At 52.3% G+C, this 141,249-nt stretch overlaps 1 protein-coding gene across 3 annotated transcripts; it reads right to left on the bottom strand.

Annotated features, from left to right (window-relative positions):
- Positions 1 to 34,408: 34,408 nt before the first annotated feature.
- Positions 34,409 to 134,879, bottom strand: NECTIN1 (nectin cell adhesion molecule 1). 3 transcript variants are annotated; one of them, XM_036397373.2, is made up of 10 exons: positions 134,193 to 134,878; positions 87,957 to 88,307; positions 86,505 to 86,807; positions 85,895 to 86,012; positions 84,042 to 84,193; positions 52,538 to 52,685; positions 50,070 to 50,157; positions 49,500 to 49,610; positions 44,370 to 44,554; positions 38,245 to 38,335 (listed from the first exon to the last, which is right to left on the bottom strand). In XM_036397373.2, exons 1-9 carry the CDS (start codon positions 134,272 to 134,274, stop codon positions 44,414 to 44,416), a joined length of 1,494 nt encoding a protein of 497 aa, XP_036253266.1. In that variant the 5' UTR covers positions 134,275 to 134,878; the 3' UTR covers positions 38,245 to 38,335; positions 44,370 to 44,413. The 3 variants fall into 3 exon arrangements, with proteins under 3 accessions (XP_036253264.1, XP_036253266.1, XP_036253265.1); XM_036397371.2 differs by lacking the exon at positions 44,370 to 44,554 and having other exon boundaries at positions 34,409 to 38,335; positions 134,193 to 134,879; XM_036397372.2 differs by lacking the exons at positions 38,245 to 38,335; positions 44,370 to 44,554; positions 49,500 to 49,610; positions 50,070 to 50,157; positions 52,538 to 52,685 and adding an exon at positions 68,158 to 74,675 and having other exon boundaries at positions 134,193 to 134,777.
- Between the last annotated feature and the right edge of the window lie 6,370 nt (positions 134,880 to 141,249).

Below are 141,249 nucleotides of genomic sequence, written 5' to 3'. Positions count from 1 at the left end.
TGATCCCACCCCATTCAAGTGCTTGGGATGCTTTTCCCAGGTCACAGCCACCCTGACCTGTCACAGCTGGCTCTGAGATGTCACACAGCCTCCCTTGCATCTTCCTGCCTCCTTCCTGCCCCAGCAGCACAGGAATTCCCAGCTGGAATTACACTGAGAGGGAAGTGGCACGCTGAGGCTGCGGAGAAAGGAGGAAATCCTTCAGGATGGGGAAAAACATTGGAAACACAAGTGCAGCGCTCCCTGGGGAGGCTGAAGTCACACCTGAGGTTATGCCTGCACATTCAGGATTTAAAATGTAAATTTCAACCTTTAAAACAACAAGGTTTTAATGGCCTTCCCATGCCAAAATACACCGCCCTCAGCTGGGACACAGGGAAGGGTTGTTTCCATGGCAGAGGGTGGGAATCTGCCCTAAATCTGTCCCAAATCTCTCTCGTGTTTCATTTGGGAATGAGGGGAGATTAAGAAGCAGGAGGGAACTGGAAGGAGAATGGTGAGCATGAGATTGCCTCTGACAGGCAGACACAGTGGCAATTTTTTCCCCCAAGATGCATTTTTGTCCTTCACTGAAAAGTGCTCATTTGTTGTAGCCGAACTATTTAAGATTTGGAAGCGTTCACGAGGAATTTTCTGAGTTGGAGAAACAGGGTTTGAAATTATCAAGGCACCCCAGTCTCATGCAATCAGGACACAAAGTCTGGGAAAGTGTGAGTCGAAATTTACCCTTTCACTTGAAGTTTAAACTTGAATGCTATAAAATACCCTAAAGCTTCAAATCAAAATGGAACAATCTAAAGTTATTGGAGGAAAGGAATAACCCAATCTAAACTGCATTTCTACTGGTCATCAGGGGAAAATTGGCAACACATCGACATTTTGCTTCAATTTGAGATAGATTCCTGTCAGTCAGAAAAAATTGTTTTCTGCCCCACTCTTTTTCCTCTCTCTGTTTGGTGCAATGTGAGGATGCTGAGGGATGTCTGCAGGACCTGGGTGTGGGGGATCTCTGCACCCAGAACGCCTCAGGGGAGTCTCTCCCTCTGCCAAGCTGGGCAGCAGCTCTGGTGCTGGGCATTGTTCGCCCCAGAGGGAAGAAATGATCATTTTCTCTTGTCTCATCCCCAGAGAATATAAGTTTTCTCTTCTTTTGAATTAAATTACCCATTTTTTCTGCACCTCTAGCTTTCCCCCAGCATGGAAGAGCTCTGAGAGGGCAGCGGGAAGGGGAATCTCCAGCATGGGAATGTGGGATGCTGTCCTGGCTGGATACAGGGGCTGTGTCAGGGCCTTCCTCTCCTCAACCCAAGCCACTTGGAGAAGACAAGTAGTTTTCCAGAGCTTCTGCTTTATGCCAGTAACGACCCTCTGGAGTATTCCCATTTCCATAGATTTACTGGCTTAATGCTTTGTTAGCATGATAAAAGCCAGTTAATTATCCCTTATGAGATTCTGCCTCCCCACCTGCCTTCCTCAGCCCCCCCAGCCCGGCTGTGTATTTATCTTTTGTTCGTCCATTGGATTTGGAGGGGAATAAATTGGGAAAGCTGGAGTGATTCATGTACTGAGGATTGCATATTGATCTGGCACGCTCTCCTCCTTAAAGCCCCCATTAGTCACGGGAATCAATGGCTCCTCCTGGATGGGAATCCGTGCTTGTGGAGCCAGGATGCCAAGCGGGAGCTGCTGCAAGGTCTCTGCACCTCGCAGCCCCTGCCCAGCCCCTTTTGTTATTCTTTTTGTTGCTGTTCTTGCCAGAAATTCGGGTGCTTGCAAGTTCGCAGAGGCAGGGTGGCTCTGCTGCACTCCCAACCCCTAAGACCCTGCCTGAAGCAGTTTCTGAACCCTTCCAGGGGCTGCTGGTGATTGTTTCTCTGCCAGTGAACTTTTTCTGATGGGTATCAAAAGCCAGGAGGTGAGGAACGTGTTGTTTTGCAGGCTGCTGGAGCAATATTTCCTCCTAGGTGGAACAAGCACAGAGTTTTCCATCGAGAACAGGGTGCTCCCAAATCAGTGTCGCTCCACACTGGCATGAGCTGATCTTCCAGCAGAGCTCATAAAACACCTCACTGAGGCACAGCAGCATCATCTTCCTCGGAATCAGACACAGCCAACACCTCCACAGCTGAATGGGGCTATTTAAACAGCCCTCAGACACCCATCAGCACCACCAAATCCTCCAGGCTCCCTGCTTGTTTCCTTTTCTTATTCACCTTCGCATGGACTGGGAAATTCCATGCAGGAATTTCTTTGCCTCTGGATCTTAGCCGGATTTTTGCAGGAGAGGCCCCCAGGAATGAATTGCCTGAGTGATTAAGGGGACTCAGTCCAGGCTGTGTCACAGGGCAGGGAAAACGGGGCTCTGCTGGATTTGTGAGAAATGGGTTTGTAAAGAATTCTCAAAATCTGATAGAAAGCTTATATAGTTTTGTATATTTATATGTAAATACTGAGATAAGGTGTGCTGACTTCAGAAAGTTAAAGACTAGAGATGATATTGGTGAGAGAGAGATTGAACTAGAAATAAGTTTTAAAATACAGTTTTATAAAAGGATAAAATATTTTAGAAAATTAGAATGGTGAAAGATGCGTTATAGCAAGACTATGTAGAGAAAAAATATAAGTGATTAGTGTTAGAAATAATAGTACTATTGTTAAGTAGTAATAGTAGCATGGTTATTGTTATTGTATTATTACAAGTTACTGAGCTCAAAGATTTATAAAGTGTTATAACTAAGAAATAGGTTAGTGTCTGATAGAATGGTGTTGAGTTTGACATTTCTTGTCTCTCACTATGTATCAAGATTAATAATAGAATAAAATCTTTTCAAACACCTCTAAGTTACCCCATCTCTACAAAAACCAAGAAAACCAACAGAAATCCATCTCCACCAAGGAAGGGGAGTGCAAATCTTCTACACAACATCTGATTGCTGCTGCTAAAACCCAGAGCCACAGTGCAAATCCAGCACCATTTTCCTCTGCTCTCCTGATTTTGGGTTCCTCTGCTCCCCAGATTTTGGGTTCCTCTCCCAGTCCCCATCTGCATCCTCACCTGATGCATCCCTGCAGATTTTTGGCTCTCTGCTCTCCCCAGCAGTTGCTGATTTTCAGGGCAGCTGATCAATGGCAATGTTGTATAAAGTCTCAGCTGCTTTTTTTTTTTCCCCCCCTTCCTTCCTTTGTATATAATTCACAATTTTGTCTTTCAGGAAAGCTCATGTCAGTGAAATATGTCTCCTCTGTGAGATTTCGCCAAGCTGAGGGTTTTCCCTGCTGAAAATATCTGAAACTGCAAGTGTTAGAGGTTTTGGTACAGATCTGCCTTCATGAGACTCACCACTTGGAACAGATTCAAGATTTCCTTCGTGGCCACATGATCTTTCACATAGGCTAGATTTGAAAACAAACTCCTTTGCTCTGCCAAAAAGGGAGGAATCCTTTCATGAAAACAGGATGAGTTCCAATTCAGCAATGATCCATGTAAACACAAAAATAAAGGGTGCCATCTTTCATAAATCCTAGGCATTAAAAGATCAGCTAACAGAAAATGGCATGATTGCTTTGAAGCCCACATCATTTGTGCTGCTGGATGGAAAAACATGGACACAGGAAATAAAACCAGCAGGACACAAATGTTAATTACTGGAGAAACAGTCCTTTCCTAAATTGTGTTTGTGTCTCTCTGCCTCTCACTTGCTTTTGGCTGGAGGACTCCAGCCCAAGGTTTGACCCAGCCCCACAGGAAGAGGAGACACAACCCGAGCTGCAGCTCCAGACCTTTCTGCAGTCCCATCCTGCCCGTGAGCATCCCAAACTCCCCTGCTGTCCCTGGGGTGCTGAGGATCCCCCCTTCTGCTCATGGGAGAGCATCCCCCATGACCCAGGAGATGGGTGTGAAAGGAAACCCTGCAAGTTTCTCCAGCCCCAGCAGCTTTTTTTGAGCAGGGAGCGTGGAGAGGCAGGGGAAGCAGCCTGTGGTGGGAAGCAGCCCTTGGTGGGAAGCAGCCCGTGGTGGGAAGCAGCCCGTGGTGTGATGCTGAGCCCCACTGCTCACCCCCAGCCCCTGCAGGCTGCAGAGCCTCCTGTCAGCAAGGAGAACGTCCCTGCTGTCCCCTCCTTTCCTCCTCGGGGAGCAGCACCGACCTTTCCCTGTCCCCACCTCCCCCAGCCCCAAATCCCCTCCAGAGCCCATCAACACTTTTACAGCTGCAGCCAGACTCTGAGGGTTTCTGTGACCTGTTGGCTCCATCCATTTGCTTTTCTAAGAGTCATCTCAGTAATTTTGTGAGTGCTCAGAGCCCCAGATAAACCCTGGTGTTAGAAACCCCCTTTGTGCATTTCATGCCCTTTTCACTGGTCCTTCCAGTGGCACCAAGCTCCCACCTCGCTCAGGGATCTCCATCCTCCAGGAAAATTCCTCAGGGACAAGAGCTGATGCTTTCATCTGTGGGTGAAGCTTTTCCTCCACTCTTTTCCCCCATAACACATTTTATTATAGTGGAAATGAAAGTGTCTGTTCATTCCTCACTCAGCTGTTCCTGTGGTGGAATTGCTGGAAGGGGAGAGAACAGAAAAATTCTGTTTGAAAAGGGAGGGAAGGGAAGGGAAGGGAAGGGAAGGGAAGGGAAGGGAAGGGAAGGGAAGGGAAGGGAAGGGAAGGGAAGGGAAGGGAAGGGAAGGGAAGGGAAGGGAAGGGAAGGGAAGGGAAGGGAAGGGAAGGGAAGGGAAGGGAAGGGAAGGGAAGGGAAGGGAAGGGAAGGGAAGGAAAGGGAAGGAAAGGGAAGGAAAGGGAAGGAAAGGAAAGGAAAGGAAAGGAAAGGAAAGGAAAGGAAAGGAAAGGAAAGGAAAGGAAAGGAAAGGAAAGGAAAGGAAAGGAAAGGAAAGGAAAGGAAAGGAAAGGAAAGGAAAGGAAAGGAAAAACTTTGATCCCTCTTCTGTGTGTACTGGCTCTGCATGAACACCTTCCCTTTTTCCATGGTCTCATTTACCAACTTACTTAACCTTTTCTGGTGAAAATAGGTTGGAAGAGATGAGAGCAGAGGGACAAAGTAATAAGGTTACACATTTACCAGCCTGTTAATATTTATGAGGGCTATGAACCAGATTAATCTCCATGCACCGTTTCACCTGCAGTGCTTCCCTTCCATATTTATGTGAGGGGAAAATAAATAAACAAACAAAAGAAATCCCAATATCTACCTGCTTTTGAGCAGTGCGTGAGCCACCTGTCATTCAACCAGAGTTGATAAAAGAGTTTTGCTCTGGGTCTTTTTGGGCAGTGGGATAATTTTCCAAGTTCCAGCCAAGGGATGGGGTCGGTGCTCTGTAGGAGTTCAGGGGTTTAGGATGCAGGGGTGGAGCTGTGCAGGTGTGTGGGACACTCAGGAATGGGTGGGAAAGGGGCACAGAAATGCCCAAAGCAGGGCTGGGGCCTGGAGCCAGGGTTCATCCACCTGCACTGCCTCTGAATCCCAGGTGCCTCCAGGTCTGCTGCTGTCAAACCCAGCGGCTGCTGCTGCTGCCTGGGCTCTCCCAGTCCCCCAGGGAAACATCTCTGCCTTGTCTCCAGGAGAAACACAGTCAAGCTGTTTATGAAACTAGTTATGGGGATGAATTAACATTTAAAACCCTGCACAGTTTACATTTCCATTTATAAATTCTCCTGTTAGGATTATTTGATAATGCAAATTCTCATCTACTGTCTTAATAGTCCCTTCAGTGTTGGGGTGGGTTTGGATTTCAATTGCTTTTTTTTTTTCTCCTTCTAGTAATAGGATCTGCCTCACATATGACAGATTTGTCAGTGAAATTTTAACAAATAATATTAAATGAACTTTAAATGCCATTTGTATCATCAGTTTTTAATTTCAAAAGTGTCATCCCATTGTATTTGGGGAATATGTAAATGAACAGTTCACCTAGTAGATTTTATGGCAGCCCAACGTGTCTGGAATACTTTCTGCTGATATTTCTGTTTATTTAATCCTTGCAATATAAGGGAGAGATTAGCTCTGCGTATTTTGTATATTTGCTTTATAATGACTTGGTCTTTTTTTTTTTTTTTCATTAATGAAATGATTTACAGTGATGCAAAACAAGGTACAAATTATATTGGAAGTTGACTATGAAATAAACAACTCTGGGGGGAGAAAAGCACCCGGATTAAGGAAAAAGAAGGATAGTCCTGTGCCACTGCATGTGATGAAAATATTTAACCCCCTGTGTTCACCTGGATTTACAATGAGATGTCATAGAAAAGGGTGCCAGGGCCTCCCCACCCTCTCAGGGGAGAATTTATTCTGGATATCCAACCTAAATTCCTCCTCCTGGGCGACCTCCTCTGACCCTACAAAGCTTTGAGCAGAAGATTGGGTAGAGCAGCCCTGGAGTCCTTTCCCACCTGAACTCCTATCAACACAGGTACTCCCCGTGGCTGGGGATTGCTGAAAAGAGCCCCACCAAAGCTGCTGGCAAAAATCCCCATTTTTGGCTGGGTGTTTATTTCCTGCTGTTGTTTATCTCCAAAGAACCGGAGGGTTTACTCGAGTACAAACACCCGGGTGGGATGAATTACACTTGTCTGTGGTGTTTTCCCTCCCCAGCACTGGTTTCTGATGGGGGTGGCATTCCCAGGAGGATGATTTGGCTCCTGCAGGCAGCTTTTGATGTGTTGTGCTGGCAGGAGGAGGAGGAGGAGGAGGAGGATGGAGCCCAAGCAGCTGCCTGTGACTGAGGGAGGCTCAGGCTCTGCTCTGCCCTGCTGAGCTCATTCATTCCAGGGCTCTGGGAGTGACACTGATATTAAGTAAGCAAAGTGCTCTGCTTAATCCCAGCCTGTGTGTGCTCCTGAGGGAGATGGAGGCAGCAGAATTCCCCCTCACACTCAGAACAGAGCATCCAGAGCAAGACAACTCCATCAGGATCCTGGGCACGCCTTGTCTGAAGAGGACAAGGAGAGGACTTGCTCTCAGAGCTGCCCTAAAATGGAGGTAAATTTAGAAGAGAACACCTCTTGTTAACACAGAACAGCCTCTTCCAGCCCCTTGTCCCTAAGTGACTCAGCTGAGCCCTCTGTGGAACCTGCTGTCACCTCTCATGAGGCACTGCCACTGCAAGAGCACTCTGAGAGAAAATAATACAGATTATTTGTCCAGAGAGATGCCCCACTCCTGCATTTCGGGCAGGATGGTGCTCAGATGAGCTCTCTGGGTTTCTGCCAGAAGCTCTGGTCAAAACACTGCCTGTGGCACACTGTCAAGTGTCACAATTGCTGGGGAAGTGGCAGGGCCAGCTCAGCAAGGCTGCATCTCAGTGCTCTCTTCACCTCTCAGCTCTCCAAAACTGGTGGCATCCCAGAGAGATGTAGGAGAAGGACAATTCCCTCCTTCCCTTGGTCCTCCCCTCCTCTCCCTGCTCATTCCCACCTGCATTTCTTTGTCTCTCTTCCCCTCTGAACCTCCCTCCTGCCTTGTCTTTGAGCCACCGTGGCAGCAGTTGGGGTGTGGGAGCCTTCGATTTCCTATTCAGTTCATCGTGGAGCAGTAATTTGCTGCACTTCCATAATTAGGGGAATTTTAAGCAAACTACCCTGTGGATGATTACGAGCCGGATTCAATCTGGGTTGCTTTGATCACCAAGAGGATGAAGACACTGCTGGAATATTTGGTGGTGTGCTCTGCCTGAAGAACCTGGTGCCAGCTGCTTCCTCCCTGCCTTTCCCTCTCCCGCTCACCACCCCTCCCTGCCAATCCTGGGATTGTCTTTTCAGCTCAAGTGGAAGAAATAAATGCTCCTTCCTGGAAGATGAAGCTCTGTTAAAATCAGTTTTCCCAGTGAAGAAGAAGTGTGGCCTGATTGTTGGGCCTGAGGAAGGCAGAGTCAGGGAATTAAATTTCCAAGCTTGTGCCTTGGTTTCCTCATCTGTAAAATGATGGAATAAGGGGCAGGGCACTCATTTGCTGTTTTGTTTTGTGGAAGTTCCTCTAAGCAGCATTCCAAGGGCAAATTCCTTGGGTCTCCAGGAAGGTTTGGGAAGGTCTGTGATAGAATCACAGGTGGGAAGGAACTTTAAATCCTACCCAGTGCCACCCCTGCCATGGCAGGGACACCTCCCACTGTTCCAGGCTGCTCCAAGCCCTGTCCAGCCTGGCCTTGGGCACTCCCTGGCCTTGGATATTACCTGGCCTTTGAAGTGACAATTGGTTTTCCCAGCTTTTATCAGCTTTAACACCCAGCACTGAACACAAGACCTTTGGCCATCACCTTTTTGCTTGGGCTGTGCTTTATCTGTCTCCCTGATTATCTCCTCTCTGCTCCAGGGCTGGGAATGCACGCAGCAGGGCATGGCCCAATGCAGCTTTACTGCATCCAGAGAGGGGACAGTGACAGAGCAGGGCTGGGGGGACACCCTGAGCCTGCAGGAATGTCTGCTGAGGGCTGGAGGGACTGGGAGACGAACTTCAGCACTGAGGAAGAGGACAGAGCAAAGGTTTGGGTGATCAGCAGCTTTAGGACCACAGCAGCTTTGTTCGGATTTATACACAAAGATTGCGGCAGGAGCTGCTCCAAGCACGGGGAAAGGGCAGGATTTACCTGCCACAGGAATCTCTGCTCAATGGGAGGTCACGGGAGGAGGTTCCTGTTCCCAAATGTGAGCATGATGGGCTGTCAGCCCCGGTGTATTAATAGACTATTAATGCTTCCAAGTTTCCTGAGCCACGTGCATGGGTTTTCGATAGGTTAATTAGGCCATATTTCAGGATAATTACAGCTGTATATTTCTACACTAATTAAGTGGCTTTAAAACATACCCACAACGTGGCTCAGTGAATCATAATTAAACTTCCTCTGCCTCCTGCTATACACTATGGAACTAATACCCATAAAAGACCTGAGCGCTGCTCCTTGCCAGCAGCAAATTGGAGCTTGCAAAAAAACCCAAAAAAAACAAACCAAAAAAAAAAAATCTTATGGAATGTCTGCCTTTTTTAAAATAGAATCATGTACAAACTAATTCAAAATGAATATTACATGAGTCATCAAAATGCTGCAGCTTCCCTCTCTTTATTTATATTTATCCTCCCACGTGAGCTGTCACCTGGAGGAGACGGTGGCGCTCCAGGGTGAGGGGAGAGTGATTCATTCCTGCAAAGTCTCTGACAGAGATGGGCTTTGCTCTTCCCTCTCTTCCTGCTGGGCAAGGCTCAAAATCCATGGAGAATGACATTGGAATCTCCCACTTCTGGCTGGTGGGGAAAAGGAGACAATTCCTGGCTGCTGCCCCTTCCTTGGTCCTGTTTAGCTGGAGGGCTGAAATTCCTTTTTCCTCCTCCTTTTTCCTCTCCTTTTTCCTTCTCCTTTTTCCTCCTCCTTTTTCATCTCCTTTTCCCTCCTCCTTTTTCCTTCTCCTTTTTCTTCCTCTTTTTTCCTCTCCTTTTTCCTCTCCTTTTCCTCCTCCTTTTCCCTCTCCTCCTTTGGCATCTGATGTCCTTTCAGTCTCCCCTTGACAAAAACACCTTGTCTTGTAATTTTGTCATGCCCTGAATGATCCCAGGAATCCTTTCCCAGCCCAGGTTCCCTGCATCCTTCTAAAGATGATTTATCTCTTTTTCCAGTGCCTTGTCCCCAGGTATTATCACACCTCCTGCCACTTGAGCTGAGCTGTTCCACTCTTTTCCCTGGTTGCTTCCAGGCTTAGTGCCCTGACATTTGTCTGGGGGCTCACAAGCTCTCCTCTATAAAAATAATCACCAAATTCTTCCCCTTTCCATCAGATTTTGCCATTTCTAGTGGAATTTTGTCTGAGTGAACTTAAATGTCCGTTTATCTTCATTCCCCTTCCTGGATGTGTGAATGTTGTTCAAAAGTTTAAAAGGGCTTGGAAAACTGAGATTAAATGTAGGGAAATTCAGACTATATATGGCTTTTTTTTTTTTTTCTTTTTCATTTTTCAACTGATTTACTCCAATTGCATCCTCAAGCTTTTGATGGGAGCTTGCAGCAAGCACTCCAGTGGAGGAATTAATAATTAGATGAGGAAGATTAGATTGAGGAGGAGTGAGTAGTGATGGGTGCTGTGGAAATAAAATGATACAGATGGACACAGAGATAGATCAGCCTGACTGAGAGAGGCGAATTTTAAGCAATGTTTTAGCACATTTATGGAAGCCCAGTGTGATATTCACCCAGGAAACTCATTCCAGGGGTTGAGTTCAGCTGCTCAGGAGACAGCCAGAGCCATGTGAGCAGCATAACCAACACCAAGCAGCTCTCGTTTCCCTGCTGGAATTGTCCCAGCTAATTCCTGATGCAAAGCAAAGCAAATTCTAAACTTCCACTCGGAGCAGGGCTTCCCACCCGAGGTCCCTCTGCCATTTTTATGAGTTACCTCACCTAATGAACAGATTCTGGGAGAGACAGAGCTCCCAGACAGGCAGGAAAGCCAAATTTGAGGTTTATTGATGAATTATTCAGCCCTCTCTGCCCTAACACTGACATGTGAGCAGGAGCTTAATGCCCTCAGGCACCATTTCATTGTGGGAGGACAGATCCAGGTTTATAATCAACATCTTGCATTAAAACCCCTTATTTACATTTTTTTCCTGGGTCTTAGGCCTTAATCTCAAGTGTCTCCTGTATGGGAACAAAAAATTAAGTTTTGGTTGAGGATCATTTCCCACAGACCATGTCAAAAGCTCTCTTGGAGCAAGGGAGGCAGGAAATCTGCTTGGTTCATCACTTATTTATTTCTAATGAATGAGAGAGGAAAAATGCAGCAAGACAATCCAGGTGAAGTCGAAGGGAAAGGTTTTTAATGAGAGGAGTGAGGAACAAGTTATCCAGGAGAGTCATTGGATCCCCTCCCTCAGAGGCTGGCAGGAGGTGTTGGATGTCTGTGATTCTGCTCCAGTGAAAGGCAGAGGGATGCAACTGCACAGGTCTAAGACAGAAAGGAAGAAAATTTAATTACAGGTCAGCTGAGACGGTTGTGATGAAGACATTTCGGAAGCATCACTGATGTGGGAGCCTTGGCAATGCGCAGATTCCCCAGGATGGATAAAACCTGATTTAATTCCAGCCACAGGCACCTTGTCCTGCCCCTGCCATCAGTGCTGAAGGTGACTTTCTGCTGAAAAGCAGCAGGGAGAGAAGAGGAGGGGGTCAGCACACCTTGGGAGGCTTTCTCCTCTCCCCTGTCCTTGGAGTTTCAAGTTGCAGGTCCAGCAATTTCTTTAGGGGTTGCTTCTCCCCTCAGCTAAATTAAATCTGCCCCATGCCTTCCCCAAAGCATCCAGGAATTACAACAGCAATGCCTTAAAATAAAATAATAATAATAAAAAAAAAAAAACAACCAAAAAAACCCGAAAGCACTGAATTTATGTCACTTTTAGACCTGCAATTGAGGATTTGAAAGCTGTTTGAAGTGCCCTGTTCCAGCTCAGAAGGAAGGGAGTCACCCTTCCCCTCTGCTTGCCCTCCCAGGTCCTGGACAAATCCCACATGCCACTAACCCAGCTCAGGTTGTCCTGGGGACTCTTTTCCTGTCTCTGGAGGGATCCTGGGGCTGTGTTTTGATGCAGCCCTCTAAGTGCCCTGCAACACTTGGACTGGAAGGCTCTGTATAAAACCTTAACCACTGCCATTCATTCATCGCTCTGCTCTGCTGCTGCTGACTTTTATGTGGCAGGAACTGCAGCCTGGAACAAGCTGCTGCCCCTGGAAAAACATCTCTGCCCAGGGAAAACATCCCTGAGCTGGAGGGCAGAGCAGAAGGAAAATCAGGATGTGCAGCTGAGGAGGATGAAGGGGATGCTTGAAGGGTAGAGTAAAGGATGGATGGGTCCTGAGGGCTGGGATGCACCAGGCAGGGCTGGATTTGCTGCAATAACTCCATCCCTAGGTGCAGACACTGTAGGGTTGGCTCTGAATGCTGCTGGGATTCCTGGCTGAGGAAAACCAGCCCCACCTTCACCTGCAGGAGTCACCTCAGGCCCCAGCAGGCACCACTGGCACTGGTGGTGACATCCAGCTGAATGCTGGGCAAAAGGGGTAAAAGCAGCTGTGGATACTTGGGTTTGGGGGCTGAAGGAATGGGCAGGGGAGAGCAGGGTTCCCTTTTCTAGGGGAGACATGGAACAGGAGCAGGGGGTGAAAAAATGAGGTGCAGGAGCCCTTTGGGGTGCAGAAAGCAGAGGGTCCCTGCCAGGCAGGCTGAAACAGAGAGTTCAGGGAGTCACCACACGCTGCCAAAGAGCTCTTCAGGATGCAGGTGAGCTGAACAAATGGAAATTGAGTGTGTCCAAGGCTGGGGAGAGTGTGACAGCTACAGCTGCTGCTCTTGGGGCCAGCCCTTCCTGGCTGGCAGCTCCTCTGAGCTGGCTTGGCTGCATCCCTGTGCTCCCATCTCCTGATGGAAAGGGGGAAGGATCCCCCCAAAAAGCCACAGCCACTCTCGTGTTTGTCTTGCCTACAGAGCTGGTAACAGATTAAAGGATTTGTTCGAGCACAAACGCTCTCACCCCTGGCAGTTTTAATAAACCAATAATCAAATAAAGAAGCGACTACAATAAATTAACATCTTTTACCAGAAGCCAGGCAAGACTATCCTTTTAAAGCCATTGTCAGAGCTGTAACCGGTGAGACAAGGGAGGGAGGGGAGAAGAGGGAGCAGCAGAGGGGAAAAGCAGGGAAAAAAAGGGAAAAAAAGCGTTTAACCCCGGTTGTTAGACATGCGAATCCCACGTCTCATTTCCAGCAGCCTTACAGCGTGTGTGAGTGCTGATAAGGCCTGTGTGAAATTGCCAGCTCGGGCCGAGGCGTGGATGTGCCATAAACCATTTCTTTATTGAGCAGATAAAGGAGCGAGGCTGGCTGAGCATGACTGAGCCATTAAACTCTGCAGCCCAGCAGCAGGGGTGAAGAAAGACACCCATTCCTATTAGGGACACCATTAGTTAATGAGAATTTGTGTGTGTGTGTGTGTGTGTGATCAGAGAGGGTTTCCACACACACACACCCGGCTCCACGTTTGTGATGGTGTTCACAGGGGTCTGAGGATGAGGGAAGAGACCGAGGATCTGACTCCATGTTTCAGAAGGCTGATTTATTAGTTTATGATATATATTATATTAAAACTATACTAAAAGAATAGAATAAAAGGTTTCATCAGAAGGCTGGCTAAGAATAGAATAGGAAAGAATGATAACAAAGGCTTTGTGACTCGGCTCTCTGTCCGAGCCAGCCGGACTGTGATTGGGCATTAATTAGAAACAACCACACGAGACCAATCCCAGATGCACCTGTTGCATTCCACAGCAGCAGATAACCATTGTTTGCATTTTGTTCCTGAGGCCTCTCAGCTTCTCAGGAGGAACAATCCTGAGGAAAGGATTTTTCATACAAGATGCCTGTGACACACGCTCTGTGTGGGTGGAGCAGGGTGTGGGGTAGGGGGGGTCACTGTGGGACCCCTCGGAGAGGTGTGCAAGGAACTGAGGGTGAGGAGCAGGAAAACAGGGAGAAATCCAGGTGAAAAGCACATTCCAGGTGAGTCTGTGAGGAGCCACAGGGCTGGGCCATGCGGTGCTGCTGCCTGCTGGAATGTCCAGCTGAGCTGGGCTGTGCTTTGGGTACTAACATTTTTTCAGCTTTGCTGGGTGCTTTTCCACAATGCCTGATGTGCTCCCTGCATGTGTTATCCCTGCAGTGTTCATCACAGAATTGTAGAATTGTGGCATAGATTGGGATTGGATTGGGTTGGGTTGGATTGGATTGGATTTGAAGGGACCTTAAAGCCCATCTCCTTCCACCCCCTGGGACAGCTTCCACTCGACCAGCTTGCTCCAAACCCCATCCAACCTGGCCTTGGACACCTCCAGGGATGGGGCAATGCCTGGCCACCCTCACAATAAAGAATTTTCCCCCAGTGTCTCATCCAAACCTGCTCTCTCTCAGCTTGCTGCTGCTTTACATGCAACTCCAGCCCCGGTGCCCTCACTGGTGATCAGCAGGGCGAGGAAAGGAGTGAGATGTGCAGCCCTCAGGCTCTCCAGATAGGATTCCCATCCTTTGCCCAGCCATCCCAGCTCCTGGCAGTGTCTGAGGGGGTGGCAGACAGCTCCTGGCCCTGTCCTCACTGCTGATGGGAGCGGGCAATGAGCGGCCACAGGGCTTGGAGCACTTGGGCTGGAGCAGAGCAGAGCAGAGCAGAGCAGATGGCCACATTAGCCCTGCAAAAGAGCAGCCTCTCACTCTCTCTGCTCATCACTGGCCCCCATCCTGCCTCAGCTTTCCAATTTTCTCAGCGAGCCTTTGACAGCTGCTCCGGGGGAAATTGCGGAGCGGAGCCCTCGGCTCCTTTTCATTACCCGCAGCACCAACTCCCTTTGTCTTCCCAAGCAATTTCATAGCCCCTGCACAAACACGGAGCCATCAAAGGAGCCTTTCACAGGGCTGGCACGGGAGACAATGCGAAGCAGATACACCTCCATCAACAAAGGGCCGCATTTCCATTTTGATAACAAACGTGCTGGCTCCCTGTCGAACACACCGCCTTCTTTTCCCTCTGTTTTCCCTCTCCTTCCCCCAGCCAGCCCCAGGATGGGGTGTACAATAGCATTTCCCTTCCCTCCCCTTGCCACTTGTCGTGCTGACAGATCTGATAGTCCTGCCACGCTCTGCCTTTCCTTCCAAAGGCCTTGTTTTCCTCCCCTTCGGTGTTATCTCCCTCTTTCACATCCCCATCAGGATGCCACCATGCAGAGATGGGACAGCAGAGATTTAGGAGCTGCCAGAAGGGTGTTTTCCTTCTCCTGGGTGTGTGCACTGGAGCATTCCCAGGCTTGCAGCAGAGCTGAGCGTGGCTGCCCAGGGTTGTTATTTCAGCAGGATGCAAGGAGGGGAGGAAGGAGAGAGCTGAGCTGACACTGGGGCTCCCAACCACCTGACACCTGCCAGGCACAGGGATGCTGTTCCTTTAGGATCCCTAAACATGACCCTAATGGGACAAACAGCTCACTATCATAATTAGAGCACTCCACCCATGTTTTAATTATTCAGCCATTTTACCTCTTTCCCAAAGTGATTATCTCAGCCACACTGAGAAGATGAACAATGCTGGTTCCTCTTCCTTGGCAAGACTGAGAGAACCAGGCACTGATTCTCCACCCATCTCCATCTTTTCAGCCTCAGCAGAGGAGCAGTTTCCTCTTCAGGCTGATCCTGGGAGGATGAACTGGACTGCAACCTCGAGGTGTCTCCACCAAGAGTAGCACCTTGTGCCTCTGCCTGATGAGGAGCTGGGTGTTGTGTTAGGGGGGAATTAGCAGGGACAGCCCCCCTGGCTCACTGCTGGCTCCCAGGCCCTGCAATGTTCATCTCCCCAGAGCCAGGGAAATGTGAGCACCTTCCCCTGGGAGCAGCTCCCAGCTGGGGTCTCCTGGCACAGGAATCCATCAGAGAGGAGCTCAGAGCACTGGGGACAGGAGGAGGGGAAGTGGGAGAAATTCTGCTCTGGGCACTCAGGCTCCACACCAGCCCTGCCCTGAGGAGGCTGGGGGCCAGCCCAGGGGATCTCAGCCATGGGGATCCCAGGAGAGGCAGGAGAGGAGCAGAGGGCTCCAGCTCCTTGTCCCTAGGGGCCCCCTGTGACACAGCTGGGACAGGATCCTGGCAGGTTCCTCCCAGTGCTGCTGTCCCTGGCAATCCAGGGAAGGGCTGCAGTGCCAGGAGCTCTCCAGAACCCTGTGGCTCCCTCTCCTTTGTCTCAATCTGCTGTAACAAAACCGAGCATTTTTGTTAAAACCTCCCCAAACTCCCTCTTGTGATGGTGAACACCACAGGCACTCCCTGCTGCTCCTCAGACGTGGGTGGGCTGTGCTCCCCAGAGGTTTTTAGGGTCATTATTTCATCCACCAGCAGCTGACAAAATTTTCAGCCTCAGCAGAGGAGCAGTGTCCTTTTCTGGCTGATCCTGAGAGGATGAACTGGATTGCAGGACCTGCTGGTGCCACAGCACGGAGCAGGGGCTGGGAGAGGAGCAGGGGTGAGAGCTGAGGCTGATCTGGAACAAAAAAAGAGAGAAAGGGTGAAAGACAACCCAAGGAAACACAGAGAGGGGTGTGAAGAGGGTGAAGAAATGCACAGAAGACCTTTTGAAAGGAAAGGGAAACAGAAAAGGAAAGAAGCCTCGTGTACAGTGGATTGTTCACCCAGATCAAAATGCCAACTAAATTAGGATATTATAGGTCACTGAACAGGGATTGCACAATGGCTGAGTCTCTAACAAAGGTTAAAACACAGAACAAAGACAAATAATGACAGAACCCAGAGCCAGTGACCATAAACTCCAAACAAAAAGGAGGGAGGCACACACAGGATGCACAGAAAGCAGAAGAAATCGTTGTTTGCAATCAGTGCTCAGTGGGTCAGATTGAAAATAAAATGGCTTTGCAGAGCCAGCATCCTAGATGGGGGCACAGAGGCAGCTTTGACAAGGTCTTTCAATAAAATTAATACACTTCAAACGCTTGGGAGGAATGAGAAGCTGACATCAGCTCACAGACAGACAGGAACATGTTTAAAATGTGCAATGTATGAATGGCAGAATGAAGGAAAGAAACCCTGGTTTCTCTGAGCTGTTCTGTACAGCTGTCTGGGAAATCTTCTGTGAAATCTTTGGTTGGAAAATCACTATTTAGCTAAATTGTAGCTATTTGCATTGAAAAGGGTAGTTTTGCTAAACTTCTGGGTTTGAAAACATTCACAGAAAAGCACTGAAATGGTTGGAGTGTGCCAGTTCTTGCCTGATTTTCCAAGGAAATGGAGATATGGGATCACACCACATATGGCATCAGTGAGAAGAGGCTTCTCTGTCCCCTTCTACAACTCCTGAACCCTCTCAGACATTTTATTCAACTGTGACAAAGGGACAGGGGCTCTCAGTGTCATCAAGCTCTACATAAGAGGGACCCATGAGTGGGAAAGATGTTGGGGCAGCTGCTGGCCTGTGACAGGAAACACCAGCACCCATTTTCAGAGCTGGTTCCTCTCTTCTGTCCCTGCACTGCCCTGCCCTTGGTCCCTGGGCTCCCACACCCTTCAGCCGGGGCCAGAACCCCAGGAATCCTGAATTGCCCCTGGTCTCACACAGAAACCATCCCTGCTCTCCCAGACAGGCAGCCCTCTAGGTGACTTTTGGGGTTGCTATGGCAGCAAAATTGATAACTCTCATCTAAAAAGGCAATTCAGTGTTGCAGAGGATGATCAGCAGCATCCATCACGCCCATACCCTGTAGCTGCTGGGCTAAATGACCACCACAGCTGCTCAGATGCATTTTTCTCAAGTCCTGGTGGCTCTGTGCTGTCACTTGGGCCATCCTGGGGTGTGGAAAGTGAGTGAAAGACACAACATCCTTGCTTTGCCCAGATGTTGTACCTCCCCTCAGATCAGTCTCAGGAGAGGGTGGGGATGCTCCTTGCGGGATGCCTTGGGTGCTGGCTGCTCTGATAGATGCTCCCTCAGCTCCATATCTCGTTCTGCTGCGAGGCTGAGATAGCAAAGTCTTTGCCAGATTTCCTTAGGATCCCCTTTTTTAATACCTCAGATGTGCCTGGCAGCCGGGGAGGGTTGTACAAGGCAGAGGAACGTGGGGATGCAGAGATGGAAAAGGCAGGGCTCGTGGTCTGTGACATCCAACCAGTCTGTTATCTCAGCCTCCAGACTGAGGGCAGAGCTGGGTGTAATCCATCCTGCAGCTGTCTGCAGAAGCTGCCTTCAGATCTGAGCCTGACAGCTCTCCCTGCTCCTGCAGGGACACTCAGCTTGTCCCCTCAGGCTCTTCCTTTTCCCTGGCCCTTCCCACAGCCCCGGATCTGGGGATGAGCTCATGGCAAAGCTGAGAGCACAGCCTGGGGTGTGAACCCAGGAATTCAGGTGGTAACAGCAAGGGGAGGACCCTGTTACTGCTCCAGACATTTCCAGGGTCACCACATCCCACCTCTTCTTTTGACACAGTCGTGTCCTTGTGAAATCACGTTCAAATGTTCATTTTTGACAATGATGTTCAGAGCAAACACTGCTCCTTTCCCCTCTGAAATCCCAGGCAAAAGGACAATGATGAGACCCAGCTGCTTGTACTGCAGCACTTAATAAATGCTGCCATTTTTACAGGGAGCACCAAGTGTTTTGTAGGTGTTAATATGATCTACACGGAATTAACAGTACCCCCAAAGCTGTTCCCTCACCGTGCAAATAGAGGCAGATTTGCTCTTGCATCTCATTTTATTATTGATTGTACCTCTCTTTTCCTTTGACCCCTGCAGCCCCCCAGACCTGGGGAGCCTCTGTCCCCCTCCCTGGCATCAGGGCAATCACAGCAGTCCCTGCTCTCCCTCCATTTCCCTTTTCCCTTGCCTTTTTTCTTTTTTTTTTTCCCCTTTTTTTTAAGCTGCTTCTCAGAGCTCTCTGAGCCACACATTTCCTCAGCTTTGATTGCAGTGGCTGAGGTAGCAATAGCAAGTGCAATTTTCGAGCTGTGTTTCATGGATGGTTTAGAATAAAACCCTGCATTAGCCTGAGCAGGCTCCAGAGCGCTCCCAAAGCCACTGCTTGTCACACACGCCGTGCCCTGCCTCCTGTGCCCTGCTCACAGGGGTGACACCATCACCAGCACTGCCAGGGCTGCTGCTTCCCACCCCCATCATCTTCCTCAGTGGCCCCCAAAGGGAGAAAACGATTGATTCGTTGCTCCAGTGGTGGAGATGAAGGCTCCTGCTCTCTGTCCCTTGTCCCTCATGGGTGTCACACCCCCAGGTCCTGTGTGCCAGGGGCTGCAGGGTCCCTCCAGTGAGCTCTAAATCATCATTTATCCCTCTGAGGATTTCCCAGCCTCCTCAGCCCTCCTTTCTGATGGAGGGATAAATAACCAGGACAAGCCCCAGGACGTTCCAGGCTCCTCTCCCTTCTCTCCCAGGACTCATCCATGCAGCTGCTGTCACCCTGCCTGCATTACTCCCATGGCAGCCCGGCAAATTTCTGCTTCAGCACTGGGGAAATCTCTCCCTGGCTCACAGCTGGCTCATTCCCGGTTGGAGCAGCTGGGATTTGCAGCTCCATAAAAGTCTCTGAGCACCCTCATGAATAGCAGCACTCAGTATGGAAATGATCTGCCCGGGCAGGGGAGCAGGCACAGCCCCTGGGCCCAGGGCACCTCATCCCTCTGCTGTCCCTGCCTCCCTCACCAGGGACTGGGGTGGAAAAGCTTCACCCAGCCCACAGGGATGAAGGGCAGAGTCTGTGACGGGTCCAGGCACATGACAGGGTGCAGAGGGAGGGGATAACACAGCCCCCAGTCCCCACCTTCGCTGCCAGCCCACAGCCAGGCACAGCCCCGAGACATTTCCCTGCCAGCCCTGCTGCTCCGAGCCCAACACGTCCGGCACAACTCGTGCTGTTCCCTGTGACTCACTCCCAAGATATCTGGTAAATACACACACACACACACACACACACCAAAACCACCCTCCTGTGTCCCTGTGTTAGCCTAAGCCTGGGGGAAAAGCTCTGGGAGAGAGCAGGTTCCAGTCCATTCCTCCCAAAGTGTCCCTGCTTCAGCAGCTCAGGTTTCCTCAGCGTTCTGAGTGGGTGAGCAGGGAAGGGTTTAGCCAGGACCTTATCAAAGCTGGAGCCAGGCAAGCAGTGAGCTCTGCACCTCATTAAATGGATCGAGGAGGTGTGATGGCGCTGAGGGTGCTGATGGACAGCCGTGCTGTGCAGGAGGAAAGGTCTTGGGAGCAGAGAGAGAAGGGCTTTGTGTTGAGGAGTAGCAACAAAACACAGCTAAAGAACAAGGCTGGCTCTATCCGTGGCCTCTGAAGATCTCTGTGAAATTGGGACAGCTGGAAGACCTTGGCCACAAAGCCATGGAGCCGTCCCAGAGGGCTGCTCCCAGTACCAGCATGGTTTATGCAGGAGCTCTGCCCACCTTGGGATCAGGCAGCTGAGCCTGAGATTAACTGACCCCAACAGCCCTGGCACCACACCCGCCTGCCCTGGCACCTGGGGCAGCAGGACAGGCTGCTGCTGGTGCCACCAGGTCACACATTTTGGCACTGGGTGTGCTAAAGGGGACCCAGCAGCTGGAGAGGGGCTTTGGGCCAGCTGGTGGCCAGGATTAGGGGTTTTCAGGATGCATCAGAAACCTCGATGATCTAATATTGCTCCAGATGTGAAATGCCTTAATCCACAGGGAGGAGGTCTTTTCTGGGGGGGAAGGGACAGCCTCTGCCAGATCCCTTCCTGGAAAGGAATTTTCTTGCCTGGCAGGGGGTGGTGGTCTGGGAGTGCATTAAAAACCGACAGAACATAGCTGGCTCACCACTGTTCCCTGGCAGGCCCCACACAGAACCTCCCTGCACAGCAGCTCCCGTAGCCCTCCACGCAGCCATTCGGGCTAAGGGATTTTTTAAAAATGCCTTTATTACAGGGATTATTATCCTAAGTAGGTTAAACCATCATTGACAATGCCAGCTACCCCGAGGAGAAAAAAAATAGTGACTTGGAGGCTGGTGATTTCAAGCAGCTGCCCACCTCCCCTCCCAGCCCCGCTCTGACTAATTCAGACCTCAGGCAGATGCCTTTTGGCTATGATCTCCAACGCACAAAAAAAAAACCTTATAAATAACCACCATTGTGCCCAGATTGCCATCTCTGCCTCTCCTTTGTCCCCTCTCCCCGAGGCAGAGTCGGAGGCTCCCATTTGTGCTGAGGAGAAGCAGGGCAGGGCTGCTCTGAGCTCTCCTCTCCGCTTTGAGCTTTTCTCCCCACGCACTTGGGTTTTTCTGCAGCACAAAGCTCCTGAATGAAAGGGGGGGGGGGCTCAGATTTGGGGATCTTCACTCCCCTCCTGCATGAATTGACTCCTTTAATTTCTCCACGTTGATGTCACACCTGCGTTGGGTTCATCTCTGTGTTCCCAGGTGAAGGAGGGTTTTACCATTCAGGAAAACTCGTGCCCGAGCAGGTTTGTAAATTAGGACTGAGAGCTCCATTTTGGGTGCCCAGCTGACTCACAGAGCTTTTCCATGTGCTCCCCTGTGCCCCACCTGTCCCTGCAGCCCTCAGGACCTTCATGTCCCCTTTTAGGACAAAATGTAGTGGAATGCCAAACCCCCAATGATGGATGTTGAGGGAAACTGAGTGTAAAATTCTGAACCTGAGCAGGGTGACAGCCCAACCTTTCCCTCGCAGATTATTTGTGAGCGATTAGGCTGGGGCAACATCCCTGATACAGAGGGTTTTCCTCTCTGAGATAATAAACCCAACCAATTAATTATTCCAAATTAACTTCATCCCTTCTGGCCTGAGGGGTTTGACACAGATGGAGACCCTGATTCCCTCTGCACACCAGGGAGGGAGGATGGAGCTGGATTCTCCTGTGTGAGGGCAGAGCAGCTCCTCCCAGCCTGATGGGGAAACACCAGTGCCAGGGGGTGTTCTCCAAGAACAGATAAGGGAAGCAGAGCATTTCCTGGAGCTGGTTGATGGTAGTTTTCACACTTACCAGCTGTTTGCACATGAAATTGTTTCACACGATTAGGCAGGTAACAGCACCTCTAAGCCCTGTGTCAAATATTATTACGCAATAAAATAAAACCCGGAGGGAAATCGTCTTGACACACACCCTGATTTACACCCTGCACCGCGGAGATAATTACATTTCAGTGTGAGATATAAAAGGCAGCAGAGGAAGCTGGTGGGGAAGGTGCAGCTCTCTGCAGTACCTGCTCAGTCAGAAGTGTCTTGTTCATCATTGTTTTACAGGAATCAAAAAGCTGCTGGAACAAGGAGACACGAGCAGGGAGTGATCCCCAGGGTGGCTGTGAGGAGGGCTGGACTGGGGCTGGCTGGGGCAGGCAGCTCTTGCTGAGCAGGTGACAGGGAGGGGGAGCAGCGTGACCTTTTCCTGCCGCTTCATTTCCTAAACAGGTGTAGAGCTCTTATCATTACCATCTCCTCAGCCTTGCTCCCAACGAGAACAAAAACACGGCTGAGGGTGAAGGTCATATTTAAATACATATTCAAATACATATTTGGGGATGTGTGAAGCTGGTAGAGAGAGGGGCTTGGAGGGAGTTTAATATCTATGGAAAGGGAATCTATGCCTATTCCCAATTCCCTATTCCCTATTCTCTATTGCCAGGGTAAGGACACTGGGCTGTCTGGAAGCTTTGTTCTGCCTCTGACCTGTGCATGGGAGAAGTTTTGGATTCAGTGGTCGCCAGACCTTATCTGCAGTCCATTTTCACCATGCAGACGGATTTTCCTTCTTTCCCAGTTAAGGGAAAGGCACTTCATGGGAACATCCCAGTAAGGAGTGAGATTTAACCTGTCTCATTGCCAAAGTGATCGTGCTGCGAGTTCAAGAATTTCAACTTCTTTTTTTCCTTCTCTTTCTTGGAGGTTGGTGAGACCAATCTTCTCATGGGCTGAAGAAGGGACCTGAAAATCTCAATTCCCACCACCTTTCCTGGTAAGAAAATCCTAAATGGAAATAAATTGTGGCCTGAAAGTGCAGCTCTGAACGTCTGTGGAATTTCCAGGTGAAGCCTGGGATGAGGACAGTGCATAAGTTGTGGGGAGCAGCTGAAAACTGAGATTTACTGGACTTTGCAGCCATGAATTGAGTTCTGACCCACCCTCACATCTTTGCCTTTCTGCTTGTCTGAGCAGAGGTGAAATCAACACTCAGTGATTAGAAAAAGAAGAAAAAGAAATTAATTACTCCTAACAAACTTTTAAGATCATGGGTTCTGCCTTCTGAGAAGTCTCCAAATCCCCCTGAAAAGCCAGGTCTGTGCAGTGCACTTTGCATGCCAGCAGGGTCTAATTCTCTGCCTGATAAAAGCAGGAGGAAAGATAAAAAAGCTGGCAGGCAAATAGGATTAATTGTGTGTCAGAGGTGCCTAATTAGACAGAATGATGGACTGGAAGGCAACTCACAGGAGGCACCAGCCAGCCCAAGCCGCTCTCAGTGGCCTCTTCTGTGTCCAGGAGCAGCAGCTCTGGGCACTGTAAATGCTCCAGAATCAGCAAGTCCCTCTTTGCCCATCTGTGCCCTCCATCAGGGGTCTGGGAAGCCTCTCCCTGGTACCTCTCATGTGCCAGCCTGACCCTGGGATGATTTCACCCACCCACATGTTGATTTATTGCATCTACCTTTCCCCACGTGTTGAAGAACTCATGTTCCTTCTCCCTGCTCCATTTCAGGGCCTCTCCTTCTGAGCCTTCTCTCCTGCAAGGATCTGGAGCATCTGGAGTGTCTGAGGCAAGTGTTTCTCCTCACTTTCAGCCTCAGGGAGCCTTGGAGTCCCTGGACACAGAGTTGGCTTTGTCAGGATTTCTCTGTGCCCAGAGATGGAGCCTGCCTTGCCATCCTAAATGGAAATAAATGGCCAGCAGTGCTGTACTGGAATTTTCCATAAAGAAGAGCAGCTGGAGGGGATCTGGCTATTACACGTGATGGGAGGGTGCCAGTCTCCTCTCCTGCTTGGAGGCTCAGAGAGCATGAGTGGGACTAATTTCATTTCACCTAAAGCATTCAGCGAATCCTTTTCACCATGTAAAATCCATTGCAGTTTTCTCATTAATCCTCCAAAGTACAGACACTTACTCCAGGCCTAATCCCACTCTGCTATTGTGTTTCTCCACTGCAGCCTTCCCTCATCAGCTTAACAAATTCCCTGATTTCAATAGAAGATCCAAAGCTGAACATGCTGGGCATTAAACTGAAACCTTCTCCCAAGGGCTGCTGCACCTTCCTCACTCCCCAGCCTGAGCAGGGATCAATCCTGCAAGAAGGCAGGAGAGGTGGAGGTCATGAGCTGTGACATTTAAAAATTGCTTCTCCCAGCCAGTGTCAGGTGAGACAAAAAAAGAGGAACGTGTCCCAGGCAAATGAGAATTGATCGGAGCCAGCTTTGGGGCGAGGTTCTGCTCTCCCCTTTGTGTCTCTGGGAATGATCCCAATTCATGCAGGGAAATAGATGGAGAGTCCATGCTGGTGATAAGGTGCTGGATCTAATTAACAGCTTTGTCAAAGGGCTTTGTTTCAGAGGCTGGGCTGCTGCTGCCAGCACCCCCCATCCATCAATGCTGAGCAGCCCTATCTGTGCACAGACAGTGCTGAGGAGCTGCTGAGCCTCCTGCTGGACCAGCCACCCCTCACACAGGGCTGCTCTTCCTCCAAAGACTTGCATTTCTTCTCTTTTTGCTCTCTTTCCTTCGTATTAATTTTGCTTTCATTCCCTCTCTCCACACAGACTCCGTCCCTCCTTTCCCTTGGCTGTTGGTTCAGGATCAAGCTATTACTTTGCCACCTCTAAAGTGGGAATGCTGACCCTTCCATCTGCTTGGGGCTCCTAAAGGAAAGGCTGAAAGATGGTTATAATAATATTTTCATCTCCAACTGCTCAGCTTTGCTCACCCGTGTCACTTGAACAGCTGTTTCCTTAATTTACACCATGAAATCCTTTTGTTTTCTCCCAGTCCCTCTCCAGCGTGAGTTGCAGCAGGGAAGTGTTGCTTTATCTCCTGGGTGAGGTTACAAAGGATTTCCAGCCAGGGGCCAGCTCAAAATCCGCCTGCTCTGGGTGTGTCTGTCAAGTTTTAGACTGCAAAAGTTCTTCTCATGGCTGTTTATCTACAAGCAAGTACTGCAGATAAATACCTGCCATTCCCACCAACCTGGCCTTTCCCAGCCCTTCACCCACTCACAGCCATTCCCCCTTCCCTGGGTGCCTCAGTGACCTGCACAGCTCGGCTCTCCTCCTCCTCCTCCTCCTCCTCCTCCTGGCCCTGATTTTGCTCTGAGGATGCTCCAAACACCTGAAAAGGTTCCTGAGGCACATCTGCCCTTAGACCCTCTTGACACTAATCCAGGCTGATACCATTTGCTCTCTTCCCATTTATAAGGTCTGATTCCCACGTAAATGTTTCATTTGCTTCCGAAATTACTTTGATCTCTTCCGAATTTTTTATCTCTTTTTATTGCATCCTGGGATCATAATCCTGCTTTATGTCCTGCTATCTTTTGGAGAGGCCAAATGCCTGTGCTGCATTTGTTTTTCAGTCTGGCATTTTCGCTGTGCAATTGGCTACATGAGCACACTTCTGAGGGAGAGATTCACAGTGGAAATTAAGCATAAAAGACTAAATGCTGCTGTTGAGCTGTGAGCTGTTGTGTTGCTTTGTTAAATTTTTAAGAGTATTTGGATGGAAGTGGTCCTTCTTTTTGGTTTTTAGTTTTTACAAATCTCCTCTGAGAAACCATAGCAGCCTTCTGGAATATGCAGGGAAGAGTTGTCTGTTTTAATAAAAGTGAGAAGGGGAATCAAAATAAACCCAGAAACAGTGATAGATCCTCTAAAATTAGCAGCCTCACAGGCATCCTAGGAGAACTAACTTGGGAATGGTGGTGTGGCATGCACAGAAATGGGGGAGAGGCTCTTTGATCTCCTCAGCCAAGCTCCAAGCACGATGCTGGGCGGGAAAGCAATGTTCAGACTCCAGCCAAAGGTGTGATCTCCTGGGGGCAGAACCTGCAGCACCCCCATGCAGGAGCTCCTGCAGCCTGGGGGAAATGGGCACTGCTGGCACAGAGCTTGAGCCAAGAGAAGGAGCACAGGGAGCCAGAGGGGTGGGAGGGGGAGTGTGGGTGAAAAGCAGGCTTGGAGGAGATGAGCAGGGTGCAGAAGGGAGGTTTTGTTGTGGGAGAGCAAGGTTCTCCATCTTCAGCACATTCTGGTTTGTACAGCGAGCTCGCCCAGCTTCTGAACAAAAAGGAAACAACCAGACCTGGCCATAGAGTCTGAATCTCCCAGCATTAATTGCTTGGTGCCTCACATTGCCGTTCAGGCTCTCCTGAGGGTTTGTTCTGTTCCATTAGTGAGCCCCTCCTGCTGCCTTGGGTTCAGGAGGGGTTACCCTGCATTGCTGATGAGGTGGTGCCAGTTCCCTCTGCACAGGGTCCTGGTGCGAGCTGAATTTCCACATCCAGCCTCTGATCAGCTGGCCCCGAGGCACTCCTGCAGCACAGAGCACAGGCCAGGCCTGGGGAATCCTAAAAGCAAAAGCCTGGCTTGATCAAACCCTGCTCCACTTCAATCCTGGCTGCCTGCAGATCTCCCAAAGCAAAGTGCAGCCAACAAGACAATCATGGCCTGAGACACACAAGGCTGTCCCTGAACAAAGAGCTGGATGCTGATGCAATATTTATAGAGAAATCACTTTTCCTCGGCCCCAGCTGGATGAAAACCCACTGGGCAGATGGGGTTGGCCCAAAGCTTTTTTCCCTTTATCACTGCAGCAAGTGAGGTGTTTTCAGTGTGAGCCTCAGAGTTATGGCTGTTATTAAATTGGAATATTTTTATAGACTTCTCCACTTAGAATATACAGGCGTGTTTACACACACAGCCCTTTTGCTTTAATTTAGTCCTCTCCTTTCCTGCACCCCATCAAGTAACTTCTAATAAATGACCAAATAAATGCATTCAGATAGTGCTGTAATGGAGAAAAATTCAGTGTCTAATGAAGAGATTGTTCCTACCCCAGGACTGTAAAGATGAGTGATGGTGACTGTGGTTTGAAAACTCCTTTTAGTTTAAAATATTACTCCTTCATAAGGCAAAAAAGAAAGCACAAAGGGGAAAAAAAAACCAACCCAAAACAATTCTGTATAGTTTTTACCAGTCAGGATCTGCTTGCACACAAAACAGAAACTGTCTCAGCCAAAATTGCTTCATATATCATAGCCCAGCACCAGGCAGATAATGGCAAAGCCAGTTCTGATCAGGGAGTGATTATTGCTCCATGCTCTGAGCACTGACGTGCACACAGCTGACTGCAGCTTGATTTCCTTCAACTGGATTGATCTTTCCAGGCTGAAATTAAGGATGTGATCACCCTGATGAGGTGTTGACCTGAAGGAAAATTCCTAAAAAGAGCCCATTCTTCCTCTCTCACACTTAAATTTTCTGTTTGCAATTGGATTGTCTCTTTTCTGCAGCTCTGGGTGCTCAAAGGGAGGAAAAAAAGGCTTTTTGTCTTCCTGACCTGTTACTGACAGACATCAAATTATCTCAAGATCATCTTGGACCTGATAGAAATCTGTGGTCAGACCAGTTACCAGATTGCAGAAATGAGAAGCAGAGCAGAGGGAATTGTGATGAGATCATTTCGTTTGGTGTCATTTTGCTCTCCCCCAGCCCATCCAACGTGATTCTGGAGCACCCACACTTCCCCAGGCTGTTTGTGTGTTTGCTGATCCCCCGGAATGTCCCTTTCCCCCAGCATTTTTGTCATTAGGAGTTTTAAAACAGGGACATTTCCCAGTGGTGCAGCACCAGCCAGGCAGGATCTGCAGGGACAAATCACAGCACAAACAGCGATAAGAGCAACAATTAAACCCTGTCCACTGCAAGAGCTGTGGCCACCTCTCCTCCTTGTTTAATTTAGCCTCTCAGAAAGGACGGGAAGTTGGGAGAACCCCAGCTTTGCCCGATTTTGGCAATTCCCACGTGCCTGTTATTCACATTTCACTGCTGCAGAACAAGCCCCAAGCTGGGAAAGGCACCCAGTGGCCAAAGGAACAGAGGAGACAGCAAATAACACGAGGAGAAAAGCCATGCACTGATGAATCCCCTGCTGCTAAGACAACAACAAGTCAAACTTGCACCTTTCATGGCTAAAGCAGCACATTAAAATTAATTGAATGAGCCTCAAGTTCCGTGAAAAGGATGTTCTGTGTCTGTTCATCTGAATCCTCGCTTCCCTCAGAGATGCTTTTTTTGTGCCATGAATCCAAATCCAGGCTGTAAATTCTCCTCGTTGTAAAGCACAGCGAGACACAGACCTGGGATCTGCCAGAGTTTGTTATTGAGTTTGCAATATGCAATTGTGGCAGTGATTATAATATCAGCAACTGGATTTCATCTGTCCCCACACATTGAAACAGGCGAGCTGAAATGAGCAGTGACAGGAAAATGGTCTTGTTTGCACATAAATCCTTTAATAACCAGCAATTTCAGAAAGAGAATAGTAGGAGAAAGAAGAAGTTGAAGGACAAAGAACTCACACATTAAATCCTACATTGAATTTTAGTCTTAAAAACCGTATCATTAAGGCCTTCAATGGGCCTTGAATAGTGGTAAAAGCAACCAAAAAGGGTTAATTGTCCCCCAAATCTCTCATCCAGAGACCACTATTTGCATGCCTTTTAAGGCAGCCAGGAAATTACATTAATTTCTCTAATGTGTGCAGTGCCATAAGTTCCTTTTTTAATTACAATGATCAAAATATTGCTTAAAATTAAAGGCAGCTGCATTTGTTTCTGACGGATATCATAATTGCAATTGTAAATTGGGAAATGTAATGTTTCCTGGTGCTGCTGTGAGTAATGGCTCTGAAATCATTATAGATAGGTAGATATAAATAAACCAGGAGATCTGTGAAAATAGAGCAAAAGCAAGCTAAAAGGGTAATTAGCTGAGCGAATGGGAACAGAGGAATCCGGTGCTCAAACAAAAAATCTAAATATTCAGAGGAGCTCTGTGACTGTATTCATATCATGTTGGAAAGAAAAAAATTCCAAAAGGAGAGGAAGAGAAAAAAAGAAAGAAAGAAAGAAAAAGAATGAATTTGAACTCTGAAGGGTTTTTTTTTTCTTCTGCTTTATAAAATCCTCCCCATGAGTGAGAATGGCACAGAATTCCTGTGGGGTTTTTCTACCCTTGGAGGATTGCTCACATCTCGTGCTGCTCCCTGAGGATCAGCAGGTGGAAAAGTGGATGGTCCTGGTGCTGAAAAGCCGAGTCACATCTTTAAACCAGCCCAGGGGAGGAGCAGCTCCCTCTTCTCAGGGAGTCTGGAGCCATTTCTGGGCTCCTTGCCCCAGGGTCATCCCAACCCAATCCCAACAGAGAGAGAAAGAAGAAGCTGAAGGACAAAGAACTCACATATTAAATCCTACATTGAATTTAAGTCTTAAAAACTGTATCACTAAGGCCTTCGATGTGCCTTGAAGAGTGGTAAAAGCAATCAAAAAGGGTTAATTCTGGGGTTTTTTTTTTTGCTGTCCTTATATGTCAGGATGCTGCTGCCCTCCAGGAGAGGGTTGGAGCTGTGGAAGAGCTGAAAATCCTCAGAAAAAGCCCTGGAACAGCCAGCAAGGTGCAGCTGAGCCCTTTCTGTGTGCCTAAAAGCCCTCCCAGAACAGGAGCCAATCTGGGTGTAAATCCAGAGGAATGAGCTGTCCATCCATTCAGGTTTTTTAGGGAAAAGAAAAATGAAATTTTCTGGATCTGAGGCCTGGGCAGCTGGGAAATGGCCAGCTCAGCAGCAACATTTATCAGCAGGCCCTGAGATATAACAAGCAATCACACTCCAGCTGGTTTCCCATCAATAAGCAGGGATGGAATATTAGTAACTATTCCGTGGGATTTGGAAGGCAAACACTGAAAAAAAAAAAAAAAAAAAAAAAAGAAAGAAAAAAAAAAAGGAATGAAATAAAAAAAGAGCAGTTGCAAACTGGAGAGCTCAGCCTGGCTTCCCTGCTCTGCTAAACTCCAGCAGCTCCAGGTGGTGCTGCCATGCTGGGCATGGTGGAGAGGACAGATGAGCCAGGGAGGAGAGAAACAGATGGGAAAGGGGAGCAGTCAACAGCTGTACAAACCCCTGGAACATCCCCAGATGGAGCAGCTGAGCACGGGGCTGGAACTGTTCCTAGCACAGGCAGGACACAGACATCCAACACTGGCTGGAGGATACTTCCTAGAGATAAAATTAGAGGCACAGGAAATAGAAGAAAAAAGAATTATTAACAATAATAATAATAATAATAATAATAATAAAGGTGTGGAGCTCTGGTGCTGTGGGACAGCCTGAACTTGGCTTTCAGTGTTGTGCCCACAAAATCTGCAAGCACAAGTAGAGCTGAAACCATTGAACATCTGCTGGAGAAATGCATGTCCTTGCATGTGTGAGAAGGCACTTTGAGCTTAATTGGAGCTAAACCAAGCACCAGAATTTGACTATCCAGGCAAAATTCTGAGAAAAGCCAGTCCATCCCATGAAATTACCAAGAAACTCTTTCCCTCTGCTCTGGGTGAGAGCAGGAGCCTGGAGACTTCTCAGGCTTCATTAAAGACATGGGGATCATTATTTTCCTCCTTCAGCTGGGGGAATCTCCTCCTGAAAGGATCTTTTGGCAGCCAGGGATGGACCTAACGAGGACAGTGACCGATGGGAGGGCCTCTGTGGGTTCTATAAACACCATTGATTTTCACATTCTCAGAGAAATGGATTAGGTGCCAATTGTGTGGGAACTGAGTCCCTGCCTCCTGCACTGGGAGAACAGAACTGCAAACACCGAGTGACCCCCGAGGAAAGAAAAGGCTGGGGAGGGAGGGAATGCAGATGTGGGATTGAAAAGGTTGTCTCCAGTTTGGTGCCCTGCCATTGTGCCTTAGGAAAGGGCACTTCCCAGCTAATCAGGCTGATGTTAAACCATGAGGAAATGGGTTTGAACTCCCTGCTCGAACCTGGTTGCTGCCTAATGTCACAATTCCTTCTAAAGGAAGAGAGAGAAAATGGTGGGGATTGAGTGAATAAAGTGAAATGGGCTCCTCCCTGCTCCACAGCACTTTGCACTTGCACGAATCCAGCTGCATATTTATATCCTCATGCTTGGCAGATGACAAAACAGACACACAGGCATCACCTCTGTGCCAGTCACAGGGAGATTGGCATTTATATTACCATTGCCATTATATTTACCCTTCCAGGGCTTCCCATCTACTGTGGCAGACAGTCCTGCACCTCTGGGAGCTGCAGGGACACGGGGGTCACAGGCAGTGACAGGATGCTGTGGCCCCAGAGCCGTGACAAATGACACAGCCTGTGCCACAGGGCTCTGCCCGCTGCTCTAACCCATCATCACCACCACGGGGAACAGCTCAGGCCCTGCAGCTGGGGGTGGTTTAATCTTCTGCAGGGCTGTAACCACTCTGAACCCCGTGTCTAACATCACTCAGCGTGACTGCTTAATTACAGTAATTAGGGAGCGTGCTAGGAACCTGTGCTGTGTGACAGGGAGGGACTGCGCTCAGGAAAAGGATTCCCTGGGGTCAGGTCCCTTAGGAGGTGATGCTGCCCATCCCTCCAGCTCCTGGGCTCGGGGAGCTGGGGAGCCTCAGCAGGGCACCTGCAGCTTCTCCTGCTTCCTCCTTCCCTCCCGTCCCCAGCCTGGGTTTTACTCTCTAAAATCAGCGAAACCTTACTCCTGAAACTCTCTAAAATCAGTGAAACCTTACTCCTGGCTGCTCTTTAGGAGAGGGGCAGGTGCTGGGTAATTCCAGAGGTGTCCCTGGGAGGGCAGGAGGTGACACCATCACCACCAAGTGATGTGGAGCCCTTGGAGCCCTTCCACACCATCACCACCAAGTGATGTGGAGCCCCTGGAGCCCTTCCACACCATCACCACCAAGTGATGTGGAGCCCCTGGAGCCCTTCCACACCATCACCACCAAGTGATGTGCAGCCCTTGGAACCCTTCCACACCATCACCACCAAGTGATGTGGAGCCCTTCCACACCATCACCACCAAGTGATGTGGAGCCCTTGGAGCCCTTCCACACCATCACCACCAAGTGATGTGGAGCCCCTGGAGCCCTTCCACACCATCACCACCAAGTGATGTGCAGCCCTTGGAGCCCTTCCACACCATCACCACCAAGTGATGTGCAGCCCCTCCACACCATCAGGACAGTGGGAGTGTTCCTCACCTCCAGCTCTCAGGGAGTGCAGGTGGATGAACCCTTCAGCTGGATAAACCCTCCAACCTGGCAAAGGCACGTGGGGAGCTGGCACACAGCACTGCTGTCACCCCAAAGGCACGGCCAGGGTGGCCTTTCCAGCCCCTGGCACCCTCAAATCTCCCTCCTATTTCAGCCCCCTGAGCGCTTTGCCTTAGGTCAGGCAGAAAATCCTCTGTGTCCTGTGCTGGGAGCAGCTTCCAGAGGCTCAGGGCAGCTCTGCAGCAGGTGTGGAGCTGGATCTCCTGTGAACAAACCTTTCCCCACAGCACCAAGCGCATCCTGCAGAGCGCTCCCTGCTCTGCTCCTCACACCCGCTCTCCCCTGGGCTGGAAAAAAACCTCATTTCACACCAGCACCGCTGACCTTTCCCGTCCTGCCGGGGCTCAGAGCCACCCCAGCCTGCTGTGACAGCCCTGCGGTGGCACACACGACTCTGGTCGCACTTTAGCAGGCGCTAAAGGGACACAAGGATTAGGAGCTGCCCCCAGCCAGGACAGAAATAATCCTGACCCCACAGCCCTGCACCGAGGAAAAGCCCTGCCTCTGACTTAATGAACCGCGAATTCCAGCGTAATGAGCTTTATGCTGAGGAGAATAATTAATGTAATTAGTAGCGATATGAAAATGATGGCACCGGAGCCTGGATGACGAGGGGGAAGGGAGGCTGGGGGTGGGAGGAAGCTTGGAGGAAAAGTTCCTTCCCTCTATGGTGCTGTTCCGCCAGAGGAGCAGGGCTGGATGCATTCTTGGCAGCCTTTAAAGCCTCACCTCCCATCTGCCATAAAGGGGAAGAAAATAGAGCATGACAGTAGAGAGAGAGAGAAAAAAAAAAAATTAAAATAAAAAAGAAGAGCTCAGCCTGCCCTGTTTGCAGCAGGGATGTGAAATCTTCAGAGCAGCCCTTTCCTGTGCTGGCCTTGAATTTGCAGCTCCTCCTTGAATTTGAACATTCTCCACTCTCCATGGGGCCTTTTTTTTTTTTTAGTTCTAGGAGAAAATATCTTTATAAAGGTAATTAGATGGTAAAACAACATTTTTTCACCTCACACTACATAAGTATCAATTTACTTATCCTGTGTGTTTTGATAGGTTTGATATATTTAGTGCTGTCCAAGAGCTGTATTTTAGTTTTATACATATGAATAGATGCATAAATTTCTCCACAGCCATAAAATGGCCCAGCAGGAAGTTTCCTGCTCTGACTGTGGCACTGATCAGACATTCAGCACTGGGGAAAGGGACCACAGAACTCAGTGTCCCTGACTCTGCCAGCCACGAGGAAATAAGAAAGGAGCTGGGATTGATGTGTTTTCCTATTGGAGTGGGCATCTTCCACCTGTGCAAGGTATTTCTGATGCCACACTGGGTGTTGGTGTGACTTTTCAGCTCCCATGGACCACGTTCAGATGGGCATCGGTGGCAGTCTGTGGGCAAATGTTTGAAAAACTTCCATGCAGGAGGCGAATCCAGATTCTTTCCCCCTTCCTGGGAGGTAAACACAGTCCTGGGGGGAGATGCCAGGATCCAGAAGTGCAGGATAAACCTGTCTGTGTGCAGGCTGAGGAGAGCATTGCCAGCCCTCTGCTCCCACCATCCTGTGTGATATCCTGGCCCTGAGGAGAATTTTGTCTCTCCTGGATGTTCCCTGAGAAGCAGCCCAGAGAAACTCCGGAGTTCTCAGCACAATCGTGTCAGCTCCTCTCCCACAACCCAATAAACCCTTCCCAGTCATGACCAGCTTTGGCTGCTGCTGCTGCTGGTGCATTCAGGCCCTCCACCCTCCCTCTCTGCCCCATCCCTCAACTCAGCCCCAAATCCGTGGCTAAACTGCTCCAAAGGGCCTTTACCCAGAGGCAGAGGCTCCATCCTTGTGCAGAGCAGCTTTGCTGGTCAGAAATATCCTGGGCCTTTTTCATTCTCAGAGTCAGTGCTAAAAAAAACCACCATCAATAAACGGTTTATTGATCAATTTGTGTCTGATAGGGACCTCCTGAGGAAGTTTTGAGTGTTCAGATGGATTCACACCCTGGTGCAACCTCCACTGAGCGCCTGCCCCAGGAGAAGTGGGCTGGGGAGGAGGAGGAGGAGGAGGAACCTCCCTTTTCTTTCCCTAAATAGCTGCTGGCCCCAGGACTGGCTGTTTGTGGCTGGATCTGTCCCACCCACGTGCAGGGGGAGGCTGGGAGGAGGATTCCCAAGCAGAGCGAAGAGGGGCTGGCATCTCCTGAGCAGCCAGGGCAGGGAGGTGCAGCATCCATCACCCTGGAGGTCACTGAACCCTGCTCCTCTGCTTACCTTTGGGTGCTGGCTGCCCTGTGCTGCAGGCAGGGGGGGATGCAGCAGGAAACGTGGGTTATTCCATCCTGAGCAGCCTCTGGAATGGTCAGAGAGAAGGCAGGAGTGCCTGTGGGGGCGTTTTAGGAGGTGCAGTGCAAGGAGTGAGGGATGTGGAGGACAACTCAGCAAGGAGGCAGCCCTGGGAGCAAGGCAGACATCAAACACCCCACACAGGCCCCACAGGCAGGACAGAAGTTGCTGTAACTCTTCAGCTCACTTTTATTTAAGCTCTGTGATCAGTCTTTTTCCATCTGCAAGAGCTCTGGTGTCAGTGCCACCCACGCATGGAACAGAACCCGTGACATTTCACCCTGGTGACAGGAAGAACAGCTCCATCTTAGGGGTCTTTCCAACCTAAACGATTCCCTATCCTACAACACCAGCTCCTCCCAGCCCACTGGATCCCACTCCACCGCTTTCCAGCTGGACTTGCTCAGTGATCCAGGCCCAGGGCTCAGTCCCCAGAGCGGGGATCTTGTAAAGTCAATTGGCACCGTGTCAGCAGAAGAACACCTCCCCCTGGGCCTGATCCAGCACCTGCAAGCTGCCCCCAGGCATGGGCAGCCTTCTCCTGGGGCAAAGTGAGGATTTAGCCCACGGCAGCAGGTGCAGGGGAGTTTGGGCAGAGCCATTGGCTGCGGCTGCCCAATGCAGGGGAAAAGGAGGGAGGAACAAGAGCCCTGAATCAGAACCACTTCCAAGCACACATTTGTAAAACCAAAGCAGTGCACTCACTATTTGTTACTTCAGGGCTGGCCTTCAGGGTTTGCCCCCTTTTCCTAGGGCGCAGAGGAATTTGGTGGCGTGTGGCGAGCCCCTCTTGCCATTTTTTGAGATCAAACCAGCTCCTCAGGAGAGGCAGAGAGAACCAAGACATTCCTAGACTAAATACCTGTGCTGGCATGAGTCAAACTACTGCTTTGAACTGAGGCTTCCTCTGCCTTTTACCTTTTCAGGGAGGATTGAAATCCTTTTGCTTTGCTGCAAGCCCAGTAAAACCCTTTGTGGCAGACTTCTGTGGGCAGCTGAGATTCAAAGCTGCACAAGGCAAGCAGAGTTTTTCTGTAATGCTGCAGTTTGTATCCCCTGCCTTCCCCTTGCTCATCAAAGCATCTTTGTCCCAGACATGGGCAGCAGAGAAAACCACCTGCAACGTGTTCTCAGCCTCCTCTGGCAAGCAATCATTTTGTCTGGCTTCTTTCCTCTTGTATCTGAAGACCTGAACATATTCCACTTCTCATTTAAATTCCTGGATCTGTCTGAAACCACATCAGGTGAAGGCTCCAAATCAAACCACGGTACAGGCAGAGCTCTGCTGTTCCAGGCATGCAGGTAGGGAGGCTTGGAATGGGGTTTTTTTCTTGCTTTTTCCTCATGGTCAGTGGTGCTGGGTTGATTCCAGGACATCAGAGACCCGTGGGGCTCCCAGCACCTCCTCACCTTTCCAAAGAGAGGGAGCAAAGGCTGGTTTGGCAGGTTCAGCGTGGGGTGAATGTGGTGGCTGTGCCTTCAGTTCAGAGCACACCCAGTTTCCAGCTCCACAGTAACCCAAGGTGTGTTGGGGAGAAAACCAGAGAGAAAAATGCATTTTCTGATAGAGACCTGGAGCACTGGAGTCCTTTGGTGTGAGGGAACAACCAGCTGAATCCTCTGGAGACTGGCAGAGGAAATGGGACCACAAATGATTCCAGAAAGGTTTGCATCAGTCAGGACTGGCAGGACGGGGTTGAAAAGTTGTGTGCAGTGCTCTAAGGCTGTGCCCTGCTGATCCTCCCCTGATCCTTTGGGAATGAGGGTGCTCCACGCACCAGCACATGGCAGAGCTGCTGCTGCCCATTCCAGCTTGGCCAAAAAATGCATCAGAAACTCCCCTTCATCCCCTCCTCAGCCAGCCAGGCACCCCCATGCGGCTCAGCTGATGCACCCACCTGTCACTGAGTGTGAGGCCACCTCTCCCAGCAGGAAAAGCCTCTGCAGGTGCAGCAATTCCCCCACAAACCTTGTCCTGCTCGGGCGCCGGGGAAGGGCTGGGAAGAGCTGGGGGTGTTTTTTGCCATTCTGGGGGATCCATGCACGTGGTGTGATCCCCCCAGGGCTGTGCTGCCCGACTGCCCAGGGTGTGAACCCCCTGTCCCCCATCCAGATGTGTCTGTCAGCCTGCAGGGAGGCAGAGTGAGCCAGATGTGCAGCTGTGGGGAGGAGCAGGGACAGGCAGGACGGGGTGACAGGGACACAGCAAGGGCAGGGAACAGGCAGAGCTGCTGAGATCCAGCTGGACAAAGATAAATGGGTGCCTCAGTGCAGGAGCTGGGCTGGGACACCTGTGTGGTCACACGTCCCCTGACAGGAGCTGTCACCTGCTGGGAGTTCCGTTCCTCACCTGTTCCCAGCATCCAGCAGCACTGATGGGTTTGGGGTGCCTGGGCAGCAGGGCAAGGGTGTGGTGCCACCTCTCCCTCCCACGTGGCCTCAGCTCCAGCATCCTCACGTTTTCCAGAGGGATTTTAGTGCCTGCAGAATGCCAGGTTTGCAAAGCAAAGGAAACTCCCTGAGCCAAAGCAAAGGAAATGCCCTCTGGCCGCAAAGCTTTGTCCCCTTGTTCAGAACCATCCCAGCCTCACCTCTTCCATGCCACGGGTGAAACAGATGGGAGTTATCCCTGAAACCAAGCTCTGAGGCAGGATGTTCATTCCTCGTCCTCCTCTTCCTCTTCTTTGCTTTTATATACATTGAAGTGTATATCGATATTTATATATTTTTTTTCTCTAATACAAGTGAACACAAATGTGATGTGGAGATAAATTCCCTTCTCTAGAACACTTTGTGGTCACGGGAATGTACACATTTGGATTTACACACCCACACACATTCCAATATCAAAAAGAGGTGTAGTCCCAAAACTAAGATGCTTTTATAAAAGTTAAAAGGCCAAATTCCTCTATTGGCTTTTTTCCTTCATTAAGAGCAAGGAGATTACCTGAAATCCTGATTTGTTCTTCATATTCTGCCTGAGTTAATTTTAAAATTCCAATCAACAGATGCGAGGAAGAGAAGGGGGAAAAGCTCGTGGGGGGCCACGTTAGGCTTTGGAAGGAAAATTAGAGAGAATGTTTTCCTTGATAATTATTTTCTCCTTTGGGTTTCTGGTTATCAGACCTGTTATTTAAAGGATGCTTTCTCCAAATGTGTTGACTCCAAAACATGTCTCCTTTAAAAGAGTCAATCCAGGAGATTGGGAGTGGGAGCAGGAAGGGAAAAGGACAGAAACAAACCGCCTAAACCGTGTCCTGATCTCTATTTTTGGGTTGGTTTTGAGCATCTTTCGTTATAAGCATCTTATGATTTGGTTGAGCAATCTTGGCTGTTCAGCTCTTCACAAACAGGGATTTGCTATCCCCACTTCCAAGGGGGAAAAGGAGCAGGGAAAAAAAAAATAAAAAAAAGAAATAAAAAGCCACAGGCTCAGCTTTGAGCACTGGCTGTGCTGTAAAACCTCACAGAAGCTGCAGCGAGGGCTGGGGATGATCCACACCCGGCTACTCCGGCATGAGGAGTGCAGGAATCAACACAGGGGAAAACCTACGGACACTGGACTGGGCTGGGCACATCCCATCCACCACAGGGCAGCTGTCACCCACAGACACATGCACACACAGAGCCAGGAGGAGAAAAGAAAGATGCAGGTACTGGAGAGGACGTGGGAGAAGGCAGAGTGTTCCCTTGAGCGTTAGCAAGCCAGGCAGACACTTGGAACTAATCATGGCAATTGCACCCGGATTGAAAACCCAATCAATAAAATGAGCAATGGCAAAGGGAGGGGAGGGCTGGAAGGCCTTGGTTGTTGAGCCACAGGAGAGGTGAAAACCATGAGTTTCTTCATTATTTTTTTTTTTGCAGTGTTGACACTTTAAACATACTGTTCCTTAGGACAGATGTAAGGAGCCCGGGAGCCGGGAGGTGGGCAGCAGAAGGAGATGTCGGAATGGTGAGGATAAAGATCTTGTGGGAGGTCTGACAAGGGGGCATAGACATGAGGGATCTTCTCCAGATATCGATCTTCATGTGAGTAACAGCGGGTCAGGTAATCACTCGCATTCGATATCTCTGAGTGACACTTTCCAAAGTTCTGCAAGTAGAGACAAAAGTCAACGGGTGAAAACTCCGGGATCCACGGCCAGAAAACACACACAGCCCTTCAGCTCCTTGCTGAGACACACAGAGAGCAAGCAGGATGGAATATTAACCAGTTTACAGAGCTCACTGCTTGAGGAAAATGGAAACCCAGGTGATAAATCCTCACGCTGCAAAGTTTCTGTCTCGCTGCCTGAAATACCCAGATCGTTGATGAATATGTATGGGCTGGGCATGGTTTGTCCCTTGTCTGTAAATACTCTGCTCTCTGGACTAAACAAGCAGCCAGCCAAAGGAAGGGCAGTTTATTCCTACGCTTTCTAACCTGAGTTTTGGAAAAGCAGTGCTTGAAGGCATCATTAATCCAAGCCAGGCCTGTGCTCTTCCATTGAAAGGGCACATGCGTCCTACGGGGGCTGGGGATGCAGAATGAGCTCACTGTGCCTGTTGTTAACGTGGGGGACAGGAGGGCATGGGCTTTACCTGTGCGAGCAGCTCCCCTCGGGGTGGCTTCTGTGAGTCAAATCAACCACAGCGAACACAAAACCATTTCCAAACCCGAGGCTGCTCTGTCGGCTTCTCCCTCTGTGCGTGGATGCTTTGCCCTGCTGGGGTTGAGGGAGCATCCCTCCCACATCCCAGGGCTGCGGCTCCCCAGAGGGTGGCAGCACATGGGAAGGATTCCTCCCTGCTCCCAGACCCGTTCCTGCCTTGGAAACCCTGCAGGATGACCCAGGCAGGATGGACATTTGTTTTTAAAACCAACCTGCTCTCAGGGGTGCTCTCCAGGAGATAATTTCTTCTCCGAGAGGGAGCAAACAGCGCTGGAAAACGTTTTGATGCTTGTGGTTTGAAGCAAGCAACTTGCCCTTGAGTCCTTCCTTGTTCCCTTTCAAACTCCCAGGAACAGTCAGTTTAGTGGAAAGGACAAGGGTTTGGCCCTCAGGAGAAAACGCCTGAAGGAACAGAGCAATCCACTCCAGCTCCTGGATGAATATTTCACCAGGATGCTTTAAAAATCCAAAATCCTATAGAAAACAAGGTGTTGGCAATAATTTATTGATGGCTCAGACTGCTGGGAGAGGCACAAAGGCAATTTTGGGAACAGTCTGGCTGAGCCCAGTGAGGGAAAGTTTGCTTGGGCTCCAGGAAAACAGCAGCAATGCTGAGGTCAACCTCATTTTCATTTCCCTTCCATTGGCAGACTGTTTATCCTACAGATTGAGCTTTTAAAAGTCAGTAGTGGAGTTGCTGTGCTGGGATCCTACATTTGGGTGGGCCTTTCCCACAGTTTTTGTCCATTTTAGCCTTTTAATTGCCAAGTGAAAATGTGGATGAGTGCAGCATTAGAGATCTTCAACCAGAGGAGCCCAAGCCAGGGGCCATGAAAAAGCCTCATTGACTCTACCTTAAATAAATGTTTGCTGTTCTTTTGACCAGCTGATAAAGGAGGTAAAAAGAAGCTCACAGACTGGGAGAATGGGATGTGTAAAGTCCTCTCTCTGTACAACCTACTCTTAAGAACTGTCACACTCAACAGAACCCCTTTCCACACCTGGAATGGGGAAAAAAAATCTGTATTTAGCCACACTCTCCTCCTGCTTTAATTTTCTGGGTTAAGCTAGCCTGAAAGGGAAGTTGTCTTAATTACAGAAATTTAGTAAGACAAAGCAGGCAAGGGGGTTTCTTGTAATTTGTTATCAATTAAGTGGGAGGAGAAGTTTCTGCAGAGGATTTGCTGGTGCTGTGTGCAGGTCTGCTGGACAGAAAGGTCTCCTAGGAGAGATCCTCGATTAACAAAAGTGGAAGCTGAGCTGGATGTGATCAGGTGGCAGCAAAAGGGGCTGTGAGACACTTTTACAGGCTGTCTGTGACAATGCACGGGGTCAGCAGAGCATTTCTCCTCCTGCTTATCTGACAGTTAATGTGAGACAGGGCCTGTGAGGCATGGCCAAAGCCACCCAGTGCAGTTCTGTCAGCACTTCTGTTTGCACAGGTGAGTGCAAACAAATCCCTCTCTCCTTGCTGGCCCCTCTTTTGTGCTCGCTCCCCACAGGTGGGGTCAGGGCAGGGCAGCTGGAGAATGTCAGGGCCAAAGGAAGAGAATTCTCTGTCTCCTTTTACCTTTCCTCAGCACCTGAGCTGGGAGTTGCTTTGCTCCTGCTTTGTTCCCCGAGCTCGTTCGTGGAGTGGCAAAAGGGAGGAGAACAAAACCAGCCTGGTGTTTTCGAACACATCTCGCAGCCGGTGCCCTTTGACTTCCTTCCCCAGTCCCACTGTGACTTTTCCCCAATCTAATTTATCTTTAACGAAGTTTGAAATTAAATTAGGGATAATGAACTAATTAAATTGAACTGGCACACGATTCTACCACCTTCCCCCACCTGACTTCTCCCACTTGCCTTTGTCTCCAGCATGACTCCATGCAATTCTTCATTATCTGGGTTACATCCTCCCTTCTCAGTTTTATTTCCAAGGGCTTGATTAAAGGGGATGTCAGCAATCTATCCATTTCAGACAGCCTGGCAGATTACCTTTAAACAGGCTTTATTTGATTGAATTAGGGAGCTTTCATTTCTGCCATGACTTTAACTCAACCCTTCTCCATCCCTCCACACCCAATTCCATCTTTTCTTCTGTTTGCAGAACATCTCTTTGGGTAGCAGGAGGTGAGAGGCAGCTGACCATGTCCTGTACTTTTAATCATCTCGGAATAATGAGTTCCTACTGGTCTGAAAGTGGGAAACTCCTTCTCAGTGTCCCGAGGGTTTCTCTGCTATGGTTTTTGGGAAATCTGAAGATTTTACAGATGAGAGTTGGACGGCAAATGGTTTTCTCTGCTTGGCCAAGCTCGTGGCAAGCACAATTTTGCACTTATGGAATGGGTTCACCTGTGCTTTCCTGGCTGGGGAAAAGCCCCTGCTGCTCAAAACTCCTGAAATTTTGGGCTGCCACTACCCTGACCCCCCCTCATCTGTTGGTTTGGAATTTTGGGCTGCAGCACAGGCTGATGGCCAGGAAGGAGCAGCTCTGTTGAGTGACAGCGTCACAAAGCTGCTGTCACACTGTGGGCCAGCCAGGGCAGAGGCTGAGGCTGTTGGGGGACAGAAAATACACTGGGAAACAAAAAAATAAATATTTCCTCTTGGTGCTGAGAGCCTCACATCCTCTCCTCCCCTGGGTCTGAACTCCCTGCTTGGGGTATTCGGGGAATTTTTCCACTTCCAAGTATGGCCATGATTTTAGGGATATCTAGGAAGGTCCCTGCTCTGTTTGGTGCTTTATCTGCGAGGGAGCTCTTGGATAATCCCTGTCCTGAGTCAAGAATGAGCATTGATGTGTCAGGGATGAGCAGGAACCTGAGCTTGGGCTCCTGTGAGGACAGAACTGAGGACAAGTGGGACAGAGGGACTCACCCCTGGGTTCAGGAAATAAAAAGATTGAGCTGAAATTCCCAAAATACAGAGCAAGGACCTGTGGTGAGGGATGCATTCAGACACATGCAAGTATTAATTATGCAGAAAACTTGCTCAGAACGTTGCATTCCTTCTCACAGCATGCTTTTCTCTTCCCCTGCTGCCTCTGGTACCTACCTGGTCCGTGATCCTACAGCACCTCACACCACCAATCATCCCAAACATTTCCCTCCTGGCTGTTTCTCTCCCAAATCCTCCTCTCCACCCTTCTGGAGTCAAGGCAGGGCTGATATCCTTATTTAAAAATGGGAAGCTAATAAGGAGCCACCTCTTTGCAAGTTCTCCTGCAATGTGGAAATTTTGCAATTTCTCCTGCAATTTGGAAATGGGAATTTGAACCCTGGTCACTGATTTGTTGTGTTCTTGATTCCAAGTCTGATGGTTTCCAGGCTGTTCCTGGTGCAACAGGGACAAGAAATTCCCAAGAAAAGGGAGAGCTGGAGTGTGGGGAGGTGAAGGGGGAGGAAATAATCAAAAAAGCATAAAAAAAAATTAAATTGCCCTGATCTGTGGTGTGTCTTAGCAGGGAGATTACACCTTCAAAGCACCATATGACTGGCTTTATTTTTACTTCAGAGAGACTGGGAGGATTTCCAAATTTGGATTTGGAGGATTACTGTCCTTTTGCTGACAATAAAATTCCCCACCCTGGGGAGGACGAGGCGAGACCTCCCAGGATGGATTAGGGAGCTCTTGCCTTGTTTGGAACAGTGGGAGCAGCCCAGGAATCTGTTGGGAACGGGAGGTGAAGACACGAGGGAGAGGGGCCGGTTTCCACCACCCCTTCCTCAGGGCTGGAATTCTCATCCCAGAGAGGCTGGAGGTGCCTGGGAGCACAGTGACAAACAGATCCCCACAAGGAAACAGAGGGAAGGGAAAAACCAAACCCATCCAGAACTTACTGTCCACTCTCGCTCGTTACGTCTACGAAGACCTTGATCCTCATTCTGGGAGCAGGAGTGGGTGAGACACCACAAGAGAGAGAGGTTATGGATCTGCTCCGGCCCAGGCTGCTGCAGACACTCACCTAGGAGGGCTTTTGCTACACCAGGGGAGCTACAGGGCTGCTTCCAGCACGGGGAACACCAGGGAGAACAGGGACAGGGCAAACTGGAGCAGCCCCTGCACAGCTCGCACCCAGCAGTGGGTGCTGCACCCTCACCACGGAGCTCCTCAGCTCAGGGGGACACTAAACAGGATTGTTCAGTGGGGCTTTTCAAAAATGCCATTTTCCTCCTGGTTGTCTTCCTTCCCTTCCCAATGATCCAATGGTCTTTATCTTCTCCAAGCCATCCCTTTCTGGCCCCAAGCTGCCGCTTCTCTTGAGCCTCCTCTGATCGACCTGGGCTGACCAGGAGGGATTCAAGGACCTCCAAAGCACCTCTCCATTTGCTGGCTGCCTTTTCTCCTCTCCCTTCCCTTCCTTTAGACCCACAGATCCTTCCTGCTGCTGGAAAGGCAGCAAAACAAAGGGGAAGGAGCAAAGCAGAGCCTGGAGTCACCACAACCTCAGGAGTGAGGGAGAGCTGGAGCCAAGGACAGGGGCACCAGTGGCATTTCCTTGGCCAAAAACTCTTGGAATCATCCAGCAAAGGTGGGAAAGGAGAGATCTCTCCCTTTCAGGGACCTGGTGGCTTTAATAACCGAGAAAAAGCTGTGATTATGGGGCAAAGCAACATAGGAAGAGCTGAAGTCACCCCAGTTTTCATGTTTTTTCCCCTAAAAAAATCTTCATTCAGAGGGTTACTGGAGAGGGTCCAGAACAAGCAACTGAGTCCAAATCACTCCCTGCCACAGGACCTGAGCTTGAAAGACTTTGGTGAGGCTTGAAAAAGTCCGGAGAGCAGGGCTCAGTCTGTGCCTGGCTTTGAGAAGGAGAACACCAAGGAAAAGAATCTCTCCCTCTCTCCCAGGCATCCAAACCCGCCACCTGCACCAGCCTCAGCCACCCAGCCCTGTCACTGTCACATGCACAGTCCCTCTCTGCCTGTCTCCTATCCACGGAGTCTTTCAGCTGGGGGAACCTTTAGGTGCTCCCATATTCTGTCACATCCTCTCCCACCTTGTTCTTTCACACATGCACATATGCTCCATCTTCTCTAGAGTTACTTCCACATGCACACAAGCCTTTCTTTTTCAAAATTTTCCTTTCCATCATTCCCTTGTCCTGGGAACAAGGAGGGGAAAAGCCCTCTTAGCATCTCCGACTTTCTGATTCCTCAGAAATTCCCTCAACCAGAGCAGGAACTTCAAACCCACCTGGAGCAGGGGGGCCAAACCAAGCCATGAACCCTCTCCCCCTGTCCCACATGCCTGGCTGCAGGAAGCAAAGGGGAAACACAGCAAAAAGAGCATGCAGAGAGGCAAGGCAAGGCAAAGGCATTCTGGGCAGCACCCCCAAAAAAAAAAAAGAAAAAGAGAGACAGAAAGAGAGCAGGAGAGCAGGCAGGGAGGGACAGACAGACAGAGCGCTCCAGAGGGAGGGAGGGAGGAATGCAGGGAGGGGGGACTTTGAGGGGTGCAGTGAGGGAGGCAGAGTGTTGTGGTGAGTACCTGGAGGCCAGAATCTGAGGGGAAAGGGCCTAGAGTGACATGCGCTAGCGAAGGTTGGGCTGGATGGTTGCATACTCGACTAGGTCTCCTCCTGCATGGATGGAGCTCCGAGGGCTGGGTGACACAGCCAGAGCCGACGTGTCCAGCTCTGCATACTGGACATCACAGTCCTTGTTGCCAGGGTTCTGGAGAGAAGAGAGCAGCAAGGCAGTGGGGGGACACGAGGGAGGAGTGGGGGGCAGGTGGGGAGTGGGGGCAGAGGGGCCGTGCAGATGGTGAGGGGTGAGACAGGACACGGAGGGGGTGAAGGGGGAAGAAAGAAGAAAAAGGGTGAGGAGGGAGGGGAGGAGTAAGAAAACAGGGGGGGAGTAAGAAAAAACAGTTAAAAAGAAGGAGGTAGGGAGGTAATGAATAATCAGTCAGGTAAAATCCCAAATCAAAGCAAAAGTCACAAAGGTGCTGCTCCCCCAAAAGCAGAGCTGAGTGACCCAGCGCTGGCTGGCAGCACTCCCAGCCACTGCCCCTTTCCCTGGGGCTGCTCCCAGCACCGTCTCACTGCTCTGATCTTCCACTGAACCCCTCTGGCTCCAGCATTTTCCTTAGCTAGGGCTGGGTCAGTGAGTTCAAACCTGTCAATGCACCTGAGCTGTCTGTTTCTACCCCAGAGTTTGGGATTCGCTGCAAACTCAGGTTTGGGGAACGTGAGTGAAAATCCTTGGTTTGAAATTTGGGGTTTTGGGAAGGAGATACCCAGAGGGAATGGCTTTAAAGCCAAAACTCTAAAGGCATGGCCACAGGGGAATGTCAGTGTTGTTCTGCCCCAATGTGGGAAATGTGGAGTGCTGAAGAGCACAGTTAACACAAGGCTTGGCTGCACAGCTTGGCACTGCAGATTACCTCTGCAGCACGAGTTTGTCATCCTAACACGGTCTAAGAGATGCTAAAAGCATCCTCCTTTGGCGTGGAAATATTTATGGGCATTCCTTCACTAAGCAGGCTTATCAGCAAGGACTGCATGAATGGAATATTATCCAATTTGTCTGATCATTCCTATCCAGGCATCTTTCATGCAGATAATAATAATGGGAGAAGCCTGGAAGGCAGGATAGCCCAGAGCTTGCGGCCCAGGGGGGAAAAAGGATCACCAGGAGGGGCCTTGGCGCCAGCAGCCATGGTGTGAGGGGGGATCCTGGCTTCTTGCCCCATGGAGTTTCTTTAATCCTCCCTTTTGGGGCTGGTTTCAGCGCCAGCATTAGCCAGGCATCTGCTGAGCCTCTCTGAGAGGAGAAAGGAGCCTCTTCCAAACAAAACAGCTTCCCAGTCTCTCTCTCCCATTTCCAAAATGGCCGCACCGCATGGCAGTGGTGCAAAAGGTGTTTAATTTGAAAGTGTTCCTCTCCTCTCTGTTTGGAAGTGTCCTCAGCCACCTAGCAGCTGTGGCTGGGCCGTTTTTAGGAGTTTATAGCCCCGTAATGAGCTGGTTGAGTGCCTGTTGCTGGAAGGGGTCGTTCACTCCATGATTATCTCTGCCTGCTGCGCTGGCCTGAGCCAGGGCTTGGCTCCCTGCTCTGCCCCTCAGCCACAGGGACGAGGGGAATGAAGGGGAACGGGGCTGCAGCAGCACTTCCAGCACTTCCAGCATTTACAGTGCTCAGCAAAGCTGAGGGCTGCAGGAGCAGAGGGCTGGAGGTCACCTCTGTCCTGCCCTTGGTGGCCAGATGGCAGCGGCGAGTTGTTGGCACGAAAGCTGCACATCCTGTGGAGCCTCTGCTTCGTGTCTGGACCCGGAGTTTGGACATTTAGGAAAATTAGCAATGCCAACTCCAGTCTCAGACACAAATCTAGGCCTTGCAGAGCTCTTTCCCCCTGGATTTTGTGTCTCAGCACCTCCCCTACTCCTGGAGGAAGCCAGGCTAAGTTTTACCTCCTCGTTCCTATCCTGCCTACTTTGCCTCACTCCTCTCTGCTTCCTTCCCGCAGGAGGTGTTTTCTCCATGGATTTCCCTTCCTTTCTCCTGCTCCTGGGTTCCCTCCTGCTCTTTTCTGCCTGTTTGGAGCAGAATTTATTACAATATCAATAATGTGCCTTGTATACAAGGCCCAGCACTGCCTCACGCAAGCGCTGGGTGTAAATCATCGCCATCGGCACCCCGGTAATTGCCCTGCAAACCCAGAGAAATTATTTGGCTGTCTGCAGCAATGAAACTTCCCCTTCTACCTGTGCAAATGGGCCCTGCTGACACGGACACTAATCACAGCTCTGCTCCTGCACTGGCTCTGCCTCCACCCCTCTCGGGCTCCTGCTGCCTCTCACGCGCGCATGGAGCATCCACCTGGCCCAAAAGAACTGGCAGAGCACACCTGCCTTCACCCACACGCCTGAAACACCTGAACCCCACTGATATCCTCACTGTCACCCCAAAAGTGCTCAGAGAAAAGCGCTGCAGGCAGCCCCCACACCCCTACACCCACCCCTGCAGCCTCAGGTGTCCACGCTGCTGTCCTTGGGCATTTTGGGGCTGTCAGCTCTCTGTTGGCTTCCCCACAGCCTGGAACCCTAAAAACAGAGATTCTCTTACAGCTCTGCTCCCTCCTGCAGGTATCCTGAGCCTGCAGACATGCCCCAGCCTCTCCCTGTGTCCTGGTCCCCTGCCAGCACACGTCCACACGCACGGCCCTGCACACCCTCTTGGAGGTTCCTCCTCCACCTGCCTCTTTTATTTTCTGCTGGCACTTCTCCCATTCTCCCCTCCCTCACTCTTTGCCATCTCTAATCGCTCCCTGACTCCCGTTCTAGCTCTGTGAAATCGCCAACCCCGGGCAGAGCCTTTCGTGCGGCCTCGTGATAAATCTGGTTTATCCCAAATTACGAGGTTCTGCACAATTCATTCAAAGCTGAATGCACCCGCCCCATTTTCCTGCAGAATCTGCTCCCTTCCACTCTCATCTTCTTCACTCCCCTCCCAAGCCAAATCTGCAGATGAGGTACAGGCAGAACAAGAATATCCTGCCTTTCTGCTGTGCCTTTGCCTCTCAGGGATCCCAGAAGCACAGAGCAGCCACTGCATCTGCATTTGGAGCAGGTGGGAGCAGGGCTGTGCCAAAGTGAGCCTGGCAGGGACCAGGGATGTGCTTCCCTCCTCATCCTCCAGCTGAGCCAGCCCTCAGGTGAAGGATTGGGCAGGTCTTGCTCCATCCCATGATGGTTTTGGTAACCACTGCTGTTCCCTGGGGCTTCCCACTCCTCAGAACCCCACTGTGACATGAAAAGGAGGCTTCTGCAGTGCTTTAAGGGTGAAAAAAGTGATGCAAGTCACTTTTTTCCCCTGCAGGGAGGAAGGCAAAGCTTGTTCCTTTGCAAAGCGTGGCCGGACGGCACAACCCAGCCCCGGCCTGGCTGAGGCAGCGCGTCCTGCCTGTGAGATCTGGGCAGAATCCAGCAAAATCAGCACTCCTTGGCAGCCAAGGACACCCTTGTGTCCCTTGCCAGCCCCAAACTCCACCAGCCAGCTGCCTGCCCGAAGGATGCAGCCGTTTAGCAAGGGATGGGAGCAGGCTGCGTCCTGCTGCTGGGGCAGGGAGCCAGAGCACGGCGCAGGTACGTGCTGGGCGAGCCTGGTGACACTGCCAGGGGCTGCCAGGCACGCTGGCCAGGGACAGGGCTCTGCCACAGCTGTGCCAGCCCCGTGCCAAGAGCTGGAGTCCCCCCAGACGCCCCATCCGTGCTGCAGAGCCAGTTCTTGGTGGGCCAAGTGAAGGGAGAGCTCCACGGGCGAGGAGCAGCCGGTGCCAGGCGTGGGACATGGAAATGCATCTTCTCCGGCCAGGATTGAGAGCTGCAAACTCTGTTGCCATGGTTACGGAGCAGCAACCCATCAGGCCCCATCTCACATCACTAACTCTGCCACTTAATTAACTGACTGCTCGTTATTTCCCGAAATGAGCTCCTCCATCCTCCTGCTTGCCTGAAATTCAGCTTTCAGATGCTTTTTGAGCTGTGGTCTCGCTCCAGCGTCCTGTGTTTCATCTAAAACTCAGCAAGGAGCAGAAAGAGCTGGGGAGCAGCCCCAGGACTGGGGAAGTTTTCCTTTAGGGATGAAGTAAACAGGATCAGCACAGAACTGTGGCTTTTGATTTCCAGCGCCCTTGGCGTCTGCCTGGCTTCAGAGCTGTGCCAGCTAAAGGTCACTGAGCCCTGTCCTTCCATTGTCTGCACATGCCAGGGTCACACCAGGATGAACTGGGCTGTAATTGGTGGTGTTCATGAAAAATCACTCCAGTCTGGGCAGATATTTCTGCCCCTTTCTCCAGGCAGGAGTTCACTCTGCTGAAGCACCAGGCTGGGTGTGCAGTGCTCTGAGCTCCTCATGAGGAGGAGCTTGGGACAGACCTGAAGGATTTACATCGGGATATCTGCTCTGCTATGGATAAAAAATCAGAGTCTCCCCATGCCATGGGGTGAGGGGGGGAAAGGATGCTGTGCAAGGCCTGGGAGTGGGATGGTTTTCTGTTTTCTCATCAAAAACTCACTCTAACCTTGCCTGTTTCCCGTTCCCTACTCCTTCACATCTAACATTTCCTCACTCCTTGCAAATCAGCCTTTTCCATGTGACTGCCAGCATCTCCTCCTGACCCTTAATCTCTCCCTGCTGCTGCTGCCTCACATTAACATCTCCCCATCTGAGGCTGAACAAATCCACACTCCAGAAAAAAAAAGAAAAAAAAAAAAAGAAAAAAAAAAAAGAAAAAGGTTTAAATAACTTGTTGTTGTCAAGTGAGAGTCAAACGCTGGCACACTCTGCCCTGCAGATAATTGCTTTGTGAAGCTCTCACTGCTGCTTCCCTCAGCTGCAAACCCCAACAGGGGCTCCCTGCAGGAGCTGAGGGGTGCCCAGGGTGGGGTAGGTGGGCTGCAGGTACAGAATTTGGGGTGGGCAGGGCATTTTACCCATAAAGGAACAGCTGTGGGACCTACAGACAGCTGAATCAGAGCTGAGGTCAGCGTGGAGGCTGCTTTCCTCCAGGATGGGATAATCCCAGGCTGTGGATCTTGCTGTTTTAGGGTCCTGGGTGCCAGGTGAGGCTGGGCTGAGGTGCCAGGCAGTGCCACTGTCACCCTGTGCTCCTTACCAGCTTGTCACTGTAGGGAGAGGGCTCGGGGGCTGCCATGTCATAGTAGGGAGTCTGCAGAGGGAACTTCTGGATCTCCTCCTCGTGTTTCATGTTGTCCAAGTGAACAACCTGGAGTTGGGGAGAGAAGAGGGATGAGAAGAGAAGGGATAATTATCCTGTGGCACAACTTGGGGCAAGCTCTGCTTCAGGTGGCACCACAACCAAACATCGACTCCTTCAGACTTCAATATCCACCAAAGGGGCAGAGCAAAATCCAAATTACAGCTTTCAATTAATGCTAGACTCTAGGAATTCTGGGGGACAGGTCACAGAGTCATAGAATCATGGAGTCATAGAACAGTTTGGGTTGGAAGGGACCTTAAAGATAATTTAGTTCAAAGCTCCCACTAGACCAAGTTTCTCAGAGCCCCATCCAACCTGGCCTTGAAAAATCCTCACTTTCTGCCCCTCAAACTCAATCCAGGAACGTCTTTGCTCTTGCAACCCCCATTTCCCAAAATCCAGGCCCTGTGGACTCTGCTTGGGATCAGCTTTGTGTGCCAGAGGCAGGAATTTGCAGGTTTTTACCTGGATGTCCTCTGGAGTCAGGTGGCTTTTCATGTCCTGTTTCCTCTTTGGTGGCGGGGCAGGTTTGTGGGATGGAGGGAGGTCAATCCTGCAGGGAAAGAAGAGGCTGCTGAGTAGAAGGCAGGAGAAAAGGTTCTGCTGCTTTGATGTGCCCAAGGATTTGATTGTGTTTGTCACCAAACTGCCAATACAATCACATAGATTATCCTCAGGAACTCCCCCGTGCCCTTTGCCTCACCCCAATTAGAATTGTTAATGGAAAATAAACTCCCTCCTGGCATTCTGTCCTTATTCCAGGCAAATCCCAGTGTCAGAGTGCAGATCCTGAGGGTGCAGCTGGGACACCTGCTTGGGAATGGCTGCAAACCATCCCTTGGGAGGAGTTTGTATCATGGCTGTGAGGTACCAGAAGGTGACAACAAGGTAATTGTCACAGACATCTTGTATGAAAAATCCTTTCCTTAGGATTTTTTCCTCCTGAGAAGCTGAGAGGCCTCAGGAACAAAATGTAAACAATGGTTGTCTGCTGCTGTGGAATGCAACAGGTGCATCTGGGATTGGTCTCGTGTGGTTGTTTCTAATTAATGCCCAATCACAGCCCAGCTGGCTCGGACAGAGAGCCGAGCCACAAGCCTTTGTTATCATTCCTTCCTATTCTATTCTTAGCCAGCCTTGTGATGAAACCTTTTCTTCTATTCTTTTAGTGTAGTCTTAATGTAATATATATCATAAACTAATAAATCAAGCCTTCTGAAACAGGGAGTCAGATCCTGGTCTCTTCCCCAACCCAAGAACCCCCGTGGACACCAGCACAGCAAACCATCCCCTGGGAGGTGTTTGTGTCATGGCTCTGAGGTACCAGCAAGTGATAACAAGGTAATTCCAGCCCCAGCCTGGCATTTTTCTGGGAATGGTTCCTGTGTGCAATGAACAGCCCTGTTTGCAGCCCTGCCCCAGCTCCCAGGAGGAGTTTGAACCCTCCTCGTGGACCCGCTCTGCCAGGCAGGGACATTTATCCCTGACCCTCGCCAAGGATCAGCTCCTACCCCAGAGCACAGGGATTGGCAGCCACGATAATCCCAGCCTGGAGACTGTCTCTGCACATTCTATTCACATGCACAGATGTGTCTAATCCTTTTACAAAACTTATTAAAACTCTGATCCACTAATTAGCCGGCTGCCCCCCTCGCTCCTCTCCGTGCAGGCTCCACCAGATCTGATGGAGATGGGCGCCTTCCCTTGGATCCCAGCGTGGGACTGGAATGTGCTGGTGGCAGGGAGGGCAGAGCAGGTCCCCGGGGCTCTGTAAAACATTGACTCCGTGGCTCTGCTCAAAAGAAATGCTATTACCTTCGGGATCAGCCTCCACAATAGAGGCAGCACCTCGGCAGAGCTGGGCACGGTTGTGTTTCTATTCTCAGCTAAAGTGGCTCTTCCCTGAGCCTGGTGGAGGGCCATTGTGGGAAGTGGATTGTCAGAATGCATCTCGATCACAGGCCCGCTGCTGTTGATGCAATTTCACCTTGTGGTGCTGGTTTTTGTTGTTTGTGCTCCTCTCTGCCCCTCCTGCCGCTTCCCCCGCTCCTCTCCCCTGCCTCTCCTGCTATCCTCCAGTGCCCTCTCTCAAATGGGATTAAATGGAGCACAAAATGTGCCCAAGGTGGAACAACAATGAGGTGGGGGCTGGGGGAGCATAAAAGCAACCTCTGGGTGCTGGGCTTTCCATGCCTCCCCTGCGAGGCGGGGAGGGAAGGAGGGAGGGAGAGAGGCAGGGGGTGAGGAGCTGGAGGCAGGATGGAGCTGTTCAGCAGAGCCCAGGCTGAATGCTCCTGGAGAGGCTCCTGCTGCACAAAGTGACCTCCACACCACTCCATTCCCTGCCTGGGATCTCTGCTGCCCTGGGCTGGGCAGGGCAAAGCCCAGCTCCAAAGAGGAGCCCCTGGGGTGGCCTCTGTCCCTGCTGTTGGCAGAGTTTATGTCACCCACAGGTCCCAAACTGCAGCGCTGGTGGATGTGAAACCTTCCCAGACTCTTTGGGATGCAGTCAGAGGTGCTCAGGGTCTATCAGAAACCCCTCTCTGGTGGCAGGATGGAATTCAGTCTCATTCAGGAGCCTGAAGCCATTGGGAAAGGAGGAATAGGATCCTCCTCCACCCATGGAAGGGGACAGTGGCACCGAGCCTCTGCCCCAAGGCTGTGCCACAGCAATCCCAGCACCTGGTGGAGCATCCCTGTGCTCCAGCTCCCACTTCAGCCTTGTGCCAAGAGCTCAGCAACAGGAGAGAGCAGCGTGGGAAGCACCAGGAGGCCCCGAGGAAGGGAAGGCGATCAGAGGAACGAGACAGACACAGCAGGAAAACATTTCCCCACCAAGTTTTCCCATTGTGCAGGCAGAGGAAGGTCCAGAGGAGCTGTCCCCCGTGCCCACAGCAGCTGCAGCCTGGCTGGGCAGTGCTTGTGCTACTCACAGGTCGTTGTCAGTGTCAGAGCGGCTCTTCTGCTGCCGCCTGTAGACGATGATGACGGTGACGGCCACGCCAATGATGAAGACGGCGGCGATGACGCCTCCCACGATCCCGATGATGCCTCCGGGGGCACTCTGAGGTAGTGGCTTGTCTGCAACACACAGGGAAGCACAGGGGACAGGGTTACAACAGCAGAAATGCGGCTGGGGTGGTGCTGGCACCACCAGGGATTCCAGGAGCAATGGTGAGGATGAATCCCAAAGCTTCCCTGAGTGTCCCTGTCCAGCAGCTCCATGGAGGGAGCCAGATCCTATTGAAATGAGCTGCTCAGAGCTCAAGAGGAACAGAAAATGTGGCAGGGGACAGAGTTAGAACAGCAGAAATGCAGCTGTGGTGGTGCTGGCACCAGCAGGGATTTCCTGGCACACCATGGAGCAAAGGTGAGGATGAATCCCAAAGCTTCCCCGAGTGTCCCCGTCCAGCAGCTCCATGGAGGGAGCCAGGTCCTATTGAAATGCACTGCTCAGAGCTAAAGAGGAACAGAAAATGTGGCTACAATTGTGTCTCCAAGAGTTAAACACTTCCTCACTCTGCTCTGCAGTTTCATCTTCAGGTGTTTATTCCTGGATCCGCTTCCCTGCCTTTGTTCAGGCCTCAAAGGAAGAAGGGTTTAGGGAATAAAGGTGCTTCCAAGCATTCATGTGGACCTGCTGCTCGATACTGTTGAAGTATTCTGAAAGCCTTCTGCTGGGCTTTGTCCCGGCTTCCTCACTGAATTCCTGGTGCTGCTGGAATGTTCTTAAAACGAGCTAAGGAGCAATGCTCAATAGATCGAGGTGGAGCAGAGGTTTGTGCACCTCAAATCATTCCTAAAAAAGAGGCCCTGAGTGCAGGATTTAGGGGCAGGAGGGAGATGGACCCAATCTTGCATTTCATCCCCTGCTTGGTGACCTGGTGACAAACATGGGCCTCATCCAAAGGAAACCCATCCCGATGGGAAAGCGCTTTGAAACCTGCGATAAAAGGATTTAATTTGCTCTACCTTCCAACCTAATTAAACTTGAAAACTAGCTAATTGGTACTTTGTACTTACAACTCAGGCAGTGATGAAAGGAGGAGATAATTGGGATGGAGGAAGAAGGAGGAGGAGGAGGAGGAGGAGGAAAAAATATTCAGGGGAGGGGAGCAAGACAGGGATGAGGGAACAAGGGGCTTTGTAGGACTTGTCTGTCACATCTAATTTTTGTACTCTTCTTAATGCCCTGGCTACTGGCTGCTCTGAGAGACCAAATTGGGCTAATGGATCTTATTCTGCAACAATTTTGGCTTTGGGTACCAGAATCTCCCCTAAACTACCCATCCCCAAGGCCTTGGAATTAGGCCCACTTTCCATGTGCAAAGCAGTAAAACAAAATGTATGTGGCTATAAAACATCTGCACACATCCCCAAACCACATAGGATGATGAATCCAGGACTTTTGAGGGTGAAAATCCTGCTCTTTACTCCCACTTCACCTCCACGGATCCAGCACTTGCTCATCCTGAAGCCCCCCGTGCCAGGTGCAGTCTCAAAAGGGCTGTGCTGGATCATTTCCAAGAGAGCATTCCCAGGTCTCCGCTCCCAGCCGGCCTTCCCCAGCTCTCAGGTTTGCTGCTGTCATCCAGGAGTGAACTGAGCTGTGCAAACCTTTCCCTGGGAGCCCCCCCTGCTCTGCTCCATCCCAAATTGCACCAAGCACTCGAGCTCCCAGCCCCACGCTGGGGAATTCACCCTGGGAATTGCTCTGCTACCGATGCCCCATTCCCTTTCCCACAAAATCCTGGGTTTTTTCCTGCCACACTTTGACACTCCATGGGTCAGCATCCCACCCTGCCCCTGCCTTCCCCTGCTCCTTAATGTGAGCCCCAAGCTGTGTTTCTTTGGTGGCAGGATGCTGGAGCCATCGGACCCCATGGCTGGCAGCCACTTTTCCTCTCTTCCCTCCTCCACGAGCCACAACACCTTGTAAATAATATTTGTGCCTCCAGACAGCTCTCTCACAGCTGACATCTCACCACGGAGCCCCCTCCGGGCCAGCATTCGGGATTGTGGCTGTAAAGAATGTCCCAGTCACTTTAGCTGGGGCATTCCCGTGATGAATTGGCCCCTGATGGCTCTGGGGATGGCAGGGACCGAGCAGAGAAGGAGCAGGGAACATCAGCCTCCTGCTGCTGCCGTAAATCAGGAGAGTGGGGAGGGAAGAAAGGGTGGAAGGAGAAAGAGGGAAAGGAAATAAATAAATAAAATGGATCTCCAGGCACTCAGGTGAGGCTGGGTGATAGCAGGAAGGGGCTGACAAGATTTAGAGGTGGGGGAAATGCAGCAGGAGAGGGAGAGGTGAATACAGGGCAGCAAGGGGAGTGAAATAATGAAGGAGAACAAGGAGAATTGCAGATATTTGGGTTTTTATGAGGATCCCTCTCCTTCCCAGGCTCTCTGTATGAACATCCCGGGGTCAGAGCCCATCCCAGGGCTGTGTGGCCTTGCAGGGACAAGCACCAAAGCATGGCACAGCCCTGTGACAACAAACCCTGCCCCTCCAAGCGCAGCTCTCCTTGCTGGGGACAGTCTGAGCTGCTCCAAAGGGCTGGCCACAGCTTTGCAGGGGTCCAGGCAGGGAGATGGCAGAGGTGACAGCGCTAATTGCTGGCAAGAAGAGGAAACCCCAGGAGGTGAGGAAGATAAATGAGAGAAGAAGGTCCTGAGAGAGCAGGAAAGTGCCCAGGATAGAGGAAAATGAGAATTAGAGAGAAACCTTCCTTTATGCTTGTTCTTCCCTCTTATTTTTTTTCCTTTTAAACCTATTTTTTCATTCTATCCACTGTTTGTTTCCCCCTGGGGAAGAGTTGTGGTTGGTGCAGTTTGGAGGCCACCACCAGGGCTTTTCTGGAGGGGAGGGTGGCTGCAAAAAGGGGATGCTTCAGGTCATGAGGAGAACACCAGAAGAGCCTCAGGAGATGCCCAGAAGTGCCAGATGAAGATTCAGTTCCACTGACAGGGCTTTCGGGCAGCCCTGGGAAGATGTTTGCAAGGCTTGTGAATCAGGATCAGAATAAATTGGCAGGACAGCTCAGGGGCCTCCAGACAGGAGTGGGAAAAGGCTTTGCCAATTAAGAATGCAAACCCCCGTGCTCTGTCACGCTTGAACAATTTAAAACTCTCCAAAAAAAAGAACGAAATTAAAAAAAAAAACAGAGAAAACAAAGTTTGTGTGAAGCAGTTGGCAGTGAGGCAGGTACCAGAGGGGCTCAACAAACAGCTCAGCCTTATCTGGATGTCTGAGGGCTGCTGGGAAACTCCCTGTTCCTTCTGGAAGCTGAATTAATTCACAGTATTACAATTAAGGAGAAAAGAAGGGCGTCCCACCCCCAGTCTCTCTCAGAGCTGTTTTGTTCATGACTTTGTTCTCCCACGGCTCTTCTGGAGAGGGAGGCAGGCACAGGGAAGGGAGGGAATGGTTATCTCTCCGTGGAGCGTCATTCCCGTCACCGGGGCTGCGTGCGCGCCTTCCCGAGGGGAGCCAGCAGCAGAGGAGATCTGTGCACAGCCAGGCCAGGGACCCCGTCCTGAGGTGCTGGTGGCCAATTCCCAGTTCTGAGGTGCTGGTGGCCAATTCTCAGTTCTGAGGTGCTGGTGGCCAATTCCCCAACCCCAGAGCCCAGTTCAACCATATTCCAACCTGCCAGCCACTCCCAGGGACGGAGGGATGCCACTAGCCATGAATGTGTGTCCTGTTAGCCATGGATGTGTGTCCTGTTAGCCATGGATGTGTGTCCCATTCTAGCCATGGATGTGTGTCCTGCTATCCATGGATGTCTGTCCTGTTAGCCATGGATGAGTGTCCCATTCTAGCCATGGATGTGTGTCCTGTTAGCCATGGATGTCTGTCCTGTTAGCCATGGATGTGTGTCCTGTTAGCCATGGATGTCTGTCCCATTCTAGCCATGGATGTGTGTCCTGCTATCCATGGATGTGTGTCCCTCTAGCCATGGATGAGTGTCCCTCCTGCTATCCATGGATGTGTGTCCCATTAGCCATAAATTTGTGTCCCCTTAGCCATGGATGTGTGTCCCATTCTAGCCATGGATGTGTGTCCTGTTAGCCATGGATGTCTGTCCCATTCTAGCCATGGATTTGTGTCCCCCCAGCCATGGATGAGTGTCCCTCCACGTCTGCCCTGAATTCAGCCACCTTAAGGAGAGCCTGGGCCCCCTCTCGTTGCTGAGGCACTGAGCTGCATCCCCCAGGTGAATCTGGAAGCTGGGCCACTCTCAGGGCTGGTTTACAGCAGCTCTGAGTGGAGCTGGTTTGTTCCAAGAGTGCTGCACAGCCTTCTCCTGCCTGCCCCCTGCTAAATCCAACCTGATCCCTCTTTCCTTCCCAGCAAACCACCACAACAACACAGAACACCTCTGCTAAACCCTCTGCTCCCATCCTGCACCCATAACCCTCCAAGGCAGGGTTCCCTTTCCATTTATCACCTCCCCACAGTGAGCAAATCCCCCTCTGTGTCATGGCTGGCTGGCCAAGGGGCTCAGCTGTGCCTTGGGAAGGGATTGGGATCGTTCTCTTTTGAAGCTCCTGCAGCAGCTAGCCTTGCTGCATTTAATGCAACCCCAGTGCTCCATGCAGCCCTGCTCATTCACAGCACAGCACCCTGTGCCCAGCCAGTGCCAGCCCACACCAAGCCTGTCCCCAGCCAGGATTGTCACCGTGACCTGGTGGAAGGAGACATTTGCTGGACTCTTTCTGCCTGCTGGTCCTTTGAGCAAGACAATGAGCTCAGATGATGCATATTTATAATACACCCCACCTGACACATTCCAGGGAGCCTGAGACAAGTTCACAGAGCTAAATTAAACCGAGTTGAAAAGCTTGGCAGAACAAATACTTCCCTGGCTTGGTTCTGAAGGCAGGAGCAGGATTGGCTAATTTGAGACACGCTCCAGTAGAACACACAACACACCCCCAGGCACAAGCTGGTTCCCAGCCTTGTTGTGATGCCTTTTGTTTGCAAAGGGTTAATGGAGAGCTGCTCCCAGGAGCTGATGGGGCAGAGGGGAGGATAAACAGCAGGGCTTGCAAAGCACTGGGGGTTTTGGAGGCATCTGAAGTCTGAGGGAGGAGGGCGGGCAGGGTTTCTCTGGGGGCTGTGTGCGTTCAGTGAATCCCTTCCAGGGACAGCCAAACACCCAGAGGATGAAAGGGATTTAGGAGGGCAGACACTGCTGGGAAAGCTGCACAGCAGCACTGGACCATGGGCGTGTGGGGCTGAAGTGCCTTCAGCCCTTCACCCCCTGCATCCAAACCCTTCACAGCCCTTGCTTTGACCCTGGTTTGAAGGGGAGAGGAGGAGTGGAGCACAGCAGCTCACTCTGCTCCCACCTGGGCCCCTCAGACCCTGCTCCAGCTCAGACCCTTCCCTCACTGCAGGTGGAGGTGACCTGGCTGCTGGTCACGGTGAAATCCTGCCCTGTGCAAACACAAACCCACGTTCCACAGCAATTCCTGGCTTGCAACATCATTTAACCCCTGGAAGGATCCAGACCCAGCTCTGTCACCAAGGGCTGCTCATCCAGGCAGGGGAACAGGGGCAGCTGCACCTCAGCTTGGGGAACAGGAGTGGTTTGGTTAGGAAAAGTGTTTGGCAGGGTTTTCTGAGCAGGAAGAGTGCCTGGGCTTCACTTGGAGACAAAAGCACCGTGCTAGTAATTCCCATGCCAGTTATGTAACCCCAGCAAACCTCTACAAATGCTCAGGGGAAGATTTTTCTCCTGGGCAGGACCTTTGTGATGTGATTTTCACTATTATAATGAAGCTCAGCTACGGGATGCATGGACCTTGAATGTTTGGCCACACAGACATCCATCAGCACCTTGATTTAACACATCCTTGAGGCCTGTTGGTTCCAGGAGGTCCTGGAGTAAGGGATGCTATCAGCTGTCTGTTCCACTGATAGACAACATCTTCATTTACCCCATCCTTAAAATTTGTTAGTTGCAGGATGTCCTTGGCTGGGGGATGCTGCCTGCTCCCCTGATTAGGTCTCCTTTCTTCCTGATTAGGTTTGAAAGCCCACGAAGATCTGACAGCAGGGAACATCCTGACTCGAGATAATCTTGACCTATTCCACATTGTGCAGCACAGCCAGCTAAAGGTTAAACACCAAAATCAAGGCAGAGCTGCTCTTCTGCCTCCGTGCCCTGATATAAGTCAGATGGAATTTTCAGAGCCATCACAGCCTCTCCCATCGGGCTGTTTGTTGATGTAACTCTCACTTACACAATCAGCCACCACACAGGCGAGTGCCAAGGCATGGCTGTGATCCTGACAATGCCTCGAGTGCCTGGAAATCCCCCTCTGCACAGGCTGGGCCCCCAGAATGTGCTGCTCACCTCCCACACGGCGCTGCTGGGGCCTGCAGAGGGTGCTGGCAGTGTCCTGCTTTTACTGTGTCTGTGATGGGGGCAAACCCAGTGTCCCCAAGGCTGATTAGACAAACAAATGCCCTGACACCCATGCACTGTCCTTTTCCTCCCTCCCACAAGTGGGAATCCCTCTGTCCCTCTCTAATTTCCCTCCACTGAAGACCAGAAATCTGGGTGTCCCCTGGGTGCTCAGCTCATCCCCAGCACAGCCACCCCCCTGTCTGGGTACTGATCACAGCATCCCCTGAAGATCCCTGACCACTTTCCTTCCCTCTGTCATTTCTGCCAGCCCAACTGGCACTTTGAGGCTTTTCAAGCCTGTCTCCAGCCTCTGATGAGGTTTTGGGAGAGCCTGGACGTGCAATGTGTGGATCCAGCTCTCCCTGGGGTGTCTGCTTTGAAGTGGACCCCGGGATGTGCTCGGCTTTAGCTGGGATTTCACACACATTCCAGCAGGGAACGGCTTTGCCATGCAAGGCTCTCTCCAGTAATGACCAGTTTGTCCCTCTCCTCCCCTCCCCTGCAGGAAGCACCATCCTTGCTTAAATGACATCTGGTTAAAGAGCTGCTGGCCGCAAAAACATGTCTGGAATGTGGCCCTAGCCCTTGGTGACCTCCCCTTCCATGCTGCCAGTGGCCACTGACAAGGATGGGGTTTGGATGCAGCAGTGGGAGCAGGGTGTTAACCCCTGGGACCCAGCAGCGATGAGGATTCTGCAGAGCTCTGCTGGGAACTCCACCACAGATTCCCCATCCTGGGCTGGTTTTTCTTCTCTGTGCTGAGGATTCTGCAGGACTTTGGTGGGAACTCCACCACAGATTCCTCTTCCTGGGCTGCTTTTTCTTCTCTGTGCCCCTCCAGCAAAGAGGGGGCAAACACGACCTTGCTGCCACTAATCCACCCCAAACTCACCTGTCCTCTGTCCCTACCACCCCCACAGAGCCCCCTGCCTCCCAGGAGCAGGATTTGCAGGATGGGGAGCACCCCAGCCTGTTTTGGGGAAGAAGATGAGCCCTGGAGAAGAAGGGAAATGTTCTCTGGCATTTCCTCTGCCTCGCAGCCCTTAATTTTAGTTCTGCTTCATTTCCTTGCAGCTTGGCAGAGTAATGAACAATCAAATCCCTTTAGTAATTTATTTCTTCTGCTGCACAGTTTCGAGGAGGTGATGACACTTGAAATTGCCTCTCCTGGAGGGATGGAGGGGCTGGATCCTGCAGCCCATTACTCCAGGATGCTCCTGTCCTGCTCTCAGCAGCCTGCCCAGAGCACAGCGTGCTCCCAAGCCCATGCTCAGCCAGAGATACAGCCCTGCTCCCTTGATGAGTCCATTAAGGTCACGCTATTACAAGCAGCCACCAGATGAATTCTGTCAGATAGAAGGCACAGGAACTGCAGCTCAGACTCTCATCATTTGTGTTAATAGAGTTAATTTGCTCAACGATCCCCAGCAGCACTCCTGGGAGCGTCTCACTCCGCCTGGCCGTGTGCCCCGGGCCGTGTTTGTCTCCCGCTGCCGTGGGGGTGTTTACAGCTGTGTCCTGGATGTCTCCAAAGGATGAGCTCCCCTCCCCTTTGCATCCCTGCTCAGGGAGCCAGGATGGAGCTCAGGGTGAGGAGGAGCTGCTCTGCTCCCCTGTCACCTGGCCAGGAGTGCAGGGAAAGGGGGAAAGGCTGTGACCGTGCTCACAGGGCTCTGAGGATGAGGGAGGAGACCAGGATCTGACTCCGTGTTTCACAAGGCTTGATTTATTATTTTATGATAGATATTATATTAAAACTATACTAAAAGAATAGAAGAAAGGATTTCATCAGAAGGCTGGCTAAGAATAGAAAAAGGAAGGAATTAATAACAAAGGTTTGTGGCTCTGACAGAGAGTCCGAGCCAGCTGGGCTGTGATTGGCCATTAATTAGAAACAACCACATGAGCCCAATCCCAGATGCCCCTGTTGCATTCCACAGCAGCAGATAATTGTTGTTTAAATTTTGTTCCTGAAGCCTCTCAGCTTCTCAGGAGCAAAAATCCCAAGGAAAGGATTTTTCAGAAAATGTGTCTGTGACACCAGTCCTCTCCTGTGCCCGGGCAGCTGCGGCAGCAGGGAGGGCTCCAGGCTGCTCCTCACACCCCATTCCTCCTCTCCTGTCCCCAAATCCCTGAGAGCTGCAGCAACCCAGACAAAAAGTGATTTTCCATCCTCCTGGAGCAGGGAGGGAGCTGCCAGATGTGTGAGGATGGAGCTGCTGGATGCTCCTGTGGCTCTGGTGCTGCTGCCTCCCCTCCTGCCCCTCACACACCTTCCAGGCCTTGTCACCATCCCTGTCCTGCTGTCCCCAGCTGTCCCCACCCAATCCTGCTCCAGGAGAGGGACCTGGTGCAGAAAACAACTCAGGCTTCACCTTCCTGACCCTTTCCCTGATCTCTCCCTCCTGTTAATGGCACTGAAAGTCTTCTCACACACCTTCCCACCTCACCTAACTTCTGACATGATAAAAACACCAATAAATGATAAAAGCACCAATAATTAGCCATGCAGCCTCATTCAGCTGGGAGTTTCTCAGCTTGGACACAGGGAGCTCCCAGTTCTGCAGCATGGAGCAAATGGAAAAGCAGGAAAGGGAGCAAATGGAAAAGCAGGAAAAGGAGCAAAGGGAAAAGCAGGAAAAGGAGCAAAGGGAAAAGCTGGAAAAGGAGCAAATGGAAAAGCAGGAAAAGGAGCAAATGGAAAAGCAGGAAAGGGAGCAACCAGTGAGCAGCACAGAGAAGCTGAGGGACAGGCCATGGGTACAAAACCCAGGCTTACCCTGGGGGTACAACAGGACCAAACAAAACCCCTGCACTGCTCCACAGGTGCTCCAGCAGGTGGATGTGGTCAAGAGGGCTGGAATGACCCAGAAAAGGCACAAGATTTGAAAAGCTGCTCATGATCTGTCTCTGGGGACTGGCACACTTTTGTTGGTGGCTTCTGAGATGACAAAAGAATTTCCCTGTGTTTGAGGATGGCAGAGCTGAGGAGCTTCCTGGACAGCATCTCCTTGGATATTCCACTTACTGTGAGCAAACAGAGAGGTTGAAAGACTCAGCTGAGGCGATTCCAAACTCACTGCTGTTGGTTTTTTACTGTTTGTTGAAATAGTTAAATTTGAGAAAGGTTAAATTCCAGCAGAAAGGAGGAGGGCACAGAGAATGCCTCGAATCCTACAGGGTGGTTTCCTGGCACCACAGGAAAAGCAAACACAGGCTCCAGGTAATAAAGAATTAAAAGGGAGGAATATAATCAATGCCAGTCTGTGAGGGTCACGGGAAATGGGCCTTGTCAGTCAAACACAATGTCATTTTTTTGCCTACTAAACCAGTCATGTCATCAAAGCAAGTGTAGAGACGGGATGGAAAATAGATTTAGAATGACTGACAGGATTTGGGAGTTGAACAAGAAGCTGCCAGAGCTGGGCTGTCACAAGGTCACCCCCTAGCCCAGGACAAGCCCTCCCCATCTCCAAATCTCCCTCTGCCAGCCCAGTCCCCTGCTGGACGCCAGGAGAGGGGAGGTGACCCCTCTGTGACTCAGGGCCTTGAGGAAGGGACACTCCAGGGACGGCACGGGGCTCTCAGAGCCTCTGGGGAGGGTGCAGAGCTGCTCTCAGGACTCCAGGTGCTCGCAGGGACCCTGAGATGTGTCAGAAAGTCTCTTTTTCCCAGCCCAGCGGTCAAAGAAGGAGTCAGAGCTCTTCAGTTCTCATTCTCAAGGTTGTTTATTGTTTCTTATCTATAAAATTCTTTCTCCTGCCCTGCCCAGGTCCATCCAGCAGGTCAGACAGAGGCACCCTGACACCCTCAGGGCTGTGTTATCTTTTTATACTAAAAACTACGTGTACAATATTTACAATAACTTTCCAATACCCATCACCTGTGTTAGACACTGAGCTTCTACTCTAAACCAATCCCAAAGTGCCACCATCACAGCAGAAGATGGAGGCCAAGGAGAAGAAGAAGGAGAAAGGCTGGACACGCCCAGATTCCTCCATCTTGCCCCCTGAACCCCCATTCTAAAAACCCCAAAACTCGATTTTTCACCCTGTGATAACTTCACTGTCATTCTACCCAAACTTTCCTGGCTTGCAGATCCTCATCTAAGGTTGGTAATTTTTTCCATGGGTCATAATCAAAGGCACAGGGGTCTTGGGCTCTGTGCCAGGGTCCCTGAGCCCCCTGGCAGGGTCCAGGACAGCCAGAGGGGTGTCCTGAATTCCAACAAGCTGCCTGTGCACATCCCTCCTTTTGGGGACGGGCTCCAACACCCTCCCCTTCACCTCCCCCCATTCTGTTGCTCAGGTAACACTTTCAAGGCAGGTCCTCCAAGCAAATTTTTAGGTCAGCTATAATTGGAGAAGCTCACATGGAGCTATAAAACATCAGTTAATATGCTGGAACTATCTAGTTAAATGCCAATTATAAAACCCCATAAGCTCCTCAACTCAAATATATTAATAACATAATTAAACATTTATTGCTTATGCAAATTAAAAGTTCAGTTAATCGGACGCCAACGAAACCCCAGGAAGTGACCATTTAAATAACTAATTTCTGTTTAATTACAATTCCTGCCCGTTGCAAAGCCCCCCCATGCCATTTTTGCTGGCCAGTGTTTACTCCAGCTTGGCATTCCCAGCCCATTCCCATTCCATTGATAAGCCCAGACAGCTGCAGCATTCAGAGCACAGCTGGCAGCAGCTGGACTGGGCACACTGGGGGAATTATGGACCTCAGGATGAGCATTTTGGGGTGGGATCAGCTCCCTGGGCGGACAGATCTGTGTGCCAGCAAAAAGCCTCTGTGCATTGTTCTGGTGACACTGGGAGGACTGGGAGCTGCAGCAGTGGGGTGAGGCTGGAAATGAAGCATTTATTCCTCGGGGGATGGAGGAATTTAGGGATTTATTCCTCGGGGAATGGTGGAAATGAAGCATTTATTCCTCGGGGAAGGGAGGAATTTCCCCTGGTGAGCAGAGCCATAAGAACGGACTCCCTCCTCCTCTCCCTCCTCCTCTCCCTCCTCCCTCCTCCCCTCCACGGGCAATCAGTTAAACCTGGCAGGTGTGAAGTTGGCAAATTTCTTTTCCAAACCCTGAGGAAAGCAGGCTGGCAGGAGTTTGGGGTGCTCAGGGAGATGAGGGAGAGATGGGAACGCTCCCACACAGTCCCTCTGTGCGTGAGGGGTGGCTCAGGGTGGGTGGAGGGAGGGAAGGTGCACCTGGACTCAGGGTGAGGCTGGAAAAGGACTTGAAAACCACCAAAAACCAGAACCACCCTCTCCTCTCACAGCTCCCTTTGATCCTTCAGGATCTGATCCCTAATCACCTCCTGGGATTCAGCCAGTGCTGAGCTCCCCAGCAAAGCACAGGACAGCGTCTTCTGCACAGAGGCAGGAAAAGATAATTCACTGTTCACATTCAACCATTTTCCTCCCAAAATTCCCAGCCATTCAGACAAAACCCTCTGCCTGCTGCCTGCCAGGACCTGGGCTTGGTCCAGCAGTTGTGAAATCTGTGGAGGAGGGAGCATCCCCAGCTCACCTTGAGCCTGGCTCAGTCAGATGAGGCCACGTTCACCCCAGCTGTGAGGTGAAGGGAGCAGCTCGGATGCCAGGTATCCATAAATCACTGCCTTTCAATAATTCAGCCCCTGGAGGGTGACACAACATTTTTACCCTACATTTCAGGTGCACATATCAACCTGGCTCTCTGATTTCTGCCTGCTAGGATGTGAAATTCCAGCAGTGCAACACGCATCCATTTTTTATTCTTTTTTTTTTTATTATTATTATTATTTTATTTTTAACAGGCTGAGCCTTGTTCTGCAAATACTCTCTAAATCCAGGCTGCCTCTAAACACGTCTGGGAAGGCTGTGAAATGCCTGTTTGGAGGAGGAGGAGGAGGAGGAGGAGAGAACCAGCCCCCTTCTCCTTCTGCCAGGCACCACTGAGGGCATCTGGGGCTCAGCAGCACTTCTGGTGTCACAGGTCCCTCAGCTGGAATCCATTTGCATAAAGCAATTTCCTCCAACAAATATGTTCATACAAATCAAACTGGAGATTGCAAATAATTTGAGAATGAAAAAAAACCAAAAAACCAAAAACAAAAAAACCAAACCCAAAAAACAAACCAAACCCAACCCTAATCAAACATATTTGTTGCTACGAGTAATTCAGCCTGCACTGTGAGTTTCGCTTGGTTCCATTTACCCAGCAGTGGCTGGAGGAGATTTAATGGGCTCTGGGTGACCCTGAGTGCTCTGAGCTGAACTGCAGCAGGGCTTGCCTCTCACCTCACAAGGAATTTGGGATTGAAGGTCACATATTTCAGCGACCTGACCTGTTTCCAGTGCCCCCTCGCTGGTTTAACATCTCCCAGTCCCACCTTCTCCTCTGGCTGCTGGAGCCCTTTGGCTCCTGCACTTCCAGCTCTGGCTCTGTGCATCCCTGGGAGATCCCCCTGGTTTTGGGTCTTGTGCAAGGTGTCAGTCCCAGGTGCTGTTCCAGGGATATTGGGAAATTCCCTGATCGCCCTGAGCTGCGTCTCACCACAAATCCTTCTCCAACTCCTTTATTTGAGCAGAAATAAAACCCCACAGTCGCCGGGCATGGTGAGGGAATGCACAGGATGGGAACCTGGCCCTGCACCTCCACCAGGGACATTCGAGCCCCAAATTCCACCTGCATTCGCCAGGGAGGGGAACCCCATCACGCTCAGCACTGCGCACACAGAGCCACAAACCTCCTCCTGCTCTGACGCAGCTCCTGCCTCGCCCTGTGCTGCTCCTCGGGGCTCTGCAGCCCCTCTTGGGCTCTCCTGCAGATCTGTGCCTTGGGGAAAGGATCCAAGCCATTTTATTGCCCATCAGGCACTGCTGGCACTCCTGTCCCCAGAGTGTTTCTGCTTGGTTCCAAAGAAACCCAATCCTTGGGGGCTCTGCATGCTCCTGCTGCCTGCAGCCCTGTGCAACCCGAGCTGCTGAGGAGAGGCCCCAGGCTGTGGGTTTTATCCATCAGCACTGAACTCTGTGGGCCTGGCCTGGGAAAGCAGAGCAGCATTTCCCAGGGGCTCGTCCCAGCCCAGACAGCCCCTCCTGCCCTTCTGCCCATCTCAGCCCCAGCCCTGCAGGGCTCCTTTTGTTCCTCCCCACCCCCAGAGCCAGCTGAGGAGGCTGAGGCAGCTGCTGGGAGCTGGTTCTGTAGGAGCTGCGGTCACTCCTGAAGGAAAGCTGCTCCTCCAGCAGGGGCCATGGCTAACGGGGCAAAATGAGAGGGGGAAAATGAGAGGAGAGAAAGACACAGCCCAGAGAGTGGTCACAAGTCCCCTTGGTCACCTTGGAGCCTGTTTCTTCCTCCTTTTCCACAAGGAAAGCATTCCCAGAGCTCTCTCTAACCCCCAAGGCAGAGTGGCTGAGGCCTGGCTCTGTGAGCAGCAGAGTCTGGGGGGTTCTCCTGCCAGGCTGCACACAGGGCACCAGCCCCAAGGACCAAACCGCTCCTCCCCAGCCTATCCTGAGCATTTTTGCCCTCTCCCTCCAGCTCCAATCCCAATTTGGGTCAGCATCCCTCTCCCTCTGTGCTGGGCTTGGGCTCAGGTTTAGGTTCAGGCCTCCAGCACATCACCCACGTGCTGAGCTGGGTGCAAAAACCCTTCCCAGGGAGCATCCCACTGTCCCAGGGCTGGCACAGGAGCTGCTGATAGCAGCGCAAGGACAGCAGAAATGTTTCCTCTGATCTCCTGCCCGCCTTGTCCCTCCCTCCCTGGCCAAGGCCTGGCCTTTGGGAACAAGGATCTTTGGGAACAAGGATCTTTCTTTGAGAACAAGGTTTCCTTTGGGAACAAGGATCTTTGGGAACAAGGTTTCTTTTGCAGCCTCCTGTCGCACAAAGTGTCTTTCCCAAGGCAGGGACAAGGGGGGGTATTGATGCCTCAGGTTTTGGCTTTTCTATTTTTCAGGTTCTGTGCTGCTTTAGTGTGTGGGTCTGGGTTCACATCAGGGGATGCTGAGCTCTGTGCACAGAGCAGGGAGACAAAACAATTCCTGCTCCAGCTGGGCACCAAGGACAAATGATCCAAATCTCAGCCCAGGAGCACAAACACCGTGGGCTGGAGAGAGAAAAACAAGGATGGGACTGCATGGGCTAAAGCTGGAATGGGACAATGAACTGCAAGATGCAAATGGAGCAGAACTGATCCAAGGGAGAGACCCCGGGAGCGCTCGTGCATTTTGGGACCATTTTGGTTCACCTTAGGTGCATTTTGGGACCATTTTGGTTCATCTTGGGTTCATTTTGGGACCATTTTGGTCCTCTTGGGTTCATTTTGCAGCCATTTTGGGTGCAGCCCTGGCTGGGCTCTTGTGCTGCTCAAGGTGCATCCAATGAGGCCTCCCAATAAATCCTTGCTTTATTCTTTAGCTCCATCCAGTCTCTGTTCTAGCTCAGCCTTCCCAAGTCATCAACATGCCCTGAACTCCCCCTGAGCTCCCCCTGAGCCTGCAGAGGGTTTTGAAGCCCCATTGCCGTGGCAGGCACGTGTGGCTCTATAAACCATCCTCCAGAGTCTCTGCATCCTGGCCCTGCCACCAGCTAATTCCACATTTCTAGGGAAATATTGACATTTTTCCAATAGCCTGTCCCATCTGCTGCAGCCAGCAGTGAGAACTTCCTCACCACAGACACTTGTCCTAACTTTTCGCACGTTTCCTGATGGATTTTTCTGCCCTGTGTTTTTCTAGCCGTTTATTTTTAAGCTCAGGTTAACTTTGGGCCTCAGCCAAGGAATTTCACTGTTTACATCAACAAAGGGAAGCTCTCCCAGCCTCCTTTAGCCTGCACTGGATCTGCTGTCCAGGAATTCCACACAAAACCTCCACGGTTTGCAGTCATTCCCAGCCCATGGCTGGAGATCTCTGAACCCTTCACCTTCAGCCTTCACCTGCAAGCAACTCCCCTTCCAAAATACAAATACGAATAATTGGAATTTCCAAAAAACCACTGCAAATCCTGGGATATTTCCATCCCAAATAATTGGAAATCCATGGTGCCATGTGATTCCCCTCACAGCTCCCAATCACTGAGTGCACAATGACGCAGCCACAGATGCCCCAGAAAGAAGGAGAAGGTCTCTTTTTTTAAAATTCTTTATTTATAAAAAAGTACATTTTTTTTCCACAGCTCAGCCACTATTGGTTTTTTTATACAAGTAAAAGGAAGGGTGATGCAACACCCCACCCACACAAATTATAACCATGAAAATATCCCCCCCTCCCCAACCCAGGACTCAAAATGAACAAATTACAAAGGATGAAAAACAAAATAAAACAAAACAAAACAAAACAAAACAAAAATCCTCAAAAAAAAAGAAAACAAAAATCCCAGAAAAAAACCCCAAACCGAAATCATGAAAGTCCATTACATTATTATTATTTTTATTTTTTATTTTTTACAAAAGCACTTACAACACAGATTACAAAATAAAAAAAGGGAAAAAAAAGAAATAAAAGAAAAAAAAGTGGGGTTGGGGTTGTTTGTTTGTCTGTCTGCAGTTTTAATTCCACAATGATCATTACAGCCAGAGGATGAAGAGAAAAAGAGAGATAAAATCACTGAAGCTGAGGAATCATGTTTTAAAGAAAGAGAAGGGTGAAAGAAAAGAAAATCCAGACCCTCAAGGAGAGTCCCTCCACCAAGAGCAGATCCAAGCTCAGCTTTAGGCTTGGCTTTCCTTCCCTCTGATGGGCTGAGCCCCCCTGCTCTCCCCCAGCCCCTCTGCCCTTGGCCCCACTCTGGGTGGGTTTGGGATGGGTGGGAAGGACCCAGCACCTTCACACCCTCCAAGGTCTCCCCTGCTCCTCCAAGGGAAAAGCCCAAAGTGGGAGCAGATTTCCTCGGGGTGAGGGGATGGAGGGAGTGCAGGGTGGGCAGGGAGAGGGGCTGTGCCACACCGCATCAGTAAAAACAGGCAGGAACAGGCAGCAGCCACACCGTGCTGGCAGTGTCCCCTGTCCCCACAGCCTGCACAGGGCCCAAACTTCAGTGCTGCAGCAGCAAAGCTGGAGGGAAACTTCAAAGTTTAAATTTCTGGGTTTTTACCTGCTGGGATTAACCCCATTTCCACACTGGGAAGCTCAGAGCCTGCAGGAATGACACAGCTGAGCCCCACAAGGGCAATGGGGTTTTTCCCTCCACCTAATCTGCTCCCCAAACCCCAAAAGTCTCCGTGTGTGTGTGTGTGTGTGTGTGCATGTGTGAGCTTGAGCAGGGCAGAGGGACAGAGCCAAGCAGAGCAGCAGCCCTGTTCCAATCACACTCCCTCCTCTGATTGCCTCGAGATTAATCTTTGGAGTCTCTCTCTCTCCCTAACCCTCCCTGATTTTTGCTGAACTGTTGTTGTGTTTCTTTTTGACTCAACATCAGGAAAATGGCTCCCTTTGTCCCTCATGTCTTTGCAGTCAATTTGGTGCAACCATCTCAGTTTGTTGATTTATTTCATGAGGAAATCTTCAGGTAGTTGTTTTTTTTTTTTTTTTTTCCCTGCTTGAATGAAAATGATTTAACAGGGGGAAAAAAAATCAACAAACCTGGTAATTAAATAAGGGAAAATAACATCACCAGGGTGAATTGCAATGAATAATCCTAGAGAAAAGCCCCAGCAGGGAAACAGCTGGGGTGTCTTTGTACATAAAGCACAGGCTCGTTGTGGGCTGTGACACAGCTCTGTTTGCTTGTACAGCTCCCTGAATTCACACTGGGAAGAAAATGAGGGATTGGCCCAAATTCACCTGAATTTTGGGTCACTGACCTCTCTCACTGCTTGCTCACCTTCCCCACCCACCCTGAGGTACAGTGAGCTTTGTTATCCAGGATGAGGCTGGGAAAAGGGAAAAGAAAAGGGAAAAGGGAAAAAGGGAAAAGGGAAAAGGGAAGAGGGAAAAGGGAAAAGCACCACAAAAGGCTGATGTGCCTGTTCCTGGCCAGGGGTCCCTGCCAGGGGAGGGGATGAGGCACTGGCCCCCAGCCCCAGCAGGGTGAAGGCGTTCCCCAGGCACAAACCCAACCCAGAGGGCCACACCAGTTTGGGACTGGTGTGAAATGGGACAGTTCCTGCCCAGCAGCAGCTCCCTAGCACGGAGATGGAGAGGAGCTGTGCACAGCTTCCCTGTCCCAGCTGGAAGCTCCCACTTGCTCCTTGCCAGGTCCCACGGGGGCATTTTCCAGCTCCTTAGCACCTCTGATGAAAGTGGGGTGGGAGAAGCAGGGGATTTTTCATTTGAGGGTCCCAGAGAGGTGGCCCAGCTCGTGTGTGGCACTCCAGCCTGGCAAAATCTGCCCTCTGAGGGACATTGGGGCACAAAGGGACAGGTGACACCATCAGCAGAGCACAGAGCAGCCCAGGCTGGCCCTGCTGCTGAGCCCTGTGCGGTCCCAGCCCATTCCCTCCCTGCAGGATGCAGGTGGTTCTTCACTTTGGCCTCTCTCCTGAGCTCACCCCTGCACTCAGGTGGGAACAGGGATCACTTTCTGCTTGATGATGCTGGAAAAACTCATCTAATTCCCTTCAAGGGTCCCCTCAGAGCAATTTAACCCAGAGAAGGCAGTGATGCTATTACTGGACCAAAAACAGCTCTCAGATGAAGCATCAATCTGATTTTCTTCCCCCACACTTCTTTTCTCTTCCACCTTGCTATGGATTAATGGCTAATCACTCAGCTAATTACCCCCCCAAGAGTCTCTTGGCCATCTAGCTGACCTTGCAAGGGACAGCAAGAAGCAAATGACAGCACAGAGGTGGCACTTCTCCATGGCTGAGGTGATAATTGCACCAGGGGAGCAGTGCTGAAGAGCTCAAGGATGAGAGAAATGCAGCACTGAGCCTTGAACTCGCAGGGTGCCTCACTGCTGTGCCAGGCAATGCTGTCTAAGGATCTTCCACTCCAGGTTCTGGATGAAAAATGATCATTTGACCCCTTTTCTGAACCACTCTGAGCAGGTAAGTGGCTGAGCTAAGTCCTAAATTTGGGCTGGTGCAAAACGGGCAGGAAAAAGTGCTGCAGCAGGAAGGGAATGGTGCACAGGCTCTAGCTTGGAAATCCAGCACTGCTCCACTCTCTCCTTCCCTTTTCCCCGCTCCCATTGGGGTTTTGAGCCCTCACTCAGTGGACAGTGTGTGAATGGGCAATAAATAAGCCAAGGAGGCTACAGCTCCAAAAATGACACCTTCAAAGGCAAGCTAATAACTCCCAAAGCAGATTTCTTACGGTTCTTTTGCTCGTCCCTGAATTTTGGAGCAGCCCTGACCTCTCCCAGGCCCTCATGCCAACCTTTGCACCTTTGCTCTTTAGGACACAGAGCTGTGGGGTCAGCCTGGTGGGAATTGCCCAGACCTGAGCAGTGGCCTCAATGTGAAGAATCCCTGCTGGACCCTGCAGACTTTAGAAAAGATTGTTTTCTGCCAAAGCCACCCCCTCAGAGGGTGTGCCTGTGCTGGGGCAATCTGCAGGGCAGGGTCTGTGCCACTGATCTCACCGGTGCCTGCTGATGCCTGCCCAGAGCCTGGTGTTGCACTGTCACCATCCTGCTCCCAGGGGCTCAGATCTGAAGGATTATTCACTCCAGAGATGGACTTTGTTGGGAATTCTCCCTGCACCACACACTGAGCCAGATTACAGGCTCTCCCTCTGGGGGAATCAAAGCCCTGTGTGTGCTGCTCTCCCAAGGCACTGGAGGGAAGTCATTCCCACCCCTAATCATCACTAATCAGAGCTTTGGAGAGATGTTAAGAGGTTTTTATTCCCTTTATTGGGGGCTTTCCTGTTAGCAGGGTGCTCCTGGTGGCAGTGGGGTGGTTGAGCCTGAGGAATCCCAAGGGAATCTCTGCCTGTCCTGGCCCTGAGAGGACACAGAGCAGCCTTCCTGTGCATGTGGCTGTCCAGGGAATCTCTGCCTGTCCTGGCTCTGAGAGGACACAGAGCAGCCTTCCTGTGCATGTGGCTGTCCAGGGAATCTCTGTCCTGCTCTGAGAGGACACAGAGCAGCCTTCCTGTGCATGTGGCTGTCCAGGGAATCTCTGCCTGTCCTGGCTCTGAGAGGACACAGAGCAGCCTTCCTGTGCATGTGGCTGTCCAGGGAATCTCTGTCCTGCTCTGAGAGGACACAGAGCAGCCTTCCTGTGGCATGTGGCTGTGGTGCCAGAAGGCAGGAAGCCTGAGGGGCTGGCAGGAACAGCAGAGAGATTACAGCCCTACAATTGGATTGCCCACTGCCCTACCCCACTAATGCAATCAGGGCACGCTGGGGAGGGCTCAGGCTCTGGTCTGCACCGAGCACCTCACAGGAAAGGAAAGCTTTGGAGGCTGCCTGGATCAGAGATCTGACCTTGACTCATCTGTGTGGGTCTGCCTCTCCAGCCTCCTCCCTTTCTGCAGCAGGATAACTGCTGTGGAACAAAACCCAGCGGGTAAGGCAGGAGGAGAATTAGTCCTGCTATTTTTAGATGTGCATGATAATACAGCTCAGAAAACTGGGGATTTCTTTTCAAACAAAAGATTTATTTATACATCAAATTTAAAAAGAAAAAAAAAAAATAACCCACAAGAAGAAAAATAAGCCCCAATCCCAGTGAATCTAATTTGGAGATGGTCGGTGTGAGACAGAGGGCCCTGAAGTCTGGAATCCCATTTATTCACAGAGCAGAGATAGCAGCAATCCAAACCTCCCCAGCACAACGCCGTGGCTCAAGGCAAGGAGGGAAAGATCAATACCCCAGGCTCAATCCCTCCTACCCTGTCTGCCAAGCCTGTGCTCAGGAGAGGGATGTGATATTGGAAAAGTGGCAATCAATGCCACCTACGTGGTGCAGCCACGGGCTGGGGTTGTTGCTAGGAGAGAGAGAGAGAGAGAGAGAGGAGAGAGAGAGAGGAGCACCCCCGTGCTCTGACCAAAATAAAAAATAAAGTGTAAACACATGACAATTAAGTCTTAGTGGTATAATAAAATAAACCTCAGGGGCTGGTCCTGCCCTGCCTGGGTGTGCAGAGCAGAGCTGAAGGCAGTGAATGTGTGGAAGCAAAGTGTCCTCGGTTGGGCCCTTCCCCAGTGGATGTGCCCGGCCCAGGGGTGCCCCACTGAACTGCTCTGTGGCTGGTACCAGCAACAGCAACAAGAACAAAAAGAGCCAGCCTTTCTCTGAGCCATCACGGGGGGAAAAGTGTCAGCAATAAATACTCCTTTTCTTTCGTTTAAAAGAACACTCAAACAAAGACGGAAAAATGAAAAAGCCAGGCGATAATAAATCGTAGGAGGAAAATGGCAGTTTTGTTTCCCTGCTCTGCTATCAGCCCCTACACCTGGGGTTTGGTCTAGGGTAGTTTTTTTCCCCCCTTTCTCCTCATTTTCCTTTATTGAGTCATTAAAAACTGAGTGTGGTTCTCTCCAGGTGTGCAGCAGGCAATGGGAATGTCACCCAGACCCCACCAAAAAAAAAAACCAAAAAAAAAAGTGATTAGGGGGGAAAAAAACCCCAAAATCCATTCACCTGATAATGGCACCTATGTTTCCATTGCCATAAAACTCTCCTGGCCTCTGTCCTACGGACAGCCCACCTGCCCCCCTCCCAGGGTTAAAAAACAAACAAAGAAGACAACATACAAACAAATTTCCAGTGTTTCAGGGGGCTGGGAGTGGGAGGAGGAAGCCTCGGGGAGGGAAGGGCACTCTGAGACATGAAGACACAAACAGAGTGTAATATACAGGCTGGGCAACAGTCGTTAAAGCAAAGAGTAACACCTAAGCCACCGACCAATACAAACACCACAGAAGGGGACGAAAGTCGTCGAAGAGAGAAATTAAAAAAGCCAAAAACCAAAACCGAGAGAAAATAATTACCCGACCTCCCGCCCGCCCTCCCGCACGAGCCCCGCCCCCCCTCCCCAAAAAATGATCCGTAAGCAAAGCCACCCTCCCTCCCCGCTGGCCCCCAGCATCCAAAAAGTCTGTGCGGGGCCGGGGCGTGCGCGGGAGGGATGCAGGGGAGGGAGGGCATCGTTGGTGAGCATTTGTGAGTGTGTGTGAGTGCGTGTGAGTGCAGCAGAGGGGCGTGGAGCTACACGTACCACTCCTTTTTGGAAATAAAAGAGCCGTCGTTCTGCGACACCATGTTCTCGGCCAGGTCGAGCTGCTCGGGGTCGTACTGGAAGCCGAGTGTCCTCTCGTCGTAAGGTTCGGGGTGGGCCTCGCCCTCGTCCACGGTGAAGTAAGGCCTCTTGGCATCCTCCTCGTAGGCTTTGGGGCCGCCCAGCTTGCGCTCTCCTCCCGCATCCTCATCCTCGTCCTCGTAGGTGCTGCCGCCCAAGGGGCCCGGCTTCTTCTCGTCGTCCGAGTCGTCGGGGTACTGCAGGTTCTGGGCCATGGGGGGGTGGTGCTGTGGGATGCCAGCCTTGCTGTAGCCGTTGCCGTACACGTGCTTCTTTGTGCTGTAGTCACCCTTGAAGGTGTGACGCCGGCGCCGGAGTACCACAAAGAGCACCACGGCCACCAGCAGGACCAGCGAGACGCCTCCCACTATGCCCCCAATCACCGGTGTGGGGATGTTCGGCTGCACCATGGATTTGTGATCATCGATTGGAGACGGGGTGTAGGGAAATTCTGGGTAGGAAAAGACAGATGGAAGGGGGAACAGTGTCAAACCATGCGGAAACGCGCCCTCCCCTCCATGCTCTCATTGCCAGTTTGGGGCGGGGGGGTGAGGGGGTGGGAAGATGAGGGTAAGGAACAGGGAAGGGAAAAACTGGGGAAAGGGGAAGAGGGGTGTCCTCACGGGGTCAGCTCTGCCTCAGCAAGGGGAAGGTGCCGTGCCAAGCTGGCCAAGCCTCATGCAGGAGCCCAGCAGGCTGGAAGCAGTGGTTTTACCCTCCCCAGCCCTCCTGGTGCCTCCAGGCGTGCTCAGATCCCACCAGACCTGAGTCTTGAGTCCGGACGCGCTGCGTTTTACCAGCTGACAGAACTCCAGTTCCCCTGAGAGTGCTCCTGACAGGGAGCAAACCCCAACCCCACCCGAGGGTGGGCATAGACAGGCGCCACGTTGGACCCACCAGCTCTGCATCCCTCTGCTCCCAGCCCAGCCCAGATTAGAACCGAGGCAGCAGCACCTTGTGATCCCCCACCCACAGGTCCCCTGTGGCTGCTCAGAGCCCTGCTGGCTCCTCACCCATTGTGCTGACCCTGCAGCATGAGGACACAGCCCTCCCACTGCTTCTTCCCCTTCCCTGGCCAGCACAGTGCCACTCCTCCTGCTAATCTTGCTCCTACCCTGACCTATTTAAAAAAAAAACCAAAAAAAAACTCAAAAGGAGGTAAAGGAAAGAGATGAGAAAGCAGCTCTGTTCTCTTTCATGCAGTTCAACACCTACACTTTGGCACAGATAAAGTTTGAGCCAGGACTTCAATCAACCTTCCTGGGCACAGGTACAGCCTCTGGCTGAGCTCAGAGCCTGTTGAACATCCGTGTCCAGCAGGCATCCGACACCACATGGCTGTCTCAGCCCTTCTCTGCCTCCTAATTCAGGCAGCAGGTGCCCTCTTAATGCCCTGTGGCAGCCTTGTTTTTACATATGAGACCTCTCCCAGTGCTTTTCCCACCTCCAAGGCCTCTCTGCCAACCCCGGAGCCTCCTGGCCTTCACTTCTTCCCCCAGCAGCCAAGGAGAGGTGCAGACCCAGCAGCAAAGGCAGCATCCCTGAGCACAGCCAGGGTTGTGGGGGGCTCACAGGCAGCCAGGGTTGTGGGGGGCTCACAGGCAGCAGATTCCAAAGGGGTGAGAGGCAGTGACTGCTGCCCACCCCTCTCCATTCCCTGCTGGCACAGCTTTGCCCAGCCACTGAGGGAGAAGGGACAAAGGAGCTTCCCCCAGGTGAAGGCGCTGCAACAGCTGCAGGTTTTGGACAAGGGCACTGAATTTGAGCAATTGCTGGCCTGAGCCATAAATGTTTTAGGCTTTTTTTTGTGCCTGGAAGATGATTAATTCCTGCCTTTCCTGAAACATCAACCTGACAACAGCATCTTGGTTTCTGCAGTGCTGACTTGCCTGGAGCAGAGCCTCCCGAGGCTGAACCCACACAGAGAGCAGCCCACTGGGCAGAGTGGGCTGGGGGACAGATGGAGGGTCCCTGCTGCAGCCAGAATGAGGAGCAGGATGCTGTGCAGGCAGGAGCCAGCATTTTTTTCCCAAGGACAGCCTTAGAGAAGCAGCAAGGGCATGTCTTGCAGCACGGGGAGCCAGGGCTGGGCTGTGGAAAGCCAAAGCCACATGTTGCATCAACAGAAGGCCTGTCCCAGCCAGCTGGTTAATGCAGAAGCTCTCTGCAGGCAAGCCAGGGACAGTCACGTCCATCCCCTCGTGGTCCTGCCTGCTGAGGGCTCAGCTTCAACCACACAACATCCACGCTGTTCCCTCTACCCCTGCCCAAGCCACCCCCTGGGGCTGCTCCTCGCTGTCCCAGCCTCTGTGGTGCCCAGTTCCCAAAGCTGTGCACGGAGCAGGGGAGGCCTGGAGGCTGAGTGGGAGCAGGGGAAGCCAAGCAAGTCCCCATGGGCTCAATGTTTCATTTTCCCACAGCTCTGAAGCCTCCTCACACCCTGCTGTTCCCCACAGTAAGGCTGAGTCTGTGCATGGCCCCACAGGTCCCAAAACCCACCCTGGAAAACCCAGATGTGGTGTGCAGATCCCTCAAACCTCAGAGATTCCTCTGCCTCCCAGCTCTGAGAGCAGATCTGAGAGGGGAAGGCTGTGCCTGATTTCTAAAGGAGCTTGGCCCACTTTCCTGGTAAAAGCCTCATTGACAGCCCAGGTTGGATGTGTGAAGGGAAAAGGGGGATGTTTTCCTACCTTTCTCAGCAGATATTTATTTTTTCCCTGCTCTTTATGCTGCCCACCCCTGAGGCAGCACTCGCCACCCCCATTGCACTGACAATGCCATGGACATGAGCAGGAACACATCCATCCATCCCTGTGTCCGTCCATCCATCCATCCATCCATCCATCCATCCATCCATCCATCCATCCATCCATCCATCCATCCATCCATCCCTCTCTCCATCCATCATCCATCCATCCCTGTGTCCGTCCATCCATCCATCCATCCATCCATCCATCCATCCATCCATCCATCCATCCATCCATCCATCCCTGTGTCTGTCCATCCATCCATCATCCATCCATCCATCCATCCATCCCTCCCTCCCTCCCTCCCTCCCTCCCTCCCTCCCTCCCTCCCTCCCTCCCTCCCTCCCTCCCTCCCTCCCTCCATCCATCCATCCCTGTGTCCGTCCATCCATCCATCCATCCATCCATCCATCCATCCATCCATCCATCCATCCATCCATCCCTGGTGGATTTCACACGTTCCTCAGTCAAGGATCTATTTTCTCCCCTCATCCCATCCCCACCCTCCATTCCCATGCCAGAAAAAACAAACCCAGACTGTGGGCAGGGAGAAAGAAAGAAGGAAGGACGACAGGGGGAAGATCAAATCGCCCCCTCCTCACCCACAGAGCTCCTCCCTCCTCATCGTCCCTCCAGCACCGGGCCAGGGCGGGCTCTGAGGATCAGGGGGTGACCCTGGGGTGGGTCGGTGTCGGGGGAGGAGGGGGTCCGGCCCCTCCAGAGCCCGGCACTGCCACTGGATGGCGGCACAGACCCGCGCTGGCTCCGGAGCAGGGGGGCCCTTCCCTGTTCCCGGGCGGGAAGGAGGGGCTGTGCCCTGGCACAAGGTGCCTCGGCACTGGCACGTGGTGAGCAGGGACCAGCGTGTCACCTGTCCCCGCATCCAGATCCATTGACCACCAGGATATCCAGCAATCCACAAACTGGGATCCACCCCGTTTCAAACAGAGCAGCGCCAAGGGGAGAGGGGGAAGTGTGGGAAAAGGAATCCCCTTTTTTAGTGTCCAAGGGGGGGGGGGGGGGGGGGGGCGTGAAATTTCTGGAACCCTGAGCCTGCTCGGAGGCCCCATGTGAAAAATCCATTAGGAAGAGTCTGGAGAGAATTAAAGCCCCTGTGAAAAGCAGCCTGGAGAAACAGGAGACAGCGGAGCCGAGGGAGGGGGAACAAGCCAGGCTTTAATGCCAGCATGAAAAGCCTCCCCCCCTGCCACCCCCCAGCCCTTATGAAAAGAGGGAGTGCTGTATGAATAGGAATTAAAGCAGCAACACTATCTGCCCGTGTCCAGCTCTGCCAGCTGTTGCATTCAGCCCAGCTTCCTGTCCCCATGCCAGCAGCCAGACCTCGGGGACAGCAGCTGGGAGAGCAGGCAGAGAGACAGGAGCTCAGCCCGGGCTCAGCCTGGCACCTGGCCCAGCCCACAGGTTCCCTTTGATCCCTTTGCAAGGCTCCAGGCATCTCCTGCCCTCTTCCTGCAGCAGCCCAGGGCTGAGCAGTGAGGCCACAAACTTCCCCAAACCTTCCCCATCACAAGAGTGGCTTCAAAAGTAGAGCTTTGAAAGAATCCCATCTTTTTCCTAATGGCTGTTTTTCAATAAAAATGAGGCGCATGCAAATCATCACACCTGTCCATCAATCCTTTATCTGCTGCTTTTTTGAACCTGCTGGCCAATTTTAGTGCTGTGTGACAGAAGGAGCTGAAATTGTCCCTATCAGGAAGCTCCTGGAGACGGCTGGAGCAGGATCCTTGCTAGAGGTGGGAGCCAAACCTCATTAGACATCAGAGAACCCAGAGGGACAGGAGGCTGTTCCCAGGAGCAGGAGGAGCCCAGATCAGAAAAAGGGTATTTTTAGACACCCAGTAATTCTTCTGTGATATGCAGATCCACTGGAAATCAGCTTTCAAAAGCTCTTCTGCTCATCTGCTGGGATATTTTAAAAGACTGCTTCCTGTGGCCATGTTTTTCCTTTAAGCCCCATTACTATCCTTTTCCCCTCAATCCTAAGGACCAAGGGAAAAAGCAGCACCAGCCCAAATTCTCTCTGTAGCCACAGGCACTGAAGAAAATGTCAAACTCCATGAGGAATTATCTGCTGGACATGTGTCAGCCCAAGCTCTTCCAGAGGAAGACTCTGGATTTCCTTTTGCTTTGGAAAACCAAACATCCACACAACGTGAACAGCAGCTCCAGGGAGGAACAGGAACCCCAATTCCAATGTATACACAGGGCTCCCCAGTTCCCAGATGGCCTCAGCAAACACAGAAATGACCCTGCAGGGCTTGTTCAGGAGCCAGATTGCTGATGGCAAACTTTCCCTGCCAGAACAGCCCACGCCAAATTATCCCAGGACTTTGCTCGTGTGTTAAGTTATGTACACGAGGGAAGATAAGGAGAAACCTCGGGACAAAGCTGCAATTTGAGAAGCCCAGAGCACTGCTGACCTTCTCTCTCCCCCCTGCACCTCTGCCACGTCCATCTCCAGCTTTCCAAGCCTTCCTCTCCCTCCCAGGGGTTCCTGCAGGGCGGGTGGGGATGGAACAACCACTGGCAGCTAATCCAGCAGTTCAGCAGCTGCCTCCGGCCTTTCAGAGTGTGACAGCTCTTGGGCCAGATGCCAAACGTGTCTTAGGCCTTAATCTCTCTCTCAGGTCACCTATCCCCTGTCAGTCAAGCCCTGCTGCCGTGGGGGCAGCTGGCACAGATGCCACCAGACAGGATGCACAGCCACTCTGCAGGATTAGCATCAGCCAGACCCCCCCTCCTCGGGGCTTGCTCCTCTTTGCCCTCCCCAGCATCCTCCCACCTGAATCTGCCTGGCTTTGGGAGCACCTGCTGCAGGAATTGGCACTTAGGACTTCCCAGAAAGGGCTTTTCCCAGCCTGGTGCTGTGGCAGCAGCTCCAGCGAGCCCCAGGGCTGTTTGCAGTGACCTTGCTGGGACGAGAGCGCTGCTGGTGTGTAAATAACTCCCTGCTGGGAGCCAGGCAGGGGGGGTCAGCAACCCCTGCCAGCTTTTCCTCCCCCCCAGCCTGTAGCAGATCCAAGGCCAGGGCTGCAAAGCTGCTGGCACAGGCTCTCCCTGCTCCCCAGCTCTGTGAGTCTCCTCCAAAGGTCCGTTTGCCTTTTTTTCCCCTTTCTCCTTGTGCTTCCTCTGGCTGGAGCCAGTGCACAAGTGGGTGAATGTTCCCTGCACAGGGCCAGTGTGTGGCCATGCTCTGCTGCACCCAGAAGGGCCCATACTCATGAATTCCTACATGCAAATGCTTTATTCCTGCCCTGTGCAGGAATTCCCATTTCCCAAAATTCCTGTTTTCATCCTGCCCTGTGCACGCAGCTTTGGGAAAACCATTTCCATGGCCAGGCTGAAAACTGGGAGTCTAGGTGGGAATATCCACAGCCAGGATGCAAATGGCATCACACAGGTGTGAATGTCCATGGGCAGGACAAAAATGGGATTACACAGGTGTGAATGTCCATAAGCAGGATGAAAATGGGATCACACAGGTGTGAATTTCCAATGGGATCACAGAGGTGTGAATTTCCAGTGGGGTCACACACATTTGAATGTCCACGACCAGGATAAAAATGGGAACACACACATGAATATCCATGGCCAGGATGTAGATTAGGATCACACAGGTGAATATCCATGGCCAGGATGTAGATTTGGATCACACAGGTGAATATCATCATGGCCAGGACAGAACTGGGATCACACAGGTGATATCCATGGCCAGGATGCAGAATTGGATCACACAGGTGAATATCCATGGCCAGGATGGGATCACATAGGTGAATATCCATGGCCAGGATGGGATCACACAAGTGAATAACCATGGCCAGCTCTCTGTGCAGGACCACCACACACGTGCAGTCCATAAGCACAGCCTTTTACTCTGTCACCCACTGCCTGCAATAAATAGTTACATGTCACACTACATGGCTTGCCTGCGACTGACAAAGGTCCTGCAAGGCAGGAGAAGCTATTAGGGGAACAGATTGCTGGAATAAAATATTAAATTTCCACTTATCAATCTCTTTAATGCGCCATAACTCTCAGAGAAGCATTCAGCCTTCTCCCTCTGAACAAATTGCCCTCCCCATCAGGGGGTTGGAGCAACCCTGCATTTTCCTCTCTGGGGCCTGGAGGGAAGATTTTGGGTGGCAAAAGGGGGGAGAACAGGGAGACAGAAAGGGGAAAAGCTGCTGCAGGCTTTTCTCTGCATCAGCCTTCTGTGTTGTTTTTTTTTTTCCCTCCCAAGGCTGGCTGCTCACTAGATTGAACTCCATTTATTGCATGCAGCTCTTGAAAGAGGTTTCGTGGTCCACTGACAATCCCTAAATTGCCTGCAAGACCCAAACAAATGTACCTGTAATAGCTGAGTGAGGAGGGTGAGCCCTCCCCAGCACCGGCCTAATCGCTCCTCAGGGAGAGCTGGATAAACATATTCAGATCCCATGAATTATTAAAGGATTTTTTTTTTTATTATTATTATGTGGTGCAGGCCTGGCCTGTGGGGCTGGCTGTTAATCCCTCCTCACAGGGCAGCTGTGGGTGTGCCCTTCATTCCCTCTCATTTAACCTCAACCCCACTGCCAGGACCTTTGGGAACCAGCTGAGATTGCAGGCAGGCAGACACCAACACAACCCCAAAAATCCTGCCAGCCCTGCCAGCCCCCGTTTCCTCTGTGCTGGTGGAGCCTGAGAACGATGCTCTTTTCCAGTCCTTTGTAAAAACACCAGGGAAAGAGACAATTTCAAATTCCAGAGGGGGAAATCCACAGCCCCTCGTGTCTGGAGGAGCCTGTGCAGGTGAGCTGGTGCAGCCACCTTCAGTGCCACTGCGGTGCTCAGACACATCAAAAACGGGCAGGAAACACGAAGAGAGAGCTGTGCCTGCTGTCCTGACACCCCAAATGATATGGGGTGGCTGGACAGGCAGGATGACAGCAAGAAATGGACACAGAGGCTATGGAGGGATGGAAAGTGAGAGCCTGTCACTCTCAAAGTCTTCTTCAGTCCCTGCTCCACCTCCTTCTGTGTCTGGGGGCTGACCTTGGAGGTTTTTAAGCTCTGCTCACTGTTTCAAACGTGCCCCAAGGTTCTGGACGCTGTGTGGGACGGATTTCTGCTGCCAAAGGGAGTCAGCTCAGCTTGTACCAGGCACTGCCCCAGGAACGCCGAGGTGACAACTCCTCAGCAGCTGATTGTGGCCATGACCTTGCCCTGGTTTTGGGTGCTTGGGCAGGGCCGGGCACAAAGGGTTTTGTTCTTCCAGTGCACAAGAAACAGCCCCCAGAGAAATGGCTGTACCAGGAGCGGCTCAGCAGGCAGGGATCCAGGACACGAGGTGTGAATGAAAGGCCTGCTCCGGTGATAAGGATCATAAACAAATACCGGGTAATTAGCATCTAATTAGCACATCCCATCCATTGACCTCCAAGCACTTGGATAGAGGAAGCTTAGCCTGGTTTGCCCAAGTTACAGAGAGGGGAGCTGAGATGCCAAACACGGAGTTATTGCTAATTTTAGCTGTCCCAGACTCGGCTCTCTGCTTGCTCAGCGTTTACCAGCAGAGGAAGCTGGTGGAGGGAGCTGGGGTTTCATCACCCTCAGGTCAGACAACTCCCCAAGGACTGGGGTGGCAGGAGAGGCTCTGACTGCCCTGGGCTGGGCAGAGCAGGAGGTGACAGCGCTGGGAGCCTGTTCTGTGTTCCCCGTGCCTTGGAAGCCCCCAGTGCACCTCATTCACCTCCCTGCCCATCCTGTCCGGGTTCTCTGCAGACCAGAGCTCACTGCAGTGTGGCTGTGCCCCACCTCACTGCTCCAAGAGGCACTTCCAGCCCTCCTGATAACCCAAAGGGCTCCTTTTGACCCAAAGGAATAGGATAAATGTCCCTTTCATGCTCTCAAAGCACCCCCAGCCACTTTCCCCCTCGGTGATGTCTCACAATGTCACTCTGACTTTCAGAAATCAGGTTACTGCCATATGTTATTTCTTCTCTTGAAGCTATTTCTTGATATGACTTTCTCTCCCTGACACTCCCTCAGCTTGCCCACATGTCTTTCCCTCCCTCCTGTGGCCACAGTGCTTTGCAGGCCCTCAGATCCCTTCTGTCTCCTGGGACATCACAGCATCACTTCCCACTGCCTGCAGCCTGGGATGTTGTTCCTCCCTGGAGCCCAAAGCTCCCCCAGCACCCACAGGGATCCCTGGCAGGCGGGTGAGTGAGTTCACAGAGCAGGAACTGCTCTGCAAGGAGCTCAAATGAAGAATCATGAGAATTGCCCAACATCAGGAACACCAAACACCATCGTGGACAAGTGACTCATCCATCTCCTGCCTTTCTGGCAGTCCACATCCTCATCCTGCCCCTTGCTCTGATCAATATCTCCCTGATGTGCCTCTGCTGTTAACATGTACAACAATCTCTCTGAATCCAAAGCAGAAGACGAGGGGAGAACAAACTGAATTGGTGTAAGAAAGAAAAAAGGCCACGAGAGGAGAAGAGAAAACCCACAGTAAAGCAGTGCAACACCAGCACCAAGCCAAGAACTCCACTGCCCCATTTCCCTCAGGAGATTCCCACCCTCAAAAGGAGACAGTGACTGAGGAGATGGAGCTGTGTTACAGACACATTTTTTGTCTTTAGGATTTTTTTCTCCTGAGAAGCTGAGAGGCCTCAGGAACAAAATGCAAACAATGGTTATCTGCTGCTGTGGAATGCAACAGGTGCATCTGGGATTGGGCTCATGTGGTTGTTTCTAATTAATGGCCAATCACAGCCCAGCTGGCTTGGACTCTCTGTCCGAGACACAAACTTTTGTTATTATTTCATTCCTTTTCTATTCTTAGCCAGCCTTCTGATGAAATCTTTCTTCTATTCTTTTAGTATAGTTTTAATATAATATATATCATAAACTAGTAAATCAAGCCTTCTGAAACATGGACTCAGATCCTCGTCTCTCCCCTCATCCTCAGACCCCTGTGAACACAGAACTGCTCACACCTTTGTCTCCCTCCCCACCATTTCTTCCCATGCTGCAGAGCAGCCCAGGTGCTGTCCTACCTGTGACATTGACCTCCACCAGGCCCGAGCGTGTCCCGATGGCGTTGGTGGCCTCGCAGACGTAGGTGCCAGCCACGCTGTAGGACACGGGCCCTTTGAAGTAGATGGTGTTGTTCTGGATTTCCACACTCCCTGGCAGGGTCCCATTTGGCCTGGGGGGGGACAGAGACAATGTTTGACCCCACAGGTGACACCCAAAGGTGACAGCAACGTTCTGGGTCTGTGCTTGCCCATGGGCAGGTGTGGAAGCTGGAGGTGCTGGCTGGAAAATCCCCATTAATGTAGGTAGGAAAGGGACACAACCAGAGCTGGTTTTAAGCCCAGTTTCCTGCCCATTTAACCCTCCTGATCAGCCAGGGTTAATTTCAAGCACAGCAGTGTTGATTTAGAGCCCTGCCCATGTCACAAAGTGTGGAACTGGAATTATGCAAAACTAAACCCGGAGATACAGAAAATAAATTGACATAGGCAGATGAAAAAATTAAAAAAAAAAGCCCCTGTGTGTTAGGAAAAGACACACATGGCCTGGTTATTCTTAATTACTGAAGTAAAGTAAAGTAATTACTCCTCTTAGGCAATTAAAAATTACTCAAGTAATTTCTTCCCCTCCTCCCAACCCAAATGTGCACATATTGTCAGCAATTTATAAGAAACAAAAGGGAATAACGGAGGTATAATTAGGATTGTAAAGAAGTGCCCAAATGCATGTATTCTGCATGTCTGTATGTACACATATGTACAGAAAACAATTTTTCCAGCTGCATCAAGCCAATGATTCCCAAGCTGATGGAAAAGCACCTTAATCATGGTCCTATAGAGCTCTGAACCTACAAAAACAAGAGCACAGGGTGCTCAAAAGGGTGGTGTGGGATTGCTGCCTCCTCTGAGAGCTCCCCTGACTGCTGCTCATCACCACCCAAATGGGAGGAGAGGAAAAGCACGGCTGGGTTTTACATTCCAGGCACAGAAATTGCCTCAAGTGGCATCTCTTCTGCCTTGGGTGTGTTTTTGCCTCTGAGGCTTTCCTGGAAATGTTGTGAGGAACCCAGAGAGCCCCTCAGAATTTAAGTCAGACTGGCAGAACCAACAGATGGAGAGAGCTGGGGATGGAGAACTAGGAAAAAAGGCAAGAAAAACAATCCTCTTCAGACTTTCACTTTGAACAGTTTGATCTGGGAAGTGGAATGAGAGAGAATGTGCTCCTTGCAAAGCCATGTTGAGAGCCTCTCTCCTGATGACAAATGCCAGCTGAAAAGAAGAAAGGATCCATTTGATCTTCCTCTTTTAAAGCTACATGAGTGCTTACAGAGAAGAAAGAGCAGCAGGAGAACCACATCAGGTTGTATCAATTCCCACCTGACTGCCCAGACACCCCTCACTCACTTTTCAAGTCCCTTTAGTGTGTTCAGCCAAAAGCTGGAAACCTGAGGACAAGGAATTGCTGCTGTTTAATGCCAGTCACGTGAGGAGCTGATTCCAGGGGAAAGTTGTTCACACACACACACAAATTTTCTGTTATTTGTGCCTTTTCAAAGCAGGGCAATCCTGGGTTCTTTCCCAGCTCTGCTGCCGAGGCACGTGAATCACCTTGTCACATCTCAGCTGCCTCATGTCACCAGGGCAGGATATGATCCCAGTGAGGTGAGAAGGGGGAGTTTTCCCTGGGTATTGAGGCTGCACTGAGCTGGCAGCCACCCTCACCACAGGCATAGGCTGTACCTGGGGTGACACCGCTGACACTAATGGGACTGGGCCCTAAGTGACCACAGGGTGAGGGAGGTGTCTGCAGAGACTCCTTGTCCCTGCTGGGAGGTGACATTTGCTGCTGGCAGCGGGGCTCTGGGGACACTTACAGCTTCCACTCGTAGGTGTGAGCTGGGGGGTTGGCATCAGATTTGCAGATCAGCTTCACATCCTTGCGGTTCAGGAACCAGTTGCCATCAAAGCCCTCGATGGTGACTTCTGGCTCATCTGCAGGGGTGGGGGGAAAGGGAGGAGAGCAGGGGGGGAAAGGAGAGAGGAAAGGGTTGTGGGAAAGGGGAGAAAATGAAATAGGGAGAGATGAGGGGGCAGGAGTGGGGGATGGAAAGATTTAAAGGAGGGAAAGGTGATGGGATGAGGAATGTGGGAAAGGAAAGGGGGAAAAATGAAATAGGAAGAGATGAGGGGGAAGGAGTGGGAGAAGGAGAGTGAACACAAGGAGGGAAAGATGATGGGACGAGGAATGTGAGGGAGTGCAAAAGAGAGAGAGAAGGGGAGCAGGAGGGACACGGCAGAGGCAGAGAAAGAAGGTAAGAAAAAGAGACAACCCACGATTATTCCAAAGGATCCTTTCAGTTCTCACTCTCAAAACCACAACTGCAGCCTCTCCACCAGCCCAACCCAAACCCCTCTTTCTCCAGAGCCTCTCCCCCGGGCAGCCCCGAGCAGGGGGAGCCCTCCCAGCTGTGCCAGGCCCCTTACACTGCACGTTGAGGGTGATGCTGTCGGTGAACCTCTCCAGCTGGTAGTTGACCACGCACATGAGCTGCTGGCGGTGCGCCTCGCGGCTCGGCACCAGCCGGTACCGGCTGATCACCGTGATGGTGCCGTTGCTGTTCCGGATCTCCTGGAACTCCGCCTCCCCCTTCAGCTTCGTGTCCCAGGTGACGGTGCTGGGGGGTTTCCCGTTGGAGGAGGTGCAGGTGGCTACCAAGATCTTTTCTGTCCTGCCAGACTTGGCGATTAGAGGCCTCTTGGTGCCCTCCATCCAGTTCGTGGGCTTGGCTGTAGGGGAGTGAAGAAAGGAGGAGGAGGAGTGTCACAGACATCTTTTATGAAAAATCTTTTCTTTAGGATTTTTTCTCTTGAGAAGCTGAGAAGCTTCAGAAACAAAATGGAAACAATGATTATCTGCTGCTGTGGAATGCAACAGGGGCATCTGGGATTGGTCTCATGTGGTTGTTTCTAATTAATGGCCAATCACAGCCCAGCTGGTTCGGACTCTCTGTCTGAGCCACAAGCTTTTGTTATCATTCTTTCTTTTTCTATTCTTAGCCAGCCTTCTGATGAAATCTTTTCTTTTATTCTTTTAGTATAGTTTTAATATAATATATATCATAAAATAATAAATCAGCCTTCTGAAACATGGAGTCAGATCCTCGTCTCTTCCCCCATCCTCAGACCCCTGTGAACACGGTCACAGAGGAGGAGGAGAAAAGGGTACAAAGGGATGGTTATAAAAGCAGTGCTGCTGTGTTTGCTACACCCCCAGAGCCATCTAACACCACTGAGGCTGTGACAGGGCTTGTGGTGAGTCCAGAGTGTGCAAATTGCCAGCAATAATTCCCATCTAGTAATTGCTTTATGGCAGTGCCTATGCACCTTGCACCATCTACCTGCATCATTTATGGGGAAACTATGGTGGAGGTGCCCTAAATGCACAGATATATGGAAAGTAAGCCCTTTCCTCCCAGAGGTTTCCATCCCTGTGTTAGAAAGGAACTGAAATTGGAGAGAAAGCAACTCATGTAGACCTTGGGTGGGGTCTGTTCACTCACAGCCCTGAGCTCCAGGGACAAGCTCTACTTGAGTTTAGGATCAATCTGTTGTTTCTTCTCTCTTGGCAGCCCCAGCTCATTAAAACTCACCACTCCCACAGGGTCCTGGTCACTGTTACTGCACCTACATTAGGAGTGTAGGTGGAGGGAAAAGGGGAACTGAGGCCTGGAAAAAGAAGAGGTGTGACAGCTCAGCTGTCTCAGAACCACCTGCTTTGTGTTCCCTGCTCTTCACCTCTTCCCAGTCAACTTAGAAATCCATCCCTGCTACAATTTACACCCCAAATTTGCCCCGAACTCCCAGGATGTGAATCTCAGCTTCCTGCAGCTCTGTTGGACTGGAGGTTCACCCTGCAGAGCCTGCCCAGAGCCTTACCCAGCACGGTGAGGTTCAGCTGCCCTTCCCGGTTGCCGGTTGGGAAGGTGGCAAACTCACAGATGTAAACGCCCTCATCATCCAGCTCCAGCCGGGACAGCTGGATGGTGCCATCCTTGAAGGAAGGGTTGCGGAAAGTCACCCTCTCCTTGTAGGGGGACAGGATGGACACGCCCATGGCGGGGTTGTAGATGGCCACATTCTGCTTGGTGCCGTTGGTGGCCTTCTGCCATGTCACCTGCGTGATCTTCACGGCGGGCAGCGGGTTGGTGAAGCTGCAGTGCAGCACCACGTCCGTGCCGATGAACCCCGAGACGGTGTCATTGACCAAGACACTCTGAGCTTGCAGCCCTGCAATGAAATGGCAACTTGTGAGCGTTTGGGGACTTCCCAGAAGCATTGTGGTTATTGGCATCAGGCTCAGGAGTTCCTCTATTTACTCCACTTGTTTCACAGAATTCACAGAATGACCAGGTTGGATGAGACCCTCAAGATCATCGAGTCCAACCCAGCCCCAGCACCCCAACTAAACCCTGGCACCCAGTGCCACATCCAGGCTTTGTTAAACACACCCAGGGATGGGGACTCCACCACCTCCCTGGGCAGAACATTCCAGAACTTTATCACCCTTTCTGTGAAAAACTTTTTCCCAATATCCAACCTGTATTTCCCTTGTGCAGCTCGAGGCTATGTGCTCTGGTTGTGTCAGTGCTGCCTGGAGAAAGAGCCCAGCCCAGCTGAGCACAGGCACCTTTCAGGAGCTGCAGAGAGTGATAAGGTCACCCCTGAGTCTCCTTTTCTCCAGGCTAAACAACCCCAGCTCCCTCAGTGGTTCCTCACAGGGTTTTGTGTTTCTTTTTGACATGGCTGATACAAGGGCAATTTGTGGCTACAGGCACCTTCTGCATCCACCTGCAGCTTCATTCTTGATCATAAACACCTTCCTCCCACTATGACCAGCCTAGGGCTCATCATCATCATCACCCAAAGGCACAAGGCTGGATCAATAACACCTTCCTCCCTTTTGTCTTCAGCTCGGGGTGACACTGAGTCAGTTGTGGCAAATATGCAGGGCATGTGTGTCTGCAGGCATGTGAAAGCCCTGATGTTTATCAGCACAGCACATCCCAACATATGCTAACACACACTCAGACATCCATTTAATCCCATTGGAGCTGCAGCAGTAATTAAAGGAGCTGCAAAGACCCAGCCCTCATTTCAGGGCAGCAATAATTCCCATACAAGAAACGTTAAGGCACTGCCTCTACACCTTGCATGATCTCCCTGTATCATCCAGATCATTTCTGTGGCCTTTTTATAACCCCAGAAGTGGCTGAATTTAGGAACCTTCCATCCTGATTCTGTGGAAGGTGCTGGTGAAAAGTGGGAGCTGCAGTCCATGACAGCTCTTCTGTCTCAGTTGATTCCTCCCCTGACAGATGGAGAAAAGCATCTCCCACCAGACTGACCCTGAAATTCATCTTTGTTGCCACTGTGTCTTTTCCTAATCTGTGTGTTTAGAGATAATGCTCTGGTAATTATACAGCCAGTATTTGTATGATAAATACAACAGGGAGGCAAGGTGGGAAGAACGAGAAAAGCGGGTTTTGCTCCCAGCTTCTGGGAGAATCTGCACTTGGATGGATTCTGGGAGCTGGGCAGGAAAGGAAAGAAAGGGATAGTTAAAAAAAGAAAGATAGAGAACTCTTTCATGTTCTGCACAGAGAATGAGGAACATGAAAGAGTAATGGAACAGATAGAGGGGCTGGGGAAAGAAAAATGCAGAGCAAGAGAAACAAGACAGCACCTCCTAACAGAAATGTCACCCTGCTCTGTTCTTCCAGGGATGAATGGCTCCCTGTCCAAGGCTAAAATAAACTCCTCAGTGTTGGTCCCCATGGCAGATGTGCCCCTGGGACCTCTCCAAGAGTCTCCTTCCTGCAGTTTCACAGACACACACACGAGTGCAGGCAGACAAAACTCTTCTCCACCCACACTCCATGTTGCCCCCTCACTCCCTGCCTGCTGTTCCCAGCCTCACCCTAATCCCCACATCTCATCCATGCCTCATCTCTCTCCCTTCTCCTTCCTGTGACCCTGAGGACAAGCCCCAACAACCCAGCCTGGCCACGAGACGCCACCAGCTGACCACAGCCATCAGCAGTTCCGACCGAAACTCGGCCTCCAGAGCTTTGTGTGGACTTGCCCCCTGCTCCCCGAGCCAAACCCCACACCCCAACACTGAAGCTGGGTGATCAGGAATGTTCTCCAAAGCTTCTTGCAGCCACAGCAAAGCGCTGGTGCCCTCGAGTGCCTGCACACACAAAGCCACCGTGTCCTCTGGGGCTGGCAGGGCGCACCCTTCCCCTCCCAGCACAGCCAGGGCCATCTTCCCCACAGTTTTCTCCCCACAAAGCAGAGGGCTGGGATGTCCTCACTCTGAGAAAGTCACATCTGGACCATGTTTCCCCTCTGGAGAGGGATGTCCCAGCAGCAGGACACAGTGCAGGACATTTCTACCACCAGCACCCACAACATCCTCCCTGATGAAACGAGGGCACAGGCTGGGTTTAGACGAGGCCACGCTGGGATCTGAGGGAAGAACGGGGGCACAGGGGAGGGGGAGATGTCTCCACCATGCTGTGCAGCATATGCTGCTCCTTCCACCCCAGAGGTGAGCGTTGCCCACACTCGCCGAGGTGAGGAACAGCTTTGCCAGGCAGTCTGGCTCGGAAGGCTCCAGAGCCTCCCAGAGCGTGTGGGAGCTTGCTGGGGAGCACTTCAATCACGTAGCCAGGGCCTTGGGAACGGCCCAGCCCGGGTGGGTGTGCTCAGCACTCCCTCAGCTCCCAGGGCCGGGGCAGCGCCGAGTCATCAGCACCTCCTCCACCGAGGGCCGCTGCCCCCAGCGGGGCCTGCCTGGGGCTGGGGCGCTGCCACAGGAGCTGGCTCTGCTCCCCACAGGGGCCGGCTGTGCTCCCCACAGGGGCCGGCTCTGCTCCCCACAGGGGCCGGCTCTGCTCCCCACAGGGGCTGGCTGTGCTCCCCACAGGGGCCGGCTCTGCTCCCCACAGGAGCTGGCTCTGCTCCCCACAGGGGCCGGCTCTGCTCCCCACAGGGGCCGGCTCTGCTCCCCACAGGGGCTGGCTGTGCTCCCCACAGGGGCCGGCTCTGCTCCCCACCGGGGCCGGCTCTGCTCCCCACAGGGGCGAGCTCTGCTCCCCACAGGGGCCGGCTGTGCTCCCCACAGGGGCCGGCTGTGCTCCCCACCGGGGCCGGCTCTGCTCCCCACAGGGGCTGGCTGTGCTCCCCACAGGGGCCGGCTGTGCTCCCCACAGGGGCCGGCTCTGCTCCCCACAGGAGCTGGCTCTGCTCCCCACAGGGGCCGGCTCTGCTCCCCACAGGAGCTGGCTGTGCTCCCCACAGGAGCTGGCTGTGCTCCCCACAGGGGCCGGCTGTGCTCCCCACAGGGGCCGGCTCTGCTCCCCACAAGCTCCCTGACCTCCCACGGGGCCCGGCGGGGCCCTTTGAACCGGCGTTTCCACAGCCCCACAAAGCGGCCCGGTGCAGGAAGTCAGGGCTCAGCGTCTTCTCTGGTGCCTGGGAGCAGCAGAGGAGCCAAATTGCAGGCAGGAGAGGGTGGAAGGCCACGAGATTCTCCTCAGAGTCACCCCTGCAGGGCTGGCAGTCCCTTGTGGCATGAGCACTGCCAGGCTGAAGGCCTCCACTGATGTGCCTCTCGATGAATGGAGATAAAGTCATTCAACTTGCAGGGAATGTGATGGATGGCACAGGGGAGGTCAGTCTAGTCCCTCATTCCATCCATCATTACTGTGCCCTTCCTTTATGCTGTGATTTCCCTGCAAATCAATGAACTGACCCTTTTAAAAATCAAGTTATTTATCTTGGCCTTGAGCATCAGCAACAATTCCCAGTTCTACCCTACCCCTGCCATGGGACCCATGCATCAAAACAGTCTAGACTTGGACATAAATTGGAGGAAAAGTGGATTTTGGAGATGATAAACCTGATCCTGAACCCACAATGGTCCTGCAGAACCCTCCTGTGCTCAGGTGTGAAGAGCCAGACTTCTAGCCAGGGAAAAAGCTGGTGCCAGTTGAGTGAAGACAGCTTGCCAACAGCCAAATGCTGCCAAAGCTGGGATTCAGGCCCTTACACGCAGCAGCCTTGACAAAAACACATTCCAAACTTTCTCAGGGCTCCAGGGGAAAAGGGAAAACAAAAAAAATAACACCCGGCAGAACAAAATAACAAAACAAACAACAAAAAAAAACACCCTGAAAAACCCCAAACACAGCGCGGAAATCGCGTTTCCTTTCCAGGTGACTGAACAACTCTTTTGCAAGACAGGAAAAACTCTCTCTGTTCCACTCACCTAAGCCTTAAATCAGGAAAACAACGCACCCATTCTGCTCCAGGAGCACCCACACCTCAATGCAGCGATGAGGAAGGGGGACAGAAAGGGGAAAGGGGTTTGGGAGGTTGTTGGATCAGTTTCCCATCCTAAATCAGAAGCCAGAGGGCAAACCTGGCTGCTGCCACGCTCTGGAGAGTGCTCGTTTGAGTACTTGTTTGCAAGGTGACTGAGCTGGGCTGACAGGCCTTCCCTCGCCCCGTTACACACTCAATAATTCATCAGGGCAAATGCATAGATAATTGATGGCAATGAGCACGCACGGCCGGCAGAGGAGGAGAAAATAAAATCACTAATCAGCCTCTGGAGAGGTTTGAACATATTCAGCTGGATGTGTGTGTGTGTGAAGTGCTGGGATTGGCCGCGTTTCTCCTTTTGCTGAATGATCCGTGTGCTTGGTAGGGCAGGGAGAAAGCTTGGGATGAATCCTGCCATTTTCACACCCCAAGATCTCCCAGTGCCCACCAATCCATGCTGACACCTCCCAGGGGCAGCCAGCACCCGAGCAAGGATTAGCTGGATGGGTTGCAGCTTGCCCACTTGCATTTTATTCATTAGTTTTGTGGTGTTATTTTTTGTCGCGGACCAAAAAGGGCCCAGCCGTGTGCCAAAGACTTGTTGGTGCCAAGACCTCATTAGTGCAGACCTCAGAGATCCTACTCCTCCACCTTGGCCTCTGAAGTGGTTTGTGTTGATGCCTTTCCCCACGATCCCAACCCCAGATATTCACCAAGGCCTCAGGGGCTCTGTGCACAGCTCAGGGTGCCCTGAGGCTCACGGGCTGGGAAGGGAGGGCTGCACTCCCTGGGTGTCAGGGGCATTGGGACACAGCAGAAGTGGCAGGTGGTGGCTCTTAGAGCTGGAAACTCTTTCTCCTAAAATCCCAGGAGGTGCTGTTCCAGCAAGGCTCCCACACCTGCAAATCAGGTTCTTGCTCCCCCATGCAGAAAGCTCTGGAAATGATCTCCAGGCTCTGGGTGAGCTCTGTCACAACCTCACTCAATGCCTCTTTGTTAAGAGCCATGTGAACTGCACTCCGCTTTGCACAACCTTGCCTCTGCTCAGCCTCTCACCAATTTTTCTCCCTCCTGTTCCCTGATACTCATCTCCCCTCCAGGGCACTGAAACAGCCCTTGGCAGAGTGTGATGAGCCACCCTTTGGTGTGGCAATATCATGACTGATGCAGATGTCACAAAGCTCCTGATTCTTAGTCACAGCAGCTGGGATCTTACAGAAGGACAAATCAATGCATCACACTTCAACCTGCACTAAGTCCCACAAAAAGACCTGATTTTGGGACAGCACCATGGCCATGGCAGTGATGTCCCATCCTGTATCTCTCACAGACACTGCAAATTTTCCATGAAGGAAAACTGGGATGGAACAGGAGCCCAAAACTTTCCCCTCTGTGGCGCTTCCTCTCCTGGTGTTTCTGAACTCATCTTTCTGAAGGAAAACAAGATCTGAAACACAACTCGTGTGGGGCAGAGCCTCCAGCAGCCCAGAGGAACATCCCAGGTTGTCAGGCAGGGTGGGAAACATGAGAAAAAAGATCCTAAATCCCAGCAGGGGAATTTCAGGTGGCAAGAAGCAAAGGTGTGAGGCGGCACTTGGCCAAGAGGTTGGGGTTGGTAGCTCTGCTCTTGCCAGGGAGCCTTTGCATTGATTGCCAGGCATTTAAATCAGGATTCTGCTGCTCTTCCAGGAGCACAGGGCCTGCCTTGCCCTGCTGGGAGCCCGTTGCAATGAAGGAGTGGGCTCCAGTGAGTCACCCCAGGCCCTTCCTGTGGCAGCAGACTTTCACTGGAGGTCTCTCTGCATTCCACTGATTCACTCCTGCAGAGCCTGAGCACCACAGGGACTGTAAAACTTGAGTTTCCAACACAAGGGGAGGGGGAGCCTTAGAAGGGAGATGAGAGAGATGTGGCAAGATTATAGCTCCAGGTGACATGGCTGCACATGAAAGGCCTGAGATAACACTGGGATGGGGTGGGGGCACCCCAAGAGAGAAACTGCACGCCCAGGCATCCCTTCCCCCTTCCCAGTGGGAGCTGGGAGAGATTTATGGGAGCTGTCGGGAAATGGCAGCATTGTACAATGGCCTGCCTGGCCCTCAGACAAATAAATCCCTCCCAAAAAGAAAGGACTGGGCTGGCCTTTGGCTTGAAAATGGGAAACACGGGGTCCTCTCCTCGAGGTCACTGGTTCAGACCCAGATCCAGCCCATGGCAGAGATGGTTTTATCCCGGGACCAGTCAATGGCTCGTATCGAGCGAGGTCTCCAGCCAGGCCATCATTGGCAGCCTTTGGGATAAAGCCTTCTCCTGCCTGGGCAGGATTTCCTCTCTGGATAAATGGAGCACAAAGCAGCCTCAGGAGCCCCTGGAATGAAAGCTCTTCCCCAAAGGGCCTCATCCATCGATGCTCCACTTATAATCTGGTCACTGAGCCACTGCTGGGACTCACACACAGGCCCCAAGCAAGAGCAAGGCCATGCTTGTCCCAGTGTTCCTCATAGAAAGAGATGGAAGAAAAACAGAGACCAGGGTGGGATAGGCCACAGATTGAAGAGACAGGGATGACCACCAGACTAGACCACGAGTTTTTCAACTTTGCAAACATCCCCAGCTGCATCCAGCCAGGAAAAGGGCTGCAAAGCAGGGGAGTGGGATGGGAACAGCAGCCTGCCTCTGCTCCCAGCTCTCCCTCCCTGCCGTTCTTTCCCTGCCTTTCTCACAGCTGCTTTGCTTCACCCCCCAAGTCACGGGGAGGGGAACATGCCCCATGGCGAAAGCAGGGAGGCTGGCAGAGCAGGGCTCCTGCAGAAAGAGCTGACACAGCACTGGGAAAGGCCTTCCTGCAATAAAGCTCCCAAAGCCCGTGCTCAGCAACAAAGCACAAAGGCTCCGTCCGCGCCGCGCAGCGCCCGGCCCGCCCCAGCGCGCCCGGCTCATCCAGCTGCCAGCTCCCACACACCTGAGCACACACACAGCCTGCTGTGCCCCACTGCTGCCCACTTGGCTCATTTCCTCTCTCCTGTGGGCTGGATGTGGCTCCAGCTCCTTCCTCAGCTCTTTTCCTGCCGTGTGCTCCTGCTCCCACCTGTCCAGCGCTTGGTTTCGCAACTCCAATCTCCTTTGTCCTGCAATTTCCATGTCACATCTCCTTCCCTCCCCGCTGCCTGTGTCCAGGATTGCCTCTCCAGCTGGTCAATGCTTGTGCCTTTCTTTGAATTTCTCTCCTTCCATTGTAGCCTTAAAAATCTTCCCACCCCTCTTGTATCTCCACCACCCCACCCCAGCCCACTTGCTCGCCCCTGCTCATCTCCAGCCACTGTTCTACCAGTGGACATGTCCAGGATGGCATTCTGCACTAGGAAAAGCAGGCAGCTGGCCAGGCAAAGACAAAGAACCAAAAATCCAAGACTCTTCTCTCTGGAATCATCTCGCTGCCTGCCAGCAAGGAAAAACCAAGGTCTTTTTGCTTACCAATTCTAACCTGTAAGCAAAAGAAAGAGGACCACAAGCAGAGCCAATGCTTATTTGGTGGTTGGGTGGGGAAGAAAAGCTGGAAAATCAAGTGTGGAGGAAGGGAAAGAAGTTGGAGCTTTGAGAAGAGGGAAGCTAATTAAGCTGAGACTGTCCTGAGACCTTATCTTGATGGGCTGAGTCCTCAAATGCACACGAGTGTTTTCTCTGCTCTGCCTCTTTCTTGGACTTCCTTGTTGCCTTGGATATTGTTCAAGGAGCTCTGGTCCAGTGCTAAATCTCCTCGAGCTCTCCAGGTGCTAAGGAGGAGAGATTTAATGAGGAGCTGTGAAGAGGGGATCAAGATAGTAACCCATGGAGAGCCTCATTTCCGAAAGGAGGGAACTTGAGACTGAAGAGATTCAATAAAAACAAAAATAAACTCGATGGCACAGAAAAACGAGAGAACATCAGATCCTTTCCCCCCTCTCTCTGGTCTGTGGAGCTGGAGCAGGAAATGGGGGAGCTCTCAGGGCTGGAGCAGGGAGTGACTCACTCGCCTCCACAATGGGAACGGGACAAAGCCGAAACTCTGCTGACTCAGGCGTGACTTCAGCGCCAGGGTTAATAACTGGCAGCCTCCCCTGGCTGCCCCAGCAGCCAATTCCCTCTGTCCCCACTCAAACCAAGCCTCTTTCATCAGCAGAGATGCCCGGTCACAGGAAATTATCAAAGATTCCAAACGCTGGCCTCGTGTCCAAAACGTGGTGAAAAATGCACCCCTGCCAAAGCCCGCTGGTGCTGGCCAGCCCTGTAATTTTCAAGAAGATCAAAACTGACTTTCCTATAGCTGAAATGTGTGTTTAACAGTCACAGCTTTCTGCCTGTGGTTTTGCTTTCCTCCCATTATCTCTCAGGATATAACATATTGCTGATATCTCACTATCTCCCAAAGTTAAAAAGAAATGTTTCCTCCTCTCGGGAGCAGGGATGCCACGCTCTGTTCTTCTGTAATTTGTTTCGAAAGACAGAAACAAGCAAGTTTTTTTGTAACCAGGAGAATGTGATATATGCTCTGGTGGCTGACAAGTAGGGAAAAGCTTTGCAAACAAGACAAATGCAAACATGGCACCAACAGATGCAATGGACAGACACCCTTCGCTGGCTCCCTGCCTGTGATTTCTCTTTTAATGTGTTTTTATCTTGCCCTAGAGATATCTCTGCAGGGAAGTGGGAAAGGCTCAGACCTCCCAACTTTCTCTGGGTTGTTTAAAGATTCCAGCCCATGAACAACCACCCAGAAAGAACAGTGAGCACAAATAACCTCAAATTCAATGCTCTGCTTGATTTCCAACCTGCTGCTGCTCAGCTTTCTTATCATCAAGTCCCTGTGTAAGGAATTTCTACAGATTTCACTTCTTAGAACAGAGGCAGACACAGCTCCAGTCCTACCTGGGCCCCATCGGCAGGAATCACTCTGCATATTTATGGAAAAAAGCTTTGCATCTTCAAAAGGCTTTTCAAACAGCAACTAATTAATCCTCCAACACCCTGAGAGGCAGGAAAGCCTTATTACCCCTGCTTTCAGGGGTGGGGAAACCAGAGGTGCTGAATGACAAAGAGATGTGCCCAAGGCCACCCAGGCAAGCAGCGGCAATCTCAGCCGGCTGGAGGTGGGGATGTGCAGAGGATGGTGGCAATTCCCACCTGAGGGAGCAGGGATGGAGGCATTTGTGGGGAGCCCCACAGCCCCACCCACCCCTCATGCAAATGGCAGAGTCACCCTCATTTCCACGGCTGGGGAAACCGGGGGAGATGAAGGGGAAAATCCATTTAATAGGCAGAGCGTGGAAACCTAACCATTGCCCAGGTAAGAGCTCCACTAAAGGTTCCCAAATAGTGGCTCACGATTTTACCAACCCTGAGCAAACTGCTTGCAGCCAAATCTCTGGGATTTTTGTGCTAAGCACATGCCAGAAATCAGGAGAGACTTGGAGGCTGGGGGTGAGTGTGCCATTCACCCTCTGAGCAAAGCCAGCCCCACATTTCTGAAATATCCCACGTGCTGAAAAACAGTGGGGTTAGATTAGATTTTAGGAAGAAATTCTCTGCTGTGAGGGACTGGCACAGGTTTCCCAGAGAAGCTGTGGCTGCCCCATCCCTGGAAGTGCCCAAGGCCAGGCTGGAGGGAGCTCTGAACGCCCTGGGATGGTGAGAAGTGTCCCTGCCCATGGCAGGGGGTGAAATGGGATCAGCTTTGAGGTCCTTTAAACCCAAACCCTGCTGTGACCCCTGTGCTGGGTGGAGATGCAGCTCTCCCATCCATTAAGGTCCCAACCTCCATCCAGGCTGTCTGAGGAATGATTGCTGGGCTCAGAGGGGCCTGCAAGAGCCAGCACTGTAAACAAGGGACAAGACCACCCATTAAAGGCAGGCTGAGCATGGGGAGGGGGGAGGAAAGCAGGGAGGGAGGGTCAGAGCCCAGCAGGGAGACCTCCCACCACGGGTCACACTCCCTGCCCCATCCTCTGCCCTGCCTGGGCTTTGCTTTCCTGGGAGACCAACCAGGTACAGCCCCTCTGCCCTGCCCAGAGAAGCGAGGGCTGTCAGCAAAGGCTCAGGGAGGCCAGAGCAGAGGGCAAGGCAGGAGGAGCAGGGAATTCTGCAGAGAAAAAAAAAAAAAAAAAAAAGATTATTTGTCCTGCAGAGAGTTCACAAACTCCCATTTCCATTTGGGCGCCTCTCAGTGGGAGCGTTGCTCCTTCTGCTGAGTTAACTGGGGACTTAGACTCAAAAGTTGTATCTCCTTAGTGATTGTAACACAATGAGGGACACAGGGGATCCTCCAGGAAGAGAAATTAAAGATTTCTCCATGCCTGATTGTCCCATTCTCCAACAAGGTGGCTTTGTGCTTCCAGGTAGCCCCAGGGAGGAGCTGGGCTGTGCCACAACACTCAGGGGAATTTGATGACAAATGTCCCTCAGGAGATGGAGTCACACCAGTGCTGAGTGCCTCAGTGCCCAGGGACAAAGGTGTCCCTGCAAACACCACCTTCAACACTTCTGGGGGCCTCTCCCAGGGTGTTTCACTTGAATTCTGAGCAGGAAGGTTGGGATCCCCACAGGCCTCAATCCTTGGGGCAGGCTGGAATCACACATTTGTCCTAAAACTGTTCCCCAGGTCCTGATCCATGAGAGATCAGGCAGGACCAGAAGCAATCAGCTCCTCATGGAGATCCATGCACAGGGACAGGGATGGAGAAGCCAACAGCCAACTCCCCATCCCCAGCCTGGTGCTGCAGAAACCAGGCCTGGATTCTCAGGGTTAAACAGCTCAGTTGGCCTTAACTGACAGATTTCATTGCCTTTCATGGTGATTTCATTGCCTTTTGTTCAACTACAGCAGCACCAGGCTCCGTGTTCCCTTCTCAGGGAGCAACAAGCCACGTGCAGGGCGATGTGGAAGCCAGATGGATTTTCCTGTGCCACTGGGGAGAGCTCCAGGGAGTCATCCTGCTCTTCCAAAGACCAGGAGGTCAACTGCTCTCAGGGGACTCCTGTGTGCTTTGTCTCAGCTCAAACTGGAGGCTGCCACAAAAATGGAAAGCATGCTATGAAAAAAATAACCAGAGCTGGTGGAACATTTTCCAGCACAGCATATTTTTCTGATGGAAAGTGTCACTTAGTCCAAGCCAAAACCATCTACTGGAACGTGCTGATTTTGGCAAAATTCTACTAAAAAAAAAAAAAAAAACAAACCCAAAAAAAACCCAACCAAAAACCTTTTGATAAGTTTGAAATGGTTTTTCCTTGTGGACTCTCATTTCTTTGAAATGGCATTATGGTAAAACACTGACCAGGACTGCAGCCAGGATGGGATGCTTTGCTTGCCATGGGATGGGGGCATTTTGGATGAAGCCAGGCCAAAGTTTTCTTTTGAAATTTCCCTTTTGTGGAAGTTTTCAAAGCAGAAGGAAACCACCCTCTGAAACTGCCAACATCCCCACTCTGCCAGCCCATCCTGCCTTAGTCATCCCCAGAGCTGACCTTTCCAGCAGCTCTCACCCCCAAACACAAATCACCTCCCTGTGCCTCTCCCCACCTTCACTCCCCACAGCCCCTGATCCATCTGGGCTCATCCTCTCCTGGCTCTCATCCCACCCTGTCCCTGGAGTTTTCTGGGGGCTTGGGCCAGCCCTGCAAGCTGTGTGGGACCCCCAGCCCCTCTGGAGCCCCTCTCCCTCTGGGTTCTCTCTGCTCCTCCTTCCCGACAGACGGATTTGCTCCCACCCTGCACCTGCCTGCTGTGCCCACCTCCTCCTCCTCCTCCACAAGTCTGCTGCTTGTGCCTTTCCACTCTCTAACAACTCCAGGGGAGGCTGGTTGAGAGAACTCCTGTTCCTTTCAGATTTGGGGGCAAAAAAGAGGGGGAGAGAGAGAGAACACAAACCAGGCTATTACATTTTTTTACCAGACGTGACAATATGGACACAGTTCCTCCAGAACATTGTGCATATTTTAAGACAAACTTTACCCCAAAAATGTCAGCCAGCTCTCCTGGTGGGAGGAAGAATGAAGGAATGGAAGGGTCCTCCATGTTTCCAGCAGAACTTTTATCTTGGAAAAGCTGGAAACTCCTGAGCACCTTCCCCAGCACAGCATGCTGCTTCCCTGCTGCCTCCCAAGGGCTGGAGCGAGGATGGTGCTGCAAAATTCCCCATTTCCATGGGAGCAGCTCTGTCCTCCACCAGGGGAGTGCTCAGGGTGGGGAAAACGGCTCTGGAGACAAACCAGTGGAGGCAGGAGCAGGGAGGCCTGGAGGGGAGATGGGCTGGGCTTTGCCCAGGAGATTGTGGACTCTCCATCCCTGGAAATATCCAAGGCAAGGTTGGATGGGACTCAGGAGAAGCTGTCCCTGCCCCTGGCAGGGTGTGGAATTAATGGTTTTTAAGCTCCCTTCCAACCCAAAGCTTGCTGTGACTCCATGCCTTGACCTCCCATGCCAGGACCATCACCCAGGCGAGGAGGAGCTGTGCAGGAGGAATCCCAAGGAGGGAGACAAGGACTCCTCCTCAGAGGGAAGGGAGCAGCCTGGCTGTGGCTCCCCTTGGTGCTCCACCACCTCTGGACCTGGGGTGGCTCCCAGGCTGCAGTGTCACTTGTCTGTCACCCCTGCTTGAGCTAAGGACTGCTCAGAGCCACCTTTACTTGGTGCTTAGGGAGCAGAGTGGCAGAGAGAACACAGCTGGATTCTTGGCTACCTAAAGAGATGGATGGGAGGATATAAATAGCTAATGGCAAGAGGAAAGAGGACAAAAAGTCCCATTTCCAATTTGGTAAAAAACTGACCAGAATAGTAGTGGAGGAAGACTTCCACAAATAAGCATGTGGGTATTAAATGAATGGAAAATGAATTAAAAGAGAAGACAGGGAAAAGAGACTAAAAGGAGATTCTGAACCTGTTTGAACAGTAACTGTCCCATCTTGGAAAAAGAGATTATGTCACCTGGGTGCCGCAAACCCTTACTGGAGGTGGCTTCAGAGTGACAAGAGGCAGTGGAGAAGGAAGATAAGTATGCAGATAAATGTCATTAACCCCTGTTAGTGCGGGGCTCTGAGAGTTCAAAGGCCCCATCTGCAGTGAAGGATGGAGGTCACAGGGACTGTGTCTGCAAAACCTCTGAGAGGAGGCAGTTGAATAAACCAAAAGTTTCTTGCAGGCTTGGGAACCAAGGGCTGTGACAGTCACAGGGAGCTCAGCCGATCAAGAAGGGGAGGGAAGATCATTCCAGGTGTGCCAAGGTGGGGTCTGCCTCTGAGGTCATCCCTGACCCACAGGGATGCAGCAAACAGAGCTCAGAGGATGGGAAGGATGTGCCCCAAAGGGAAGGGAAGAGCCTTGCTTGAGGGGAGGGACACACCTCCCTCAGGAGAGATCCCATCAGAGAGAAACAGCAGCCCTGGGAAGGACAACAACAGCTCTCAGCTCTTCTCAGGGCGAGCTCTGAGGATCCCCATGGCTGTTCCCAGCCCTGGGGCCTCTCCAGCTCCACAAACACCCAGCCAAGGACGGGGACATTTTGCTGTGGATGTCCCCAAGCGAAGCACCCAGACGGGGAAGCCACACAAAGCCCAAGAGGAAGAGGAAGTTTACAGCTGTCCTCAGAAAAGTCAGCGTGGCTTTTCCTCTCAGAGCCTCCACATCCCCTGGGAAAGCACAACAACTCATGTGCAAGTCTGCACAGAGCCCTCTGGGAGCTGCAACCTGGGGCCTGACAACTCCGTGGCAAAGTGTGAATCCAAAGTAATTGCACTGTTTGCTCTGGGAATACTCCAGATACACTTGGCATAACAGAGGAACACTCAAAATTCTCTCCTTGTAGGATCTACAAACCCCCTCTTTCTTTACATCCCCAGGATTTTCTCTTCTCCCTTCTTTCTTTCCATTGCAGTGATTTTAGAATTTTAGAATTTTTTTTCGAGTTTCTGCCTTCACCCTCTGCCTGTGTAATGAAATCTTTTTATCCTCCAAGCCTGCCTTGCAGAGAGGGGGATCTCTGGAGCAGACACTGAGGGCAGGGTCCCTTGGGCACAGACACAGACGATCTGCAGGCTGGGGCTGCAGGCTTGAGCCATTTTAATTACCTGTGAGCAGAGCACCAAGGAATGGCCAATGTGCAAAGCAAGCCCTGGATGTCTCACCAGGCTCCTGCTGATCCTCTGTCAGATTAAATTCTTTGGTGAGAGCTGCCCTGCAGTTTTATGGCAGTGGGGATGACCCCCCTGCACCCATGTTTGGGCTGGGGCAGTGCCTGAGCTCCCAGAGCTGTGCAAATGCAAACTGTGACACCAAGGAACTCCAACAGGGTTTGAAGCTGCTGCTTTTCCATCCCTAACACAGCAGAGATCCCTCTGAGTCCAAAATCCTGCACAAAGGTCTCCCCTTCTCCCATCCTGAGGTCCAAAGTCATCCCTGTAGCTGGAGAGGCAGATCCTCTCTATCTGCCCCATCCTACCAAGCCCTTCCCAGCTCCTCGTGGTCCCCTCATATCCCTTCATCTTCCTCAGATGCCCACAGCAAACCCAGGGGAAGGAAAATGGTGTTTGGGTGTGTGTCTGTGTGGGCAGAGGGAAGGGAAGGAGCAGATCTTTCCCAGGGGACTCAGATAGGAGTCAGGGCTGAGCAGCAGCTCTCCCCCAGCTGGGATGGACATTTGGGGCACCCTGGCTTTGTTATTAGGCTATGGCAGGGGCTCCTTCCAGCAGCAATGTGGCAAACTGTGCTGTCAGAAGCTCCTGCACGTGCCTAACTCCCCTCTGCCTCCTTGCCAGCAGCTCTCCCCAAGCTGGGATGGACATTTGGGGCACCCTGGCTTTGTGTGAAGGCCTCTGAGGCTATGGCAGGGCTCCTTCCCAGCAGGAATGTGGCAAACTGTGCTGTCAGAAACTCCTGCACGTGCCTAACTCCCCTCTGCCTCCTTCCCAAGCTCTGCCCAAGCTGGGATGGACATTTGGGCACCCTGGCTTTGTTATTAGGTTATGGCAGGGGTCCTTCAAGCAGGAATGGCAAACTGTGCTGTCAGAAACTCCCCTCTGCCTCCTTGCCAAGCTCTCCACAGGGAGTTCTGTCCTCTCCCAGCTGGCAGTGGCTGTGCTGCACAGACCTCCTTGGCTCCATCCCTTGTCCCCCGTGCCTGCAGGTGCTGGGGAGGGCACAGCTGAGGCTCCCACGGGACTCAGGGTCCCCATTCCTCCTGTTTCCCTGGCCCTGCTGCATGGGAAGCCGCACCCTGACCTCTTCCAGCTCCAACTTGCTTTCCCAAATTGGGCTGGTTTAGGGCAGGACGTGCCTGGGCCTGCCACCTCCTCCCCAAGCCTTTGAAGGCAGCCACGTAGGCAGCTGCACCCACAGACTTTGGTGTGGAAAAGCCACAAATCCCCTGAGTCACCTGGCTCCAGCCTCTGAAGGTTCCTGTTCCCTCTCTTGGTGGGACAGACAGGCCCAGGACAGCAGGACTCCCTTCCCAAGAACTCCTGGGAAGGCAGGCTCCTGTGCCAGCTTGGGAGCAGGGCTCTGGAGCTCAGGATGGGAAAAGGGGGGTCCTTTGTGCAGGATTTGGGACTCGGGATAGAGGGGAGGCCTTTGAGAAGGATTTTGGACCTCAAAGTGGGAGAAGGGGAGACAGGATTTTGGAGCCCAGGATGTGTGAAGGGGAAATTTTTGTGCAGGATTTTGGACTCAGGGTAGGAGAAGGGGAGGCCTTTGAGAAGGATTTTGGACCTCAGGATGGGAGAAGGGAGGGACTTTGTGCAGGATTTTGGACCTCAAAGTGGGAGAAGGGGAGATTTTTGTGCAGGATTTTGGACCCCAGGATGTATGAAGGGGAGATTTTTGTGCAGGATTTCGGGCTCAGAGTGGGAGAAGGGGGGGTCTTTGTGCAGCCTGCAGTGAGAAGGGGGAAGGGGCCAGGGGCCAGGGACCCCTGGTGCCACAGCAGGCAAGCAGAGCAGATGGCTCCCTGCAGGGTGAGCCCCAAGTCAGGGGGCTCTGGTGTTCTTCAGCCTCAGCAAAGGAACCTGCCTGCTCGGGGGGTTCTCTGTGCTCAGCACTGACCCATTTCCCCTTCCATTTCCATTTCCACCCCATTCTCCCCCTCTCCTTGTCCCCCAGTGCTCTCCATGAGGGGCTGAGGGTGAGCTGGGTGTGGAAGGAGCCACCTGGCAGGCAGGGCACAGAGCAGGGTGTGTGCCCAGGGAACATTTCAGGGCAGAGGAAACACGTGCAGTGCTCCAAGGACACAAAACCCTCCTGGATTTCCGCAGCCCCGGCTCCAAATCCCCCACCAAAGCCATTTTCTCAGCCAAAGGGACAATGGGAGCTGACATAAACAATCCCACAGGATCAGCACATGGACACCCAGCCCGCCCCCACTGCTGCCTCGCCTCCCCCCCAGCCCAGCTGAGGCCAGCAAGACACAATGTGTAATTAGGTTAATGAGCTAAGCCCGGATTTTAATTGGGATTCCCCGATTTACTGCTCTATCTCCTCCTTTTGTTTTACTGCTGGTGCAGGTTCCTAAAAGCTGCCCTTGCTGAAGGCCCCGATATTAGAAAGGTCTTAGGGATCTTTAATTGTATTTAATCATCGAGGTAATTAATGATCCTTGAGCAAAATGGAGATTGCATCTAGAGTAGCTCCAGTCTTGCCCTTTAGCATCTGTTGTGTCTGGGCACAGGAATTCTGCAGCAGGCAGGACAGGGGTTCACACAGAGCCAGACAAAAGGAATGGAAGAGAGAGGAGAGTGGTGGGGAGAGAAGGGACTGGGGGCAAAAAGCCCATTTGAAATGGAGAAGGAGCTGGGTAGAAGAGAGGGAAGCAGGGAAAGGGGAACAATGGCATTCCTTCTCCTCACAGGCAGGAGCCATTGAATTGCAGAGCCAGGGGGGACGGCTGCTTGTTCCCTGTGTCCCCAGACTGGACAGCCTTGGCTCAGACAGCTCCCATGAGACAACCACCAGCTCCTGCTGCTCCCCTTCTCCATCCCTTCCCTCCCTCTGGCACGGTTTCACAGCCCTTTTTTCTCAGGGAGACGTTCCCAAAGTTCAAAACCTTGAGCTGGAACAGTGGAGAGGGGGAGTGATGGGGCAGCAAGTCCCAGCATGTCCCCTCTCTGCCAGGCCACAAACCCTGCACCTCCCATCCCTGCTCCCAACCCCTCCAGAGCACAAACAGAGCCTGTCCAACCAGAAATGGGGCTGCCTGCTCCAACCTGCCCCAGAAAGGCAGATTTAGTGAGAAATGTCACAGGCAAAGCAGCAGCAGGGACGTGGAACCAGCCCCTGTGTCTTGGGATGGACCAGAGCTGTCCTGAGCACGGGGATGTGTGAGCAGGGGCTGTGCTGCCTTGTTGAGGAATGTCCCCTGGCTGCCAGCCCTGTTGACAAGGGACAGCTCAGCCCAGGAAAAGCACTGCCCTCCCCTCCTCCAGCCCCAGTTTGTGCAGGACAGTTGCACACACTGCACACAAAGCACTGCAGCCTGTAGTGGGGTGATGTTTGGGACCACGTGAGTCCTCCCAAAAGGAAAAATCCAGCTGCCACAGCAGATCCCCCTTCTCATTCCCATTCTGGTGGGGTAGAGCATGAGTGAAGGGTCCTGGTATGAGCCTGCTGTGATTCTGTCCCTACAAATGAACCCCAGATTGGGCCAAATAAGCTCTGTGAGCTGGCACTGAGTTGTTGGGCTGGGCTGGCATTTCCAGCTGCCCACAAGCTGAGCTTTGGGAGAGGGGCAGCCTGAGCCAGGGTTAGGGGCTGGGGGCAGAGATTCCCTCCAGATACTGAGAGCTCAGTTTTCCCTGCAAAGCTGGGGCTCTGTTTCCATGGGAAAGGCTCTGCACAGAGCCAGGCCTGGCTGGGAATCTGCCCCTTCCCACTCTGGAACAAGCTGCCTTCCCAGGCAGGTTCCAGCTTGCTTGGGCCGGCAGCTTGGCAGATCTCATTTCTGCTGTTTTCTTCTCCTTTATTGCCTCCTGATCTGCCCCAGGGCTTGAGAGAGGGCTGCCTCCTCCTTCAGAGCATTAGCAACCCTGCCAGTTTTCCCCACTTGGAATATTTCATGCACAGGCCCTTGTTTCTCCCACGCTCCCTCCCCATCCACCCTCTCCACCCCAGGTCCAGCTGTGGCTCCTGTGGCAGCTGGAGCCTCCAGGGGCTGGCACAGCTCAGGGGGTGCCCCTGCCCTGCTCCCTGGGCCTCAGCCTCCAGCCACAGCACAACTGGGAACACCAGGTGGGAGATACTGGGAGGGGCAGAGCGAGGAGGGACACCCAAAAATGGGGACATGGAGCACAGAGGGGACAGGGACACAGGGCTGTGCACAGGGGCACTGCAGTGGGGAATAAAGGGCTGGGAGATGGGGAAAGCCTGGCTACAGATGCTTTGGGATGGATCAGAGAAGAGAAGAAGGGGAGATGTTGGAATCTGAAATGCAGGGACACTCAGAACTTTAGGCCTGTAAGCCAGAGCTTAGAATTAAACACAACGTTTGATCTGAGACCTTGGAAAAGGCTTCCAAACTTGGAAAACTTCCAAACTTAGGTGCAAACTTTAGTCCTGCCCCCATGCCTGGCAGAGCAGGGTCCAGCCTTTGTCCCAAGGCTGATCTGCACAGCCCCTGATGCTGGGAATGGCTAAGCTGATTGCAACAGCCCCTGAGATCTGCATCGAGCCTCTCCTCCCTCCCAGCACACCAGATCAGGCTGCCTGATTGTGTCATTTATTCCCCCATAAACAAAGCAGCCAGAGGAGAAACCCAGCCCAGAAATGAGAAACCTTCCAGGAGACACAGCTGGGCCAGGCAGGAGGAGCAGGGCAGGGCAGAGCTCCCTGGGCTGACCTCACTTGGGCTGGAGGCCCAGCAGCATCACCTGCAGCTGGCAAACACCCCTGGTGGGTCCATCCTGCCCCACAGCACCCTCAGAAAAGCACCTGGAGCAGAACACAGCCAGCCCTGGAGCTCCAGGGCAGGAGCTGATCCCTGCTTGCCACAGCAGGGAGGAGCTGCCCCTTCCAGGCACGTTCCCTGCTGTCCCTGCTGTCCCTGCTGCCACCACCAAGAGCTTTCCCCGGGCTGAACAGCAGGCCTGAGGTCCAAACCCAGAATCTGCAGCCCTGGGGCTCAAATGCAGCTGCCTGCTCCCAGGGCTGGTGTTAGAGCCCACCAGGGAGGGACTCCAGCAGCTCCCACCCTCCTGTGGGGTGCAGGGCTCCAGGGCTCCTGTGCAGCCCTCCCAGCTCAGGACGTTCTGTGCTTCCAGCAGCGTTTGCAGCCTGACTTGGGGAGCAGCCACAGCCCCAGGGGCACTGCAGGCTGTCCCAGTGTCACCAGCCATGGTGGCCTGCACTGCAGGGGAGCTGGGCTTGGTCTCTTCCACCAGGCAGCACTGACAGAAGCAGAGGACGCAGGCTCCAGCTATGGCAGGGAAGGTACAGGTTGGATATTAGGAAGAAATTCTTTACTGAAAGAATAATAAAGCACTGGAATGCTCTTCCCAGGGAGGTGCTGGAATCACCATCTCTGGATGTGTTTAAAAACAGACTGGGCATGGCACTGGGTGCTATGGTCTGGGTGAGGTGTGAGGGCACAGCTTGGACTGGATGATCTCAGAGCTCTCCCAACCTCATCATTCTGGGATTCTGTGATTAATTCTGTGATTCTGTGGCTCTGATTCTGTGATTCAGTGGTTCTGAGAGGCTGGGCAATTTCAGCATCCACAGAGCTGGGACACCCTGAGGAGCAGGGGATGCAGCAAACAGAGCACAGAGGGTGGAATGAAATGGTTTTTAAGATCCCTTCTCTTAATCTAGAGTTAAGAATTAAATGGTTTTTTAAGAATTAAATAGTTTTTTAAGAGCCCAGGGCAGGAGCAGGGGCTGGGCCCCCCTTGGATAACCTCCCCCTGTGCCCCAGAGCCCCTCCAGGTGTTTTTGGGGTGCTCCCCCTCAGCCAGGGCTGCCCTGGGAGAGCTGGAGCTGTCCCTGGAGCTGCTCAGCCTGGCTCTGGTGCCTTCTCCTGTGCTGGAGCTGCTCAGGGCTGATTTCCCTCTCTGTGCGTGCCAAGGGCAGCAGCAAAGCTCTGGCTGTGGCTCAGCTCTGCCTTCCCAGGAGGAAGAGGAAGAGTGGCAGGCTCAGAGGCAGCACACAGGCACCTGACTCACACTTCCCTTGTGTTTTCCCCTTCTCCCACCCTCCACAGCACCTCTGGCTCTGTTTTTCTGGCACCTTTGCACACAACAGCATCGCTCTGTGCCGTGCCAGGAGGAGCAGGCCTGACAAATTCCCAGCAGGGAAATTCAGTGTACAGGGGAAGGGGAGGGCACCTGGCCCTGTCACACTGCAGAAACACCTCCTTGTCACCCCAGCCTTCAAAGCTCTGCCCTTCACAAACATGAATGCACCCAGCAACTGGAAGTTTCAGCCACAAAAAAAGAAAAAAAAAAAAAACAAAACCCAAATTGGAGTTTTCAGCCACACAACAGCAAAAAGCCCCCACTGCCCTTGCTTGGTGCTGCCAGAGGAAGGATCAGGCCAAAGCATGAAGAGATTGTCTGAAAACTCCTCTTGATCCACTGCCCTGGTTTTTTACAGAGGTGGGAACAGAGCAAGGGATCTTGAGGGAGGCAGAGAAGCCACTGGCTGTAGCACAGCCCGTGAAACCTGGCCAAGTCACTGAGAAACCTCAGAACCACTGCTCAAATAGATTTTAAATGGAGTCCCAGGCCTTCCTGCACTGAGGGTGATGAAGAATAAAATGAGCTGAGAGCTTTTCAGTGCACACACTGAGGACAAATGGCTTTTTAATTGATAATGCCAGGAGCTGGAGCCAGGGGATTCATCAGCAATGTTTTGGCACCTCTCAGGACTGCAGGATTCTGCCCATACTTGTGTTAAATGACACATTAACAGGAGCAGGAGTGCAGGAAGAGTGCAAGGACTCACAGCAGCTCCAAGAACTCTCTGAGTCCACCCATGGAGAGCAGCTCCTGCAGTGCTGACAGCAGCTCCTTTGGCTTGGATTGTCCCCAGAGCAGCACCACAGCAGCTGTGCCAGGGGACAGTGAGCACAGGAGATGATGGTGCTTCAGCTCCAGCACAGTTGTCCTGCCCAGCTTTGGGAGGCTGGGATGCCCCTCGTGCCATCCCCCTGTGCCCTGCCCACCCTGGCTGTGTGTCCTCCTCTCCTTTCCCCTCAGGAAGCCCTTCCCAGCTTTGCTGTCACAGTTTTGTGTGGCTCCTTGGGAGCAACCCAGGCAAGGAGATGATGAATTCTGGAGAGACGGTAATGACTTCTGTCAGATTAATAAGTTAACAAATCTCCCATTTATTCTCCAGATTTAATTTCCAATCCTTGCGTTTTCTCTTCCTGCCGTGCAAAAACGCCACGGAAAACCACGGGAAGGCACAAGAGAAGCAGGGAAGGGGAGAAGGAGGCTCCAAGATAGGGCCACCTTCCCCAGTGGGAAGCTGTTAAGCATCTCCAAGCCACTGAAAGGGCTCCTAAAGTTGCAGAAAGGTGAGAGGAGAAGGAGAAACTCTGCCTGCACAAGGAGCAGCCCCCCTTGATGGAAAATCCCAGCTCACAGTGCAGACATCTTCATCCTGGCTCCCTGTGTGCACCCACTGCAAAGTCAGCGAGGAGAAATTCTCAATTCAGGCACTCTGCCTAAGAAATCCACCTTGGGCTGGATAAATCTGGCAGTGCCTAATTTTTCCCCTGGACACGAGGGAGTCTGGATGATTTGCTCCATTTTCCCTTTTTGTTCAAAGGAACTCAGTGAAATGGAGCCTTTCTCACTGACCTGGGCAAGAGGGAGAGCTCTGCTCATCCAGAGGCCTCCCCAACCACTGCTGAAATCTCTTGTGGAGGAAACCTCAGCCTCTGTTGTCTCAAGGAGCTGCTGAGCTGGAGAAGCCATTCCAGGAGAGCCTTTTCTGTTCAGAAATGACTCCTGAAGTGCTGCTCTCCTTAGAGGGTCTAAACCAGGACAGCCACAAGGGGAACATCAGCTGAGCCTGCCTCCTCCTCCTCCTTGTCACCGCTGGGTTCTGCCCGAATTTCTGAGCAGAACTCGTCTTTCCCCTTCTCCCTTTGTAAATTCCCCCTCGGAGAAAAGCGACACCGGCTGAGGATCGGATTTCAGCCTCATCACTTAAAGATGAGGTGGTTTAGCCCAATGCTGGTCCAGCCTGGGTAAAATGATGCCTGGTGCCACCCCCTGCTGCCCTCGTGGAGCAGCCCAAGGCACGGGCAGTGCAAACCCAGCTGGGTTTGTAGCAGGCACTGCTAAACAGGACCTGCCCCTGTTTCCCAGCTCAGCAGAGCTCAAGCGGAGCATCCACGTAGAAATAATAGGAAGGGGAGGAAAATTAGGATCCTACTGCGGGCCATCAGGTCTTTTCCATTCCTTTCCCAGTCATCCATCCCTGGATGACCCTGGATTCCCTGCCTTGCTCACAATTTCTTGCTGGCAAGCACACAGGCAGGAGGATGAGAGGCTTCGTGCCAAAAAATAGGTGGGCAGAGCAGGAATAGGAGCAGAGAAGCCAACAGAACCGAGCTCTCCTGCTCCAAGCATTCCTCTTCTGAGCATCCCACACAGCAGCACGCTCACCTGTGCAGGTGCTGGGCTAAGGCTGTGCTTTTCTTTGCTATTTTGGGGAGGCAGAAGGCAAATCCCCCAAGGATTGCTGTTCCATGGCCACAGAAGGTGAAAAAAAAACCCCAGAACTGTCAGAGCATCGGGGGGTAGGAGGGTCAGGACAGATGGAGACGAGAGATCTCTGCAGCCAGGGCTTGGAATTTGGGGTTTATTGCAAAGGGCCAAGTGCAGGGCCCTGCTGGGAGCTGCCAGGCACAGCTGGAGCAGGGCTGAGAGAAGAGAGGGGGAGAGAGGATGAGAGACAGAGAGAGAGTAAAAGGGCAAGAGAGTAAAAGGGGTAAGAGCGTGAAGTTCACATCACAACACCATAAATCTTCCTCTGTGCTGAATATTCTGATTCTCACTGACCAATCTAGTCCAAGACACAAATCCTACAGCATTTCCATGCAGCCTATAAGAATCATTACATCACCATCCTGTGTCACATTCTGAACAAGCTCTTTCCTCTCCAAGCCTTGGAAAGCAAGGCCAAGCCTGGAGCCTGCTCAGAGCCCCAGAACCTCTGTGTCCCCCTCATCCAGGGCTCTGAAAACCACTTGCTTGCCATTGTCTCTAATTTGTTTGTGTACAAACTTTATATTTAACCTTGTAAGGAGAGTTAAACCACATTACATCACCATCCTGTGTTACATTTTAAACCCTATAAACTCCTCTTTGGGCCCCTTCTGCCAAGCTGCAGGGTCTGCTCTGACCCTTGGGCCCGTCTGCAAGCAGAGGGTGTTGTTCCATCAAAAGGGGATCACCTTCAGCAGCCACACCATTGTTTTCCAGTTGTTCAGTAACCGAGGGATCTCAAAGCTTGCTTTCATTTCAATCTCGCTTATAGTTTCCATATTCTCCAAATCTTTTGCCAGGCAATCACATTGATGAGGCTTTCCTGTTTCACCTTCCCCAGCCCAGAACAAAGGGCAGCATCTCCCTGCCCCCTCCCCGCAGCCTAATCCGCCCGGGCAGGCCGCAGTGTCCCCGCGGGGGGACAGCGCCGTCCCCTCCCTGGCACAAAGGGGGGCTCAGCCCAGCCCGGCAGCGGGAACAAAGCGCCGGGGCCGGGAGTGGAGCGCAGCCCGGCAGCATTGCCATGCTAATGAGCGCTCCCCGTTCCATCCCGCCGCCCGTGGCAAATGGGAGCGAAAATCCAGCCTTGAGAGGATGCAACTCTTATGTCCGATGAGCGTCGCTGAGCTCCAGCACCAATCCTCTGCCTCGGTTTATTTTTAATTGACTCCTACTAAGCCGGAGTGCATTTTCATCCCTTCCAAATGGAGCAGCTGTTGAAACTGAAAATCAGCAGCAGAAAGTGCGGACGTTTCTATTTTGCGGTGTTCGCTCCTCAGCGCTCCATTTCCAAACCTCAGCAGCCTGCCCAGAACAAAGGATGCCGTGGTGCAGAGCATTAACCCCATCCTGAAACCTCAGCCTTGCAATCCTCGCATTCCGCTCTGAAAGCCTCACATTCCATCCTGAAACCTCGGCATTCTCAGCCGGATCCCTCCTGCCCTCCTGACGTCCTCATCCTGCACCCCTTGATATCCCCATCCTGTACCACTCACATCCCAGTCCTACACCCTCCTATATCCCCATCCTGCACCCCCAACACCCCATCCTGCACCTCTCAAATCCCCATTTTGCAAAATTTATGTCCCCATCTTTCATTCCTCACATCCTCAACCTGCAGCCCTTGATATCCCCATCCTGCACCTCTCACATCCCCATCCTGCTACCCCTATATCCCCAAACTGCAACCTCTGCATCCCAATCCTGCATCCCCAAACCCCTAATCTTGCATTCCTCGTGTCCCCATCCTGTACCATTCACATCCCCATCCTACACCCTCCTATATCCCCGTCCTGCACCCCCAACACCCCACCCTGCATCTCTCAAATCCCCATTTTGCAAAATTTGTCCCCATCTTTCATTCCTCACATCCTCATCCTGCAGCCCTTGATATCCCCATCCTGCACCTCTCAAACCTCCATCCTGCAACCCCTGCATCCCAGTCCTGCATCCCCACCCTCCCCATCCTGCATTCCTCATGTCCCCATCCTGTACCACTCACATCCCCATCCCACACCCTCTTATATCCCCATCCTGCATCTCTCAAACCCCCATTTTGTAAAATCTGTATCCCCATCTTGCATTCCTCACATCCCCATCCTTCCTTCCTCACATCCTCATCCTGCACCCCTCAAATCCTCACCCTTCAGCCCCTGCACCCCCATCTTGCCTCGCTTCCATCCTCATCCTTCAGATCTGCATCCCCAGCCTGCATCCTTCACACCTGCACCCTGCAGTGCCAGGTCTGTGGGTTTTTATCCCTCCCTGGATCGTGCACTGGGTGTCACCAGCACGGTGACAATGTGCCACCCCACAGGGTGAGCCTGGGAAAGCTCTGTCCCCAGGCAGGGAGTGCTTCCATCCCTTCCAACAGGGTCAGCACCCTTACCCTGTGCACAACTGACCAGCACACAAACCCCCGTGTCGCCCTGGTTTTTTAAATTTTTCTAAGTTTTTTTGATGTTTACGTTCTTGTAATGAACTTTCTTACACACTTGATGTAAATAACTGATTGTTTTGCATTATTTTATGGAGGAGGAGAAATTTAATAGACTGTTGGTTTGTCCAGTGTCATTGGAGAGGTGACACTGTCATCCTCCAATCCACTGTCACTTTTGAAAATCTATAAATGGTAAAGTCAGAAATTAAACTTCTCTCTTTTTTACCTTAGAGAGCTGCATGACTGTGTAGTTTTATTTTTGCTTATTTATTTATTTATTTATTTATTATTTATTTATTTATTTATTTATGGCTTCTAGTGATACCCCAGCACCTGAGAAAAGCCCTGGCAAGGCTCTGGCCCCTGGAGTGGACAGCTGGACCCCAGGAGCTCATCCCAAGGCTGGGATTTAGCAGGCAGGATGTTGGGATCAGGCACCAGAGCTGACAAGCTTCGGTCCTGCTCACAAACAAATCCTGCCCTCCTCCACAAGGCAAACACCAGCTGGCCAAGCCATGGCCATCCGCTGCTCGGTCCCAAGGGACAATAATCCACAGAATTATCATTATTGTAGTGCCAGGATCCACAGAGCTGGCACTCCAGAACCCACTGGAGAGCCCTGGGCATTGCCAGGGCCAACGTGGAAATCTGCAAATGGGACGGAGGCAGGAGCTGGGACAGGATCCCTCGAGCAGGGGTGGAGCTGTGGGGTCTGGCTGGCCCTGAGGACACCCGGAATTCCCTCCCTGCACACAGGGGAGCAGCCAGCTCCTAGGGGGGTGTGCCAGGGGTTTCTGTGCATGGCAAGAGTTGCTGATGGGGAATAAAAGCTCAACTTCCCTCCCTCAGCAATTTGCAACAGAGCTTCTACAGGAGCAGCTGTCCAGGGCCTGGATCCCTGATCCCAGCAAAGCCAGAGAGAAGCTGGATCCTGGTGTAGGAAGGAAATCCTCCTCTGCTTGGCTTCCTTGGAGAGCAGGATCCAGGCCCCAAGAAGGAGCAGGAGGAGGGGGAGTGGATGCAGGTAACACTTTGCTGGCACATGTCAGCAGGGCTTCCTCTGTAAATAACATTTCACACCAGGGCCCTGCTGAGCGCCAGCCAGTTCAGGTGCCTGGCACATATCAGGCTTGCTGGGAGCTGAGGTGTTCAGAAAATCTGTCACTGACCAGTGTGCTCCAGTCTTAAAATAATTGATTAATTAAAAGCTGACCCTGAGCTCTTTTCCTGAAGGTCTGTCCCTAGCTCTAAACCCCCAAAAAGCCATTTTTATCTTTTGCCAACCAAACAAATCCAGCTTCAGACCTCTGATTAAATATTAACAGCTTAGCACAGACCACAAGCAAGCTCCACAGCTATTTATTGCTCCAAAGGCAGCTGCAGCAAGAAACACAGAACAAAACAAACAAAAGCCAGCCAGGAACGAGCGGTGTCATCCACATCAACAAGTTTCCCTTGAGTGCTTGAGTCAGCTCAGAGCCGGGGGGCATTTCAAGCACGTTTTGCTGGGCTCAGAGCTTGGGGACCTGGTGCTGTTGGAGCTCTCCCAGCTCCAGGTGCCTCCCAGCACCCCTTCCTGGAGTGCTCCATGTGCTGGTGAGGTCAGTGGTCCCCACTTTGGAGCTCACTGCAACCCCCCTGTGATGCCTGAAGAGCTTGGTGAGGGTGCCCTGGTGACCTGGTGGGTTTATCAGCCTCTCATCCCCATTTCCAAGCCCAGTTTGGGGCTGGCAGTGACATTTAGGGACACGGAGATGAGGTGAGGGCCTGCAGGAGCCCACACAGGCAGGAGGATGAGAGGCTTTGTGCCAAAAAATAGGTGGTCAGAGCAGGAATAGGAGCAGAGAAGCCCACAGAACCGAGCTCTCCTGCTCCAAGCATTCCTCTCCCAAGCGTCCCACACAGCAGCACGCTCACCTGTGCAGGTGCAGGGCTAGGGCAGTGCTTTTCTTTGCTATTTATCACTCACAGGGTCAATGTTTGTCCCTGAGAGTCACAGCCAGGTGTGGGACACCCCTGGAACCAAGGTCAAAATCCCCAAACTGCCCAGGGTGCCCCACTTTGTGCACCCCATAGATCCAGCAGGGTTTTCCCCCCCCGGTGTCACTGCATCCCCTGGAGCAAGAGGACAAAAGGGGTTTGTTCCCCATTGCTCTGCTAATCCTTCCTGGAAATCACAAAGCAGCTGTGCCTGTGCTCGGGCTCTGAGCCAGGCTGGGATCCCCCTCCCCACCTGATTTCCCAAGCAGGGCTCAGGTTTCTGAGGCGCAGGATCAAATAACCCATCACTCATGGCAAGATATGATCCCCTATTAGCAATTCCGTGCAAACAGCTCTGCTCTTCCCAGGATTAAAAGCCAATTAAAGAACCTTGCTTTTCAAGGGGAGAGGAAGATGAGAGGAGGGGTTTTTGTGGGTTTTTGTTGGTGTCTGGCTGGTAGGAAATATCTCCCCATAAGGACTATTGATGAGTTCTTTTCAGATCACATTGATTTTGCTCAGAACCATTTGGGACTCGTGTCTCCGGAGCAAAAAGAGAAACACAAAGAAGACAACAACAAAATCCCCACAAGCCATGTCCTAAAAAGGAAAAAGAAAGAACTTTTATTTGCAGGAGGATCAATGGTGTTTGCTGAAGTCAGCAATTGGTGTTTTGGGTTTCAAAGCTTTCTCAGGGCGAGGGAGCCTCGCTCTCAAGGTGAAGAGCAAGCTCATAAATCTGGGAGAAGCTTCAAGCCCAGAATCTGCTGATTCCCCACGGCAGGGAGGGCAGAGCCAACAGGAAAAGGGCATTTGCTCTGCAAACAAGGAGCAGGATGAGCACTTGTAAATCGCTGCTCACGAGGGAACAGGTGACATTCAGCCCTGCTGCACTCAGATCTGGGATAAAGGGGAGCACAAAGGTGACTTTAAGCCAGCTCTGCGCTCACCAGGGCCATGTGAGCACCTGGTTCCTCATCTCAGCTCCCAGCACAAGCCTCAGGTCAGATGCTGGGGAAACAAAGCTTGTCTTCAGCACTCAACCCCAGCCCCAAGGCCTGAAATCATGGAAGGGGTTGGAAGGGAGCTTAAAGATCAACTTCCCACTCCCCACCATGGACAGGAACATTTTCCAGATTGCTCCAAGCCCTATCCAACCTGACATGCCTCCCCACTGCCTCCTGCCCTGGGAGCAGACGTGTCCAGGGCAGGGGGAAGCCAGAGATGGGAAAATCTCCAGCTGGGACTGCAGCACGGGGAGAACTCACCCCATCCATCCCACTTCCCCAGATACAGGAGGAACAAACAAAAATCCTCACCATCGACCCCCCTGCCTGCCTCTGCTGCCAGTGTCCTCCCCAGGAGGAGCCCTGGCTTTAGGATCTCAGCATCATCAGGGTTGGGAAAACCCTCCACGATCATTGAGGGCAATCTGCCCAAACACCCCCTTGTCACTAAAGCACAGAGCTTCCCCCAGCCTGCTCCTGTTGCCCCCCACCCCCAGTGGCAGCAGTTTGGAGCCAGCTTCTGCCCCTCAGAGCAGCCTCCTGGTGCCTGGGGAAGGGGCCAGGGGCGTGCAGCTGCTGCCAGGGGGTGTTCAGGGGTGTTTAGCACACCCACCTGCCACAGCAGGCAGGTAGGTGACCCCTCAAGGTCCCCTGCAAAGCTGAATTATCTTCTGTTTCTATCAGGATGCTAAACCAGCACAAAAACATGTCTGTCTTCCTGTCAATCTGTCACTTCGCGTTCGCTTCACTTTCGTCTGTCAAACATTAGCCCAGATCTCACTGTCAACAAGCAGATATTTATTTGTTGTTTCCTCTTTTGTTTGCTTCTTTTTCCAGGCCATTTCCACTTGAGATGCACCCAGGCAGAGCCACATGCACACAAATAGCAGGGCACCATTTTCACTCCATTCCAGGCTTTTTTTTGTTGGAAAAACTGGGAGTAACTCGCTCTGACAAGTGACTCCTTGCATTAAACCAAGCTGCCAGGCTCCTCTGGGCCACACACCTGGGCAAGGTGAGGGGATCTGGGCTGGGCAGGGATGATCTTTAAGGTCCTTCCAACCCAAACCAGTCTGGGATTCCATGGGAATGGCTCCAGGGCTGGGGGAGAGGCAGAGTTCCCTGTCAGAGCATCCTCACTGCTTGTGGGCGTGCCAGCGGGGCAGGAGAGCTCACAGAGCTCACCTGAAGAGATCCAGACCTCACCTGAAGAGATCCAACCCTCACCTGAAGAGATCCAGACCTCACCTGAAGAGATCCAACCCTCACCTGAAGGATCCAGACTTCACCTGAAGGATCCAGACCTCAACTGAAGAGATCCAACCCTCACCTGAAGGATCCAGACCTCAACTGAAGGATCCAGACCTCAACTGAAGAGATCCAGACCTCACCTGAAGGATCCAGACCTCACCTGCACATCCCCAACCCTCACCTGCACATCCCCAACCCTCACCTGGCCGCTGCCACCCCCCTGGATGGGACACCCAACCTGGAGGGGAAGGGAAAAGCAGAGAGCAGGAGGGGCCTGGGGACAGCACAGCCCTAAGGGGGGACACAGGGAGGAGCCAGAAGGATCCCCTCCCTCTCCCCTTCATTTCCGCCCAAGATTTAAAGAAATAAAGAATATTTTTCCTGCCTGGATTCATTTTCCCGGCGTCCCCGGCCCATCTCAAGCCACCCCGTTGCCATGGCAATGGGCTGAAGGAACAGATGGGCCTGGCAGGCAAATCCCCCTCGGAGGGGAATGCTCAGGGCCACACCCTTGGGCACAGGGGGGTCACCACCCCCTGGCGCCCTCCCCTCGTCCTCCCCATGGCCACACCTTGGTGGCACCTCGGGGTGGCTCTGCAGGAAGGAGGGACAGGGGCTGTCCCCTCGCAAGGGGGCTGAGATCCACCTGGCTGTGGGAAATCCACATTTTCTCAGGCATCTGGAGCATCTCCCTGCCTGCCTCAGCCCTAAAGCAGGGCACAGGGGGCAGAGTGGCATCCCTGGAGCCCTGTGAGGGGACACGGGGCTCATCTGTCCCAGCCTTGTCCCAGAGGGATTCATCCGACCAGACTGGGCTGAGGAGAGGGGTGGGTGAAGATAAAACTCAGCCTTTAATCTCCCTGGGGATTAACCATCCACGTGGGGCCGTGTGTGGAGCAGCTGAGCCCTCCTGGAGATCCCAGAGCTCCTCTGGAGGATCTGAGAGGGGCAGCCAGGCCTGTCCTGGGCACCCAGAGAGAAAATAAAAGGGTGCTCCTACACCTCCTCTTTCACCTCTTCCTTTACTTCTTTCACCTCATCCTTCAGCTCCTCTTTCACCTCATCCTTCAGCTCCTCTTTCACCTCTTCTTTCACCTCTTCCTTCACTTCTTTCACCTCCTCTTTGACTTCATCCTTCCCCTCATCCTTCCCCTCTTTCACCTCACCCTTTACCTCTTCTTTCACCCCATCCTTCACCTCCTCTTTCCTCACCCCGCTTGCAGACAGAGCTGCAGCTCCCTGTGCTCAGCCCCAGCTCTGGTTCCTTTTTTTTGGGGGGGGAAAACACCAAGTGTGAGGCTGCACTTCAAAGCCTCCAGAGCTGTCTGGGCCCGCACAGGTGAGGGGCTCTGTGGGGAAACACGGGCTGAAGGCATCAAGAAACTCTGCTGCAAGAAAAAGGAAAACTAAAAGAAGAAAGGAAGAATAAAAAGAAATGGCTGTTCTTTAGGAGCTTTAGCACAGGCTGTCCCAGCTGCTCAAGCCTCTTTTCTCCTGAAAAACCCACAGTTTCTGGTTGTCCAGGGCTAGTTTTGGAGCTGGTACCACCATCCTTGGCTGCACACAAACCCCTGTGGATGCTGGGGGAGTTCTGCAGCTCTGTCCCCATTCCAGGGCCACACAGGGGCTTTCCTTGCCCATGGACTCCTGGGATATTTTGGGATTGGGAAGCAGCATTCCTCAGGGCTCAGAGGGGGCTGAGGAGGTGTGGGGGCTGCTGGGGTCCCAGGGTGAGGCAAGAGATGAGAAATTGGCTTCATGTTTCAAAAGGCTGATATGATATGATATGGTATGATATGATATTGCTGATATATTATATTATATTATATTATATTATATTATATTATATTATATTATATTATATTATATTATATTATATATATTATATATATTATATATATTATATTATATTATATTATATTATATTATATTATATTATATTATATTATATTATATTATATTATATTATATTATATTATATTATATTATATTATATTATATTATATTATATTATATTTAAAATGCTATATTAAAACTATACTAAAGAAATAGAGAAAATAATACTTTAGAAGGTTAGACAAGAAAAAGAAGAATGATAATGAAAGAAGGATGATAATGAAAGCTCCTGACTGACTCCTTGGAGTACAACACAGTTGATGGTGATTGGTTTTTAAATTAAACAATTCACATGGAACTAATCAAACAATCCCTTGCTATATTCTAAAGCAGCAGATAGTTTTTGTTTATGTATTTTTTTTTCCCCCTGATGCTTCTCATCTTTTCAGGAGAAAAATCCTGGCAAAGGGATTTTTCATCAAATATCACGGGCACAAGGAGGGGGAGCAGGGTGGGAGATGATGGAGCTGGGGGGGCTGAACCCCTCTGGGCTTTCCTTGCCCATGGAGTCCTGGGAGGTTCTGGGATTGGGAAGCAGCATTCCTTAGGGCTCAGGAGGCAGAGAGGGGGAGCAGGGTGGGAGATGATGGAGCTGAGGGGCTGAACCCCCTGCACCTCCCTGCCCTTCCCTGCCCTTCCCTGCCCGGCTGCTCCCTCCCTGCAGCCCTGGCACGCTCCCAGGGGTGCTGGGTGCTGGCCTGGGGGCCCAGCCCGGCCCAGCCTGCTCCAGCCCACACCCGTGGGAAGCTCAGAGCCCGTCCTGCCTCTCAGGTGTGGCCCTGGCCCGCGGGCTCCTGCTCCAGAGCTCGGCTGCCAGCTGGGCAGGGAGACAGGGAAGGGCAGCAAAGCCTCCCAGGGGCATGGCAGCACCAGCAGCACCATTTGGGGCTTCTTCTCCTTCACAGGAGGAAGGAATAAATTTTTTTTTTTTTTTTCTGGTGGTTTCTGGAATGCTTGCAAAGTTCTGATAATCCCTCGTATCCTTTATGACTTCCTTTATGACTTTATCCAAAGCTCACTATAATTACCTCTTTTTGGGGCTTCTTCTCCTTCACAGGGGGTTCCTGATATATTTAAGGGAGAGAGGGAAGGGCAGCAAAGCATCCCAGGTCCATGGCAGCACCAGCACCCCTGTCTGGGGCTTCTTCTTCTCCTTGACAGGGGGTTCCCTGATATATTCTTTTTTTCTCTGCTGGTGTCTGAAATGCTTGCAAAGTTCTGATAATCCCTCATGTCCTCACTATAATTACACCTTTTTGGGGCTTCTTCTCCTTCACAGGGCATTCCCTGATATATATAAATTTTTTTTTTTCTGCTGGTGTCTGGAATGCTTGCAAAGTTCTGATGATCACCCATGTCCTTTATGGCTCTATCCTAAATTCACTATAATCTGTGTGTCCAAAGCTGCAGTGTCAGTGGGAGACCCTCACATTAAATCCATGCAGAAATCAGTTGGTTTTCTGTGTTAGTGCTTGTTACCTCCAGGGTTTTTCTCTGCCCAGCCCTGGCTGCCCCACACCCTGCCCCTGCCCCACGAGCCCCCTCTTCCCTTCCTCCCCTCTGCTCCCTTTCCCGGATCACAGCTGCCTCCCCTCCCTGTATTGCAAACATTATTCAGCTCTGAGATAAGAAGCTCTCCAGCAGCACTTTATTAATCCCACAGGAGGCAGAAAGAAGCAGAGTGAAAAGGTTTAGTGTGGCCAGGACAGACTAATGTTCCACAAAACACCTTTGCAGAAGACAGCCACGTCTTTTTCCCAGAAAGTCTCCTGGGAACCTTGGGTAATAATTAACAATTATCGAACTTTAAACCCTCCATCTCTCTCTCTCTCTCTGTGTCCTGACCAGGATTTTGTAATAACTCCCCCAGTCTGGAACACTCCCAGCCCGGGGCGCTGGGGTGCACTGGGGCTGCGGGGTGAGGAGGAGGAGGAGGAGGAGGATGCAGACAGACTCCGTGGGCAGGCTGCTGACTCTGCTGCTTCCCTGCTCCTCTAGAGCTTGGAAGTGAACCTCCCTTCCTTCCTCCAATGAATCCTGCGCCTCCTTTGGCCACAGAATGAAGAATGGCCCTTTGTGGCTCTTCCCAGGGAAGTTTCTCCCAGCCCTGGAATGCCAGAGACTCTCCTGCATATGGCTGAAATCGTCATCACCCAGGAGAGAGACTCAGAGCTTTTCTAGCACAGAGACTCTTGTTCCAGCCCATCTGCTGTCTGAGGCAGCCACAGTCAGTGCCATCAGTGCCAGGCTCACACGGGGACAAACCGTGTGCCTCAGTGGGCCTGGGCTCCATCCCTGCCTGGGGGAAGGACCACAGAGCTTTGGGAGTGCTTGCTCGTGCAATGAATGGTGTTTCTGTTATCTGGGGCAGCTCAAGTGCCAGGAACCCTCCTCACAGCCGTGCAGGGAGATTTTGGGAAGAGCAAAACTGACTGCAGGGCTCTGGAGGCTCCCACTGCTGTCATGGCGGGACCCCATGAGTGTCACCTACACCCATGGCAGGACACCATGAGTGTCACCTACTGCCATGGCAGGACACCGTGAGTGTCACCCGCTCCCATGGCAGGACACCATGAGTGTCACCCACTGCCATGGCAGGACACCGTGAGTGCCACCTATACCCATGGCAGGACACCATGAGTGTCACCCGCTCCCATGGCAGGACACCATGAGTGTCACCCACTCCCATGGCAGGACACCATGAGTGGCACCCACTCTCATGGCAGAACACCATGAGTGTCACCTATACCCATGGCAGGACACCATGAGTGTCACCCACTGCTGTGGCAGGACACCGTGAGTGTCACCCGCTGCCATGGTAGGACATCATCAGTGTCACCCACTGCCATGGCAGGACACCATGAGTGTCACCCGCTCCCATGGCAGGACACCGTGAGTGTCACCTATACCCATGGCAGGACACCATGAGTGTCACCTACTGCCATGGCAGGACACCGTGAGTGTCACCCGCTCCCATGGCAGGACACCATGAGTGTCACCTGCTGCCATGGTAGGACACCATGAGTGTCACCTGCTGCCATGGTAGGACACCATGAGTGCCACCTATACCCATGGCAGGACACCATGAGTGTCACCCACTGCCATGTCAGGACACCATGAGTGTCACCCGCTCCCATGTCAGGACACCGTGAGTGTCACCTACACCCATGGTAGGACACCATGAGTGTCACCTACACCCATGGCAGGACACCGTGAGTGTCACCTATACCCATGGCAGGACACCATGAGTGTCACCCACTGCCATGGCAGGACACCATGAGTGTCACTCACTCCCATGGCAGGACACCATGAGTGTCACCTGCTGCCATGTCAGGACACCATGAATGCCACCTGCTGCCATGGCAGGACACCATGAGTGTCACCCACTCTCATGGCAGAACACCATGAGTGTCACCTACACCCATGGCAGGTCACCATGAGTGTCACCCATTGCCATGGCAGGACACCGTGAGTGTCACCCACTGCCATGGCAGGACATCCTTCCTGCCTCAACGCCCTGTTCAGGATGTGAATCCCTGGCAGTCATTCCTGAGTCCAGCGCAGTCCAGGCTGTGGGTGGGAAGGAGCAGGGAAGTTCTGAGATGTTCAGCCCACACCTCTCACCCTCCTGCAATCCCTGTCCTGGAAACCAGAGGTGACCTGAACACAAAACCAGCAGAAATCAATCAAGAGAGCTTTGGATTCAAGCAGGCAGGGAAGCCAGTGGGCTGTATTCACCCAATTCCATGATGTCAGCCCCACATCCCACACCCAGAGCCGCCAGAAACTGAGCCCAGTGTTTGCACTGACAGAATGTTTGTACTTGGATCCATGCAAAAGCATTTCCTGCCTTCCAAACTCCCAGGGCAAGGAGCTGCCTGCTTCTGGCTGCCGTGAAAAAAATGACCAAATAAAAGGGAGTCGCCTTTCCCTGAGCTCTGCAAACGTCTCCTGCCTGGCTGAGGGAGGATCAGGTGTGCAGGGCACCCTGCAGACGCGGGGCAATGTGAGCAGAGCAGAGAGGGACAGCTCCCAGCAGCTCCTGACAAGGAAAGGCACACAGAGGTGAAGGGAGCTGGCCAAGGATGTTCCAGGGAGCTGCTGGCAAAGCCAGGAAACGCTGCCAGCCCTTCTGAGCTTTGCCATCACCTCCAGGCCGTTCTTTGCCTGTAAGTAAGAGCTGATTCATGCCTGGTAGGCAGCAGATATTCCCCTTGCCAGTGAGGTGCTCCACGGGCACGGCAGCATTTGAAATGTCAAGAACACAAAAGAATATATGTACTTAAGGAGAATGATTTGAGCCTTTTATTTCCAAAGTGAGTTTCGAGGCAGTGAAAGGTCTCAGATCAATACCTGCAAAACTGCAAATTGGAGTCCTCCCCTTTGCCATAGAGAGGGTACAGCTGAGACAGCATCTGCACCCCCAGCCTGCCCACAGCCCTGCCAGCCTGCCTCAGCTCTGACCTTCAAGTGGCAGAGGAAAACTCCCCCTTGCCTTGCAGCCCTGGGCTTTTGTTCCTTGGATGCTGATTTATTTAACTTGGGTACATTCTGTCTAGGGAAGAACCCGAGTCCTGATAAACTCACTCCAAGTGCACACTGAGGAGAAGCCTGCTTCCTCCTGCAGCTACAGACAAACCCCAAGGGGGGTTTGCAGCGCAGATTTTGAGGCAAATCCAGAAGAAAGCTCAAGTACCAGGCTGGCTGTGGCCTTTTGGAAGGTGAAATTCAGACACCTGCTCAAGTTCCCCATTGCACACAGGCTTTTCTTCCCCTCCCTGCCCCACAGCTGTCCCTGTGCTCAGCCCCAGGGACCCCTGGCAAGGTTTTCCCCATCCAGAGCCGGGATCAATACAGCTGTCAGGCTCTGGCCACACCACCCCTGCTAATTGGAATTACAGCAGGCAGACTGCAGCTCTCACTCCATCTCTCTGTCGCTTGTCATAATGTAATCAAAATCTCTCTCCCTCTCTCTTTATCACCGAGCCTGACAGGGGCACAGGCAGCCACAGGACTGCAGATTCCTCCAGACCTCACTGGGGCTGGGCAGCTTTGCCACAGGGCTGGAAAAGAGCCCCTCACTGCCAAAACTGCACTTTTGGTGAGCAGGATAATGAGAGAGGTGGCTGAACTCCACAAGGGAGGAAGGGATGGGGGAAAAGAGCCCCTCACTGCCAAAACTGCAGCTTTTGGTGAGCAGGATAATGGGAGAGGTGGCCTGAACACTCCTAGGGAGGAAGGGATGGGGGAAAAGAGCCCCTCACTGCCAAAACTGCACTTTTGGTGAGCAGGATAATGGGAGAGGTGGCTGAACTCCACAAGAGAGGAAGGGATGGGGAAAAGAGCCCCTCACTGCCAAAACTGCAGCTTTTGGGTGAGCAGGATAATGGGAGAGGTGGCCTGAACCCCCCAAGGGAGGAAGGGTGGGGATGTGGGCAGGGGGTGCAGCCCCAGGTGTGAGCAGAGGCAGCCCCAGGTTGGTTGGGGAGGTGGGCAGAGCCCAGGAAGGAGCCTCCCTCCTCTTCCTCGCTGCCTCCTGCCATCCCAGGCTGCTGCCTCACCTCAGCCTCAGGTTCCCAGCGGCTCCAGAGGCAGGAGTGAGCAGGGATCAGTGGATAAGGCAGAAGGCAGCCTGGCATGGACACAGGGCACCGAGCAGGGCTCAGAGCCAAAGCCCTGTGCTCACACAGGAGCCCCTGCAGCTCTGCCCACCCCTGCCCTGAGGGCTTGGCCGGTTTACAGAGCCGGGCTGATCCATCCTGGGCAAATGGCGCAGCATCCGTGATTTGTTGGCCATTATCAACCAGCAGCAATGCAGGGCTGAATTACCCAGAGGAGGGAGGGATCAGCAGCCTGGACGTTCCCAGCTCCCCTGAGAGTGGCCATAAACAAAACTTAAATAATTAGAGTGCTTGGGTGGAGATGCAGCCTCTAAGTATTCTTAGGCTTGCGCAAATATAGGAAATAAATTCTTGGAAGGTGCCAGGCTGGATGGGGCAGAGGGAGGTTCATTTTCCAGATCACTTGAGAGCAGCCATTATAAATCTCAGTGAAAGATGCACCTCCCCAGGCTGGTGATATTTTTAAACTCCAAGAGACAGAGAAAGAAGCGGGGGGAGAGTAAAAAACCCATTTTAGTATTTACACCACAGGCGAAATGGGTATTTAAAAATCAGGGTACATTTTCCAAAGTCTGTTCCTGCCACGCCAACAAATAAAGAATTTTCTTTCTATAGTGTGCTAGCTGGCAATATTAGCCCCAGAGAATTCTCTGCTACCACCATCACTCTGTTGTGAGCTGAGAAATCAAACTCCCAGGAGGACTGGGGGAGTCAGGGGATAAAGGTTCTTTCACTGGCAAATTGCTGCTGCAGCTCCAAAGTCAATCAGCAGCAAATGCAGATCCTGAGGGGTGACTCCTGCCCTGGGTGTCTGGGATGGTGTCCCAGGGATGTCCCAGCCCTGGTGAGGCCCCCTGAGCTCTGGAGATGGGAATCCATGGAGCAGCACGGGCAGGAGCACCAGGCCAGTTTTCCTTCCTGATGCTTCAGTGGGTCAGTGCTGGGGTGGGCACACCTCAGCTGGTTTTTGGGTGGATATTCAGGAAATCTTGCCAAGAGCTGACTGATCATGGACGGGATGTGTGTTCATTCTCTCTCCTGGAGAACCTCAGACAAGAACTGCCAGGGCTCTGCCTTTCCTGCAAGCCCTGCAGCCTTCCCTGTCCTCAGTCCTGCTCCTCATTCCCTCCTCAGGCACAGAGAACATTCCCCCTTTACAAACTCTGCTCTGCCCAGGCCTTTCTCCTCCCTCCCACCCCTGCCCAGGGCTGCTCCATCCTCCACAGGATCCCACCCAGCCCCTGCCAGAGGGATACACAGCACAGCCACCACAGCAGCCAGCAAATCCCCAGAGAAGCCTCCTGGAGAGATCAGAGCACTGCAATCACCCCCTTGAGAGGAGACCCCCACAAGCCCTGCCCCTTTTTCCCTGGCTTCTCACTGATTCTTTCCCTGGCTTCTCACTGAATCTGAGCTCCAGGTAAATTTGGCAAAGCTCAGCCCCATCACTGGGAAGTCTCTGCATGAAACTCACACACACACACACACACACAGAGAGCTCCTGGCCCCCAGATTTTGGGGGGCTGAGCTGGAGGAAGGAGATCCACGAGTGCCCTTTCCCCTCAGCACCCTGCACGTGAAAATAAACCCAGCAAGTAAAACACCCAGCACTCCATGGAGCCTGGCAGAGCCCAGAGGGGTCCTGTATCCAATGGAAACTGGCAGCTGATATGAATTACAGCATGGCAGGGATGCTGCTATGCAACACATCCCCGATCCTCAGCAGCCAGAAACGGGCACAGCCCCACTTCTGCCCCATGCCCAGGGCTGTCCCTTCCTCCAGCACGGCCCCCAGACCCTCTCCTGGTGCAGCTGACCAGGGGAAGAGCCCAAAGAGGCCCAGCAATGAGCAGCTTGTGCAGCTGTGCACCACCAAATCTGCTGTTGCCTCCAGTTCCAGCCCTTAGAACAACACAAACGAGGAGACGGGCAAGAAAAAGGAAATACAACCCCTCCAGAATGGGGGAGATCTTCTTCTTGCGTGCTCTTAAACTGATCTGGATTATCCATCCCTAACATCTCCTCTAGTTTTGGCCCCCCCATGTTAGGAAGGCCATCAGCACTGGTGGGATCAAGGCTCTGGCCTTGCCTCCAAGGGGTCTCTGCTGATTGTGTAGCCCAAGGAAAGCCAGGGTAAAGCCCCTTGGATGCCTCTTCCTAAGGAAAATGTAGCCAGAGCTCGATGCAGGTGATTCTCCAGTGCAAAGTGTCCTCCTGAGTGCAGGCTCAGGCTTTGCAGGGTGTGATTTCTAGGAGAGGTTCCAAGGCAAGGGGAGCCTCCATCAGGGCCGTGGGTTTGGGTGAGTTATGACTGCGCAGAACTGATAACTCAGAGCTGATAAGTGGCACCAGGCTGCTCAAGGACAGGGCAGGGTTCATCCCTCCCTCGCTGCTCTCCCCTGCCCTGGGTGCCACAGCTCCTCACGGGGCAGCAAAACCACCCCAGGCCAAGCTGCTCCGCACAGAGATCAGGAACACAGAGCGACAGAAACTCTGACCTCTCTCCTCCCCTACCTCTCCCATTAAACTCTCCCCCGGCTCTGTGACTTGTGCCCATCAGGGATCATTTGTAACCCTTGGCTCTGCCAGGGCACTCAGCACAACAAGCTCTAATTACAGCCCTCTGCTCTTGAGGCCTCTTGTGCCCACCAGCAGCAGACCCTGAGCCCACAGGCAGAGCTCTGCCCCCAGACCGTGCCCTTGGGCTGTGGAAATGTGCTCCAGCAGCACTTCCCTTGAAGGGGAAATGAAAGGAGAATGAAATTAAGAAGTGAAACCTGGTTTTGCACATGAGAGAACCTCGGAGCAGAGAGCAGACGCTCTTAGGACAGTTCCTAGGTGAAATCCCTGCGCCCACAGGACACAGCTCCACTGCAGCAGCCACACACAGAGCACAGGGCTGGGTCTGCTCTCAGGTGGCCACACAGCCCCCCCTGGGTCCCTCTCAGACAGCCCTTTGTGCTGGAATGTTCTGGGAAGGCTCATGCCAGCCCTGCCCAACAGGACCCTCCATCACTCCTGGCCGGGCTCCTGATGCCCCTCTCCAGCACAGAGGGAGGGAAGGGGGATGGATCTTCCACAAGAGAAGCAAAACAGCCTCAAACCCAGCCTGATTACAGGGAGAGAACTGCTGGGAAGGGAGGTGAAGGCTGAGTCCTCCTGCCTAAGCAGGCTTGGGAGTACCTGCTGTCTCCCAGCCAGGTGCTCCATCTGGTGCCTGATGCTGCTCCGAGGCAGGGATGTGATTTGCAGGTCCTGGACCACATCTGGAGCATCCCTGCATGCTTGGGAGCAGATGGAAGCACTTTGCTGTTTCCTGCAGCTAGAAAGGCAAATTGGCTGGGATGGAGGACAGAAAACCCCTGCATTGGGCTCCACTGCTCCTGCCTCTGCTGGGCTCCTCTCCCTGCACACCTGGGGCTCAAGTGCTGTCCACCAGTCCCCAGCTGGTCTGGCTCAGGCCCAGGGAGGGCAGGCATGCAGCAGAGAGAGGAGAGCTGGGTGGATAATGCTCAGAAATGCTTCCAGCTTGCATCACACCCAATAACGTCAGGGCAGGATTGTGAACCTCCTGCAGGGGCTGCTTTGTGGTGGGGGAATGGAGGAGAGATGGCTCATCAGGTTGGGTCAGTTCCTCCCACCATGCCCAGCACCCCACAAAGCTGCTGACACGACAGGAGACCTCTGTGCCTCCCTAGGCTGGGCCCTCCTGTCCCTCTGGGCTGGGGACAGCAAGGGACAGGAGCTGTGTCCCCTCCCCATGGCCAGGAGCTGCTGTTTGCGTGCCCTGGGACTGCAGCAGAGATGGAGAGACTTGGCTCTGCTGGGAAGGGCTGCAGTCAGTGCCCAGAGAGGACAAACCCTCGGTGGCAGCAGGAGCTGGGCTCCACACGTGTCCCCAAGGAGCTGGGACACAGCACAGGGCACAGACAGCAACACGTGCTGTGAGTTTCACTTCCCATTTCTCCCTGTGACACAGAAGGGACGTTAAACCCAGCGTGGAGTCAGAGGGGAAACTCCTTCCTTCCTCTTTGTCATCTGAGCAGATTTTCTTCTGCTCCAGAGCCAAGGGGTTCCCCTTGAAAACCCTGGGATGTGCCTCAATGCAGCCTGGACTAATCCTGGCATAAAGTGCACCTGGGAGAACATCCATGGCTCAACACAGCCAGGAGGAACCGCGGCACGAGACCTCTCACTCCTTGGTTAAACCTTCACCTGGAACTGCTGCTGTGTGTTAAACAAACCTGCACCTGGAAGGCTCCTGTGGGCTCAGAGCTGGGAAATCTCCGTGCTGAGCTCTGGTAATTAACACCAAGAGGTGTCTCCAATGCAAACTGGGTCCCTGCTCCAGTGGCTCAGCACCAGCTCACCCTTCAGCAGAGCTGCCCTGATTTAATCTGACGTTATTTGAAAAAGCAAGATCTCCAGGGGCTGCTGAGACTGGAGTACCTTTCTTTGTCCCTCCCTCATTTGTTGCTGCTTTTTTGCTCTGATAAGCCTGGCTGGCCTGAGAAAGGGACCGAGCAGGAGCCATCAGCACCTCGGGCAAGGATGGTGCAAGATTCCAACCCTTTCTTGGCAGCCCTGAGGGCTGTGGCCGTCCTCCTGAGCCCTGGCCAACCCACCCCTGCAGCCTCACACACAGCCCAGCTCCAGCTCTTCCCAAAATTTCTGGCTTGGAGCAAACCAGTCTGGTGGAAGATGTCCCTGCCCAAGGCAGGGGGTTGGAAGACAATCTTTAGATGCCTTCCAATCCAAATCATTGTGGATTCTGGGATAAATCCCCTTTTTCCTGCAGTGCTTGCCCCCTCCCTGTCTGCTGGCAGTGCTGTGTGACTCCCCAGATGGGAAGAGCTGGGACAAGGCCACTCGCTGCTGTCCCCCCAGGCTGTCCCCAGCCCAGTGGCACTAGCAGAGGGCAGGAGGTGCTGGTGGCAGCCTGGGAAGCAGGTCATGGACAACCTGCTCTTCTGGTTCCTCCCGTGACTCAGCCGAGGTGTGAGCCCTGCTCAAAGGAGCCCTGTGGTGCCTCCCTTTCAGCTTGGCCTTTGTGGCTGCTCCAGCTGCAGCCCAGAGCGGGGGTGATGCCAGGAGAGATGAGCCAGGCTCTGCCAGCAGCTCCTCGGCCACCAGCTCGTCCCAAGCCCTGGAAGTGCTGCTGGATGAGCCCCTGGGATCTCCCAGTGGATGGGACTGGGCCGGGAGCTCCTGCCTGACCAACGCTGCTGGTTCAGGGGGCAAACAGCGTCTCTGGGTGCTCTGATGGACCCAGAGCTGCAGGGAAGGACCAGCACAAAGCAGAGACTCTTTACCAGCCCCCACGTAGCTCCTCAATGCATTGTGCCAAAATCATGTATATATGTATATATATAAACATATATAAAGCTGTATTTAAGGTTTGAATTCAGACAAGCTTGCTTAACAAGGAGAGGAAACTCAGGATCCTCTACTAACAGAATCCACAATGATTTGGACTGGAAGGCACCTTCAAGATCACCTTCCAAGCCCCTGCCTGGGGCAGGGACACCCCCTGCTCATGGGCTGAGCTGCCTCTGCCCCAGCCTGGTGCCTCACCCACGCTGACACACTCAGCAGCTCCTCCATCCCCGCCAGGGTAAAACCCGACCGGTCGGTTGAAGTGAATTTTAAAGAGAAAAAAAAATCAGCCAAAGACACGTTTTTGCTGCCTGAAATAGCCTGATGCTGCTGTTTGTGAGTTTTGGGAGGCGGGGGAAGAAGAAATAACAGCCAAGAACTCAACCCAAATGCTGAAGGAGACTCTGGCAACTTTTTTTTTTTTTTTTTTTTTCATTTTGGAATCTACTTTGGGATATTAAAGCAGCTCTAGAAAGTGCAAGATGGAGCAGATCCTGCAGTGACACGCTCTGGCTCTTCCCAGCACTCCAGAGAGCTGTTGTAGCTCCCCGAAATGAACCCTCCCTCCAGCTGCAGCCGAGCCTGACCTCAGCCCTGCGGGTCACCACGGCTCAGCCAATGCTCCTTTGATGGAAAAACCCCGTGGCAAAGCAGCTCCAGCCACCTCTGCAGCTCTCTCTCCCCTGTGGAGCATCTCAAAGCACTTTGCAAAGTGTTCCCAGGCCCCTCTGGGAGAGCAGGAATAGCAGAGAGGGATTTGGTCTGCGGCACTTTGGGAGCAGAGGCCCAGATGTGCAGAGGCAGGAGCAGGCACAGGTGATGCCTCTGCTCTGTGTGGCTGCACCTCCAGCTGCAGGAGCTCCACGGTGGGGATAAACAGGCAGATTGTTGAGGCTTGTAAAGCACAAACTGAACTGCAAGTGTTCCCAACCTCTGCCTGGGATCTCTCCTCCCCTTCCCCCACGGCTTTCTGTAACCCCTGTTGGTATCAATATCTCGAGTGGAGCGTGAGCTGATACCTGGTTCCAAATGGATGGGCAGGGAAGGCTGCAGGAGCCATGAATTGAATCCGTTCTGGACGATTGAACTGCTCACATTAAAGATAATTTGTAAAGCAGATTTTTATACCAGACTCCTTACAGCTTTTACAGCGGCGGGACTTTTATTTCCTTATCAGAGCAAAGGAAAAAAAGCTAACATTATCTGAAGGGGGAGGTGGGTGGGAACAGAATGAAATGGCATTGATCAGCTGGACATGAAAGGTTTTCCAGAGAGCAGGCACTGCTCTGATCCTTCTTGGAGGTTGGGTACAAAACCACATTTTCCAACAGGTCCACAGCTACTAATTCACTTGTAGTAGAGGATCCTGAGTTTCCTCTCCTTGTTAAGCAAGCCTGTCTGAATTCAAAGCTTAAATACAATTTTATGTATGTTTATATGTATGATTTTGGCAAAATAAATTGCGAACTCAAGGAGCTACATGGGGTCTGGTAAAGACTCTCTGCTTTGTGCTGGTCCTTCCCTGCAGCTCTGGGTCCATCCCCAGCACCCAAACGAAATAAATGAATGAATAAATATTTAATATCCAGGATCAGACACTCCTGCAGCTGTGGTGCATCCACCACTGAACTGGTCGGGCCGAGAGTCTCGCCCACACAGGCTGCAGGGCACTGTGCTCAGGGCCAGGTTTTGGGGAGGATGATCCTCCTGGAGCACTGCAGAGCTGGCTGTACCCCGGCCTTGGCAAGGCACCACGAGATGCACCACTGGCTTATCCTGGCAGAGCTGTCAGTGGGACAGTGCAAGACAAACTGCCACGCTGCTGCAGTGGCAACAGAGGAGCTGCTGGCAGCACAGCCCTGAGAGCAGCCAAAAATAGGAGGAAAAGTCTTGGCAGGACAAGGTGAGATGCCAGGCTGTGTCAGGGTCACTGCGTGTCTCCTTGGTGAAAGCAATTCCCAGGGGAGCACAAAGTCCTTTGGTTGAGCCAGCACAGTCCCCAGAGCATCGCTGCCCCTCCAGCGCCTTTGCCCGGGCTGTGGGGGGAGGATGAGGAGGGTGAAGAACGGCACGGAAAGTTCTGAGACTCCTTGAGAGGAGCCAGAGCTCAGCCCGGCACCTGCCTGAAGCGCAGAGGAGCGCGGGGAGCCCGAGGCTGTCCCTTCCGTCCCCTCTGTTCGCAATGCACAGCCGATCCCTTTGTCCTGCGAGCACCGAGGTGCACCCAGCCCTGCTTTCCCATCGCCCTGAGAACCTTTCCCCTCTCACAGCCTCCCTGGTTTCTGGATCACCGCCCCCTCCCGTTCCATCCATTTTAACCAGACCATCCAGTGGCTGGGATCTGTTGATCTCCCATGTCCTGATGTTATCGCATCCCCGTCTGTGCCAGGGAACTCTGGGCCCTGGCGTTTGCTCTGATGGCCCAGACCTCGCTCCCATCTCAAAGTCTCAGCCCAGCCAGCCTGGCCGCTCCTGTGGGACGCTGCCCCAGCCCCAATGTCGGAGGAGAGGACGCAATTCCACCCTGCCTCCATTGCAACTTCTCCCCAGCTGCAGATCCCAGCCCAGGCTGGATCCGCTCCTGTGCCCGCGCTCCAGCCCCAGCCACCTTTGAAAAGGCAAAACCCCGGCTCCGTTTGCATCCCTCAGTTCATTCACAAGCTGTAAACGCAGACTGCCGACCCCCTTTCCATGGCTCCGACTCCCGGAAAGCCCTCCAGGATGGCATTAACCCCTTCTGCACTGGAGCAGAATAAATGAGTCCCCGCAGGGCACTGGCCAAAGTGGGTCACTCGCCCGCTTCCCAGCGCTGCGCCGAGCCCGGGGCAGCTCCCGCACAGGGAAGGACACACGGACAGCTCTGCCACCGCCCGGCTGGCTCCAGCGAGCGGGGAGAGGCGCATCTCTGCCCACCTCCTCCGTTCCAGAGACGGATCAGAACCCGAGGGATGGATCGGAACCAAAGGGATGAATAAGATGCCATCAGGCAGCCAAGCTGAAAGGCAGCGAAAGGAAGCGCTGAAAGCTGGGAGCGGTCCAGCCCCTCCGCAAAAGAGCCCGTGGGAAGTGTGTGCGGAGGGGAGCGGGGATTTTGGGCATGCTGGAGAGCCCAAAGCCTCCGTCGCTCCTCCCGAAACATCTGCGCTCCGTGCCCAGCCTCGTGGCTGCCTTTCCGGGGAAGCCTGGCTGCTGCGCCTCGCTAGACGCTGCTCCGTCCAAAAAGCAAACAAACGGCCTCGGCTCGCAGGGCTCCGGAGCCCGCTGCCTGCAGCTGCTTCCAAAACAAACGAGCGTGTTGTTCCGAGCCGAGCCGCCGCTGAAACCGGCCCCGGCTCCTCTCCCACCCTCGCGCAGATGCTCCCGCACCTGCTCCGCACCCCAAAACGCCGATCTCACCCTTCCCGCACCCCGTTTCCCCCACGGGCACCCCGCAAACCCCGCCGGGGCTGCCTCCAGCCCCGCAGCGCCCTCGGGGGAGCGGCTCACCTGGTAGGAGCGCGGCTGCCAGGATGCAAACTCCGATAGTCCACCACGATGCACGGCAACTTGTCTGCAGCCGTGAAGCCATGAGAGTTCCTTAAGAGCAATGGGCAGGGGTCGGTCTGGCAGCGCCGCGGGGCCCCCCACCCTCCCAGCCCCCGGTGATGCTCAGGTCTGCTTGAAAAAAAAAAATTTTAAAAAATAAAAATAAAAATAAGATCGGAGGTGGGTGAGGACAAAGAGGCGGTGGGAGGGCGGGAGGGATCCGCACATCCGCGGGGCCCCTCTGGGCGGGCGCGGGGCGCTCCGGCCGCGGGGCAGTGCGGGCGCTTCCTTCTGCAGAGCCCGGGCGAGTGACGAGGAGGAGAGAGGGGGGTGGAAAATGCGATTAAAAAAAAAAAAAATATTGAGAGGGAAAAAAAAAAAAAAAAATCAACCAAAAGAAACCCCAAAAGAAAGAGGGGAGGCAAAACAAACGAAGAGCGGCTCGGCAGAGCCCTCGGCGGGCTGCGGCGGTGCCGTGGCTCCGGCGGCGGGGCTCGGCAGCCCCCGCCCGCTGCCCACCCTGCGCTGGGGCCCCGGCGGCGCTCAGGCGGTGCCGGTGCGGGGCCGGGCGCGGCGCTCCATGGCCGGGCGGGGGGCGCGGGGCCGGGCCGGCCGCGGGGCGGGGGTGCCCGGGTGCGGTGCCCGGGTGCGGTGCCCGGTGCGGGGCTCGGCGGCCGCGCTCGCACTCACGCACACACTGGCGGGAGGAGCCCGCCCCGTGATGTCAGCGCTCGGAGGAAGGAGGGCGCAGCGTTAACCCTTCCTGCGGCCGGCGGCTCCCGGCGATGCGCGGCCAGGCGAGGGCGGGACGGGTGGCCGGGCTCGCCGCCCGCCCCTCCGGATGCTGGCAGCTGGCGGCAGCTGGGCTTTGTTCGCCGAGCAGCCCAGGGCGCCTCGCCGTGGGTTGGCGGAGGTGCTCCTGCCTCGCCGCGCGGGGCTTGTGGACTTGGGGCTGTTCCCGAATTCTTGAGCTGTTCCTGAATTCCTTTCGGACGCCGGAGCGCAGTGCCCGGCGCCCACCGCCCGGACCGAACGCATTTTTCACCCTGCGCGATGTGAGTGAGATACGTGGGACCTAAAGCGGCGATCCGAAACGCCTGGGATGTGGATACCACAGCGTTTTCCTGGGGTCTGCTGGAAGAAGGAGCTTGTTGTGGCCACCCTCTGTGTGCGCCGATGAGCGAGGGGATTCAGGGCTGGCACAAGGGATGATGCGCGGGAGGAGGGGGCAGCGGTTTCGCTGCGCTTTGTAGCAGCCTTTATTGTGTGGACACAGAGCCAGCCTTTGTGGATCTCTCGCCAAGGAGGTGTTTAGCCTGCTAATGCCGGCTCCTGAGCTGCCCTGGCCTCTGCAAGGATGCTGAACCCCAAACAAAGATGTGAACAGCAATGACAACAACCAACAACAAAGTCATGTTGATTTCAAGCTCCATTAGAACAACACAGGAACAAATCAATGCCTGGCAGGCAGAAAAGGATGGAATCAGTGGGGAAGGATACCACACATAGTGGGAAAGGGAAACGGGGGGGGGGAGCCAGCAGCTATAAAAAGATACCCCCAAGGACCCCTTCAGCAGTCTCCTCCTCCTTTTAATTCCTTTAGAAGTTAATTCCTGTTCGAGGGAAGGGCAGCTCTGTAACAAAGCGGATTAGGCAGATACAAGGTTTGTTCTGAAATAACAAAAGTTATTACGTAGTAATGAGGTTTAGTTAATAGATTCGCAGACTGTAAGGCCGCTGGGATTCCTTTGGACATCCTGCCTGTGGACCTGAGGCTGCTGAACTGATGATTTCTGCCTCCTGCCTCTTCTCTAAAGCTGCAGGCCTGAGCTCAGAAGGGCAACCCCCCATCCTCGTGGGCAGGCAGGCTATGGGGAGTTCCCAGCATCCTTGTTGTTGGTTGGTTTTCCTGTCTGCGGAGTGTTTATCTGTCTAATTTCAGTTTTAATCCATAAAATCTCATTATTTCCTTTCCCAGCTCCATTAAAGAGATACCTCCGATGAGACATTGCTCCCCTGGGCAGGTCTCTCTGAGTTACCATGGAGTTCCCCACATTAACAATGCTCCAGCTTGCTTTATTCCCAGTGTTACATTCCCCTTTCTCCCACTTGTTCTGTTGTCACTGCACCTGAGCTGACATCCCTGAGATCTGTGGGGCAGCCACACCTCAACTCTCCTCCTTTGAGCTTCCTGCATTTCAGGCGGGGGAAAATTCACATTTCCCTTCAAGAATCTGGGGAGATTTCATAGAGCCTTGGGGCCTTGGCTTCCCAAATCACAGACCTCAACCATGTGAGACAAAAATGTAAATCCATTTAGCAGCAGCAGCAGCAGCAGCAGTGGACCATTAGCCCTGGTGCATGAGGCCTGACTTACTGAGCCAGAATGTATTATTTTCATGATCCTGCACAAAGCAAAACCCATCACATTTGGCACAGTTCTGGCTGTTAACTTCTAAGATTTATTACACAGTGCCATGGGGGCCCCTGTTCTGCAGCATTTTGTGAGACCAAAATTTCCGTGAAGCCCAAGGGGACTCGTGCATGAGCAGGAGAGGCAGGAGCAGAATGCTCTGGTTTGGCAGTTTTTTGTTATTTCTAGGGGAGGAAGATCATAATATGTACCATATTTAATTGCATCATGCTTTATATTGTTTTTAATTTGGGGAGGTCTCTGTGTGCATGGCCTCTGTGGGGCTGGGGGAGCTGCCTCCTGCCTTGCTAGATCAGCTGGTTTAAACCCATTTTTTATGTCCTTGTTTCACCCCTCACAACAGTGGGTTCCTAAAACTCATCCCCGGCAGAGATGAGGAAAAGGAGCCCTGCAGTGATAAGACAGGGGATTTCAAGGTTCCTGCTGCAGGAACACATGAACCACTGTGAGACTCAGAAATCCCTTCCATAAATCTCTAAATGTGTTCCACCGCAAACAAAAAGAGGAAAAACCAACCCACCTGGCCTCAGATAGAACTGGGCTGTGAGGAACCCCACCTTCTCCAAGGAAAATGATTTCTAAAACTGTGATATTTACCCTCTCTTGGGTTTTAGGGGTGGTAAAAGTCTCATTTTTCATGGCAGGTAGCCCCCAAAACAGAGATCCAAACCTTTCCTGTGCACCCCTGTGAAATCTGGTTTAGGCACAGACCCTGGAAGTGGGGTAGGAACTTGGCCCACACTTACATAAGTTGTCACGCCAATATTGCTCTTGAAAATTGCCATTAGAGCATGAAACAACATTTGGCTGGGGAAAAAAAAAAAAAAAGGAAAAAGAAAAAAACAAAAAACAACAGGCTTGCAGTGTTTTGTCCTCCCAGCATTTTGGCTGTTCTGCCAGCACCGGGGTTTTCTGCTGATGCTGCTGTGTGAGGTAACGTCTCCTCAGCAACCTGCTGGAATGGGACCTCCCCAAACCCTTCCCACTGAAAAACATGGGCTGTGAGCAGGGGCTGGGATGGGGTTGGGATGGGGCTGGCACTGACACAGCTCCTTTGGGTGAGGGGTTGGTGAGGGTTCTGCGCTGGCGCAGCTCCTCTGCATGGGATCTTCCCTGGCGAGCTGATGCACATCCTTCCCCAGGGTGGAACAGTTCCTGCTGGAGTCAGACTTGTCCAAATCTTTCTAAAGCAGCTCCTGGCTGCTGTGGGATGAGCACAGAACCGGGGGTTGGGCTGATGGATGGCCCTCAGGGGAGCCAGGAATTCCCCCAGTGCCTTCCCAAGCGGTGGCCTCTTCCCAGTGGCTCCCTGCCACTTGAAAGGCTCAGTGGGAACGGACACCTTCCCTGAGATTTTTACAGTTCTGACTACCAGAAAGTCTTGGAAGGAGGGGAGGAGGAGGAGGAGGAGGAGGGGGGAAGGGATTGCTCTTTCAGGCATTCCTCGGTGGGGTTTTTTCAGCTGCTTTTGTTTGCTGCAGAGCCCACAGCAGAGAGCTGTCACTCCGAGCCGGGAGCGCGTTTGACACTCCTGTCTCTGCCGTGTACCTGGTGTGTATTTGCTGCAGTGCTGATTACATTAACTCCCGTGTTTATAAACATTTGGAATCAGTGCAGAAGGCTGCGCTCGGCGGAATTTGAAAGCCGGCACCGGTTTTATTTTTCGCTTTTTCATCTGTAAACACACATAACGCGCCCGTGGTGCAGCCAGCAATGGGGGATCAGGGGTGCAGAGGTGATTCCGTGCTTGGCTTCACTTCTGAGCTCTCCCGGTGCAGCCTCCTACATGGACTCACATATACACAGCACACATGCACGGCACAGGCAGCTCACACATCCCATTTTCAAAGGCAATTCAGCACTGATAGTCCTTGCTGCCCTGCTGTTCTCTGGATAGAGCCGGCAGTTAGAGGAGGAATTAAGTCTGAACTGGGGAGAAAATTGCCTCCCAGTTAATGGGAGCTGATGCGAGCTGCGAGCAGGCTGCAAACAGCAGTGGGGGTTTTTTTCTGAGCCCCTCTGCTGAAGGGTTGGTAAGAGCCTTTCCGTGCTGTCTGAGTGCCTTAACCCTGGCAATCCCCACAGCACCCCCTTGTGAGGCAGGAATTAAACCGTAATCCTCATTATACAGGGAGAAAAGAAACCCGGGGAGATCAGGAATCCCAGCCTTGCAGGAAGCAGGATGAGTTCTGCCAGGGATTTCCAGTGGAAAGCAGCTGGAACTGCAAGGCTGGTGGGCTTGGGGTGGGGACCCACGGGTTGGAAATGCCCTGCAAGGGCTGGGGTGAGGGGCTTTCAATCCAGGGGAGGAATTTGGGATGGGATTTGGGGTCTTGCATGGGTAAGAGTGATGCAAACAACAACCACTGGCCCGAGGTTTGGCCAGCAGTGCTGGGCACTCCCGTGCCTTGTGCGGGCTCTGTGTCAGCCTGTTCCCATCAGCAGAGAAAAATTCCTTCATCAAAGCTGTGAAATGCCTCCAGGAAGGAGCTGCTCTCTTCCCAGAAGGAGCTGATGTGGAAGAAGGGACTGGAAGATTTCTCTTGCATGCACACAAAGCGCTGGGGATGGTGTGAGCGCGTCCATGAGGGCCAGAGGCAGGCAGGAGATGAGGCACAGCATCCACAGGGAAAGGGAAACCAGAGGAGAAGCAGAGGGTGGAATCAGCAGGAACACTTCAAAGGGCATCGCTGATGAGGTCGGGCAAGGGAAATTCTCTCACAGAGGCACGGGCACAGCTCGTTCAGGGCAGCAGTGACTGTATCAGAAAATAGCATTTATTATTGAACAGCTCTGTGCCCTGCCATCCCCAGGGCCCTGGCAGTGCCCATGCGAGGAAGGCAGGACACAGAGTCCCCAGCCAAGTGTGGGAGCAGCCTCCTGACGGGGGTGTCAGGAGCTGCTGTGCAGCCATCCATGAGGGAGGGCTCCCAGGGAGGATTTCTCTGCCCTGGAAATTCTCTGACACGCTCTGCTTCGGGTTTGGATCGGGATCAGGCCTTGCTGCAAATGCACAAGTGGAAATAAGCCTTTAGCTCGCTGTGGTTGGACAAATAGGCTTCTCTTCCTGCATAAGCTCTCCTGGGGCCTGATCTCTGCGTCACACAGGGAGCTTGGAGGGTCTGTCTCGTTTGCAGGCTGTCATGGCAGTGGCACCAGAGGGGGAATGCGATGCTGTGTGCAGGGAGCTGTGCTCCTGCAGCCACCCCTGCCACCAGCAGGGCAAAGCCACTGCCACCCTCTGGACACCTTGGAGTTGGACCAGATCCATGCAGGGTGCAATTCTGCAGCAGCTCCAATGCATTAACAAATCCATGCCAGACGTGGGAATTTTTGGTGTAATCCTGGAGTGAGTTGAGCACAATCACTGCTGTGAACACAGACAGTGGCAGGGAAGGGACTGCCCCACTCAACCCTTGCCATTGTTTCATCCAGCAAAGATTATCTTTCATCTTCCCTTCTTTCAGCCATGTCATTAATTTTTGGCTGTCCCAAAGAAGCAGGACCCTCTGCCCCCATCCACCAGGCCAGGTGGGAATCAGCACATCCCAGAGATGCTGATTTATCACCCCTGAGGGCTGGCAGCTCGAACACTTGATAAACAGAGCTATGACTGCTAAAGGCCGAGTTTACCCTGTCTGCACCCCTGGATCTCCTGTGGGGAGGCTCTGGGGGTTTCCTGTGCACGTTCCTGCTCCAGCCCAGGCAGGGAAGGGGTTTTATCAAACAATGCAGAGTGAGCCCAGAGTAATCCCCCTCCCAGCCTGCTTTGTAAATGCCAACTGGGCCTGCCTGATGTCTATTCAGAGGGGTTTTGCTGCAGTCTGAGGAGTTAGCAGTGGGAATTTGGAGGGACTCCAAGGGGAAGGTCTCTGTCAGCCTGGGGTGACTGCAGAGGGGCAGCGCCGTGGGGTGGCTGCTCTGTCCCAGGGGACAAACCTCTCCCCCCTCCTGGCTCATTCTTCTCCATCTCTGAATTTCTGCTTTCTCCTGCAGGTGCTGGAGGGAGGAGTCACCTGGGAAATCATGAGAACTTCCCAGAGGCTCTGGGTGGCTTTGCCCACCTTGGCCTGGCAGTGAGGATGAGCCCTCATGGCACCAAATTTCACCAGCCCAAGAAACGTCCTCTGCTCCTAACTCCTCTTTACAATTTAGATTTATTTGTGATGGGAAGAAAAAAAATAAATACTGAGGCAAAAAATTCAGTGGGTTAATGGTACTTCAGAGCCTTCCCACGAGGAAGAAGGATTCATGCAGGCTTTGGATTTTGGGGAGCCAGATTTATTTGCCCTCCCTCCTCAGTATGACTCTGTTTCCGTGTGCCATGAGCCCCTGCCACCCTGGGCACCCTCTAAGAGCTGTAAAGTGACTTAATGAGTCATCTCCTCCCGAGCGGGGACAAAAAATGTCACATTAAATTTCTGTTTGCAAATGTTTCAAGTGCGTGGCTCCAGCTCTCTGACACAAAATGAGCTCACAGTGGAAACTGTCTGCAGGGCTGCCTTTCCATGGGGTTTTGGTGGGGATTTATGATGTTTTTGGGTTCCAAATCTCATTTTCATGGGGGACAGCTAAGCCAGCACC

This window comes from Molothrus ater, chromosome 22 (assembly GCF_012460135.2).
Source record: "Molothrus ater isolate BHLD 08-10-18 breed brown headed cowbird chromosome 22, BPBGC_Mater_1.1, whole genome shotgun sequence".
Lineage (NCBI taxonomy): Eukaryota > Metazoa > Chordata > Aves > Passeriformes > Icteridae > Molothrus > Molothrus ater.
This window is presented reverse-complemented; position numbering and strand designations above follow the sequence as displayed.

Bases quoted from the DNA above. Each gene is read 5' to 3' on its own strand.
- NECTIN1 (XM_036397371.2), bottom strand. From the start codon at position 134,274: ATGGCTTCACGGCTGCAGACAAGTTGCCGTGCATCGTGGTGGACTATC. The intron at 50,158-52,537 runs GTGAGTAGCACA...CTTTCCCTGCAG, and splicing joins TCTGACACTGACAACGACCT to GATTGACCTCCCTCCATCCC. The intron at 38,336-49,499 runs GTAAGGAGCACA...CTCTACTTGCAG, and splicing joins CTCCCTACAGTGACAAGCTG to AACTTTGGAAAGTGTCACTC.